Source organism: Scyliorhinus canicula, chromosome 28, assembly GCF_902713615.1.
Source record: "Scyliorhinus canicula chromosome 28, sScyCan1.1, whole genome shotgun sequence".
In the NCBI taxonomy this organism is placed as follows: Eukaryota; Metazoa; Chordata; class Chondrichthyes; order Carcharhiniformes; family Scyliorhinidae; genus Scyliorhinus; species Scyliorhinus canicula.
Window position 1 is genome coordinate 10,583,998 of NC_052173.1, and position 144,179 is coordinate 10,728,176.

Genomic DNA, 144,179 nt, shown 5'->3' on the forward strand with positions numbered 1-144,179 from the left:
AAAATGTGCAGGTTAGGTGGATTGGCGATGCTAAATTGCCCCTTAATTGGAAAAAATGAATTGAGTACTCTTAAATTTATATTTTAAAAAACTCTTCTGTTGGAAATGCAGAGTTCTCCTAATGACTCGGTTGAGAAATGGACTTGCCAAAGTATTGAGAATGGAGACAGATAAGATCCCAGATCCCTGACCGTTGCTGACTCAACTGATCTCAACTGGGGCAGCAGTACAGATAACTATTCTCCACACGCCAGAGAATGCCACCTCCTAAGTAGTTCTACATTTAGCCCTTCTTTGAACATCAGCCAGTACTTCAACGTCACTACTGTCCTTACTTTCTATGAGGTATTCTGGGCTGGCTGATATGGAAAGGAGGAACTCCCCCAAAATATAGGGAGAGGACAGTCTGCCTTTGAGCCTGTTCCAGCTTTGGTTTGAATCATGGCTGATCCTCGACTCCATTTACCTACCTTTGCTCCAAATCCCTTGATATCCTTGACAAACTATCTATCAAACTCAATTTCTCTGTATCTACTCTATGGAAACCTTTAATGATTTTAAATAGTTTGATTAGATCACCATTCATCTTTCTTTCCAAACCAAAAGTAATGCAAAGCAAGTTTGTGCTGGTATAAATTTTGGTGACTGTGATGTACTCCTTCCAAGGCCAATATCTCCTCTAGTTTCAGTGCTCAAAACTGAAAGCAGCACTCCAGGTGGGGCTGGCCAAACGCAAAGCATCTGTTCCTCATTTCTGAAGTCGAATCCTCTTGATAAAGGCCAACATTCTATTTGCTTCTTTTGATTGCCCCTCTCTTTTTTTTTCTCTCTCCTCTCCTCTCTCTCTTTATCTATCTCTCTCTCGCTCTCTCTCTCCTTCCTCTCTCTCTCTCTCTCTCTCTCTCTCTCTCTCTCTCTCTCTCTCTCTCTCTCTCTCTCTCTCTCTCTCTCTCTCTCTCTCTCTCTCTCTCTCTCTCTCCTCTCTCTCTCTCTCTCTCTCTCTCTCTCCCTCTATCTCTCTCGCTCTCCTCACTCGCTTTCGCTCTCTCTCTTCTCTTTTTCCCCCCCCCCCCCCATTATTTTTAAACTTGTATTAAATTAACTACATTCCTCTCATTTACAACATTTTAATGTTCTTTTCCACCACTAAAAGTGACATGAAGTACTCCTTCAACATAAAACATTAGTCAAGAAGCAATAACATTAGTCAAGAAGCAATGCAGAGATTATCAGGCTTGGTTCTGACATTCACTACAATCAGAATCTGCTACACCTCAGCTGTCGTAACTTTGGCAGAAGAACCATGGAAAACTGGCACCATTTTTCTGCAGGTTTCTTCAGTTCTTCCGTAGAAGTATGACACAAACTTTAGATCCCCATGGGAAGTCATCCTTCAATGTTTTTGCATGAAGAATAACCACTTGGACGAGGACTGGATAACTAATGGCATGTGGACCCATACCCCAGTAAGAATCAGCATCTTCAAGAGTTGGAGGTGGGAAATTGGAAAGGAAAGAAACATTTAACAGTGAAGTGCGGAGATGTTTTTTGACTGAAAATGTGTACTTTGGAAATCGCAGGGCCCTCTTGCTTGTAGTCCATCGAACGCATAACTGCGGTAATAGACAGCTAGTATTAGGCAGCCTCCATTTCTATCCAACCATGACTTGTTTTGATTCTGCAAAAGCATAGTTTTTGATTACTTATTATGCATTGGGCATTTTTGGTTGCAGTTTAGTTTGGAGGCTCATTAAGCTAAAGGATGGCTTTAAGTACAAGGTAAAAGAAATTAAACAACAGCAAAGTACTGCACAAGCTGAGGGGAAAACGGGTCAGGCCGCATCTGTGGAAAGAAACAGAACCAATGTTTCAGGTTGCTGGTGCTGTCTGACTGTTTTTTCCAGCATTGTTCTTGAAATTATTCTAAATATAATTTCTAGCTAGGTATCTTTTCAGGATTTATATTCAATTGTAGGACAAGGTTTGTTTGTGTGGGACCGTTTTTGAAAAATTGTTGATTTATTCAGAAGGAATTGTTTTTTTTACATTAATCAGTCAGCTGATTGACACAACCAATACACAGGTTAACAATGACAATTCAAATCTATGGAATGATTCCATATTTATCACCGTTTGAAACCCAGTTTCTGTGGCAGTGTTTGAAACAGAATGGTGAGCAGCTTTACTCTGAGAAACCTATAAAATAATTCTGAGATTAATTGGCTGTGGTGCAGCAGTAGTCTTCCCACATGTGCAATAAATCTTGAGTGCAAGTGATTTCTGCTTCCAAATACAGTCAAGTGGCCTTCACTGATGTACCACAGACTTTGTTCAGGCATCTGCTCTCTGAATGAGAAATCACATGAAATATTGCTACTTTAACTTGCTTGCTGTGAGACTCCTTGTAAAAAGCTTTAGAAAATTAGTGAGAAAACGTTGATAGTTCAGAATAGAATTTTGATTTGATTTCTGCAATACCCAAATGGAGTTGCCGTATAGAATAGATTTCCCACTTGCTCCGTGGTTATTCAAACTCTATTGTGAAAGACAACCATTGAATTGAAAGGGTAGGTGAGCAAAGGAAATGGCTCACATCTTGCTGGGTTTTTTTCAAAGGATGTGATTGTAGAAAGAGAGATAAGGGATTCCACCATATTATTAGGTTAATGGGGAAGAATGAGCCAGAGTGGATGTGACAGTGAAACTTGGGTTCAAGCACAGTGAGGTTGCAGGGAGGACATAAGACATATTTGAAGCTTAAAGGAGCAAAATTCTGTATAGGTACAGAAAGGTTGCAATGAAGAGAAAGGGATCACATGTCCGACAAACATGTTCTTCTTTCCTGTCCAGTCCACCATCTTTAAATATAAGAGCAGCATTTAAATTGGTAATAAACTTTGTCTTTAAAAACGATTTGAGTTGTTATGGGGAAATGAAAGTGTGTAGCTGGAAAAAGGTGTTTAATGTGAAAAGGGGAAATCTAGTTTCTTCTTGGTGAATAAAATCAGGTGCGTCAGAGCCATACTTTAAATATGTGCCCTTATTCAATGTCAGGGCACATACACAGCGTGGCACCACGGCACAGTGGTTAGCACTGCTGCCTCACAGCACCAGGGACCTGGGTTCAATTCCAGCCTTCCATGACTGTGGAGTTTGCATGTTCTCCCCATGTCTGCGTGGGGTTCCTCCAGGTGCTCCGGTTTTATCCCACAGCCCAAAGATGTAGTTAGGTGGATTGGCCATGAAAAATTGCCCCATAGTGTCCAAAGATGTGCAGGTTGGGTGGGGTTATGGGAATGGGGCGGGGGAGTGGGCCGAGGTAGGTTGCTCTTTCAGAGGGTCGGTTCACACTCGATGGGCTTGGCGTGTCTAGGTTGGAGCAATGCCAGAAGAAAAAGCAAATACACATGCTCCGATTTGTGCCGATTCTTTCTCGCCCACTCCCCACCATCTTGCCGTTAACTTGCGAATCCCAAATATTAAAGCATTCAATCATCTTGTCTACTGCCTTTTAAATAATGCAGTTAGGAAATTCTGTCTTGGGATCCAAACATTCCTGACTACAATAGCCCTTTAATACACTTGATTCCGACTGATGACAATGCAGATTTCCACACATTGTGTTTGCCCATCCATAATGCTGACATGGGAATTTAAACAAATCTGTCGCTGCTTGTTCTTGCTGCAATTTGATGAAGAATGACACATCCACGGGTACAATAGTGGCTGTGTAGGCCTGCTCCAGATACAGCTGTAATTTAGCCATATAAACATTTGTAAGTACAATTCAGTAATTACTACCTCATTATATACTACTTGTGCAATCAATGAAGCGGTCGACTACCATTGCCCACTTTCGCTGGGTTCAAAACCAGTCCAAGCTAATGTGACGAAGATGTCATAATTATGATTTCTCCTGATTTAAAAAATGTTATTTCTACTAAGAGCTGCTGTTTTTAAAAAAGAACAATGATCTGACAGTTCTAAAAGTCCTTCTTAAGAAGGGAAGTTCAGCATTTAAATCAAATGGACTCTGATGTGGCTGAAGAGCTTCATGCTAAACATTCTAACTCGTTTGTCTGATATTCTGAGGTCTGTGCAATGTGGTACTGAGTCATGGAGAGGAGGAATATTGAAGCTTTGATTTTCAATATTTCCCGACTGCCTGATAGCAGACAGTTTGGATATCTTTTCCCCTTACAAGATTCATTCTTCTCCATTTAGTTGATGCAGTGATCTGAGCTCGGAGTTTTCCTATGCCTGTGCTGAAGGAGTTCTGTGATTATCCAGCTGAAGCTCAAATTCTGATGTGATGTGGGAGCCCCCAGACTCCAGTGGGTTTATATCGTGTACCAGCTGGAGACAGCTGGCAAGAAAAATACATGATGTGGAGATGCCGGCATTGGATGGGGTGAGCACAGTAAGAAGTCTTACAACACCAGGTTAAAGTCCCAACAGGTTTGTTTCAAACACGAGCTTTCGGAGCACTGTTCCTTCCTCACCTGAAGAAAAATACATTCACATGATGTACATTCAAGTAATTAAACCGCCCAATGGGGAAGGGGATCCTTCTCCCACTCAACGATCTAAACAGTACAATAACAATAAAGTTGATTCCTGTTATTTTCACAGATCCCCATTCATAGTCTGGTATTGTGGGAAAATTGGCATGAAGTTGCATTGGCTATGATTGACAACCCTGTTGGTTCATGTTAGATGACTGACCACTTGGAGCAGGGGGGCAACTCAAGGTGGTCAGACTTGAGGAAGTGCATCCCAGTGTGTGTGTAGGAGAGAAAAAGACCTTTACACCTGTTCATCCTTCATTGTGTATTGGCAGCTCATACTGATGATTCAAAAAAATGGACTAGGAAGTATAGTAAACTGGTGATTGTTAGGTGTGACCAATGAAAATAAGCTGTGTTAATATCATGCGTTCATCTGCAATAAAGCCATGGGCACTGATCACAAGCAAAGGGAGGGAAATGTGAAGGGAAATAATTGTTGATTCACAGGCAGAGAAACTATTTAAATCATGGACCTTGAGTTTACAACCATTTCTCATAATTGATGATTTACTGTATTTCTAACTGTCCAGAATGAAGGCGTGACCATTTCCCAATATTCCACCAAGCTGCTCTGCAACTTGCAGCTAATATGTGCTGAAAAGCAAATGATACGATTCTGAAGAAATTACAGAACATTTTAGCATCGACCTGAGTCACTGACCTATCATTCTTTATTTCTTACAAACATGGTTCTTCAGAAGTAAGTACATTAATTGTAGTTTGACTTGGGTCACTGATTAATTCTATCACTATTATTGGAAGCCTAAAACCAAATCAACATTCTATGGCAAATTCTGTAGTCCGATACCTGAACCAGTGAGGTCTACAGTATCACCGAGCTAAGTCTGACTGGCTAGTTGGCCTGAAGAGACAGCTATGCTTGTGACTGGCTAGTTGGCCTGAAGAGACAGCTATGCTTGTGACTGGCTAGTTGGCCTGAAGAGACAGCTATGCTTGTGACTGGCTAGTTGGCCTGAGGAGACAGCTATGCTTGTGACTGGCTAGTTGGCCTGAAGAGACAGCTATGCTTGTGACTGGCTAGTTGGCCTGAGGAGACAGCTATGCTTGTGACTGGCTAGTTGGCCTGAAGAGACAGCTATGCTTGTGACTGGCTAGTTGGCCTGAGGAGACAGCTATGCTTGTGACTGGCTAGTTGGCCTGAAGAGACAGCTATGCTTGTGACTGGCTAGTTGGCCTGAGGAGACAGCTATGCTTGTGTCGGGCTAGTTGGCCTGAAGAGACAGCTATGCTTGTGACTGGCTAGTTGGCTTGAAGAGACAGCTATGCTTGTGACTGGCTAGTTGGCTTGAAGAGACAGACCTATCAATCGGATTGAATGCTCCAAATAGCTGCACCAGTGGCCCAACAACCCAGCAGGGTAATCTTGGCTGAACAAGCAGTGAGAAGGACACCAGTGCTGTGAGGTGATAAACCGCAGTTTTGACCAAGTTAAAGCTCTAACAGCATTAGGGGCGAGGCTCCCCAAGCCTCGGCTCTGCCGGCCAATAACTCAGCTGGACTTGCTGAAGTTTAGCGTGACCCTGTGGAGGGTTGTGCATTTTATAACAAATCGAAGACAAAAGTTCCCCGCACCAATTCTTGGATACGCCGATGGGTGTCTTAACATCAGATACTTGGTTGTCCAGAAAGGGGCAGCTTTATTTTACATGCGACGAGCACTGGTGGATATCGATAGTGCAGATTGTTAACCACTTTCAATATCTGTGTAGCAACCCGGAAATCACAATTCCGGAAGAGGAGCAACAACCAGCCACCCGGAAGTGAGCGTGACCCGTCAAACAAACGGCAGGGGCGGGAGTTCTAGGTGGGTGAGTGACCCGGAAATACAAGCCGGATTTTTTTTCTTCCAGCTGTGTGAAAGACGTCCAGTCTCTTTCTCCGGCCATCTTGGATTTGACGAGCTGAAGCAGTAAGTGTCTCTGGAAAATCCGCTTCCATCCGTCTATTAAACTGTTAGCAGCGGGAGCAAATTTGGCATTGTGAGGGAAAGGGGAACTTTATGCTTCAGAAACCCTGAAAATGTACTGGGAAAAGTTGTATAAAGCTAGTGGTTCAATCAAAGTGTGCCTGATGAGGGAGGGGGCGGCAGCAATCTCGTGGTGTCCCATTGGGGTTAGTTTTAATGGTGGAGGGTGTCGGCAGGGGAGAAAGACCAGGTCTTAGGCCGGCTGTGCTGTTGGAGGCCGCGGCTATATTTAGCTGCTTATCTGTTTTCAGATAGTTTCATTTTTTTTCAATGTGTTCAGGTAGGCCACGAAAAGTTGTTTCGACCATACCTTTCGCTTGTCTTGCAGCCATAGTTTGTAGGAAGACGTTTATCTCCGTACATATCGACTTCAAACTTTTTTTTGTGGGTGGATTGTTAGAGTTTGTCTTACTCCTGATCTTTTGGGCTATTTGAGTTTAGAAATAAACTTTATTCTTGGTGTTGAATGCCACTCTGACTCCTGGGGCATTCTTATGTTGCTACTGATTGCCCCTGAAGGTACATTGGTGCTGTGGATTTTTCACTCTTGCCTTTATTTCTACAAACTCATCGCAATGAAATGCATGTCCTACAGATGCTTGCCCCTACGACCTGCTTTTCATAAGCCTTAACATCTGTTCTTAATATGCTTTTGGTAAAGGCCAAAAACTCTGGTTGAAGAAAGTATTAGTATTTTTAATCCCAAATGATTGAACTCTAGAAATATGGTATGTAGTAGCTGAACTCTGTTAATGAACCCATAGTTCTATGGCTAGAATATTCTATGCAGCTGATGTCATTGACTTGGCATTAGCTGAACTACATGCATATTTCATTTTTTGATTGAAACCTGTATGTGTGACGAGATGAAAGTTGTATCGTGTGTGTGTATAGTCCAATAAAAGTTTCTGCAAGTCCAAGTAAAATAGAAAATTGTCACTGCTTTCGATCCATGTGTACTGCACACTTGTAGTGCCATTTCACACATCAATCTTCCTTATCTTGCCTTTCAAGCATAAGGTGCTAAATGGTGTGAGCTGCTAGAAGCAGCAGACACAATAATATTCCATCATAAAAGCACTCAACAGGTCAGATCTGGAATGTTGGTTGTTTCTTTCTCTCCTGCTGCCTGATCAGCTGAGTGTTTTCCAATATTTTCTGTTTTTTTTGCATTTCCAACAGTTTAATTTTTGGCATGCTCCTTTCTGCTTCAACCAAGCCAAATAGTATGACTTTTCTTGTTGCTTGATTCACGTGCTTGATCGGCTGAAATGCCAGGTTTACACTTGGCCGTTTATGATTCTGGCTAACTTTTAACTTGGGCTTGGCCTTGTGATTCATTCACTCGTTTTTAAAATTTGCTGTAATATTCCCCAATTGGCATAACTCTGGGGCACTAACTATCTTCTGCAGTGCTATGTTTCTGGTGAATGCAGTTTTGTAGCGAACTGCTGTAATGTAAGTGGCTCAAAGCTTCTGTATGAAGGTTGTACTTTCAAAAGGTTTTCCTAAGGTAAGTTTGTTGCAAAGGGTAAAACCTTTTGTCTATCCAGAAATTCCTGGCAACAGTGCTGCTACTTAATCCTTTGTGAGTGCACACAGTTGTGAGTTTCTGCTAACTGGATATTTTTCTGTCTAGAAATGCCTGGCGAAGCCACAGAAACTGTTCCTGCCACAGAGCAAGAAATGCAACAGCCTCAAGCTGAAACAGGTTTGTATACATATCAATCATGCGGAAGGGGATCCTTGTTAGCTGTTTACGGGTTTTACTTTGCACTGTGGCAAACCAACTTACTTTTGGCTCATTCATTAGGATCCTGATGAGCAGTGATCAAGGCTTGGTATATTCATGGTGGGTCAACTTTAGGTTATGCCTAAAGATTTGTGTAACTTTCTATTGATTGTGACTTTCAGGAACCCAGAGAAATGCACCCCTAACTTCAAACCAGCTTACGTGCTTTTTTTTTAAGTTCAGCCATTCACACTTCCCATATCTGGTCCATTCCCAGATCCGTTTGTATTCTCCTCTTTCCCCGCATACACTCAAGTCTGTTTCAAGTCCAGCAACATTGGTATTATACCTCAAAATGCTGAGCCTTGTTTACGTAGCAACATATCTCTGGAAAATGTTAGCATTGATAATTGGAGGGCAGGTTTCTGTTCCCATCCAATGATCAGGAGCAAATGATGTGCTGACCAGTAGAAGACATCTGTGCCGATGTGTATTGTGACTTGTGGTCATATTCTGAGGACGGAGATGAGTGAAGTAGCCATTTGGACTGCAGCACTGTTGTTTGAATTAAATGTCATGAGGTTGTCTAGTGCTTTGGTGAGGCTTCTCTCTCATTGCGGGAAGTTGAATAGTCCAGATCAATCCAGAAGCTAGTAACTATTTCCTGGGTGGGAGAGTGGACTTTTTAAACTGATAGTAAGCTGACTTGCTCATCAAAACAATATTGATTTCTGAAATGGAGCTTTTTTTCAAACAAAGTTGGGTTTCTCCTTTTCAGAAAGTTCCCTGCACAATAGAAACAGCCATGCAATTGTGTTGCTGACTTTTCAGATTCTTTTGTGTAGGTTTCTGAGGTATAATACCATTGCAAGGCTCTTGTTGCAGGTTGCAAAATATTTGGAATTTAGTTGCATTTCTTTTATAGAAGAGTGCCGTTATATACATTGCCTGCTCCTTGCTTGAATGAGCATTTTATGAGCACCTATGCAGGTGTGTGTAACTGTTGCAAGATGACAGCCATTGCATTCTGTTCAAGCCTTGAACACTGTTGGTGCATGAAGAAAACTTCATTGGGATTAACTTGGGGAAGATTGTGGTGAATAATAAACATAGTCTTGATGCTGCTGATGCCATGTGTTAGTTTTATACAGGAGGAATTTTTGGGTGTTAATGATTTAAGTTCACAATTTATACTTGTACTTGATTTAAAACAACCCAATACAGTTCCAGGAGCCACGGTAATAAGTGGTTCAATAGTGGGGAAGATAATAGTTTACATTATTTAAATGAGTTGCTTGTTTCTAAGTGACAATTTGGTTTAGTGCAAGTTGCTGATGGATGTATGTCTGAAAACTTGATATCACCGTTGGGGGTGACTTTTACAGAATCTTAATGAATCAGCCTTCAGGGTTGTCGAGCTGTTATGCATTTTCAAATTGATTAATACTAATTCTGTTAAGTGACTTTAGACTGGCACAAGTTAGTGATTATGCAGCACACCAAAAGCTGTAAATTGAGCATATTTCACAACCAGAAAAGTACAAGTGTAAACATCTTTGACTATACATGCACTTGTGGTGTTGATTCAAGACTACTTTGTAAACTGGCTTTCTCTTGAGGTTTTCACACTTTGTACAATCACTTGTGAGGCAACTGGACTACTAAATGAGTATTTACTGAGCATCTAGTGGGAAGCTGGTAGTTTTCACTCCATGTAATCCGAGTACATTATTAATGCATGTGGTTATTTGGTGTCGGGATTGATTTTTTTCATTGGGCCATACAAGAGCACTCAATCCCTCAAGTAGGATAGTTTGCACACCTGGGCAGTTTTGGCTTTATATTGCCTGCTTGTAGCACTGTCCCAAATCCTTTACAGCAGAAGAACACAGTGATGTCAGCCCTTCTCCTGCCTCTGGGGGAGAAAGCACTGCTCCGAGCGAACTGACTCCAGCTACTGACTCAACAGAATCGGCTGTTACTGAGGTGGCAAGTGAAGTTTCCCAGACTGAGGCCACCACTGAGAATGCAGTGTCTCAGGCTGTTCAGGAGCTTTCAGGTGCGTTGATGACACTGTTAAAATGGTAGCTTTGTCGCCTCCATTAGTAGCCAGGTTTTATGTTTGGATTCTAATTACAAAAGTTATTTCGCAGCTGCTGTCTAATAATAATCACTTATTGTGACAAGTAGGCTTCAATGAAGTTACTGTGAAAAGTCCCGATGGGGCTGCGATCCATATTGAAAATAATGATGTGCAATCATCTTTTGAACTAGTCCCATTACATATTATGTAGACGGTACTATAGCAGTGAAAGGGTCTGCTCGTGTGCAGACAAGTGGAATTGCATCCGTTTTCAATGTGGGAGAATGACACGAGCTTCGTTTAAGCGCATACTTCATGATGCGTGCCATTGATGACTGTTCATATCTTTATTACAGCTAAATATCATTGGCTTAAATGAATTTGGGCGAGCGAAGAATTTGCATTTATAAAATGCATTCTCGTATAAAGACAACCCTAAAGTACTATACATAAAATGAAGTGCATTAACCCTGCTGATGAAAATGTGGCGACCAATCTGCGCAAAATAGTGGGCGTGCATTAATACAACACTTTATCTCGGGATGGCCCAGAGCCCCACACGCACTACGAGTTGCTTCAAAGCGCTATCGTTAATGTTTAGGCAAATGCGGCAGCTGATTTTGCGCAAAATAAGACACTATCTACGTGGGTTTTTAGTTGCATGAAGGTGGTACCATCTCTGTCTGGGTATTCGGGGCCTACTCATGAACTGCTTGCTTATGTAGGCAAATGCGGCAGCCAACTTGCGCAAAACAACTTGGCCTATTCAAGAGTGTTCGTAGTGCCATTGGCTGTTGCAGAGTGCTTGGGTGCAAAAGATTACTAAAAAGTTCAATCACCAAGCAGGCAAACATGTTAATCAATTTGTTATATGGCATGGGGAGAAAACTTGCATTAATAAGACTGCCATCATGTGATTCCCAAAGTGATGCACAATTATTTTGACAGCAAACCATTAAAATTTAGACAATTGCAGCAGCCAGTTTGCGCTAAGCAATCAGCAATGGTGAAGTCTATGTGATTGTCACTATAGCTGGTTATATTTTTGCTGGTCTTTGGCATGACCTGAACTCTCTGAACATATGAAGTTTCCCCCTCCCCCGGCCCAATATGTCTCTTATTTGACGGGCAGGTACAATTGAGCATTCCCTCATAGGACCAGGGTGTCAACCTAGTTTCATGATTGAGCTGAAATTCAAGCTGTCTAGAGCTGCTGTGTCTGCCACTTCAGAACAGAAAGCAGAGTGTTCAATTGCTTGACACAACTGCAGCCACATGATCATATTACACAATGCTTTTCGGCTCGACAAAACTGCAGACACATGAACATTTCACACGCTGATTTTCTCGAGCCCCAATTGGTTAAAGGCTGAATGTTATTTGGATCTTTCTTCACTGGGGGTGCGCAGCCCAGAATGCATCTGTGCTTTTTCCTGGATCAGTTGAGGTGGCATTGGTGACGCATAGAAATTAGGGATCAAACCGTGCCCAGGTGTAATTCAGGTTTGTAGGTCTTCATTGTTTGTAACACATGAGAAACTGAACTGTGGGGGTTAAATAAGTAGTCTGAGGAAAGGTTATTAATTATTCGCTGATCGTTGGACTTGACTGAATCTTTGCTGTGTCGTGTTGTTAAGAAAAGCAATGCCCTAGGGTGACTTTGCTTTCAGTATTAGGGGCCAGATTTTGTATCCATGTAGGCGAGTTCATTTGAGCAGTAACAGTAGTGTAAATTGCTAGTTGATGGTTGTATATTTATTTGCCCTGTGAGTTTGGGTGCTTTGCTCTTGTGATGGTTCAGGTGCTGGAATATTTTCTAGTTGGTTGTGAACAGAAAAATCTGGTTAAATATTTAAAGCAGATTTGTGAGGTGGCTTTGTTGACAAGGGTGGTGCTTTGTAAATTGTCTGTATGGAAATTGGACAATTTTTAAAAACTGGCTTGAGTGATGAGGGAAATGGTAGTTTGGGACCTCGGGTGAGGTTACTGCACTTGGCTAGTTGAATTATAAACTGAAATTAGTAAGCACTTCACGCAGGTAGAAGTTTAGTACTCTTCAACTACCAACTGATATTATTAATGCAAAACAGTTTTTAGTGATATGGGGCGAGTATGGATGACAAATCAGCCATTATCTCATTGGATGGCAGATGGGGTGAAATAGCCTTTTATTTTGTATTTGGGGGATGAAATATTGTCTTTGTGAAATATTACAAGCTCAATGCTAATCCAGGAAGTATTTTGTTTTGTAGGGTCTTGAGCCCCATGTCGTGCTTCTATGTTCTGCTGATTGTTTCTTGTGATTGAGCCTTGTAATAATAGATGTGTAGTAGCCTGTACTGAATAAGGAACCTTTTTCACTTTGACATTGAGAACCAAAAGTGTCTCTTAAAAATGTATTTGTAAATTGTCTTATTAACCATTAATTAATCGTTTTACAGAAAATCTTCTGTGACTCACTTCCAATGTTCTAACAATTTTTAAGTTTGCAGGTTTATCCTTTTGGATCTCTATTTTGGTACAGCGCCATGTTGAATTGCTGTAACCTATATGATTGACACTATAACCTGACACTATATGATTGCACTCAAGCTTTGAGATGGGTGATTAACTGGCCTATAAATAATCAACTGTTTTATTTTGCAGTACATTTATACAAGTGTGCATCATCGATGAATTTTTGTGCGTATCTGTTTTGAATACTAGGACCAAGGATTCAGCCAGTTTTGGTGATTGGGTTATATCTAAAGATATGTAAACCTCAGTTCAAGTAGAAATATCGATTTAATTCTGATCATCCCTTTTTGGGAAAGAGGTTGAGGAGCAAATTGTGTTAGAAACCACCAAGCAGAAATTATATTTCTTAGATCCCCCCCCCCCCCCCCCCCCCCCATCCTTTTCCATCCCACCACCGAAGTTGCAAATGACTTGATTCAGTGCCCTGTGAACTGGTATGTAAGAGGGAAATGCAGGCACTAGAGAAGGTGGAAAAAGATTTAAAGCAGAAAGGCCGAATGGGCTGGGACATCCAAGGGGAGGCCTTGTAAGGTTTTCTAAATTTATGACGGGTTTGGTGGGGGAAGACTTCTCTTTCTACTTGTAGGGAATCCTAAACTATAATATTATCACTAATAAAGAAGGAATTTGGGCGAAGCTTCTTTACCCGGGATGGCGAGAATGTAGGACTTGCTACCGCGGGAGTGATTTGAGACTAATGGTATAGATACATTTAAGGGCAATCTAAAGTATGATGCCCAATGGCATTTGAAAGATATGTTGGTGGGGTGGGTTAAGACTTTGTGGAGCAGAAATACTGACCGACTAGTTGGCTGAGTAGCCTGTGGTAGACCACTCCACTGAAGCCATTTCAGTTTGTTCATGATTTTAAATTATGGGTTTTCAGGCTGGATCCTGGATTCTTGGTCGCATGTTCTTTGATCTGTTGCTGTGTATTAATGATTTCTGATATGAAAGCGCTGTTCTACCTGACTGACACCTTTTGAAGTTCAATAATACTCCCAGAAATCTCCTTTGCACAGAGGCTTGACCCCTGGTCTAATGTAAAAATGTGAACTAACATCTTGAGAAGACCAAGACCGATCTGAGGCCTATTTTTTTCAATACTTGCTGTTTAAATTTGGTTTAGCAGGTATAGTACAGATGGGTAAGCCCAGTCAAATGCAACAAGTGAACAAAGATGTTACAAAGCCCACCAGAAATGGAGTGTGCAAACATGTTAACTCAGTTTTTCTTTTCAAAGGTACTGGCTTCCTGGTGTAATTCGCAATGATTAATGTGTACGCTTTTTAAAAAAAAAAAAATCTGGGTTTAATCTAGGCTAAATCTGCTTTTAAAGGTTTATCTGTAACTCATGTTATCACTCAACTTTCTAGCTGGGGCTGGTGCGCCTGCCTCAGAAGCTCCTGCTGTGCCTGATGCAGTCCAAGCACCTGCATCCCCCGTTTCTCCTGAGAAGTCTGTTCAAACTGCAGGTAGACAATAGATGATGACATCTTAAACTAACAAGCAATCTGAGACTTGCAGTTCTGCTAACAACTTCTTGTTTGCTCTTGTGTTTTCTCAACTGTTGTAGCCACTCCATTTGAAGTGGCTGGTTACTTAGGTTTACGTTCTTTTCACCTTTTAGATTCAGCCTAGATCGCGATTATGGTTTCTTGTGACAGCTATGTGGATCCTAAAGTGAACTGGGTTTGACCAGACATTACAGAACATGGCATAAAACTGCTTAATATCAACCGATACCAGTGCAGTAGAAGTGCACCTGAAGTTTGGGTTGAGAGATCTATTTTGGCAAAGTTGAAATTTTATTCTGCATTTGTCGAATCTGGTAATACTTGAAACCGACTCTGCCAAAATGGAAAGGCTCTATTTCCCTCGCGCTAACATCACTTCAAAAGCACAGTAATTTTAAAAACACAATTTAAGTTTAACTTTATTCTAGCTGTAACTCGCTGTACCAGGGACCCGGGATTAAATTCTGGCCTTTGTGACTGGAACTTGCATGTTCTCCCCATGTCTGTGTAGGTTTCCTCTCTCAGTCCAAAGATGTGCAGGTTGGGTGCGGTTATGAGGTGGGTGGTGGACCTAGATAGGCTGCTCTTTCCGAGGGTAGGTGTGGACTCTGGGCCGAATCGCCTGCTTCTGCGCTGTAGGAATTCTATGGTTGAATTACCATACCCAGTCAGCCTTTTTTTTAAAGGCCTTTGCCACGAGCACTGACTTCTGCAAAATTCTGGTTCTGCAGTTACTGATAGTCTTCTGGGACCTTGTTCAAGTGGCTGTCTTGCTATCTAATTTGCAGAACATTGTGACTAAGCCACATGCCCCCTGCCAACTCTATCCTGGGTTTTGGAGAGGCCAGGTGTGCCTCACTGCAGGCATGGCTGAAATCATAGTCCGGGGGCAAATCCAGAAATGTTCTTTGTATACATACTCCAGTAAATGCCATTGGAACAGTTTGGTTCTTTTTTTATATGTAAAAAAAATTGCATATTTAAAGCACTGTCCCATACTAAAGAGGACATAAAAATGTAACTGAGGCATTTAACTTTCTAGTGCTCCTAAAAGTCATGATTGCATATTGATGGCCACCCAATTTGTTTCTTGTACACAAATTCATAAAGGGGTCCGATTTAAATTAGTGTTTTTAAACCCTTATTCCATCAAATTCAAAATGCATAGGTGGCTACTGCCATGTTGATCATTCAGTATGTGACCAATATAAAGTTTACTTTATGCATTGTGTGGTTGTGGGTTTAGAATGCTTTCCTATTCTCCCTCTTTCCAATTTCTGTAACCTTCTGTTCCTTAATGTGTGTTGTCAATGGGCTTGTTGAGCAAATTGGAACCAATGTACTTTGGTGACTAGATCGCCTTAAATTGGTTACATCGAATTATTACCGCAGTGATGGATTAGACACGAGAGCAACGGTTTTTTTTGGCGAACATAGATTAATTGAGTGGACTATTGTACTAGAGTATGTCACTTTTCTTTATTTTCATGCTGGCCATTGCTGCTTCAATCATCAGCTTTTGGGGGAGGGAATAAAAGTGTAATTGCACAAGTACAAATGAGTTGTAGATGCCAAACTGGGGTGCAGTTCCTATAAAGGAAGAATGTGGCAAAATACATTAAGGCATAAACTTACAGAATGGATGCCTACATAATTGGTAGGTGAGTTAAGTACGATGTGGTGTATTTGGGTCGCAAGAATAGAGGCTGCATACTGCTTGGATAATCTAAATGAGGCTAGAGGAGCAAAGGGACCTCTGGGTACATGCATACCACTGAAAGTAGTGACACTGGTAAGTGAGGATATTTGAAAAAGCAAATCAAACTACTGGGTTCATTTCTAGTGCATAATTTGTGTTTCAATTTTGTTTGCTTCCACAAAATTTCACTTGTGTTAAACTTGTATACCAACACTAGGAGCACTGTGCAATTTGAAATCCATTGTTATGAAAAGGATACCGTATTTTGAAGATGAAAACTTAATACCAGAATTAGGGTTATACATAATGGGGAAACCCTGAGCAGGCTGGGGATCTTTCTTTCAGAAAGCTGTGGGATGACCTGATTGAGGTCTTTTTAAACACTCTTTCGACATTGAGAATATGGGGATTGGGGAACCGAAAGTCACTAAAGTTCAATAGGAATTTTAGGACAATGTGAAACTGCGTTGTTGAGGCAAATAACATTGGCCCATTAAGAGTTGATTCAGTGAGCACACAAGGGCGAAGGGAGGTTGCTTGAATGCAATATAAATGACACAGACCCATTGGGTTAAATGGCCTGTTAACTGTGGTGTAGATTTGATGTAACCTGTTTTTTGTAGTAGTTAAGTACATATTATGAAAGCTTCATCCTACTTAAATCCTAATGACAACACTGCTCTTTATGCTCCTATTGATGTTTTTTGGTTATCTTCAACAGCTACTATTGAAACCTGTTCTGAGCATGAATCAGTTTCTTCAGCCAGTGAGTACATACAGGCTGAATATGAATTCAACAGTACCAATAAGATGGAGCTTTCGGCTGCTACTGATTTGCATGGCCCTGGTCTTCAGCTTCCATCCCCCCAAACCACCATCGATGATCGTTCTTCATCCCTGTTATCTGCTTCTGTGCTATCTCTTGTCCAACCTCCTTTAGAGCTCTCTCTCTCTTCTATCTCTCTTGTTTCTACTGAGGTACCTTTACCTACTGCTGGTCCTGACTCTGACCAGCCACCATTATCTACTCGCTGTACTGATGCTGCTGACCGACTGCCACCTTCTGACCTGGTTGCTACTTCTGTTATGCATTTGTCTGCTGACCCAGTTGCTGCCACTGCCGACCAGTTGACTTTGCCCATTGGCTCAACTGCCTCATGTGGGTTGACACTGTCTGATAGTACTGCTGTCCCATTGAATACTGGAGTAGGCTCTGACTTGAGGCTGGCTGCACCTGACCAGATTGTCAATGATATTCCCCTACCTGCCTGCACTGCCACTAGTGGAACATTAGCTGATGTGGTTGATGGCCCCACCATTGATCTGCTGCTCTTGCCAACTGACCCTCCAACTCAGCATTTGACTGACCTGGAAGCAACTGATACTTTGTCTCAGAAGGATACTAATGTTGCTCCTGATGGTCTACTTTACTGTGATCATATTGCTACAGTTGCCATTGATCAAGTATGTTCCCTCACTAGTCTTCTCATTTCCTCCGCAAATGGTGAACAGTCTTTGGTTGATACAGTTGCCATTGAAGAAGGACTGTCTTCACCTGACAGCACTCCTAGAGCTACCTTGCCACTGCCTGTTGAGGGTCCACCTTCATGTGACCCTGTTGTGCCTTTGTCTACTAACTCAATTGCTGTGCCTATGAATCATCAGCTGCCTTTTACTGCTTACCCTGCTTTTGTTAATCCTACCGATGGAATACTTTTGTCTGCTGACTCTGTTACTACCAACTCTGGACTGTCTCCATGTGACAGTGTTATTGCCACCACTGCCCCTCAATTGCCCTCAAACATTGATCCTCCAGTTCCCTCTGGCATGGGCATCGAGGTTTTGGCGGATGAAGTTGCTAATACTGATAACAATGTACTGCAATCCGATAATGCTATTGTTACTCCAAATGGGCTACCTTTACCTGACAGCATTCCTGTTGCCATAATGCCTTTGCCTACTGTTGCAGCTAATATTACTGGTCAGGTGCCATTGCCCACTAATGCTGCCAATACTACTGATCGGGTGCCCTTACCCGCCGATGCTGCCGACACTGATCAGGCACCATTGCCTGCCGAAACTGTGCCCTTGCCCGCTGAAGAGGCTGACACTACTGATCACGTGCCATTGCCTGCTGAAACTGATCAGGAGCCCTTGTTCACTGAAGAGGCTGACACTACTGATCACGTGCCATTGCCTGCTGAAACTGATCGGGAGCCCTTGCCTGCCGACACTACTGATCAGGCGCCATTGCCCACTGCCGGCACTGATCAGGTGCCCTTGTCCGCTGAAGAGGCTGACATTACTGATCACGTGCCATTGTCTGCTGAAACTGATCGGGAGCCCTTGCCCACTGAAGAGGCTGACATTACTGATCACGTGCCATTGCCTGCTGAAACTGATCGGGAGCCCTTGTTCACTGAAGAGGCTGACACTATTGATCACGTTCCATTGCCTGCTGAAACTGATCGGGAGCCCTTGTTCACTGAAGAGGCTGACACTATTGATCACGTGCCATTGCCTGCTGAAACTGATCGGGAGCCCTTGCCTGCCGACACTACTGATCAGGCGCCATTGCCCACTGCCGGCACTGATCAGGTGCCCTTGTCCGCTGAAGAGGCTGACATTACTGATCACGTGCCATTGTCTGCTGAAACTGATCGGGAGCCCTTGCCCACTGAAGAGGCTGACACTATTGATCACGTGCCATTGCCTGCTGAAACTGATCGGGAGCCCTTGCCTGCCGACACTACTGATCAGGCGCCATTGTCTGCTGAAACTGATCAGGAGCCCTTGCCCACTGAAGAGGCTGACATTACTGATCACATGCCATTGCCTGCTGAAACTGATCGGGAGCCCTTGCCCACTGAAGAGACTGACACTACTGATCACGTGCCATTGCCTGCTGAAACTGATGGGGAGCCCTTACCTGCCAACACTACTGATCAGGTGCCCTTGCCCGTCGAAGTTCCCGACATTGCTGATCAGGCGCCATTGCCAACTGCTGGCACTGATCAGGTGCCCTTGTCCGCTGAAGTGGCCGACACTACTGATCAGGTGCCATTTCCTGCTGCAACGGCTGATCAGGCGCCATTGCCTGCCGAAACTGTGCCCTTGCCCACCGAAGCGGCCAAATCTACTGATCAGGTGCCATTGCCCACTGAAACTGCTGATCGGAAGCACTTGCCCACCGATGTGGCCGACACTACTGATCGGCAGCCCTTGTCCGTTGAAACTGTTGATTGGGAGCCATTGCCTGCCGAAGCAGCCGACACTACTGATCAGGGGCCCTTGCCTGTCGAAGTGCCCGACACTACTGATCAGGGGCCCTTGTCCGCTGAAACTGCTGATTGGGAGCCATTACCCGCCACAGCGGCCGACACAACTGATCAGGGGCCCTTGCCTGTCGAAGTTCCCGACACTACTGATCAGGCGCCATTGCCCACTGCCGGCTCTGATCAGGTGCCCTTGTCCGCTGAAGTGGCCGACACTACCAATCAGGTGCCATTGCCTGCTGCAACGGCTGATCAGGCGCCATTGCCTGCTGATCGGGAGCCCTTGCCCGCTGAAACTGCTGATCGGGAGCCCTTGCCCACCGAAGCGGCCGACACAACTGATCAGGTGCCATTGCCCACTGAAACTGCTGATCGGGAGCCATTGCCCACTGAAACTGCTGATCGGGAGCCAGTGCCCGCCGACGCGGCCGACACAACTGATCAGGCGCCATTGCCCACTGAAACTGATCGGGAACCATTGCCCACTGAAACTGCTGATCGGGAGCCATTGCCCGCCGACGCGGCCGACACAACTGATCAGGCGCCATTGCCCACTGAAACTGCTGATCGGGAGCCCTTGCCCGCTGAAACTGCTGATCGGGAGCCATTGCCCGCCGAAGCGGCCGACACAACTGATCAGGCGCCATTGCCCACTGAAACTGCTGATCGGGAACCATTGCCCACTGAAACTGCTGATCGGGAGCCATTGCCCGCCGAAGCGGCCGACACAACTGATCAGGCGCCATTGCCCACTGAAACTGCTGATCGGGAGCCATTGCCCGCCGAAGCGGCCGACACAACTGATCAGGCGCCATTGCCTGCTGATCAGGAGCCCTTGCCCACCGATGCTCCTGCCGCTGCTGATCGGGAGCCCTTGTTTACCGACACTACTGATCAGGCTCCACTGCCTGCTGAAATGGCCGACTCTGCTGGTCAGGCGCCCTTGCCCGTTCACGCTGATTCATCTGGTGGTCTATATTCAATTGACTCTATTGTGGAACCTGGTGATGTACGCTCACTTGATTCTGTTGCTACTGTACTTGATCAGCTGGCTTTCGCCGCTATCTCCATGGACAAGAAGTCTTCATCTGATCTTGTGACTAATGGTCTGCCCTTATCTACCCCTAACACTGTCATCCTGCCTTTGCCTATTGATATGGTTGCTCCTGCTGGACTATCTTTAGCTGAAACTGTGGCTGGTGTCAAAGGTACTGAACTGTTGTCCACCGTTGCTTCCAGTGCTATTGACCTGCTTTCAGCCGATGCTCCTCCAATTGCCCCCATTGAAACCACTGACCTGCCATTGTCAGGTAAACCCCTGGACATTACAATGGATAAATTGTCAGCTGACCCTCTGGTTGCTCCTCTGGCAACTGAGATACAAGTTGCAGTGCCCATGTGTACTACTGAGCCATCTTCTGCCATCAATGCAACTGAGGACCCACATTTGTCCACTCCCCCTGTCCATCTTGACAAACCCAGTGATAAGCCACCTATGCCTGCATTTGACAAGACACTGACTGTAGTCCCACCTGTTCAACTGCTTCAATCTCCTGATGTGTCTGTTTCAGAGCTACACCCTCTTGTCATTGAGTTAACCTCATCTGACCAAGTTGCTCAGTGTACTGACTTGCTTCTGTCTCTTGACCCTGCTGTTAATGCACAGCTTCAGCCTCCCCTGCATGCTGCTACTGGGCTGCCTCCCTCTCAGCCTGTTACTGATTATTCGCCTCATGAATCACCTTCATCCACTGAACTTTCTTTATCATCAGAATCTAGTGCACCTGTCACTGACTTTCCATCATCTTTCACTTTTCCGTCTGCTTCTGATCAACTCACTACCCCATCCCCTGAATCATCTTCAGCTGCCCAAATTGATGATGATGATGAGATGCCACCATTGATTTCTGCTATCGACGAGACTCCCGTCCGCGAAGCTTCTGCCCCAAGTGTTATTGAGAAGGCAATTCCCAAGACTGCTTCAACTGGAAAGGAGCCTGTGGCGAAGCAGAATGATCAGGGTATTTAGTTTGGTTGAGGTGTGCATGTAGTAGTGTCCTGCCTGGTTGAGCTGGGCTGGGAAGTAAAGGCTTCTCTAAAAGTTTTATGATTAGGAACGGCTAACCTTTAAGTGAAGCACTCTACTCTGGAGGAGTGTGTTCTTGGAATATATTTCTTCTGTCCTCCAGCGTGAATGGGGCAGCTTAAAGTTAGCCTGTCCTTCTACAAAGGAAAGTGATGTGGTATGAAATCTGTACTTTATGTGAAGTCCAGAATAATTTCTCAATCATTAGCATTAACTACTTAATCTCTAAAAGGGGAACAGAGAAAGATGAGTTGTAACTACCAAATATCACACGTCCTTTTTGAGTTTATCAAACACATCCATTGTCTTTGGTAATTTCTTTTGTTTGAGGAATTGCAAACTCTTTTGGAACAGGTCAACTGCATAATGTACAAATTTCAACTGTCCACGGGGTGTCTAGAGTTTGCGTACTAATGGCAACACGGAGTCCACTTTTTTTTGTGTTGTCTTTCACAAGTGGGACCTAACACATGAGTGAGCTGGTTTTGAATAGGTCAATAGACACTATTAGTACACTAATCTGTATTAACATCTTGTCACAAATGCTAAAACTGGCCTGCCTCCCTCAACCTGTGAATATTTGCAGTACACTTTGGTTCTTGTGTGTGTGTGTTTGTATGTGTATATATAGAAAATAAATTTGAATGAGTACCATTATGTACAGTGCATACCCAAAGCTTGAGGAAAACTAATTCAGGGTTTGCTTTTATTTTAAACCCCAGATTGTTTTGTCACCAGATTGTTTTGCAAGTTTGCCCTGTTTTCTGCACACAGGATGAGCAGGCATGAATACGGAGAGTTTACGGCACCTCGATAAGTTGGACTGTTGTCTGTTACCGAGAATGTTCACGCTAACCTTTTTATTGCTTTTTAGCTTTTATTGCATGGTGTGAAAGCATAACCAGTAGACAGCATTGTAATATCCAGATCTGTTTTTCTCCTTTGCCTACAACACATTGAAGGTAAAAAAATTCCTGTAATGCCACAAAAGGTTTTTTTAATAAGGGTTCTGAGGTTTGTTGCTTTATGGCTTTGTAGAAATAGATCAACAAGTCAGTGTTGCACCTTTTTAAAATAAAACAGTTGTACAAGGTTAAAGCTTTAGTGCACAAGTTTACACTTTTTTCTCCACCTTAGCATGGCTGTCTGTAACATGGTTATGGTAACAACAATAAAGTGGTGTTCCTCACTTTTTCCAGACAAGTATCACACTTTCTTTGAAAGTCACTAAGTGCCACAAACCTAGAAAATGTACAGAGTACTGTATTAAATATATGACGTTTTGTAGGGTCTGGGACAGAATCGGACAGCGATGAGTCGGTACCAGAACTGGAGGAACAGGATACAGCGCAGTCAGCGACACAGCAAGCTCAGGTGTGTCTGCAAATATGTGAATATAAGCACCCTGTAACACTGTTTCAAAAGGCAAAAGTCTTTATTGTATGCAGTCCTATCTACTGTCCTCACTTCCTCCAGTTTTAAACATTCTGATCGGGTTCATTTCCACAAGCATCTTTCATGGGATGAGTGTCACTGGCATTAGTTGCTCATCCTTAATTACCCTTGAGAAGGTTCTGGTGAATTGCTGCCTTGAGCCACTGCAGTCCACCTGGCATAGATACACCTACAGTGCAGTTAAGAAGGGAGTTCCAATTTTTTGACCCAGTGACGCTGGAACAGCGATTATTGTTTCAAGTCAGGATGGTGTGGCTTGGAGGGGAACTTGCAGGTTCCCACATGTCTGCTGCCCTTGTCTTTCTAGTTGGTAGAGATCACGAGCTTGTGAGTTGCTGCAGTGCACCTTGTAGATATACACTGCCACTGTCAGTGGTGGATGAGGTGTTGATAGTCGACTGGCTTTGGTGAGTCAGGAGAGGAGTTACTGTCTGCAGAATTCTCGGCCTCTGGCCTCTTGTAGCCACAATATATGGCTAGTCCAGTTCAGTTTCTGTTCCATGGTTTAAACCCACCTTGGATATTGATAATGGGGGATTCAAATGATGGCAGTGCCATTGAATGTGATGGGGACATGGTTAGATTCTCACTTGTTGGAGGTGGTCATTGCCTGGCACTTGTGGTGTGAATATTACTTGCCACCTGTCAGCCGAAGCCTAAATGTTGTCCAGGTCTTGCTGCCTGCATGCATGAATGGATTGCTTTATTGCCTGAGGAGATGCGAATAGTATTGAACACTGCAATCATCAGCAAACATCCCCACTTCTACCCTGATGTTAGAGGGAAAGCCATTGATGAAGCAGCTGAAGATGCCTCGACCACTACCACGAGGAAAACCTGCAACAATGGCCTCCAGCAGCTGCAACCGTCTTTTTTTTTTTGTATTCGTTTTATTAGGGTTCTTGATGCCACACTTGGTCAAATGCTGACTTGATATCAATGACCGGTACACTCCCCTCACCTCGAGTTCAACTCTTGTTCACGTTTGGACCATATGTAATTCCACTTACTCCACATAGTCATTCGTGTGCCACTTGTTGCCACTCGTCATTTGGGGGCTCCGGCTATTTGCTTTCTCGTGATATTGTCTGCTTTCCTAACTGAAAGGGGATCTGCATTCGTATTGAGCAAAAACTGCTATGTAGTGGCACCCAAATGTTGAATCACTGAACTCACTGCACCTTTGCACTATGTGTACTGCACTAATCTATCTTGTATATTGCTGAATAAATAAAGGTTACGTTTGAGACAATTGTGTAAGCTTTCTTTTGTGAGTGGAATAAAAGTTGAAGTCATTTTGCCCCTTCTCTGTTGCAAAGCGGTAGGATGTGCTGAGCGTGTTATCCATATTGATTGTGCCCAGCTGGTAAATCTTCATCGCTTGGATTTTCCTGTCTGTGTGCCCAGACACGCCTGAGATCTGGGTGTCAACAAATTGTAACGATGAATTTTGAGCACAAGTTGCGCGCACAACTACAATGCACCTTAAGTCTCCACGCTCTTTTGCATCTGTTCATTGAATTCTTTGTCCGAATCTCTGCCTGCAAAACTGACTACATCCCCATGACTTCCATACAATTGTGCATGTTTGAAGAGCAGTGGGATGGGCCATCTCAACATTGCGGCCAGATTTGTGGGTGCAGGAAGGAAGTTGGGAGAAGAAAAAGTATCCTTGCTGAGAGCAGCTCTGTATTTTCTGTTTGCTTCAATCTATTTTTATGGCATCGTTTACATTTATACACTAGCCCTGTTTCTAAAATTGAAAAACTTCCTCGATTGTCGGTTCTTGAAACACTTTTTGGTTAATGTTTGGAATGTATATTTAACCCCAGTTAGTTTAGCCAAGTTAACATTTTAAAACCCAATGAATAAATATATACTCTTGTTGGTTTTGCATTTCCTTGGGCCCCAGTTATTCACGCTGATATCTGATTCATGTTTTAATTTGGACATGTCTAATTTAGCTGGGAGGATACCTCAGCATAATTTGTCAGTGGCAAATTGTCAAATTATGCCCGGTATCCTCCCAGTTCGATTAGATTTTGTCCAAATTTAAAATGGGCATGAATCAGATATCATGTGAATAACTGCTTTTGCGTGCAAGTTCCTGCTCACACCACTGGAGGGAACTTCAAGGTGCATGTGTTTTGAATACGAGCTCTTTGGACTGGGCTCACACAATGCAAGCATTCTGTCGATAGTACACTTTCTGGCACTAGATTGCATCTAAGGGGAGGAATTTTGACTACTGATTGAGAGCTAGCTTCATGGGTCAAGTCAAACTTTGGGCCATTGTGGTTTGTATGACTCTGTACCAGTACATGTGCCACAGCCAAAGGGGTTCATTGGAACAGTTCTGTTCCTGAATAGAGTTTGTCCTATGTGGGGTTTTCTTTACTGTATGCGACAAAGATTTAATTTTCTCCCCCCCCCCCCTTGTTTCAAAGCTTGCAGCTGCAGCTGAAATAGATGAAGAACCAGTCAGCAAAGCAAAACAGAGCAGAAGTGAAAAGAAGGCACGGAAAGTGAGTATAAGATTTCTCACTTGTGTAAGCATAGAGAGATTCATGTTCTCAGTTTACTGGAGAGCTGAGGCACCTGCCTCAACTACATCATTACAAGATATATTTGGTTTCTTTTTTTAAAATAAATTTAGAGTACTCAATTTTTTTTTTTTTTCCAATTAAGGGCCAATTTACCTACCATGCATATCTTTTTGGGTTGTGGGGGTGAGACCCACGCAGACACGGGGAGAACGTACAAACTCCTCGTGGACAGGGGGCTGGGTATTTGGTGGTGTGATGCAGCAGTGCTAACCACTGTGCCGCCATGCTGCCCACGATATATTTGGTTTCTAGCAAGAAAGTAGCTTTGCTGTTATTTGCGGTAATATTTGGAGCATCGGTTTAACCCCATGAGATTATTTTATGTATATTAGGATGGTGTACAGATTTTCTATTACAATTTCCTAATAAGAGTTCAGGATCTTGGTCTGTTCACCAGCTGGGCTCTTGAGCGGAGGTTGAGCTTCCTAAATAAAGAGCCAGAGTCAGCTTCTGTCTGCCATCTAACTAGCTACTGTCCAGTGTTAGTAAGTTTTCACTTTTTCTGGTGAGGAGTTGCGGAGTAAGAGTTCACCTAAGCAGGTCGTCCAACCAGTATTTGCAATCAGTGCCTTATTCAGGCATGCAAGTATTTTTTTTAACAGCCAAATGTTAAATTCTCGTGTAAATAGAACTTCCCTGAAAGTCCTTGTTTTCTTTGCAGGCGATGTCAAAACTAGGGCTTCGCCAGGTTACTGGGGTAACCAGAGTCACGATAAGGAAATCTAAAAACATTTTGTTTGTCATCACAAAGCCAGACGTCTACAAGAGCCCTGCATCGGATACCTATATTGTTTTTGGTGAAGCAAAGGTAAACAGTGTGAATTTCTCTAATATTGGGTCCTTTACCAAACTTCAAGTCTCTTTCCTGCAAAATGAGTTGGAATGAAGGTCCTATTATGGAGCTGGGTGAGATTTTGTTGATGCTTATTGCAGACCTGGCCAATTTTGTCCCATTTCCTTCTGCTGACATTCGGGGATATCCAAAATCATTGAACCTATGCTTGCATAGTTAAGTACCTGCAACATCCTTTCAGTGTGTTTTCTTTTCCTCTCTTGCTACACTCTTCAATGTATTGATTTTTCTACTTATCCAGAGCTCTTGCTTTCAACGGGTGTTTTCTTGCAACGTCAAAGTGATGGTTTTTCTGTAATGATAGATGACTTGATGTTTCTGCTTCTCTACCTAGATTGAAGATTTATCTCAGCAAGCACAACTGGCTGCTGCAGAGAAATTCAAGGTACAGGGAGAATCTGTTGCCAATATCCAAGAAAATACACAGACTCCAACTGTACAGGAAGAGAGTGAAGATGAGGAGGTATGTTTATATCCTATTATTGTCACGAGTTTCCTGTGTAAACCACATGCTGCTGTCCATACCTGGTATCGTGCCAGTCCCATCCTTGACCTAACCAAACTGATGGACGTGCCTTGGCGACCTCACACAATGAGTAGGCTATTCAGCCTGTCCAGTCGGATCATGGCTGTTTTTTTTTTCATTCCTGGGATGAGGGTGTCACTGGCTAGGCCAGCATTTATTGCCCATCCCTAATTGCCGCCTGTCCCCTTTTTTCCCCTCTCCCTCTTCTGTTCTCTGTTCCTGCCGCCCCTCCCTACCCCTCTTTCTGCGCCTTCCCTTCTCCCACATGCCACAACCCTTGTGCTATTTGCATATTTTTATTTGGAATGACTTGTGAATGCTGTGGTGTGCTATTGTAAACATTGTGCCATTTACGGTGTATATTCACCTTGTGCTTTCACTTCTGTTGGGAATGGTTAAGTGGCCTTTGTTTGACTAAACGGGGGGGGGGGGGGGGGGGGAGAGAAAGAGTTTGGGGAAATTACTATTTTGCTTTTAATTTCTTTAGGTTGATGAGACTGGTGTGGAGGTCAAGGACATAGAATTAGTCATGTCCCAAGCCAATGTGTCGAGGGCTAAGGCTGTCCGCGCATTGAAAAATAACAACAACGATATTGTAAATGCTATTATGGTGAGTTCTGTTTTTGCTGCTTATTTTGAATTTTGTTCTTGGATAGAAAAAGTTGTAATGATTTCACTTTACTGCATATTCATCTTAGTATTGGAATTAATCATGAAAAATAACTTTCAAAATGTATTCCACTGTTGTAACTTTAAATGGTTAAATGCAATATGAATATTGTATAATTTTTATTTTTATTTTTGCAGGAATTGACAATGTAAGCGTCAGAAAATGCAGGAGTGGGTACCAGTCCCGTTTGTGCAGCTTCAGTACATTTGTACCATTTATATTGAAAAACTTCAAATAAAAATGTGGCTTGAAATAATTAAATGTATTTAGACTGGTGTGTCTATTCCTTGTGAAAATTTAAGTGCTGAATAGGTTCAACATAAAGATTGGAATAAAACATGGTTTGCATTTCCGCAAACTTTGGAGTCTGTATATGTTTTGATGCAGGTGAAACGTGGCATGACAGCAGCATCAAGATCATTTAAGTTGCTATTATTTCTTTGAAATTTTGAGCATGAAATGAGCACTGGTATACGTGAGTGTTAATTCTCATGGGACGCTGACCACAACCATTAATGCAGATTAGTACGGTGCTTTGTGTGCAATTTTAAGGATAGAGCTGTTGGATTAATCAGGGCTTCTGTTTTTGACTAGTCCATTCTGATGTCCTAAAGCTTAGTTCTTGTCATTGGCATTTCTTAATTTATCTTGTTTGAAAGGTAACATCAATATAAAGCCTGGACTGAACAAGAGATTGTTTGTATGCAATCTCCCAAAGCAAGAACCTGAAGATATATATTGGAATTTGTGCCAGAGCAACACATTAAACTTGACTGGTTTGTGAAATGTGTTTGGCCGTTTCAATCTGGTTATTCAAGAAGGCTTGCCTTCGCAACCTTGCCCCTTGTGGTGTGGTGATCCTCTGGTTAAATCGCCACCAGTCAGCTCTTCTCCCCTCAAAGAGGAAATCAGCATATGGTCATCTGGGACTATGGTGACTTTACCTTGCCATGACTCTTGTGTTGTCTTACAGATAACTAACCACATACATGCTTTCAAATGCTGTTTAAATAGAATATCAATGCAGTCTTGTATGTACTACATGATGATCTCCAGTTTTAGTGTATTGGAAAAACTTGGGAAAAATTGGAAAATCTTGCCAAAATGGGCTTTTTGTTTTTTGGGCTGGGCACTGATAACTGATTCTGTGTAACTTTGCAAACTATTATTGAGTAAAAGTACAACATATAGTGAAGGTGTGGTCTCTAAATCCAAACAATATTGTTTCTTGCATTAATGTTGTTTGAATATACTGAATGAACAAGTGCTATAGATTTAATTGGTTGCACATTCAATGACAAGATTCAAGTCATTGAACTGCGGGAAGAGAATAAACTGCACTTCATGACCTTTAATACAGCATTTTCAGCATTAAATTACTGCACTGGCACAAAATATCTTGCGCTTCTTAAGCTTTGCGTGTCAGTTGATTTGCAAGCATCAAGGAATAATCGTGATCCACAATTTTGACCGTGCTGTTTTCAGCAAGTATTGACATGGCTCCTTTGTCTCCAATTCAGAGGTTCATGGTTTAAAATACACTTCAGAAAAATACATTTATCGATGTTGCATTGTTGGAGAAATTGATCTTCAGGCGAGATGTTATCCTGGGGTTCCATCTGCTTGTTTTAGTGGTGCCATTTGAAGAGGAGCAGGAAACTCTTGCTATTTTGACCAACACTTCTCTATTAACTAGTGGCTCTAAACAATTTCACTTGCCAGTCACTTTATTTGCTGTGTGCAAAATGGTTGTTCTTGTATGGCATAAGAATGATCACTTCAAAAAGTAATTCTGTTATATGTGAAGCAATGTGATGTTTGCGACATGCAGCGGGTGGCACAGTGGGTTAGCCCTGCAGCCTCACGGCGCCCAGGTTCGATCCCTGCTCTGGGTCACTGTGTGGAGTTTGCAGATTCTCCCTGTGTCTGTGTGGGTTTCGCCCCCACAACCCAAAGATGTGCAGGGTAGTTGGATTGGCCATGCTAAATTGCCCCTTAATTGGAAAAAATAATTGGGTACTCTAAATTTATTTATTTTTTTAAATGTTTGCAACATGCTCCAGTTCATTAACGGGCAGAAACATGGATATAAGGACAGTCAGATTTGAGTTCAACAGTATTGCACTAGCAATGGATGGATCTAAACTGGAAGCTGAATATAGAACTACTCAATTCAAAAACTCATTTAATGGGGGTTTCATCAATTTCATTACCTATGTCAGTGGTAAATTCATGCATCTTACTCCCAATCTGCTCTCTTTTCACCTTGCTGCAAAAAAGTCTGAGACCAGCTTGAGGTGGGGGTACATGGCAACCAATTAAACCTCAAGCCTCCACCCAGCTTTAAATGCTCCATACTTTAGTGTGGACCCTCTTGCATTGTAATCTCCATGAGGCATGTCCAATAAAGATTCTACTTGTTTTGGGGCGGTTGTGTATCGATTTTTGTGTTGTGAATGAGAGGGGCGTTTGAATATATTCTGACACTGTTTCAGAAGTTATGCCATGTGGTTTGCATATGAAATGAGAATTTACATTTTGTTGCCTCAAATGTTTGGTTACTTTTGCATTTGACCACGTATCGTGGATCAATACTACATAGGGCCTTGACCAAGGTGGTTTAGAATTGGCTGAGTAGGTAAACAATGGATTTAAGATTACCTGGGCGGATATAACCTAAACACTAAAATTAGCTGATGTTGGTTTGGATTAAGAACTGAGCTATTGGATTATTGAACTGAGTTCAATTCTTAACTCCATGATGAACATGCCTCACCATTTGCATCTTATTGCTCGTAATGATAATCTTAAATTTTGTACTGTTTTGTAATGCTTTTTGTCAAACTTTTAAAGAAAACTCAACGTTTCAATAGCTCCATTTTATGTAAAGCTTTGTTAATGTGTAGTAGTTTCTGTCCTTGTTTTCTTTTTCCCTTCCCCACCCATTCCACTTGAGTTATACAACCTGATCACAGCTACATTTCCTTTCTTTGTCCAGAGGCCTCGCCAAGAATCCTTCAGCAGCACCTTCCAAACCCATCCAGAGGAAAATGTAATCCAGCAGTGTCAGTACAGCTTCAAAGAAAAGTACAGCACAGGAACAAGCCCTTCAGCCCTCCAAGCCTGCGCCGACCATGCTGCCCATCTAAACTCAAATCTGCACTTTTGGGGTCCGTATTCCTCTCCTCATCCTATTCATATTTCTCAAGATGCCCCTTAAATGTCACTATCGTCCCTGCTTCCACCACCTCCTCCGGCAGCGAGTTCCAGGCACCCACTACCCTCTGTGTAAAAATAAAACGTGCCTTGTACATCTCTAAACCTTGCCCCTTGCACCTTAAACTTATGCCCCCTAGTAATTGACCCCTCTACTCTGGGAAATATCCACTCTGTCTATGCCCCATATAATTTTGTAGACCTCTTATCAGGTCGCCGCTCGACCTCTGTCATTCCAGTGAGAACAAACGGAGTTTATTCAACTGCTCCTCATAGCTAATGCCCTCCATACCAGGCAACATCCTGGTAAATCTCTTCTGCACCCTCTCTAAAGCCTCCACATCCTTCTGGTAGTGTTGCTTCATGAAAGGGAAATCATGTCTGACTAATAGAGTTTTTTGAGGAAGTCTCACCAGAACGGATAGAGAGGAACCAGTAGATGGGTTGTATTTGGACTCCCAGAAGGCATTCAACAAGATACTTCAAAAGGTTAAGTCATAAGAGCGCATGGTGTTGGAGGTAATATATTGGCGTGGATAGAGAATTGACTAATGGGCAGGAAACAGCAAATGGGGATACGGGGTTCTTTTTTCAGGTTGGTGACCTGTAACCAGTAGGGATTCCACAGGGATCAGTGCTGGGACCACAACTGTTTACAATTTATATTAATGACGATAACAGCCTAATGTTTGAGGCACCCAGTCCCCGGAGCTTAGTAAACTTGAGGCGAGGCTTCTTATTCCAGATAAACAAACTAATCATTCCATTAATCTTAAAATCTGTTGGGGATATTGGCTGTGTAAGAAATAACCAGGCCCCTAGCATAGACCTTACAAGTCTTTGTAATGTGGAGGGAATGACGTCAGAAATGGAACTAACTGTAGACAAACCCAAACTCTACTAAGTAGGGAGGCATCAAACTGCCATGACCTAGACAACCGGAACTTCCAGTTGGTAGATCCAATTCAGGTGAGAGCTATAAAGTAAATGGCAGAACCATCAGGAACATAGAGACACAGATCCTTAAAAGTGGCAGCATAGGTGGAAATGGTGGTGCAGAAAGCCTATGGCATGCTTGCCTTCATAGGCCGGGGTATCAAGTATAAAAGCTCAAAAATTATGTTGCAGTTATATCGAATGTTGGTTCAGCCATATTTGAAATACTGTGTCCAATTCTGGTCACCACACTACCAGAAGGACATGGAGGCTTTGGAGAGAGTACAGAAAAGGTTTACCAGGATGTTGCCTGGTACGGAGGGTGTTAGCTATGAGGAGTGATTGAATAAACTGAGGTTGAGGGACGACCTGATAGAAGTTTATAAAATTATTAGGGGTATAGATAGGGTGAACAGTTGGAGGCTTTTTCTCAGGGTGGAAATGACAATTACAAGGGAGCACAAGTTCAAGGTGCGGGGGGAAAGGTTCCGTAGAGATGTGTGGGGGAAGTTTTTTACACAGAGGGTGGTGGTGGCCTGGAATGCACTGCCAAGGGAGGTGGTTGAGGCAGTTACGTTAGTGACCTTCAAGACTTATCTGGATAGGCACATGAACAGATGGGGTATAGAAGGGTACAGGCAGTTGGTCTAGATAGGACATGTGATCGGTGCAGGCTTGGAAGGCCAAAGGGCCTCTTCCTGTGCTGTATTCTTTGAAAGAAGCAAAACAACTGCCAAATTTGCAAACAACACAAAAATAGGTGGAAAGGCAAGTTGCGAGAGGGATACAAACAGTTTGCAAAGAGATATTGATAGGTTAAAAAAGTTGGCAACGGGAGTTTAATGTGAAGTTCATTTTGGAAGGGAGAACAAAAGAGCAAGAGTATTATTTAAGTTGCAACACAAAGGGCCGCGGGGGGGATTTGTGCACAAAACGCTGAAAGCTGGCACACGGGCAGCAAGTAATCAGGGAGGCTAATGGAATGTTGGTCCTTATTTCAAGGGGTTGGAGTACAAGAGTCGGGAAGTCTTGCTGCAACTGAACAAGGTACTGGTGAGACCACATCAGGAATTCTGAGCAGTTTTGGTTCCCATTTCATTTCATCCTTTCCAGTATTTTGCTCACCACAGACATAAGATTGACTGGTCTGTAATTTCCAGGGATTTCCCTATTCCCTTTCTTGAACAGGGGAACAACTTTCACCTCCCTCCAATCGGATGGTACTACTCCAGTTGAGAGTGAAGACGCAAAGATCATCGCCAATGGCACAGGAATCTCCTCCCTCGCTTCCCATAGTAACCTTGGGAATATCCCGTCAGGTTCAGGGGACTCTATCCTGATGTTTTTCAAAATTTCCAGCACATCCTCCTTAATATCAACCTGTTCGAGTCTATTAACCTGGTTCACACTGTTCTCATGAGTAACAAGGTCCCTCTCTCTAGTGAATACTGAAGCAAAATATTCATTTAGGGCCACCCCCCACCTCCTCAGACTCTAGGCACAAGTTCCCTCCACTATCCCTGATCGGCCCTACTCTCACTGATCATCCTCTTATTTCTCACAAAAGTGTAGAACGCATTGGGGTTTTCCCTAATCCTTGCCAGGGCTTTTTCATGCCCCCTACTAGCTCTCAGTCCATTTTTGAGTTCCTTCCTGGCTACCTTGTAACCCTCTAAAGCCGTGCTAGATCCTTGCTTCCTCAACCTTGCGTATGCTTCCCTCTTCCTCTTGACTATAAGCTCCACTTCTCTTGTCATCCAAGGTTCCTTCACCTTACCATTCTTTCTTTGTCTCAGTGGGACACAAATTTCCAGCACTCGCAGAAAGTGCTCCTGAAACAATGCCCACGTTACTGTTGTGCATTTCCCCGAGAACATCTGTTCCCAATTTATGCTCCTCAGCTCCTGTCTAATAGCAGTATAATTCCCCCTCCCCCAATTAAATACCTTCCCATACTGTCTGTTCCTATCCCTCTCCATGACTATGGTAAAGGTCAAGGAGTTGTGGTCGCTGACACCAAAATGCTCCCCACCATGACATCTTTTTTTAAAAAATACTTTTTATTCAAATTTTCACAAAAAAGAAAACAATAACAGGAAATTCTAAGAACAAAAAAAAAACAGAACCCCCCCCCCCCCCCGCCGTAAATACAAAAGAGAAACAATAAATTAACGCCCGCCATTGGCAAAAAACAGATATTCAAACAAAAACAAAGAGACAACCCCCTTCTCTTTCCCCCCCGGGTTGTTGCTGCTGCTGACCTTTTGTTTTTATCGTTCAGCCAGGAGATCTAGGAATGGTTGTCATCTCCTGAAAAACCCCTGCACTGACCCCCTTAGGGCAAATTTCACACTCTCCAATTTAATAAACCCCGCCATATCGTTGACCCAGGCCTCCACGCTTGGGGGCCTCGCATGTGGACATGGTTTGCTGGGCTCCCTGAGCTCCGAATACACCTGTCCTCGCTCCCAAAAAACCGGCTCATCCTTGTCCCGGTCATATGAGCCCTGTGCAGTACCTTAAACTGTATGAGGCTAAGCCTCGCACACTAAGAGGAGGAGTTCACCCTTTCTAGGGCATCCGCCCACGTCCCCTCCTCAATCTCCTCACCCAGCTCCTCCTCCCATTTACCTTTCAGCTCCTCCACTGAGGCCTCGTCTACCTCCTGCATCACCTGGTACGCTTCCGAGATCCTCCCCTCTCCGACCCATACCCCCGAGAGCACCCTGTCCTGGACCCCACGCGGCGGCAGCAGGGGGGACCCCACGCGGCGGCAGCAGGGGGAACCCCGCCGCCTGACAAACGCCCTTACCTGCATGTACCTAAAGGTGTTCCCCGGGAGGGAGCCTGAACTTCCCTTCCAGCTCACCCAGGCTCGCAAACTTCCCGTCTATGAACTGGTCCCCCAGCCTCCTGACACCTGCCCTGTGCCAACTCAGGAACACGCCATCAATTCTCCCCAGAACAAACCGGTGGTTCCCCCGTATCGGGGACCCCACCTCCCCCCTGTGCCGCCTCCATTGCCCCCATATCTTGAGGGTAGCTGCCACAACCGGGCTCGTGGTGTACCTCGTCGGAGGGAGAGGCAGCGGCGCCGTTGCAAGCGCTTTCAGGCTCGTACCCACACAGGATGCCATCTCCAGCCTCTTCCATGCCGCCCCCTCCCTGTCCATTACCCACTTACGCACCATCACTGCGTTGGCAGCCCAATAATACCCACAGAGGTTGGGCAACGCCAGCCCCCCCATCACTGCCCCGCTCCAAGAACACCCGTCTCACCCTTGGAGTCCCGTGTGCCCACACAATCCCCGTAATGCTCCTGTTAACCCACCTGAAAAAGGCCTTCGGGATAAGGATGGGGAGGCACTGGAACAGGAACAGAAACCTCGGGAGCACCATCATCTTGACTGACTGCACCCTACCCGCCAAAGACAGCAGCAGCATGTCCCACCTCTTAAACTCCTCCTCCATTTGCTCCACCAGCCTTGTGAGGTTTAGCTTATGTAAGGCCCCCCAGCTCCTGGCCACCTTAAACCCCAAGTACCTGAAGCTCCTCTCCGCCCTTTTCAGTGGGAGCCTCCCAATCCCCCCTTCCTGGTCCCCCGGGTGTACCACAAAACAGCTCGCTTTTCCCAAAGTTAAGCTTATACCCTGAGAAATCCCCAAATTCCCAGAAAATCCCCATCACCACCGGCATTCCCCCCACCGGGTCCGCCACATACAACAATAGGTAATCCGCATAGAGCGACACTCGGTGCTCCTCCCCACCCCGGACCAGCCCCCTCCAATCCTCCGACTCCCTCAGCGCCATAGCCAGGGGTTCAATTGCCACCGCAAAAAGTAGGGGGGACAGGGGACACCCCTGCCTCGTCCCTCGGTATAGTCGAAAATACTCCGACCTCCTCTTATTCGTGGCCACACTCGCCATCGGGGCCTCATACAACAGCCTCACCCAACTGACAAACCCCTCCCCAAACCTTTCCAGCACCTCCCACAAGTACCCCCACTCGACCCTATCAAAGGCCTTCTCCGCATCTAGCGCCACCACTATCTCCACCTCCCCATCCACCGCCGGCATCATTATAACGTTCAAGAGCCTCCGTATATTAGTGTTCAGCTGCCTCCCCTTCACAAACCCCGTTTGATCCTCGTGGATAACCAGCGGCACACAATCTTCTATCCTCGTGGCTAAGATCTTTGCCAACAACATGGCGTCCACATTCAGGAGTGAGATCGGCCTGTATGACCCACACTGCAGGGGATCCTTGTCTCGCTTAAGGATCAAGGAGATCAGCGCCCGAGACATCGTCAGGGGCGGGGCAAAGCCCCCCCCCCCCCCTCCCTCGCCTCGTTGAAGGTCCTAACCAACAGGGGGCCCAGCAGGTCTGCATACGCCTTGTAAAATTCAACCGGGACCCATCCGGCCCCGGCCACCATGACATCTGACAACTGACCTCCAGCAGAGGGCAGCAGAGCAGAGCTTCTGATTGGCTGTTCCGGGGACATTTGCATACGTGCAGTGCGGTCAGCGTAAGTTGAAGGTGGTTTGTGAAGGGGCTGTTCTCGAGTGACAGCTTTACCCGAAACACTACTTACGTAGTGTCTCCCACCCATCCTCCTCCTCTAACCAAAAAAAAAGTTCTGTCCGTTGGCCTAGTTTCAGCCGTTCAGAGGAGGAGGAGCAGTCTCTGGGTGAGTATAAAAACTCACTTTAACCCGAGGATCGAGGCCTAGTTTCGGGAGCCGTTCAGAGGAGGAGGAGCAGTCTCTGGGTGAGTATAAAAACTCACTTTAACCCGGGGATCGAGGCCTAGTTTCGGGAGCCGTTCAGAGGAGGAGGAGCAGTCTCTGGGTGAGTATAAAAACTCACTTTAACCCGGGGATCGAGGTCCAGTTTCGGGAGCCATTCAGAGGAGGAGGAGCAGTCTCTGGGTGAGTATAAAAACTCACTTTAACCCGGGGATCGAGGCCTAGTTTCGGGAGCCGTTCAGAGGAGGAGGAGCAGTCTCTGGGTGAGTATAAAAACTCACTTTAACCCGGGGATCGAGGCCTAGTTTCGGGAGCCGTTCAGAGGAGGAGGAGCAGTCTCTGGGTGAGTATAAAAACTCACTTTAACCCGGGGATCGAGGCCTAGTTTCGGGAGCTGTTCGGAGGAGCAGTCTCTGGGTGAGTATACAGACCTAACGGTAACTTCCTGTTTTCCACTTTTTTTTCAAAAGTGACATCAGAGGGAAGCTGTGATCTGATTGGTTGATAACCAATCTGCCCCAAATTTAAAACTCGTAAACTTAAATTAAACAAATTAATTAATTAGAGATGGCTGGTCAGGTGATGTGCTTAAGCTGCTTGATGTGGGAGCTGGCAGATCCCATTGCGAGCTGCAGCGACCACATCTGCAGTAAGTGTTGGCTGCTCGAAGAACTCCGGCTCAGAGTTGATGAGCTGGAGTCTGAGCTTCACACACTGAGGCACATCCGGGAGAGGGAGGCTTACCTGGACACTTTGTTTCAGGAGGCAGTCACACCTGTCAGAGTAAATAGTTTAAATCCTGCCAGTGGCCAGGGACAGCAGGGTGTGACTGCAAGTCAGGCAGGTAAAGGGAACCAGCAGTCAGGAACTCAGGAGCCTCAGCCCTTGACCCTGTCCAACAGGTACGAGGCACTTGCTCCCTGTGTGGATGGCGAACAGGGCTGCAGGAAGGATGAGTCAGCTGACCAAGGCACCATGGTTCAGCAGGCCATTCAAGGGGAGGAAGTAAATAGGCAAGTTGTAGTTGTAGGGGATTCTATTATCAGAGGGATAGATAGTATCCTTTGTGAGCAGGATAGAGGGTCCCGCATGGTATGTTGCCTGCCCGGTGCTAGGGTGCGGGACATCTCTGACCGGCTTGAAAGGATATTGGAGAGGGAGGGGGAGGATCCAGTTGTTGTGGTCCATGTCGGTACCAACAACTTAGGCAAGTCTAGGAAAGAGGACCTGTTTAGAGATTATAAAGAGTTAGGATTCAAATTAAAAAACAGGTCCTCAAGGGTCATAATCTCCGGATTACTGCCCGAGCCACGTGCAAATTGGCATAGGGAGGCAAGAATAAGGGAAGTTAACACGTGGCTGAAAGAGTGGTGTGGGAAAGAGGGGTTCCTTTTCATGGGACACTGGCATCAGTTTTGGGACAGGGGGGACCTATACCGTTGGGATGGTCTCCACCTGAACCGAGCTGGAACCAGTGTTCTGGCGAAAAGAGTAAATAGGGTGGTCAATAGGACTTTAAACTAGAGATTGGGGGGAAGGGACAGTCAGGGAACCAAGAGGTGAAGGAATCAGTGGGAAGCGTAGCTGCTTAGGATTACAAAAAATCACGAAAAAACAGAGCTCAGGAGAGGTTACGATAGTCCCCATCTCACAAAATATGACACAGTGTATGGAAAGGCTCAGTAAACCAAGGTCCACCACACTAAGAAAACAAAAAGGGACAGTCAATAGGGAATTAAAGGTGCTATATTTAAATGCCCGCAGTGTACGGAACAAGGTAGATGAGCTTGTGGCCCAGATTGTGACTGGCAGGTATGATGTGGTAGGCATCACAGAGACATGGTTGCAGGGGGTTCAGGACTGGCAGTTAAACATCCAGGGATTTACAACCTATCGAAAAGACAGAGAGGTGGGTAGAGGGGGTGGGGTTGCCTTGTTAATTAGAAATGAAATTAAATCAATAGCACTAAACGACATAGGGTCAGACGATGTGGAGTCTGTGTGGGTAGAGTTGAGGAACCACAAAGGCAAAAAAACCATAATGGGAGTTATGTACAGGCCTCCTGACAGTGGTCAGGACCAGGGGCACAAAATGCACCACGAAATAGAAAGGGCATGTCAGAAAGGCAAGGTCACAGTGATCATGGGGGACTTCAATATGCAGGTGGACTGGGTAAATAATGTTGCCAGTGGACCCAAAGAAAGGGAATTCATTGAATGTTTACAGGATGACTTTTTGGAACAGCTTGTGATGGAGCCCACGAGGGAACAGGCTATTCTGGACTTAGTGTTATGTAATGAGCCAGAATTGATAAAAGATCTTAAAGTAAGGGAACACTTAGGAAACAGTGATCATAATATGGTAGAATTCAGTCTGCAATTTGAAAGAAGGAAGGTAGAATCAGATGTAACGGTTTTACAGTTAAATAAAGGTAATTACAGGCGCATGAGGGAGGAACTGACGAAAATCGACTGGAAGCAAAGCCTAGTGGGAAAGACAGTAGAACAGCAATGGCAGGAGTTTCTGGGAGTAATTGAGGACACAGTGCAGAGGTTCATCCCAAAGAAAAGAAAGGTTATCAGAGGGAGGATTAGGCAGCCATGGCTGACAAAGGAAGTCAGGGAATGCATCAAGGCAAAAGAGAGAGCCTATAATGTGGCAAAGAGTAGTGGGAAGTCAGAAGATTGGGAAGGCTACAAAAACAAACAGAGGATAACAAAGAGAGAAATAAGGAAGGAGAGGATCAAATATGAAGGTAGGCTAGCCAGTAACATTAGGAATGATAGTAAAAGTTTCTTTAAATACATTAAAAACAAACGGGAGGCAAAAGTAGACATTGGGCCGCTCCAAAATGACGCTGGTAATCTAGTGATGGGAGACAAGGAAATAGCTGAGGAACTTAATAAGTACTTTGCGTCAGTCTTCACAGTAGAAGACATGAGTAATATCCCAACAATTCAGGAAAGTCAGGGGGCAGAGTTGAATATGGTTGCCATCACAAAGGAGAAGGTGCTAGAGAAACTAAAAGGTCTGAAAATTGATAAATCTCCGGGCCCAGATGGGCTACATCCTAGAGTTCTAAAGGAGATAGCTGAAGAAATAGTGGAGGCGTTAGTTATGATCTTTCAAAAGTCACTGGAATCAGGGAAAGTCCCAGAGGATTGGAAAATCGCTGTTGTAACCCCCCTGTTCAAGAAAGGAACAAGAAAAAAGATGGAAAATTATAGGCCAATTAGCCTAACCTCGGTTGTTGGCAAAATTCTAGAATCCATCGTTAAGGATGAGATTTCTAAATTCTTGGAAGTGCAGGGTCGGATTAGGACAAGTCAGCATGGATTTAGTAAGGGGAGGTCGTGCCTGACAAACCTGTTAGAGTTCTTTGAAGAGATAACAAATAGGTTAGACCAAGGAGAGCCAATGGATGTTATCTATCTTGACTTCCAAAAATCCTTTGACAAGGTGCCTCACGGGAGACTGCTGAGTAAAATAAGGGCCCATGGTATTCGAGGCAAGGTACTAACATGGATTGACGATTAGCTGTCAGACAGAAGGCAGAGAGTTGGGATAAAAGGTTCTTTTTCGGAATGGCAACCGGTGACAAGTGGTGTCCCGCAGGGTTCAGTGTTGGGGCCACAGCTGTTCTCTTTATATATTAACGATCTAGATGACGGGACTGGGGGCATTCTGGCCAAGTTTGCCGATGATACAAAGATAGGTGGAGGGGCAGGTAGTATTGAGGAGGTGGGGAGGCTGCAGAAAGATTTAGACAGTTTAGGAGAATGGTCCAAGAAGTGGCTGATGAAATTCAACGTGGGCAAGTGCGAGGTCTTGCACTTTGGAAAAAAGAATAGAGGCATGGACTATTTTCTAAACGGTGACAAAATTCATAATGCTAAAGTGCAAAGGGACTTGGGAGTCCTAGTCCAGGATTCTCTAAAGGTAAACTTGCAGGTTGAGTCCATAATTAAGAAAGCAAATGTAATGTTGTCATTTATCTCAAGAGGCTTGGAATATAAAAGCAGGGATGTACTTCTGAGGCTTTATAAAGCACTAGTTAGGCCCCATTTAGAATACTGTGAGCAATTTTGGGCCCCACACCTCAGGAAGGACATACTGGAGCGGGTCCAGCGGAGATTCACACGGATGATCCCAGGAATGGTAGGCCTAACATACGATGAACGTCTGAGGATCGTGGGATTATATTCATTGGAGTTTAGGAGGTTGAGGGGAGATCTAATAGAAACTTACAAGACAATGAATGGCTTGGATAGGATGGACGTAGGGAAGTTGTTTCCATTAGCAGGGGAGACTAGGACGTGGGGGCACAGCCTTAGAATAAAAGGGAGTCACTTTAGAACAGAGATGAGGAGAAATTTCTTCAGCCAGAGAGTGGTAGGTCTGTGGAATTCATTGCCACAGAGGGCGGTGGAGGCCGGGACATTGAGTGTCTTTAAGACAGAAATTGATAAATTCTTGATTTCTCGAGGAATTAAGGGCTATGGGGAGAGAGCGGGTAAATGGAGTTGAAATCAACCATGATTGAATGGTGGAGTGGACTCGATGGGCCGAATGGCCTTACTTCCGCTCCTATGTCTTATGGTCTTATGACCTCGCTCGTTGCCAAGCACCAATCCAATATGGCCTCCCCCCGAGTCGGCCTATCGACATATTGAGTCAGGAATCCTTCCTGTACACACCTGACAAAATGTGCTCCATTCAAACCATTTGCACTAAGGAGGTTCCATTCAATATTAGGGAAGTTGAAGTCACCTATGACAACTCTGTTACTTCTGCACCTTCCCAATATCTGTTCCTCCATCTCTCTGCTGCTATTGGGGGGCGGGGTTATAGAAAACTCCCAATAAAGTGACTGCTCCTTTTTGTTTCTGACTTCCACCCAAACTGACTCAGTAGACAAACCCTCCTCAACTACCTCCTTTTCTGTAGCTGTGGTGCCCTCCCTAATTAACAGTGCCACTCCCCCTCCTCTTTTACCTCCCTCCCTATTCTTCTTAAAACATCTAAACCCCGGAACATCTAACAACCATTCCTGCCCCTGTGAAATCCATGTCTCCGTAATGGCCACAACATTGTAGTTCCAAGTGCTGATCCATGCTCTTAAGTTCATCTCCCTTATTCCTGACACTCCTTGCATTGAAACAGACACACTTTAACCCATCCCACTGAGAAGGTTCACTGGGATGATCCCCAGTGTGGAGGGATTGTCTTATGAGCAAAGGTTAAACAGGTTGGGACTCCACTTAGAATGAGAGGTGATCTGATTGAAACAGAGGATTCCTCAGGGGCTTGATGGTAATTGCTGAGAGGCTGTTTCCCCTCATGGGAGAGTCTAGCACCAGAGGGCATAGTCTCAGAATAAAGGGGAGCCAATTTAAGACAGATGAGGAGGAATTTCTTCTCTCCGAGGGTTATGAAGTCTTTGGAATTCCACAGAGAGCTGTGGGTGCAGAGTCCGTGTGTATATTTGAGGCTGAGATAGATTAAATCTTGATCAGTAAGGGAATCCAGAGTTACAGGGAAAGGGCAGGAAAGTGGACGTGAAGAATGTTGGATCAGCCATGATCCTATTGAATGGCGGAGCTGGCTCGAGGGGCCGAATGGCCTACTCCTGTTCCTATTTCTTACGGTCTTATGGACAAGGACAGCAGATACGTGGGAGCATAGCTAGCACTGCTGCCTCAGCGCCAGGGACCCAGGTTCAATTCCAACCGTGAGTGACTGTGTCCAGTTTGCACATTCTCCCCGTGTCTTTGAGGGTTTCCTCCATGTGCTCCGGTTAACTACCACATGTCCAAAGATGTGCAGGTGAGGTGGATTGGCTATTCTATAATTGTCCCTTGGATTAGGTGGGGTTACAGGGATGGGGCAGGGGAGTGCTCTTTCAGAGGGACTTGATGGGCCAAATGGCCAACTTCTGCAGTGTAGAACACCACCACCTGCAAGTTCCCCTCCAAGTCATTTACCATCCTGACTTGGAAATATATCGCTGTTCGTTCACTGTCACTGGGTCAAAAAGATGGAATTCCCTCCCTAATAGCACAGTGGGTATACCTACATCATGCAGCAGTTTAAAAGGCAGCTCACCACTACCTTCTCCAGGGCATTTAGGGATGGGCAACAAATGCTGGCATAACCAGCAAAGCCCATAACCTGTAAAAATATTTTTTTTTTAAATTATGCAACAGTGATACAAAGCTCTGGTTAGACCATAACTGGTGTATTGTGAGCAGTTCGTCTGGTGTGATGCCCAGGATATGTTAGCCTTCGAGCGAGAATCATAGATTTACCAGAATGATACCTAGACTCCAAGAGTTTGGTTATGAGGCGAGATTGCACAAATTAGGGGCATATTTCCTGGAGCTGACAAACTTGGGAACAGAGAACAGAAACTATTTCTACTGGTTGGCGAATCTAGGATTAGGGGAGATTGATTTTATTTTAAAAATTGGAGCTGGATATTTTGAGAATAAAATTAACACTTGTACACAAATTGGAACACTTCAAGACAATTGATAATGGATCAGTTTGTTAAATTATTCAATTTCAGATTTAAAGATTATCAAAGGTATTAAGGGACATGGGGCAAGGTTGGGTACATGGAGTTAGATCACAGATCAGCCGTGATCTAACTAAATGGTGGTTCAGGCTTGAGGGATTGAATGGCCTACTTGTATTTCTATGCTTCCAGGCATGTCACTGTTCCCTCTGTAATTAGGTCACCAAGAGGTGTCAGTGACAGCCTGGTAATTTCACCTCCCTAATTTTCAGAAATTGACAGGAGATAACTGCAACCTCCACAGATACCTTGATCACTTGATCAAGCTTGTATTAGGAATTGAGTGGAGCAAGACTCAAGCTTGCTTAATGGAACATAGTGTAGTTGGATACTATCTTTAATTCATATGATTTGAAAGGTCTGATAAAACCACAAAAGGGAGCAAAACGTTGTTGCTTTGCACAAAGTTTTAAAAAGGTCATAATTTTTATTTCAAATAGTATGGAAAAGCAAAAATATCAGTTTTATCAGCATAAAGGTTTCCTATTTTGCGCTTGTTTTCCATGGATTTAGTAACAATATACTGAGAATTTGAAGAATTGTCACAGTTTAACTGTCAGTGCTGGATTAATTGATATCAGATAGGGCTGAGGTCAAGCTGCTACAATTACCATCAATGTATCTGAACCCAAGGTTTTGACTTATGTCATCTACACAGTGAACTGCTAGCATCCGGTGAGGACAGTATTTTATATTTTATTTATCAAGCTGAGCTGTGATGCCAAAAGACACCTGATGTTAAGCATACAGAAAGATTATAATATAATAATCTTTGTCACAAGTAGGCTTAACACTGCAATGAAATTACTGGGAAAGGCCCCCTAGTCACCACATTCCGGTGCCTGTTCGGGTACATTGAAGGAGAATTCACAATGTCCAAATTACCTAACAGCACGTCTTTCGGGATTTGTGGGAGAAAACCAGAGCACCCGGAGGAATCCCACACAGACACGGGGAGAACGTGCAGTCTCCACACCAACAGTGACCCAAGTCGGGAATCGAATCTGGGACCCTGGCGCTGTGAAGCCATAGTGCTAACCACTATGCTACCGTGCCAATAAGTGAGTGGAGGGGAGCTGTACCCCAAAAGCCCGTTCAAATGATGAAGGATTTTTTTAAAATTTAGAGTACCCAATTATTTTTTGTCTTCCAATTAAGGGGCCATTTAGCGTGGCCAATCCACCCAACCTGCACATCTGTGGGGGTGAAACCGAGGCAGACATGGGGAGAATGTGTAAACTCCACACGGACAGTGACCCAAGGCCAAGATTCGAAAAGTTTTAGGATTTTGATGCCACAGCAGCGAAGGAACAGTGATATAGTTTTCATTCTGAATGTAAATTGTAAGAAGCTGTGTTCCGAGTACATTGCTTCCCACCTTCCCACCTTCCATTTATGAGAGCCCTTTATTCTCGCGCTCTGCTTTGAAGACAGCTAGCAATTAATTCTGTCATGCCCCACTTCTAAATTCTCTGAACATATTTGTTTGAAAATCCAGATACATTACATCCACTGCATTACCATTGTCTACTCTCTGTCAAAAAAACCAATTAAGTTGATCAAGCCAGAGTTCCCCTATTGAAATCCATGCTGACTGTTCATTATTATAATTCTTATTTCTAGGTGTTATTTGCTGAATGTCAAGGGGAGACGAAAAAAAAAGGTTCCCTCTTGGACATGTGGTCATTGACCTGGCGCTTGAGATCCAAATGTTACTTGCCACTTACGAGCCCAAGCCTAAATGTTGTACAAGCCTTGCTGCACATGGGCTGTTTCAGCACCTGAAGAGTCGTGAATGGTACTGAATACTGCAATTATGGATAAATTCTGGCTAAAAATTTGTATGTCAAACCAAATCCATACAACTGAAACAACTATGGATGCTTGAACAGTAGACAGCATCCCTTGCATGATGTTCGATACATTTTACAGAACTAACCTGAATTCCATCATCCATAATAGCAACTTTTGCATAGAATTTAGTGTAGAAGTGGGCCATTCAGCCCATCAAGTCTGCACCGGGCCTTGGAAAGAGCACCCTATCTAAGCCCATACCTCCATCCCATCCCTACACCCGTAACCCCACCTACCCTTTTTTGGACACTAAGGGCAATTTAGCATAGCCAATCCACCTAACCTGCAGATCTTTGGACTGTGGGAGGAAACCGGAGCATCCGGAGGAAACCCACGCAGACACGGGGAGAACGTGCAGACTCCGCACAGACAGTGACCCAAGCCGGGAATCGAACCTGGGACCCTGGAGCTGTGAATTAACTGTGCTAACCACTATGCTACCGTGCTGCCTATATGATCAGATATCTTGGGACAGGAATCTAGGTTTTTTAAAAGTAGATAAGTCTCCGTGATATTGCGCATGGGATGGGGTGGGGACGAGACGGGATTTTTTTTTAAATGAATTAACCATAAGATCTGCTGAGGTCCCTGCTATTAAATTAGTGTGCGTAATTCTATTTTTAAAATATCACTTTCCATCAAAAATAGGTATAAGGATTTGGTATGAGATTAGCTAATGGAATAATACAATGTGGCATTGAGACCCGGAGATTGAAAATTCCGAACGTTTTTTTAACTGTCTTCAAAATATTTGCTGGGAGATTGTTGTCGAAAAGAGGGTTTGGAAAGATCGCTACATTTATTTTTTGGAAGCCAGTCTTCAATGGTTGTTACAATGGTTTGAAATCAGTATGCTCAGATGGTAGGTGGCCGTTTCACCTCTGACGTCTCTGCTTGAGAGCCCTCTCACTGAAGCACGCCAGGCCAATGAAAGGCTTGGTTAGGACATGAATAAACACAAGCAAAACACTGCGGATAGTGGAATTTTGAAATAAACACAGCGCATTCTGGAACACTCAGCAGGTGCGGGGGGGAGAGTTCACGCCCCAGAGCATTCTCTGTTTTCGTTGAGTGTAACGGGACTCAATCTTGTGTGACATTTCTCACGAGAGCGATAACAGTCGCCTCCCATGTAATTATCCGATATTAAAGAAAAGCTGACGAGAGCACGCTATTAAACAACCTCGAAATTGCATTGCAACCGGAAAAATGCACGCATTTGCAGCTGATTTGACCAAATTATGGTAACGCAATTTCATGCAGTCGTAAAGAAATTATGAATTCTAAATCTTTTAAAATAAAGATCTGCCATGTGGCGTCGTTCACATTAGGGGAGTACGCATGAAATCTCGATCGGCAGCCCCTCCTGCACTGTTATTCAACACAGGCTGTCTTTCCGGTCGAAGGTTTTAAAAATGAATGTAATTTCTATATTGAAGTATGCCTACAGCGTACATAGTTTTCTCCTCCATACATGATGGCTGCTGCTGAACAGGCTGAGGCCACAGTCGCTGGTAGATTTTACCTTGCGTTGGGGATTATGATCAGTGTTGGATCATCAGAGCAGTGTTGTCCAATAGAAAACGTTGACTAACCAGAGGTGGGGCTACACTGACGCCATTTTATTCACTTGCACTAATTTTAGTAGAAAATGTCTTGCACTCAATATACGTATATGCCCTTCATGTGTATATTTACTCAACAAAGTAAGGTTAAGGGGGGGTTGTTGGGTTACGGGTATAGGGTGGATACGTGGGTTAGAGCAGGGTGATCATTGCTTGGCACAACATCGAGGGCTGAAGGGCCTGTTCTGTGCTGTACTGTTCTAATGTTCTAAAAACATCTACCACCATTCTGTGTGAAACATTTAGCAGTCTTTTGCTGCCATGGATTTACACAATACAGATCAGTACGCTTCTAGATTGTTGTAGTTAGGTAGACAGCACCATGACTCATTGAAGAGGATCCCATGACAATGCAGCGGAGGAGCCAGGGAGTTATCCTTGGTGGCTTAGCCAATATTTTTCTTTCATTCAACATCAATAAAACATTATCTGGTCATCAGGCGGCATGGTGGCACAGTGGTTAGCCCTGCTGCCTCATGGCGCTGAGGACCCAGGTTCGATCCCGGCTCTGGGTCACTGCGTGGAGTTTGCACATTCTCCCTGTGTCTGCGTGGAGCTCACCCCAACAACCCAAAAATGTGCAGGGCAGGTGGATTGGCAACGCTAAATTGCCCCTTTATTGGAAAAAACGATTGGGTCCTCTAAATTTATATTTAAAAAAAACATTATTTGGTCATTATCACATTGATGGAGTTTTCTACGCAACAAGATTGACTGCCCCGTTTGCTAAAACAGTGACTACACTTCAAAAGTACTTAATTGTAAAGCACTTTGGGACATCATGAACTGGAAAGACGATATTTAAATGCAACACTTATTTGGATCTACATGACAAATTCAGAGACGGGATCAAAGTATCCTTACAATAGCTACAAAGCAAATGAAAGTAAAATACTGTGGATGGGGGAAATAAAAACCAAAAAGGCTGGAAAAATAATTGAAGAAGCAATAGGGGCTGTTTAGCACAGGGCTAAATCGCTGGCTTTGAAAGCAGACCAAGGCAGGCCAGCAGCACGGTTCGATTCCTGTAATAGCCCCCCCCCGAACAGATGTCGGAATGTGGCGACTAGGGGCTTCATTCGAAGTCTACTTGTGACAATAAGCGATTTTCATTTCATTTCAATATGGACTCAATACGTTAACTCTGTTTTTCTCAGGGCAGCACTGTAGTGCAGTGAGTAGCACTGCTGTCTCACGACGCCGAGGTCCCAAGTTCAATTCTGGGTCACTGTCCGTGTGGAGTTTGCATATTCTCCCCGTGTTTGTGTGGGTTTCGCTCCCATAACCGAGAGATATGCAGGCTAGGTGGATTGACAACGCTAAATTGCCCCTCAATTGGAAAAAAATGAATTGGGTACTCTAAATTTATTTTAATGTTTTTCTCACCACAAATGCTGCCAGACCTGCTGAGTTTTTCCAGCATTTTCTGTTTTTATTTCAGTTAATGTTTAGAACTGGACAGTCAGGTTTAATGTTGTAATAGGGCGAGGGGGAAGAAGAACAAAATGGAAGGTTTGCTTTCGGGTCGAGGGTGAGAGAGGTTACATGACAGAGATGGCATGGAACAAAAAGCAAGGGGAGTGGTATCGTTGTTGTAATGCAACAAAGCATTTGTCCAGAGAGTGAATGGCAGAATAATGAAAAGCTATGTCCAAAAGCAATAACATGAAAAACAAGATTCAGACCAGTACATGGCAAAAAAATCAAAATGGACGACAGTTTGTGGTCTGACATTATTGAACTCAATGTTGAGTCCAGAAGGCTGTAAAGTGCCTAACCAGAAGATGAGGTACTGTTCCTCAAGCTTATGTTGAGCTTCACTGGGACACTGCAGCAGGCCAAGGAAAGAAATCTAAGTGTCAGAGCAAGGTGAAATGAAAATCGCTTATTGTCACGAGTAGGCTTCAATGAAGTTACTGTGAAAAGCCCCTAGTCGCCACACTCCGGCGCCTGTCCGGGGAGGCTGATACGGGAATCGAACCGTGCTGCTGGCCTGCTTGGTCTGCTTGAAAAGCCAGCAATTTAGCACAGTGAGCTAAACCAGCCCCTGATGATTTAATGATGATTTGATGATTTAAAATGGCAAGCAACCAAAAGCTATGGGCTGTACATACAGACTGGGTGGAGGTGTTCCACAAAGAGGTCACCCAAGTGTCTTTTAGATCCTCATATTCCACATACTGATCAGTTACAGTTTGCCTATCAACCTCATAAATTTGTACACAATGCTTTTCTGACCTTGGTCCATTTGATCCACCATCACACAGATAGATTAGGAAACAATGTACATGCTGTCTTTGGTCATTTATCTTCCGGTTTTATTACTTTGCACCTATTCAAGCTACTTGAAAAGCCTTGATGTTAAATTTACTTTCCTACTTTGGATCAGTGATTTCCTTCACAACAGGATCCAATGGGTGTTAGTTTCCGGAATTTACTCGGAGCCCGTGTTAACAAATACTGGATCGCCTCAGGGCTGTGTACTGTCATCTTTACTTTTCATCTCCTATGGAAATGATTGTCAATCAGAGTATGCTAACAATCCTGAAGTATGCTGATGACACAGTACTCGTGGATCTCATAAAGAATAACAAAAGAAACTATAGGAACTGAGTGGAGAAAATCATAAAATACTGTGATAACAATTCTCTTAACTGAAATGAAAATGAAAAATGAAAATCGCTTATTGTCACGAGTAGACTTCAATGAAGTTACTGTGAAAAGCCCCTAGTCGCCACATTCCGGCGCCTGTCCGGGGAGGCTGGTACGGGAATCGAACCGTGCTGCTGGCCTGCTTGGTCTGCTTTAAAAGCCAGCGGTTTAGCCAGGCAGGAAGAGTATTTGATCAGCAAATCTTCACAAAATCTGTTCTCATAGAATTTTGACAAAAAATAAAGTGTCATGAACAATGAGAATTATTCCTTGTTGCAGTATTACTGCTGGTTGCTTTAGGAAAAAGGCTACAATCCCTCAGATACAGGACAAATCAGTTCCTCATGATGCCCTACTGTATAAGAAATTCTAGCAGGAGTTTGATGAGGATATGCACTCAGGGTGATTCTTTTATTGCTCTTCTCGTTTTTTAACAAACGAACAATGTACCCAAAATGAATTTCCATTGGACAATAAAGGTGAATTTAAACTGCATTTGGTTTCCCAAATGTAGAAGAGACAGCACTGTGAGTAGGGAATACAGGATAATGAATTGAAAGCAGTACATGTAAATCACTGCTTCACAAAGAAGGTAGGTTTGGAGCCTGGGATGGTGAGACAGAAACAGATGAAAAGGTAGGTGTTACACCTCCTGCGGTTGCATGGGAAAGTGCTGTGGGAGGGGGATGAGGCATTGGGGGTGATTTAGTGGACCAGCATAGAATTCATAGAATCCCGACAGTGCAGGAGGCCATTTGGCCCATCAAGCCTGCACCAACCCTCTGAAAGCACACCCTACCTAGGCCCACTCCCCTGCCCTATCCCTGTAACCCCACCTAACCTGTCCATCTTTGGACACTGAGGGGCAATTTAGCATGGCCCATCTTTGGACTGTGGGAGGAAACTGGAGCACCCAGAGGAAACTCACGGGTTTCATTTCATTTAATTCATTTCATTTCATTTCATTTTCATTTCAGCACCAAACCCATCTACTGTGAAAAACTCACAAATAAGATTTGTTTTGTGGTGGCACCATGTTGGAGGTAGTAAAAATAGCAGAGGATGTGGCAGCACAGTGGTTCTGTGATTAGCACTGCTGCCTCACGGCGCCGAGGACCCGGGTTTTACCCCAGCCCCGGGTCACTGTCCGTGTGGAGTTTGCACATTCTCCCCGTGTTTGCACAGGTCTCACCCCCACAACCCAAAGATGTGCAGGGTAGATGGATTTGCCACACTAAATTGCCCCGGAATTGGAACAGAATAATTGGGTACTCTAAATTCATTTTAAAAAAAAGACATGGCAGAGGATGATCTTGTGAATGATCATTCTTGTGAATGAGGTGACTGCTGGGGTGAAAAGTGAGGAAAAGAGGAATCCTAGCGCGTTCTGGGAGGGCGGGGAAGGGGTGAGAGCAAAATGTGGGAGATGGGTTGGACACAGTTGCTGAATGGTACTCTCATTTAATCAGGTCCTGTTAACCAACTGACTGGTCTGTTTAACACAAAAGCAAAATATTGTGGAAGCTGAAATTCAAAATAAAAAAAGGCAAAAACCATTGAAAATACTCAGCAGGTAAAGCAATGTCTGTGGAGAGAAACAGATTGAACATTTCAGGTTAATGACCTTTCATCAGAATTGAAGGAGGATAGAAATGCCTTCACCTCCCTCCAAAAACCACATTAGGTTCCCCATGGCCTCACTTTCCACCCCACCAGTCTCCTCATTCAAAGTATCACCCTCCACCATTCATGTCACCTCCAGCATGATGTCACCTCCAGCATGATGTCACCATCAAACACATCATTCCTTCCCCTTTCAGCATTCCGAAGGGACCATTCCTGGTCAACTCCTCAATCATCCCCAACACCGTGCCACCTTTTTTAAGCCAGAAGGGGGAGGGGGCAGGAAGAACAAACGGGAAGACTTGTGATAGGGTGGAGGGCAGGACAGTTTAACCAATAAAAAAATTCATGATATAAAAGCCAAAGAAAGTGGTAATGGACCCACAGCCTAAAAGATGTGCAGGGTAGGTGGATTGGCGATGCTAAATTGTCCCTTAATTGGAAAAAATGAATTGGGTACTCTAAAAAATTTTTAAAGTGGTAATGGATGTGGTAAAGAAAAAAAAGTTGTGTCCAGATGTGGTGTGAATAGCTATAGTGCAGGTATCTTAATGCAATTTGAATGGATAAAGAAAGAAACAAAACAGCAAAAAAAAGAACAAGATGAAGGCAGAGGTTATGATCTAAGTTGTTGAACTCAATATTGAGTCGAGAAGGCTGCCGAGACAAAAGATGAGCTTGGGTTGGGCTTCACTGGAACACTAGCAGATCAAGAACAGAGGTCAGAGTGGGAGAAAGGTGAAGAATTAAAAAGACAAGCAACAGGATGCTTAGGGTCATGCTTGTGGACCGAACAGCGGTGTTCCGCAATGCAATACCCAGTCTAGGCTTGGTCTCCCCAAAGTATAATAATATTCTTTGTAAGTGTCACAAGTAGGCTTACATTAACACTGCAATGAAGTTACTGTGAAAATGTAGGTGTGATGACATAGTGAACAGGGAGTGCAGGATACTAAACCGAAAGAAGTACAAGTAAATTGTTTCACTTGGAAGGAGTGTTTGGTGGCATGGATCGTGAGAAGGGAAGAGGAGAAAGGGCAGGAGTTACAATTCCTAAGCCTGCATGGATAAAGTGCCGTAGGGAAGGATGGGGATGTTCAGGGTGACTGAGGTGGATTAGGGTGTTGCAGAGGAAATGTTCTTTTTGGAATGCTGAAAGGGGAGGGCAGGGGTAGATGGGTTTGGTGCTGAAATGAAAATGAAATGAAATGAAATGAATGAAATGAAAATGAAAATCGCTTATTGTCACGAGTAGGCTTCAATGAAGTTACTGTGAAAAGCTCCTAGTCGCCACATTCCGGCGCCTGTCCAGGGAGGCTGGTACGGGAATCGAACCGTGCTGCTGCCCTGCTTGGTCTGCTTTAGCACAGGGCTAATTCGCTGGCTTTGAAAGCAGACCAAGCAGGCCAGCAGCACGGTTCGATTCCCGTAACAGCCTCCCCGAACAGGCGCCGGAATGTGGCGACTAGGGGCTTTTCACAGTAACTGCATTTGAAGCCTACTCGTGACAATAAGCGATTTTCATTTCATTTCATTTAAAAGCCAGCGATTTAGCCTGGTGAGCTAAACCAAATTATGCTGAAGCAAGTGAAAATGGTGACTGTGGTTGAATTTTGCAAGCCCAGGCCAGATGGAAAATCCAACCAACTGTCCTGGCTTGAGACAATTCACACCTCTTTAACCTGGGGTTACCCCTATTTCTGGATCTGTAAAGATTCAATTACCTGCAAATGCTCGCATTCTAAGCATTGTCTGGCATCTTTGAATTTGTCTATATATATGTTTCTGGAACATGAAAATGAAATTAAAAAATGAAATGAAAATTGCTTATCGTCACAAGTAGGCTTCAAATGAAGTTACTGTGAAAAGCCCCTAGTCGCCACATTCCGGCACCTGTTCGGGGAGGCTGTTACGGGAATCAAACCGTGCTGCTGGCCTGCTTGGCCTTCATTCACCTGAGGAAGGAGCAGTGCTCCGAAAGCTAGTGTTTGAAACAAACGTGTTGGGACTTTAACCTGGTGTTGTAAGACTTCTTACGATGGTTTGGAGAGGGATGAGAAGGGGTGAAAGAATAAGTGCATGAAATGGATTTGACACAGTAGAGATCTCGGACAACTGCACTGGGGGGAATCCTCCGCTGAGGACAAAGGGAGATGTATCAGAAGTGCTGGGGTGGCAGTTTGCATCATCAGAATGGCTGATGTGCCAACTGTGTGGTATTATCATAAACTCGTTTCGCTCAGTTGGCTGGACAGCTGGTTCGTGATGAACCGAGTGAACGTCGGTTCAATTCCTGTCCCACTGAGGATATTCAAAGCCTTCTCAATCTTGCCCCTTACCTGAGGTGTGGTGATCCTCAGATTAAATCACCACCAGTCAGCTCTCCCTCTTAAAGGGGAAAGCAGCCTATGGTCATCTGGGACTATGGTGACTTTACCTTATTATCAAAGACATTAAAAAGTCAATATTTTGTACGTGGCAAGCAATTTGAACATAAACCTTAAAAGATCATATTTGCATAACACCTCATCACACCTCACATACAATAAATTAATTTGAAGTACAATGTCCTCCACTATGGATAATATGGAGCTGGTCACAGCAGCCATTTTGAGCACAACAAGATCCCACACCAGTAAAGAGGTGCTAAGCAGCTCAGGAATCAAAGTTGACGACGCTGGGTGAGAGAAAAGTCGCAGATGTTCGAATAATACAACGGACCTTTTAAAAAGACGACCCATTTAGGAATCCCTCCCCCCTAGCACAGCATTGAAGTGTGGAGTCAGCTCAGATTGCGGCTGAGGTTCGGGAGTGGGGGCTAAAATGGACGCCGCAAGAGAGAGAGCCCGAGATGTGGGAGACAGGATTTGAAATGATTTGGGGGAGAGGGAGGGGGTGAACATGTGCCAGAAGTGAACCGAGCCCCTGTAAACATTTTCCCCCTGACTCATTACCTTGGAGCGTAAGAAAACGTGATTGAGCATCTGAAGAGGCTGATTGACAGCCGCGGGGGAGGGAGAGGCGGGACTTCCGGCCTGGCCCCGGCGTCGGCAGTGACCAATCAGCGCGACGCGCGGACGTATGATTAACGCCGTAACCATAGCGAGCGGCGTGCGCTGCGTCACTTTGTCTGGGCGAGGTGGAGAGGAGGGGGGACAGCAAGCAGAAAAAAAGAAGAGGCTAGAACGCGCTTCTCCAGACGCCACTTGGTCTTCTGAGCTCCCGACAACAGAGTAGAGCTTTAACGACACAGCAACCATGTAAGTGCTGCTTTCACAGGCGGCTCGAATAGCCAGTGGCGTCTTCTCCGCAGTACCCGTGCGGGGTGGTGTGGGAGGGCCGGCCAGCCAGGCGGTGGGAGTTAGGCGCCTTTTCGCCAGCCTAGGCCGCTGCAGTTTTTAAAAAAAACTCGCTTAACAAATAGGATGGGGAGTGAAGGAAGGTAAAAGATTGAGGGCTTGCAACATTTTGAAATGTTCAATCTTCTGTCTGGTAGCCGAATATGTGTTTAAGCGAATGCCTTATTCGAAACCCAATCCATGGAGGGGGTTCTTGTCGGCTGCAAAGTACGGGGCTACAGTAGGTGGGAAGGGCATTTAATGTGCAAATGGCTTTGGAAGACCGTAGATTCTCACTGTCCAGATGTGATTTTGCAGTTGCTGATTTTTAATTTTGGGGTGTGAAAATATTTGAGGTGAAAAGGAGGGGGGGAAGAACCCCTCCCCCCAGCTTGCTCACACGTGTGGAAAGGCACGGCAACCTTCCGGGACTGTCAGGTTCCAGCGCAATTAATTCCATTTTCATCCTTTTTGAAATCTTGCAGCTTTTATCGACGAGGAAACCTACGTGTATATTTGTATTCTCTTTTTCTCCCTCACCTGGGTGAACGGACAGCACCGAATGAGGCGACGGCTTCGCAAACGATCTGAAGGAACTGCGGTTTCTAGAAATTTCTCTCCCGGTGCGCGCACGCGCGGACCCCGCGGGGCTGCTCGATGTTAAATGTTTAATCGGATTTTCTTTTCTCTCCATCATCATTTTTTTTTTAATAGCCATTTTATTTTTTATTTTAAAGGTGGATTTTTTTTCCACCCCGCCGGCGGTCTTCCATTTGGCGGCAGGATTCCCCCGGGGTGGGAGGGGGGCGCTTTGACTGTTGCGCAATGCTGGACGAGCCGCCATTTAACGCAGCCATCGCAGGCTTTTCCTGATCTAGCGCATTCTCCGCTGCAAACACTTTTTTTTTTTCTGTCCTCTTTCTCCCATCGCGTTTCTGGCTATGCCATTATTCGCAGAGCGTCCCTTGCTTCGATTGCAGAAATCTGCATGCTTGAATGTCTTTCCCCCCCCCCCCCCCCCCCCTTTGCCAGGCCTTGTTCTGCGCACATTGCTAGAAAATCCCGAAACGTCCAAAGGGCCACGAGTTTCAGCTTCTCCCAAGATCTGGGATGCCGCTCCATATTCTCGCCAGTCGCAAATGCTTTGCAGCAGTAAATGTTACTGGGCAACGTGGTTGTAACCCAGGATATCAAGGAGTCTATGGGAAATACGTTTTTTTGCAGCAGCATTTGTGCCTGTACTGACTGGGTGAGTCATGTGAAGTACCACATTGGGAGCCCGCCATGCTTTGCTGAGGGGATACAATATAGAAGGTAAACTAGAATGTATTAAAAAAAATTTTTACTGAGTATGCTGGAATCTGAAATCAAAGGAGAAAATGCTGGAAAATCTCAGCAGGTCTGACAGCATCTGTAAGGAGAGAAAAAGAGCTCACATTTGAAGTCCATATGCCCCTTTCTCAAAGCTGGTAAACTAGAATGTTGCTGATTGCTGAGAATTGGGTATTTGAAATACTGACAAGGGGAGCTCAAGAATCCTGCCAGTCTAGCTCAAGAGTGAAGCACAATTTCAAGTTCTGAGAGTGACGACGATGCTGTAAACAATTCAACAGCTTTTATGGGTGGCAGTCATGAAATATGATGGGTGGTGTAATATTGTGGACTAATCAGATTGACATATACATTCACGACTCCTTAAAAGTGCAAGGTAACAAGGTAAAAGATTGTTCTGATCTTTTAGAATCAGCTGCACTGTCGAATATGCTCTGGCAGACTATAGTACCTTTTTTCTAATTTGATTCTTATGCCCCCAAGCTCTTTTAATGTTCTTCTATTTTTTTCCTCTGATACATTGAATCTTCCATAACTGTAGGATCATTGTTCAGATTTCTCTTGAGGGATAAAGCTCCGGTATTTTCTCAACTGTTGCATAATGCTTGGACAAGCTGCCTGAATTTTGTCTCTACTGGCTCTAGCGCTGAAATGTTGCTCTCGTTGCTTGACGATCCGTTTCTTGATGGATGTAATACTGAGGGTCCCTTCTGACCAGAGCACTGGTTTGATCACTTTCATCTGACCTTATTCAATTCTTCTGGCTATGTAGATATTGGCTTTGATTTTCTGCTCTATTGGTTTGATGTACTTATCATGAAGCCTAAGACTCCTCGGTCTCTTTCAGCTTCATATATGCGATTTTACCACCAGTCGTGGATTACATTATCACCTATTCTTTTGTGTAGTATTTTAAGTTTGTCTGCATTTTATATATTTTTTAAATTAGAGTACCCAATTCATTTTTTTTCCAATTAAGGGGCAATTTAGCATGGCCAACCCACATACCCTGCACATCTTTGGGTTGTGGGGGTGAACCCCTCGCAAACACTGGGGGGGGGGGGGAGAGAGAGTGCAAACGCCACGCGGACAATAACCCAGAGCCGGAATTGAACCTGGGACCTCGGCACCGTGAGGCATCTGTGTTAACCACTAGGCCGTGGTGCCCTGTTAGTCTGCATTAAATATCACCTACCACGGTCTCGCCCCCCAAAAATGTGCAGGGTAGGTGCATTGGCCATGCTAAATTGCCCCTTCATTGGGGGGAAAAGAGGTTCTCAAAATTGGGGCAGCAGGGTAGCATAGTGGTTAGCATAAATGCTTCACAGCTCCAGGGTCCCAGGTTCGATTCTCGGCTGGGTCACTGTCTGTGTGGAGTCTGCACGTCCTCCCCCTGTGTGCGTGGGTTTCCTCCGGGTGCTCCGGTTTCCTCCCACAGTCCAAAGATGTGCGGGTTAGGTGGATTGGCCATGCTAAATTGCCCGTAGTGTCCTAATAAAAGTAAGGTTAAGGGGGGGTTGTTGGGTTACGGGTATAGGGTGGATACGTGGGTTTGAGTAGGGTGATCATGGCTCGGCACAACATTGAGGGCCGAAGGGCCTGTTCTGTACTGTTCTATGTTCTAAAATTCTAAATTGGGTACTCTTTTTATAAATAAAATAAAAAAAATACTAATCTGCCATTCTGACTTGCAGATTTTTTTCTCCTGATTCTTCTGTTCCTCCTAGTTTGGTATCATCTGCACATTTAACCACCTTGCATTGAGCTTCTGTAAACCAGTCATTCATCTAAATTGGAAACTAATGGTCTCTACGCCAAGCGCTAAGAAGCTCTATCTCTGCCAACCTACCTGATGGAAATGTCCTAGCATGCTCATCTATGCTTACCATTGGGTGGCACAGTGGTTAGCACTGCTGCCTCATGGCGCCGAGGACCCGGGTTCGATCCATGCCCTGGGTCACTGGAGTTTGCACATTCTCCCTGTGTCTGTATGGGTCTCACCCCCACAACACACGGATGTGCAGGGTAGGTGGATTGCCCCTTAATTGGGAAACAATGAATTGGGTACTCTTAAATTTAAAAAAAATAATAATAATAATAATCTATGGTTGCCATTAAGCCAGCTTCTTCCATTTCAATGGTTTACCATGAACCCTGTACCTTTGAGTTTAATGGTCTTTCACGTGGAATTTCATTGAGGGTCAGAAGAGATCATGTCATTAGACATGCAAAGTTCACTTCTGCTTGTTACTTGCTCCAAGTTCAGGAGCTTGGTCAAGATCTTTCCTTTCTGAATTCATGCTGAATGCTGTTAGAGGTTGTTACAATAACTTCTGGTGGTCTCACTGCTAATCCAAGCTACTGTGTGCAGGTTAACTGCAGAAAACATTCCTCTTGTAAGATGGCTGCTGTTGAAGACTTGATGGCTCATTAACATTTTTATTTACTTTTTGTTCTCTGGGTATGTGAGCCCAGCTAGGCTGATTTCTGCTGTTGTGGTGCAGAGCTGGATTCTTGAATATTTTTAGAATACAGCGGCTAGTCTGATTTACATGGGGTTTTTTCACATGCTAGCAGTGGGCAATCTGGTAATGAACTATATCCCTCCCATGAGTTGAAGAAGGGGGAAAGGACAACTGAAGTGTTTTGGTGAGGATCAATGCGTGACTGCTTCATTCTGTGTGGTTGAATCAAGTCCTGTTACCATCAGGTAAGTAAACTAGGAATATATAGTGGAAGTATGATACTGCAATGGACATATGAAAGAACATCTATGCATAGGAAAGTTGAGGATTTGTGATATGGAATAAACTCATTTGTGTTTTGAAGAACTAGGGATGAGACTGTATATTGTATGTGTGGTAGTGAACCGATTTAGACCACCCAGGTTGTTTGTAAATTTCCTACACGCACACCTGTAGAGAGTTCCTGCTTGAAGCTGCTGTGTTGGCTAGAGAGAAAGTTATGCTGCAGCAGGTAAGGCATTCTATACGTTTTTGGGCCGACAGTGGTTAGCACTGTTGCCTCACAGCTCCTGGGTTCAATCCGTCGGGTGACTGTGTGGAGTTTGCACGTTCTCCCCGTGTCTGTTGGTTTCCTCTGGGTGCTCTGCTATTCTCCCACAGTCCAACGATGTGCAGGTTAGGTGGATTGACCATGATAAATTACCCCTTGGCGTCCAAAAGGTTAGGTTGGGTTATGGGGTTAGGGTGGAGGCGCAAGTAGGGTGCTCTATCCAGGGGCTGGTGCAGCCTCAATAGGCCAAATGGCCTCCTTCGCTATAAATTCTATGATTTTTGTACACTATAATGTACAAATTTGTAAAGCTTTTCTGAGAACCAGCTTTGGAGCATGTAATCAACTTGTGTGCGCGTGTGATAATTTGTCGCGTGTACAGCATTTAGATTTCCTTAATGTTGATACAAGTAGGGGCAGTGACTAATGTGTCAAATGCAGATGTATTTGACACCTAACATGCACATTTTTGGACTGTGGGAGGAAACCAGAGCACCCGGAGGAAACCCACGCAGACATGGGGAGAACGTGCAGACTCCGCACAGACAGTGACCCAGTGGGGAATCGAACCTGGGACCCTGGTGCTGTGGAGCCACGTGTGCTGCCGAGAGACCTGTAGGTGGTGGTCTTCCCGTACATCTGTTGCATTCCTCTTTCTAGGTGATGGAAGTCGAGATTTTGGATGGTGCTGTCAAAGGATCCTTGGTGAGTTGCTGTAATTCACCTTGGAGATGGTGCACACTGCTGCCACTGCATTGGTGGTGGATGGGGTGCCAATTCAGTAGGCTGCTTTGTCCTGGGTGACATTTGCCCATTCTTGGTGCCTGCGTTGGTTTCCTCCGGGTGCTCCAGTTTCCTCCCACAGTCCAAAGATGTGCAGGTTATGTGGATTGGCCATGTTAAATTGCCCCAAGTGTCCAAAGGTTAGTTGGGATAACACGGATAGGGTGGGGATTGGGCTTGGGTAGGGTGGTCTTTGCAGGGTCAGTGTGGACTCAATACACCGAATAGCCTCCTTCTGCACTGTCGGGATTCATGATTTTTATTTTTAGTGTTGTTGGAGCTGTGCTGATTCGGGTAAGTGGTGAGTATTCCATCCACACTCTTGTATATGGACAGACTTTGGGGAGTCTGGAGAGGAGTTACTGTTTGCAGAATCCCCAGTCTCTGATCTGTTCTTGTATTTGCATTATTTACATGGCTGGTCCAGTTCAGTTTCTGGTCAATGGTGACCCACAGGATGTTGGTAGTGGGGGATGCAGCTACCGTAATGTCATTGAATGTGATGGGGAGATGGTTAGATTCTTGATCTTTGGAGATGGTCATTGCATGGCACTTGGGTGGTTTGAATATTACTTGCCATTTATCAGCCCAAGCCTAAATGTTGTCCAGGTCTTGCTGCATGTGGACATGGACTGCTTCAGTATCTGAGCATTGTGAATGATGCTCAACATTGTGCAAGACATCAGCAAACATCCCCACTTGACTTTATGATGGAAGGAGCATTGGTGAGCAGGTTATTGCTGAGTAAGTGCCACTTGATAGCGCTGTTGACTTGTGATCGAGAGTAGACTGATTGGATGGTAATTGGCCTTGGTAAAGAAAGGTTGGATTTGACCTGTCGTTTTTTTTTTGTGGACAGGACATATATGGGTGATTTGGATGGATGTCAGTGTTGTAGCTGCACTGGAACAGCTTGGCTAGGGGCATGGCTATCTCCAATACTGTTGCTGGAATGTTATCTGGGCCCATAGTCTTTGTAGTATTCAGTGCCTTCAGCTGTTTTGTAATCGAGTGGATTGAATCTAATTGGCTGAAGACTCAGTGATGCTGAGGGGTCTCTGGAGGAGGCCACGGTGCATCATCCACTCAGCTTTTCTGGCTGAAGATGGCTGCAAATGCTTCAGCCTTGTTTCTTGCCCTGGGCTCCCAGTAATTTGAAGATCATACCGTGCAGAAGGAGGCCATTCGGCCCATCGAGTCTCCACCGGCCCTTACAAAGAGCACCCTACTGAAGCGCATGTATCTCCTATCCCCGTAACCCCCACTTAACATGTTTTTTGAACACTACGGGCAATTTAGCGTGGTGAATCCACATACCCACACATCTTTGGCCTGTGGGGGGGAAACCGGAGGAGAAACACACAGACACGGGGAGAACGTGCAGGCTCTGCACAGTGCCGCAGCCGGGAATCGAACCTGGAGCTGTGAAGCAATTGTGCTAACCACTATGCTATCGTGCTGCCCTTGATGGCGCTTATTTGTGGAACCACCTGCTCCAGATCAGTTAATCACCATTCACAAATTGACATTGCAGGACTGCAGGTGTGAAATCTGCTGCTCTATTGGTTGTGGGATTGCTTGGCTCTATCCAGCGCATGCTGGCTTTTCCTGTTTAGGCCATCCGTGGCCTCCTGGATACCCAGTTCTGAGTTGCTAGATGTGCCCAAAATATTTCCCATTTAGCACAGTGATTGTGCCCCACAACGTGGAGGGTATCCTTGGTGTGCAGGTGGGACTTCATCTCCACACTGCGGTGGTCATTTTTGCCAATACTATGATGGATAGATGCACCTGCAAACAGGACGATTGGTGAGGTTGAAGTAGAGTAAATTTTTCTGTTGTTGGATCCCTCGCCACCTGGAGCAGACCCAGTTTAGCAGCTATATCATTTAGGACTTGTCAGTCCTGGTGCTATTGAGCACTCTTGTACATTGAATGCCCCAGCTGGAGTACGTACATGTTCCATAGCAGCCCTCTTGTGTTTCCAGGTGGCAATGAAGGTGTGGTAATCAGGAGATTTCCTTGCCCATCTGATGCTGTGAGAGTTCTTATGGTCCAGATTTGATTGTTTGAGAAGTCCAGCAACTCCCTCCTGACTATACCACTACTGCCACCTCTTGGTGAGTCTGAAGTGTTGATAGTGTACTGCAGTGTTTTTCCCTGGGATCCACTTTTGCCACCACAACTGACCTTCGAGGCTCACTCCGGCTGACACGTCACATTGGCTCACCTGTAATGCAAAAGGGGAACCTGCTTGGTCCTCGTGATGTTGGGCTCACAGGGGGAGGGCAATGGACACATCAGGTGCAGACTTCAGCAAGTTCTTCTGTGCTGGCTTTGTGAGAACAGAAAATCCAACCTCGCGTGTGTAGGTCGTCGTGAAGGGCAATAGTAAGTTAATAACTGACTCTGGAGTCTCAACTTCCAAAGGAATTCACCCGCCACTCTTTCAGAATCTGAAAGTCCCCTCATTTGCCCCAGTACCTCATTGCATATAACACGCATGGGGCTTTGCATCGTTATTTGCACAATTGACAAAACAATACGTCATTTTTTAAATTTTAGATTACCCAATTATTTTTTCCAATTATGGGGCAATTTAGCGTGGCCAATCCACCTACTCTGCACATCTTTTGGGTTGCGGGGGCGAAACCCACGCAGACATGGGGAGAATGTGCAAACTCCACACGGACAGTGACCCAGAGCCGGGATCGAACCTGGGACCTCAGCGCCATGAGGCGGTTGTGCTAACCACTAGGCCACCATGCTGCCCAAAACAATACCTCATGGGTGGCACGGTAGCACAGTTGTTAGCACTATTACTTCATAGCGCCAGGGACCCGGGTTCAATTCCCGGCTTGGGTCATTGTCTGCGGAGTCTGTACGTTCTTCCCATGTTTGTGTGGGTTTCCTCCAGGTGCTCCGGTTTCCTCCCGCGAATCCCGAAAGACGTGCTTGTTAGGTGAATTGGCTATTCTGAATTCTCCCTCTGTGTACCCAAACAGGCACTGGATTGTGGCGACTGGGGGATTTTCACAGTAACTTTATTGCAGTGTTAATGTAAGCCTACTTGTGACACTAATAAAGACATAAGAAATCACATTTCTACTGCTTTGTTCCCGAGTTTTTATGTGTAGGGTCTGAACCAGAGGCCCTGGAGCTTTGCACAGAGCTAACACTAGCACTGCTCTGTCCTGTCCTGGACACTCTCAGCAGCTCTCCAATGCCTATTTGTGTCTCTGGTTGTCTCTTTCTTGTAAGAAAATGACTCATCCTCACAGTCGTCTTGCCTTACTTGCCAGGAGCTAGAAAATGGAAGAAGCTCTCCTCCGTGGAGCCAAAAGCACGGACATTAGGGCGCTTAATGTCATGTGTATGTGCAGGGCGTGTGACCTCACTGCTGCTGCTTCTGGCCAGAAGACTGCACATGGTTGCATTTCCTTATTTAAAAGGTGTCAGTGGCTGTCAGTCTCAATAAAAATGCCAGTAGCGGCCATTGGGTGCTTCGACCGCGATCTGGACCGCAGCGGGAACGGCATGACTTTCCCAACACCTCGCAACCTGCAATTTGAAATGCCTTGGTGCATGGGATATTGTAGGGCAGCACGGTAGCACAAGTGGCTAGCACTATGGCTTCACCGCGCCAGTGTCCCAGGTTTTTTTGATGTATTGTCACGTACCGAAGTATAGTGAAAAGTATTTTTCTGCGGCCGAGGAACGTACACCATATGTACATAGCAGACACAAGAATAATCAACAGAGAACATTGACACATGGTGCATCGCCAAAACAGTGATTGGTTACAGTGCAGAACAAGGGGGCAAGGTAGTCGAACGAGTTGTAAAAGTTAAATTGTCTTTATTTCAGGAAACACCGATGTAGTAATTTGGCTTCAGACACCAGCAGCAGCGAAGCACAACTATTCACAAGCTCCTCACGGCTGTATTGAAAGCCTGCGCTCCAATGATGTCACGAGCACTTTTGGTAAAGACATCGATACACCATCAAATAGGAAGTTGCTTATTAAAACTTTCTATAACCCTTCTCTCAATTCCTCTGAAGAGAGACAATAACAAACATCATAGCACAACTAATTAATCATTCTCTCAGGAACTTTGAGACTACGTTGTGGTCTGTCTAGGACAGGGGTGGGCAAACTACGGCCCGCGGGCCGCATGCGGCCCGCCAAAGGTATTTCTGCGGCCCACCAAGTCATTTAAAAAAAAAAAAAATTTTTTTTTTAATTTTTTTTTTTTTTTTTTTTAAGGTTAATGGGGGGGGGGCTGTTGGGTTACTTACTGGTATAGGGTGGATACGTTGACTTTAGTAGGGTGATCATTGTTCGGCACAACGTTGAGGGCCGAAGGGCCTGTTCTGTGCTGTACTGTTCTATGTTCTATATGAGGCGCCCAGAATCATAACCGGGTGAAGTAATTATTTTACTTAATATACTATGCGGCCCTTTGTGAATTGTGAATTTCTGAATGTGGCCCTTGCACGGAAAAGTTTGCCCACCCCTGGTCTAGGACCACTGTTGACTCCGACATGGTGAGTATTGTCTCAGTTGAGCTGGACTTGAGGGGGCAGAATTAAGTTGGTTGTTAGAGAAGTCCTTCAACCTCTCCCTCGGTACAATCCACTGGATGCCTCTGCGCAATAGAACAGTAGCATTTTCTTCTGCCGTATGACTCGGAAACCTGTCTGAGTTGTGGCATAGACGAATGTGGGAGACCTTCCATTTGTGAGTTTTGCCACTAATGATACGGGACCACTTTGGTTCAGAATAGCTCTAGGCAGCCAGTGTTGGTTACTGCTGAAATTCTTGACAAAGACTCCATCATCCGGATTGAAATGCACCTCCTTACATTGTAGTCATGCCCCTCTTCTAGCATTTCCTGTCTCCTTCCCCCTCATGCTTTCATATCTGGATGCAGCAGGTCCAGGTGAGACTCTGCCTTCCTACCCATCACCATTTCAGCCAGTGAAAGTCCTGTTGTCGTTTGTGGTGTAATTCACTGAAACAAAAACTGAGCTTAGTTCCCAAAGTACCGTCTGCCATTCTCTTCAGTCCTCTCGGTGTCTGAACAGCTCGCTCTGCTAAACAGTTCTATGTTGGATGAAAAGGAGCAGTATTTGCGTTTTGTTTTGTAGATTCAGTTCTTGGATTAAATCACTCGAACACTATCCTGTTGTCAGAATCCAGAGAATCCGGTCAGCCATGAGGCACAAACTTGGGTACAGCTGCTCTATTGTAATGGAGGCTGTAATGTTGCTCATGATGTTCACTTTGAACAACTCAGAATGCTCATCCGTGATGCCTAGAAACATATGACCCATAAAAGGTCATGCAAAGTTCACTGAAGTCTAGATCGGGGATGGTCAGGCCACCCCGATGGACGGGGTGGTGCTGGTGGCATCGTCTTTTGGTTTATTTGCCACTCCCAACAGGATTTCACTTGATTCTTTCAAGTGCTAATTCATTTTTGGCCAGCAAACATAACGCCCATGCTAACATTTCATTTGGGAGGCACCCAAATGAGCCTCATGAACTTCCATCTACAACGTGCGAATGACTAGGGGGTGGAACGGCCACTCTGGACCAGCCCTTCTCCCACCCCGAATGCAACCATGCTGCACATTTAATCATTCTTGTGTTTTGCATGTGGTCTCAGTTTCTCATCTATTACAGGAGGCCAACACTGCATAAGGAATCTCCCCACCTGGGACAAAATAGGATCCCTGTCCACCTCCTCTTGTGTTTGGCATTCACAGGAGAATTTGAAAGCTGTTTAGGCAAGACTATTGTCTCTGGAGGAAATACTGTCTTGGTTGGCACATCTAGTAAGGAAGACAACTTGGCGTATCTGCATTGTCCTTCTCTGCCGTCTCTTCACTGTTGTACTGGTGTGAGAGCCCAGCACTGTACTTTTGCTGAGGCACTGGGAGGAATGCATCTGGGCTCTTTTTTATATTAAAAAAAAACTTGTCAATGACTTGTGGTCTGTACATATGGTGACTAAACACCCATGAAGGTCCTGATGCCAATGGTGAGTTGTAGCATGACTGTAAGTGCTCTGTCCTAACCAAAGTGAATCAGCAGGTTAGTGGATTGTAGCAGCGCTTCCATGTGCTTGAGCCTTCTCTTGTGCCTCCCCCCACTTCTATTTGGTCTTTTTGTGGGGCAACAGATGATAGTGCTGCCAATACTGGTTGAAAGGTCTGGTAGAAACTTGTCATAGTAGTTCACTAACCCCAGAAAAAATGATCCAAGCTTTGGCAAATGAGTTTCCTTGATAGCTCAAACTTTTTCCTCCACAAAAGACAGATCTGCCTGTGATTCTATGTCCCAGATATTCCGCACTGTGCCTGGACGATGCATTTGCAATGCTTCAAAATGCAGACTTATCTGAAAATCTCTTAACACTTCCAGGTTGTTGATGTACTCAAGTTTTCCCTGTGATCAGGATATCGTCCAGATAAACTGCCACATGGGGAATCCCTTGCAACCACTGTTGCAAAATCACCGGACTGGAAGATACCCCAGGTGGTTGTATTTGAATACACTTGTGTGTGTTGATTGTGACCTGTTTTGAATCCTCTTCGTGCTGTTTATATGCTTGACTCGTGTCAAGTTTGGCGAAGTTTTGCCTCCTGCCAGTGTTGAAAACGGATGTTCTACTATCACCAACGGGTAGGTGTCCAGTTCGGAAAATTGATTAGTGGTAAGTTTGTAACTACATATGCACACTTTTAAGAACTGGTAAAATTAGAGTTGCCCAACACAACTGAATGCACTCCGATGATTCCCAGCCTTTGCAGCTGCTCCAACTCTTCCACTTTGCCTTTCATGGTGTAGGGCACTGTTCTGGGCTTGACAAAGTGAGGGGTAGCCTGAGAATCCACAAACAACTTAACTGCAGTGTAATGCAACATACCCAGTTGGTCTTTGAAAACCTCTGAATATTTCTGACATCCTCTGTCACTGTGCTTAACCTCACCCCAGTTCAACTGAATTTTTCTGAGCCGGTCAAGCCTGAACAGACCACGTCCATGCCTTTTTACTACCAGGAGCCCCTTGCTCTTTACAATGTCCACCCCAAACGCTCCAAATAATGGTGGTAGAAGGTTGATCACTGCCTGAACAAGGACTGCCGCCTACTTCAAGCCCTAAATCCTGATATGTGCGACGGCTCCTGTGTCCATCACCATCTTGAGTTTCTGTCCATCGCCCTCCACTGTAGCATAAATAGGCCCTGCATGTACCTCGCTCACATTGAACATATTGTAAGAACACACCTCTGTGTTTTCCAGGTGATGCGGAGCAGACTGCAGCTTCTTTGATTTTGAAATTCCCTCCCTAGCCTTTGACTTGCTCTTAGCACTTCTGCAATTTTCAGTCAAATGTCCCTTTTTGCTGCTGTTGTGGCATATGGGAGTCCTTGAGCTTGCAATGAGTAGCATAGTGTGTGCCTCCACACCTGAAACATTGCACTGCATTTGCCTTTGTTTGCTGGCTCTTTTCTTTCCTGATGCATGGCACCTACCTGTGCCCCACTATGTGCCTTTTAAATGTCCTTTACATTGTTGGCAGCCACCTCTATGCTCTGAGAAACCTCTGGAGCCGCCTTCAAAATTAGTGTGGTTTCCTTCCATGAACAGACTGTTCATTAATGCCACAGAGCAATCTGTCCCGGAACATATCCTCTTAATGTTGTCCCACCCCTCTGCTCAGAGTTGACACAGTTCAGCAGCAAAAGCAGGTGGAGACTTTCTTAGCTTTTCTAAAATAACTATGGAACTTTGAACAATTACTGAGGGCTTAGGATGGTGATGATTCTGAATGTGTAATTTAACTCCGTAAATTAAATATCCCCCCTCCAGTTTGTGTGCCAAATTGCAAGTCTTTGCCCCACACTGTAAAAGTTAATTATTTTCTTCAGAAAACATTGAGTTAATATGATTTAGCTTCAGACTCCAGCAGCAGCCAAACACTAGAATGCCCAAGCTCCTCGGGGCTATCGCACATCCATGCACACAATCAAATAAGATTGAAACACACTCTATAATGGACAACTGTCAATTTTTGGCACAAGCCCCCAGGTGTTAGTAAGAAGCACTTTCCGGGTTGACAGGGCGGAGTTTACCATTGTCACTTTATAGAATAGAAAATACAGCACAGAACAGGCCCTTCGGCCCACGATGTTGTGCCGAACCTTTGTCGTAGATTACTCATAGAATTTACAGTGCAGAAGGAGGCCATTCGGCCCATCAAGTCTGCACCAGCTCTTGGAAAGAGCACCTTTCCCAAGGTCAACACCTCCACCTACCCCCATAACCCAGTAACCCCACCAACACTAAGGGCAATTTTGGACACTAAGGGCAATTTAGCATAGCCAATCCACCTAACCTGCACATCTTTGGACTGTGGGAGGAAACCGGAGCACCCGGAGGAATCCCACGCGCACACGGGGAGGATGTGCAGACTCCGCACAGACAGTGACCCATGCCGGAATCGAACCTGGGACCCGTGTAGCAATTGTGCTATCCACAATGCTATCGTGCTGCCCTTGAGAACAAATTAATCTACACTCCCATCATTCTACCGTAATCCATTTACCTATCCAATAGCCGCTTGAAGGTCCCTAATTTTTCTGACTCAACTACCTCCACAGGCAGTGCATGCCATGCCCCCACTACTGTCTGGGTAAAGAACCTACCTCTGACATTCCCCCCCCTATTTCTTCCACCATTCGCCTTAAATTTATGTCCCTTGTAATGGTTTATTCCACCCGGGGGAAAAGCTTCTGGCTGTCTACTCTTATCTATTCCCCATATCATCTTATAAACCTCTATCAAGTCACCCCTCATCCTTCTCTGTTCTAATGAGAAAAGGCCTATCACCCTCAACCTTGTAAGACCTACTCTCCATTCCAGGCAACATCCTGGTAAATCTCCTTTGCACCTTTTCCAAAGCTTCCACATCCTTCCTAAAATGAGGCGACCAGAACTGCACACAGTACTCCAAATGTGGCCTTACCAAGGTTTTGTACAGCTGCATCATCACCTCACTGCTCTTAAATTCAATCCCTCTGCTAATGAACGCTAGCACATCATAGGCCTTCTTCACAGCTCTATCCACTTGAGTGGCAACTTTCAAAGATCTATGAATATAGACCCCAAGATCTCTCCGCTCTTTGCCAAGAACCCTACCATTAACCTTGTATTCCGCATTCATATTTGTCCTTCCAAAATGGACAACCTCACACTTTTCAGGGTTAAACTCCATCTGCCACTTCTCAGCCCAGCTCTGCATCCTATGTCTCTTTGCAGCTGACAACAGCCCTCCTCCCTATCCACAACTCCACCAATCTTCGTATCGTCTGCAAATTTACTGACCCACCCTTCAACTCCCACATCCAAGGCATTAATGAAAATCACAAACAGCAGAGGACCCAGAACTGATCCCTGCGGTACGCAGGGGCTGTTTAGCGCTCAGGGCTAAATCACTGGCTTTGAAAGCAAACCAAGGCAAGCCAGCAGCACGGTTCAATTCCCGTAACAGCCTCCCTGAACAGGCGCCGGAATGTGGCGACTAGGGGCTTTTCCCAGTAACTTCATTTGAAGCCTACTCTTGACAATAAGCGATTTTCAATTTTTCAATTTCACTGGTAACTGGGCTCCAGGTGGAATATTTGCCATCCACCACCACTCTGACTTCTATCGGTTAACCAGTTCGTTATCCAACTGGCCAAGTTTCCCACTATCCCATGCCTCCCTACTTTCTGCATAAACTTATCATGGGGAACATGATCAAATGCCTTACTAAAATCCATATACACTACATCCACTGCTTTACCTTCATCCACATGCTTGGTCACCTCAAAGAATTCAATAAGGGCAGCACGGTGGCGCAGTGGTAGCACTGCAGTCTCACGGCTCTGGGTCACTGTCCGTGTGGAGTTTGCACATTCTCCCCGTGTTTGCGTGGGTTTCGCCCCCACAACCCAAAGATGTGCAAGGTAGGTGGGTTGAACACGCTAAATTGCCCCCTCAATTGGAAAAAATTAATTGGGTACTCTTTATATAAAAAAAAAATAAAAAAAAATTTTTAAGTATTCAATAAGACTTGTAAGGCAAGACCTATCTCTCTCAAATCCGTGCTGACTATCCCTATTCGAGCAGTGTATTTCCAGATGCTCAGAAATCCTATCCCTCCGTACCCTTTAGGTGTATTTAAGCTGATGTCAGGTGGTCTGTCCTGTTTCATTCTTTTTGTAGCGATTTGATTTGATACAGCTCATTGGTTTGCTAGGTCATTTTTGGAGGGCATTAAGAGTTAACCGCATTGCTGTGGGCCTGGAGTCGCATGTTGGCCAGACCAAGTAAGGACAGCAAAATTCCTTCCTCAAAGTGAGCCAGGTGGATTTTTACAACAATATGCAATGGTTTCATGGTGAAGAGGTTTTCAATTCCAGATTCATTAATTGTCTTTCAATGTCTTGTTGGGTTTTGAACCATTGCAAATTGTTGGACTGAACTGTGCTATATTATCTCGATAAACGGAGATGATGTATATCTTGAACAAAACTCCACTTCGGTTTCTTCAGGCAGATTTGTAGGCTGTAGTTGTTTGGTGGTGGTCTGGGGTCTTCTAACATAGACCAGACAGTGCCCATGATCATTGGATTCTTTAACTTGTGGTCCTGGCTTTGCATCAATCCTGACCTCACTGGATGTCTGAATGACTGACTGGTTCAGCATGGCACAGACCAAATGGAATAGCTGCCAAATACGGAGTTTATTCCTGATGGGTCAGAAAGTACATCAACTCATCAGTACATAATTGATTTTTCTGAGCAACTAAACTTGACCAAGTTTTGTCAAATTGGAAACTATGAACAAGTCTTTTTATTTGCATTTGTCTTCAATCTGTCTGGAAATTAGAATCCTACTCTTGATGCTTGGATTGGAATTCAATAATGATCTTTATTGTCACAAATAGGCTTACATTAACACTGCAATAAAGTTACTGTGAAAAGCCCCTAGTCGCCACTTTCCCGTGCCTGTTCGGGTACACTGAGAATTCAGAATGTCCAATTCACCTAACAGCACATCTTTTGGGACTTGTGGGAGGAAACTGGAGCACCCGGAGGAAACCCACGCAGACACTGGGAGAATGTGCAGACTCCCAAGCCGGGAATCAAATCTGGGACCCTGGTGCTGTGAAGCTGTAGTGCTAACTACTGTGCTACCATGGCATGTTCTTGGAAAGAGCATTGAGATATGCTGATCCAAGAAGTACATGGTGAGAATCTTTGCTAAGGCAGGGATCTAACATGGTGGGTGATGTATGCTGCCCTGATCAAGTTGATCCGATTCAGTGGCATTTTGAAGAAGAGCCAAGCTTTTGACCTCTACAATTTGGTGAATCATTTGGACATCTGGTGCATGCAGAAATAGCTCCTGTTTTGCCTGCAATTACATTTTAAAGTGACTTATTGTGTATAGCATTTTGGAACAGCTAGATGTGATGGCACTGTGCTTTTTTTTTGTCTCTTTGCAATGTGACAGTATGCACCTTTCAAACGTGGAGGAATTGCCTTTTTCATACACTTGTGATTTAAATGACTAATTTCTGTGGGCAAATAGCCCCCACCCTGGAAGATGTAGAAAATGGTGTGACATTAATATTGATTAATCATCCATTTAACTAACTGATTAATGGAACATGATGCTCACCCTCTGACTGCATGTGTTCGTCTCTGACTGATATCGCATTAGCAAGGAAAACGTCAAATAAAATTGATGCTATGCTTTTGAACAAAAAGAGCTTGCATCCATCCACATGTTGTTTTGCTCTGACCATCAACTAGTGGAGAAATCTATTTGTGTACTCAGTAGTTCAGAAGTCTTGCTTAGTGCTGGGCATTTGTCACGTAATGTACAAGACTGGATAGAAAACTCCTGGTGGGGTGGTGGAGGGAGGAGAAGAGAGAAACAAAGGAAGATCCCATTGTATTATGAAGAGCCAGGAGGGCTATCCCTGGTGTCTTGGCCAATATTTATCTTCAACATCGGAAAGGTCATTGGCTCTCAAGTGCTTTGAGACTTCTGGTGGGTAGCATTATTGTTAGCATTGTTGCTTCACGGTGTCAGGGACCAGGGTTCGATTCTTGGCTTGGGTCACGAGTCTGCACGCTCTCCCTGTGTCTGCGTGGGTTTCGTCCCGAAAGATATGCTTGTTAGGTGACTAAGGGAATTTCACAGTAACCTCATTGCAGTGTCAATGTAAGCCTACTTGTGACATTCTTCTTGTGCAAGTTTTTTTTGTCTTGGTGCCAAACTGGCAACTTGGAGCTTGAAGTCTTCTGGCCTGTATGTAACCATGGGGCATGCCCACGGGTGTTGGGCCTACAGACCTGGTGTTTAAGCTTGTGTCTGCATATTTACTGAAGTAGAAGTGATTACTTTGATTGTGAACGGCCGCCATTCGGAAAGTGGAAGCTAGTTTTGTGGAAATAATTCCTCCGTGTAAATAGTGAACAAGCTTCTGAATTTGTGATTTTTGTGTGCAGCCTCTTGCTGTCTCCGGCAGATGGTGTTCGTGCTAATTATAATTGCTTTCTATCAATGTGATGCGACACTAGGGTTTTGTTTGCAAATATCCTGCTCCTACAGGGATTTTCAATACCCTGTATCGGATATGTGATTTATGAACCCAGTTGTCCAGCTCTGCAAAATGTAGCAAGTGATAATCGATGGTACCTGGTACATGAAAGGCTTTAAAGTGTTCTGAAATATAATTCCACTTTTTAAAAATAAATTTAGAGTACCCAATTCATTTTTTTTCCAATTAAGGGGAAATTTAGCATGGCCAATCCACCTACCCTGCGTATCTTTGGGTTGTGGGGGTGAGACCCTCGCAAGCACGAGGTGAATGTGCAAACTCCATACGGATAGTGACCCAGAGCCGGGATCGAACCTGGGACCTCGGCACCATGAGGCAGCAGTGCTATCCACTGCGCCACCGTGCTGCCCCACAATTCCACTCTTAGCCAAGGGAGGCAGATGTTCTATGCACTCCAATCTGTCTTTCCTCCGCAGAGAAGCATCTGCCCTTCTGTTGTAACTGGTGGTGGCAGTAGTGGGAAAGAGTCATTATAAATTGCATTTGCATCACTAAAACAGGACCATTCAGCCTATCTGGTCTTCAATCGGTGTTTGTGCTCCAGACTCATTTTTCCATAAATGCATCTGTGCTATTTGTTTCGACTATTAGAGGTCTGCAAGGATCCCACCAGGCGGACCACAGGCTGGCTCAAGTCACGAGTGCGCAATATGACCACAGCCATACGAGCAAAAGTGGTGCCACGCAACCAGACTAGCTCTCGCTACTCTTGATTTTGTTTAATTTTGATGCAATGTAGATAATTTTAAAATTTCAAGTTAATCTCTTCACGTGTCACATTTTGTAGTATGAAAAGGTTTCTGGCACAAATTGAAAGTTATTGCAATTGGTGCAAAAGCCACAAAATATTTATAGTTTCCATTAATTCTGACCAAACTTTGCGGCAAGTGAAAGTTGGACTGACAGGTGGTCCATGGTACCTTTTGCACAGTTATGTGGTCTTCAGTTCTAGCCCCAGTCGACTGTCTTTCCTGGTGGTTGTAACCTCTCCACTCTAGTATTTTCTTCTGGAATCCATTTTTGTGTCTTACACAGATCTGGTCTCCATCTTATTATGTTAGTCCAAGTGGAGTCCAACCAAGTTTCTATGCCTAACTTCTCTGCTTTTCAATTAAATCCACGAGAAATGGAACCTCAGTTCTTGTTATGTTTAGTGGCTTTATTAAACTTGTGTTTATGTACATGTGCTACAGATGGCTTTTGCAGCACCTCCACCCATTTAGTCTTATTATACAAGCAGAATGTGGTATTCTTCTTCCTACCAAAATACACTACCTAGTATTTGCCGAACTAAAATTGATTTGTCAATTAAACAACAATCTGCACAATTTCTTTTATAAATTTAAAGTGCCCACCTACCCTGCGTGAAACCCACGCAGACACGGGGAGAATTGTGCAAACTCCACAGTGGGCCGGGATTGAACCCGGGTCCTCGGTGTCATGAGGCAGCAGTGCTAATCACTGCGCCACTGTACTGCCCTCAATTCTGCACACTTAATGTTGCTTGAATGCACTAAAGTTGGTTAAGCACAACCGTCCCTTTTTGAAGTCTCTGCTGACTATTCAATTTTGTATTACATCTTGGAACAAAGATTTCTGTTACTGTCAAGCTAACTGGTCTGTAGTTCCCGAACTTGCTCAATCTCCATTTTTAAAAAAATGTAGGAATGACATTTGGTTGTCCACTGGTCGGTCCTCTGGCACTTCTTTCTGATGAATTTTTATGTTTATACAGTAATACCTCAACAAATATGCACAAACTTAAGTTATCTTAAGTAATAATTCAGTGTGGTCATTCTGCTGTCATCTGTGACAGTTAATAAGTGGATGAAGATTTCTGTATAATTGAGAAATCGGTTGCTTCAAATTTAAATGACCAGGATCTGATATCTTGTCTGATATCAGATATGTCTTTCATGTACCCTGTAAGCCTTTAGTGATCTGACTCTCAAGTTAAAGACAAATCCATTTCTATTGCACGTATTTATTTGTTAGTTTGTCTTGTTTGACTTTGTTTAAGATCTGGTTTTTGTGCTATTGCCTCAGTAGACATTCTAAATCAGAGCACCCAAGTTCTGTTCATACTAGTCAATCCCTTGTTTATGGAGGTACAATGATGTGCATCTGTGTAGCCCTTGAAGGTGTTCATACTGTGACTGTGAATGCAATTTCTAATGAAATTTGTGGTTGAAGTGAAGAACAGCAGACAAGTGTGCGCTCAGAACTCAGCTATTTAATTACTGTGATGGTAGCACATGCAAATGAAACCAGTTCAGTGCAGTATTTAAATCTTTTTCTCTTCCTCGTCGCCCCTATTTTTTCTTTTTTCAGCCTGAAGCGTTATTCATACAAATCCTGGAAAGATTCTGGTGCTTTATTTCTATGCTTCTCCTGAGCCTAATGCTGACAATTGTATAGCATAGTAACATTTAGTGATGTTAGATGAATGTGCTTTGCTGCATTCTGCTGTTGGTTTGTTTTCACTGTGCAAGAAAATGCGTGCATGGGCAAATCCACAGTGCAAGATTTGTAATTTATGAATTTCACATGTTTAACATGCTATCTCGATATATTGCTTCTATTAATGCTCTGCGCTGCATTTTCTGATTTGAGTTATGAATTAATGTAGATTCTGTTAATCTAGCTGTTACAAAACGTGAGCACTCCTCTCTTGGGAGCAGCCAGAGAGATGCTATGCAGAAATTGGTGCGCAATATCCTCTGCAATCTGGTTGTTCCCTTCTTTTCTCCACAAATAAAAACTTGACTCCATTTTGTGTTGCTGCCTCCATTTGTTCCTTTTTTTTATGAACCATTCATTTCCCCATCCTTTTTGATATTGACATCTTGTCCAGGTACATAGAACAGCACAGAACAGGCCCATCGGCCCTCGATGTTGTGCTGAGCAATGATCACCCTACTCAAACCCACGTATCCACCCTATACCCGTAACCCAACAACCCCCCCCCCCCCCTAACCTTACTTTTTAGGACACTACGGGCAATTTAGCATGGCCAATCCACCTAACCCGCACATCTTTGGACTGTGGGAAGAAACCGGAGCACCCGGAGGAAACCCACGCACAGACGGGGAGGATGTGCAGACTCCGCACAGACAGTGACCCAGCCGGGAATCGAACCTGGGACCCTGGAGCTGTGAAGCATTTATGCTAACCACCATGCTACCGTGCTGCCCCATTTGAATGTCTAGGGGGCCATTGTACAAGTGAGCTTTAACAGTTCAGTGTCAGATCATTGGATGGCTATAATGTGTTTAGTTTAATGCTGATTTTTGTGGTCGTAAGTGTTTTTGTATATTGTCACTGGTTAGTGATCAAGTGCAGAGATTCTGCAAGGTGTTCATGGCCTTCTGACTATATGCAGGCCAAAAATAAGATTTTAAAATGGAAATTGACTCCCATGACATAGTAGCTGTAAGTATTATTTGAATTGTTTTTGAGGGCAATTGTTTATTTCTAAGGAAAGCCAAGGATTAGTGTTTGAACACTGAACCAGCATTGGGGAGTGGGAGAATTCTATTTAATCTCCCTGGGTTCAATATACTTACCAGCTAAATAACACCACTGTACTCTACCAGAGCCTGAGAAATTGTCAGATTAGCAAATACAGAAAATATTAACTGCCAAACCACCTCAATTGTGGGATCAAGATGTGCCAAGCATTGATGCAAGAAAAACAGAAGATAGTTGACTAGCAGAGAGCCCTGACCACGCCAGAGCTTCCCTCCTTCAGGAGGGAATAGTGTAGAGTTCTATGGAAATGAAATAGAAAATTTTCATAATTTACATTTTATTTCGTCATTGGTGTTCCACATCATGCATCCCCTATTAACTTTATTTACCAGTAATGTAATTCCAAAATTGCAGTGATGTGGGCTGCTTCAGTTTGTGTTGCCGTTATCTTTTACCTTTCTGACCTACATTGCCCTGTATATAACAGCTATTTTCTTTTGCTTTTATGCAATCCTGCATTTGATTCTGCAGGATTTTAGTACATCATCTCAGGCATAGGGCCTAGGTGCTGTATACAAGCAAAAGAGAATTCACACAATGTGCTGAAATGATGCGGTTAATATCTGTAGGATATTTGCACTGGGTTGTGAAGCTGCATTTGAATCTCTAGTTCTGATTACTTAGCTCAGAGGGTCCCAAACGTTTTAATGCATGTACCCATCCCCCGGCGAGATTCAGATCCTATTCAATGTGCTCCCTTCAGATGCATAAATAGAGTCATTAAATCCTATTTATTTTAAAAGTTGTGGGGAAATTGAGCAGTTCCAAATGCTCGCCCTGCCCTTAACATGTAAAGATTGTGTGCCTCATAGCCGCTTCAAGATCTTTGCTTTTCATGTAGCACTTGGAATATGCCACAAAAATGTCTTGGTTATGCGATGTTGCATCAATTAAATTAGAGTGCATTATGGAGTGATCGCAGCATAGCAGAGATGTTTTAATCCTTGCTGATGTCTGGAATCTGACCGATCTCCTGAGCTGCAACAACTCTAGCAGTTGGTCCAAAGTCTGTTTCTAGAAATTAGCAACAAATTGCAAATCCCTGCTATGCTGAGATTGCTTCATAAATAAACTCCTTGGCTATGAGGCCATGTTGGCGGCTCTTGTTCATTTGTGCTCTCCATCTACTGGCCCAAAGTTTGGGAACCTCCAACCTAATACTATTGCTTTTCAACAGCAACAGAATCTAGAGACTGAATTGCACTAAGTCACTATTGGAATGTTTTGCATGCGGCTTTGAGAACTTGTGGCCTTTTTTCACACAAACTTTGTGATTGTTTTCACTCCCATAATGCTTTTAGGCAGCCAGCTTCTGCAAAGTGGTATGACCGAAGAGACTACGTCTTTGTTGAATTTTGTGTAGAAGACAGTAAGGATGTTGAAATAAATTTTGAAAAAGCGAAGTTTACATTCAGGTACGTAGTAGATATTCAATCCCATTTATATCAATGTCTGTCATAAGCTTAGGGACAGATTTATTTCGCATCTTAAATGCATTTGAAAAGAATCTGGGCTCTAGTCTAGTAATAGCATTTCTCATTAGCACTGTTCACAAGTTTGAATTTTACAGTTGTAGTATTTTAATCCGGTAATTAAAAGTGCCAACCTCGGCAAATCTGTTGTATTTGAGTCTTGGTCACAAAAACTTGTCACTGTAACCTTGCACTGGGCTTTGTGTTTACCTGCAGAACTTCACAGAATTTTGAAGATTTTCTATTTTAGAACATTAACTGTGAAGACTTGTGGCCAGCAAAAAGACTTAATTCACCTTTCCGTCGTGAAAAAATGCCTTGGCATTTGCGCAAGAGACTTATTCAGTCAGCACTAATGTATTTTGCGTGTTTCCTTTTCTCTCCTGTCTCCCTCCTATTTTCCTTTGTCTTCCCATTGCTACATACTGTTGCGGCTAAGTGCTATTCTTGTACTGGCTGCCAAGGGGTATGCGGTTAATCCAGGAAACTTGACCCTTAAATCTTGTCTCCTTTTGTGGATGCGCCTGACCGTCACTTGGTATAGCCTGAGACTAGCAAATCACAATGTAGGTTTGGGTTCTGCATCCTGCTGCTCTAAGCGCAAAATTGGACCATCAAAATGCTGCAACATCAGGATATGTCCTGAAAGCAAAATTCCTTAAATTCTTCAGAAAAGGCTGAAATGTTGCAAACTGGGATCATTGTAATTTAGAAACTTGGCATGGTATATGAGGCTGCCACAAGAACCATGCAGGCAAGGGAAAAGTATGCCCACCGTGTGGTTTTCATCAAATGTTGCCGGTGATGAGTTTGAGGATGACTTGAGCTGAACACCACAGCTTGGTAACCTTTTATTAATTGCTCTGGATGGAAATTCTTGCGTTTTAAATTTATTCTTGAAATGTGTGTAGATGCATGCAATTTTAGAATGCCACAACATGAAAGTGTGTGAAGCAGTCAATTTGGTTTGTGCTTCCAATATACAGTCCTCTGCTACCTTGAGTGGCGTTGATCAGGCTTCCAGACCTTTCTGCTAATGCTGCTGAGTTGGTTTCCTCAGACGTGTGCAGCCTATTCACTCATTTTTGATCCTTCGTTAGCAACCAAATAATCAGAGATCAGGCAATATCCTCCTTAAGGAGGGAGCTGATAGCATCCAAATAAAAGTGAATTACAAAATTATCAGACATACTGGTGTTACCACAGTCAGAATAATTTGGGCCTTTGAACATGCAATTCTGTTAACCATAAGACTTGGGGAAGTTTACCATTGAACCATATGCTAATTAAACTGTTTCTTGGCAAAATAGTTTATCCATGGTTACTCTACCCCTTATTTTTCTGTTCTCTTCTGCCTATTTTCTCCCACCTTCTCTCTCTGTTTCCTCTTCCTTCCCCCCCCCCCCCCCCCCCCCCCCAATGCTGTTGCAAATAATTACTGTATTGGGTGAACAGGGTGAGCCTGCACTGCTGTTCTGAAAATATGGTCATCGGTGGCGCAGGGGTCATCACTGATGCCTCATGGTGCCGAGGACCCGGGTTCGATCCTGGCCCCGGGTCGTTTTCCATGTGGAGTTTGCACATTCTCCCCGTGTCTGCATGGGTCTCACCCCCCACAACCCAAAGATGTGCAGGGTAGGTGGGTTGGCCGTGCTAAATTGCCCCTTTATTTGGGGGGGAAATAGAAAATATGGTCAGAAATCTGTGTTTGTCCTACCTTCAGCCTGCAATTCACTGCAGTGCAAGTTAGGCAAGTGGCAGCGCATGTTTTATGCAGTCAGTGAGCTCCCGAAGATGGGATGTCAGATCAGTAAGTATAAGAGGGCATATTTTAAAATGGCAACGTATACTTGGAGCTGCATATGACTGAAGCAAGATCTTTGCGCAAAAGCTCGCAAATTTTTCCCAATCCTGCATGTTGAAGCCAATTGCAACTGCTATCCTGGCTGTCAGCAGCTAACAGCACATAATGGAAATCAAAACCAGGATTTTGTATATTCGTACATTTTGTTATAAATTGAGCTGAGGTGAGTTGCACAGATTTTGACACTGATATTGTTGACTGCATGCTCTAGTATAATTTTGAGACCAAAATGAGGAAGGGGATTTGCTCAAAATTTGACACTCTCGATCCTCCCCCTTTTAGAATTTAAGGTTAAAATATTCAATTTCTGTAGGTTTCCTTTAATAGTGTCTGCCATTTGGATAGTTTTTCCCTTCTGCGCTCTCATAATTTGCAAAAGCCGAGATTTTCTCCATGCATTATTTCTTGAGGGCTATAAGGTTCTCTCCAAGGCTCCTAACCTAGGGTTGGTGCTGCTGACTCATTTGTTTTATTTTTGCTGGGCATTTAATGCAACAAGTTTATTTTGGTATTGCTTTTGGCTACGCGAGACCTGTTTGAGAAACCAGCAGCATTTCTATGACGGAAGTTCCTTAAGAGCCAGTGAGATTTTTTTTGGCTTATCCAATAATAACCGTAACCTATGTGTGGTAATGGAATTACTTCTGCATGTTTATAGATTAAACCAAAAGGCAATGGGGAGTGGCAGAAATGAACGTCCTTGAAATTTATTTCCACCCTTGTCTTTAAAGTCAAAATTATTTTTCTGGTCTTGTTCAATTCTTTTGAAGATGAAGGTTGGCTCAGTTGGTAAGTGGACTGCTCAGTGTGGTATTGAAGCATGCTGCCTTTGAAGGCCTTTGAGGTTCAATCCCTGATCGGCGCTGAGCTGGCTCATTTCCACCTGGAGCACTGCGAATGCCACAGTTGACCATGTCCTTGGGCTAGAATGGGGAAAACCACCCAGGCTTCATTGTAGTGACTGCCCAATGACCACTCTTGACCAGTCCAATATTTGGGTAGGAGGATTGGGCTCAGCTGTTCTCACTTCTGTTCCCTGAATAAGATTCGAGCCAAAAAGTAAAAGCAGGTGCTTAAATAGACACGCTGAAGACTGTCGACAGATTCTGCCATCTGGTATGGTATTAGCTTTTTCGCAGCACAAAGATATTGCTGCTGGGTGTGGAGAATGGAAGTGGGAAATGTATATACATCAAACTCGTTTGGATAGGTTAAAGGGTGGGGCTGCTATAAGGAGGTGGCGACCAAATGCATAATGAGAGAATGCAGAAGGTAGGTTGAATAGAGGACTCGTGCAGAGTGGAGCAGGCTGAATTAACAATGAGTTGACTTGGGGGTGAAAGAGTAGAAAGAGAGATTTATTTATTTATTTTGCTGGAACCTACAGCACATCCATTCCATCATATCAGTACCTATTGCTCATAAGAAAATGTGTGCTATAGTGAAGGTCTGATCAGCATCAATATTAAGTATATATGCCTATTATAAAGATGGAGTGCTATCCTTCCATCTTGTGTGTAACTTCATTAACCGTGTAAAAGGACAGCGACATGTTATTGGCAGTGGGGCAGCGAATAGAATTGGCCAGCAAGTGTTTGGGGTTGCACTTGGCAGATAGAATAGAGTTCTTGTGCACCTAGTCCTTCAGTTCTGATTTAACGGTTTATACCTGGAAGATGTGTCTAACTGCAATGCAATGGTTTTTCTTTTAGCTATATGTCCACAGATGTTTATGGCCACACCTGTTTGCCTTTACATTTGCTTCATATTCTGATGTATAGACTTTCACAGAACTGTTTGGGATATGAGCCATAATGTGGAACTAAAATATTAATTTGAACAAACATTAACTCGATTCATAGCATTTTGGCTCTAATGTTTTGAGAACAGGATATTAATATTTTTTTTTGTACGGCTTATCTCTTTTCCATGTAGCTGTCTTGGAGGAGCTGAGAATGTAAAACACTTTAATGAAGTTGACCTTTATAATGCAATTGACCCAAGTGTAAGTATTGGTGATCTTGTGAATATTTCTTTGTTTTTCTATCCCAGTGCCAGTTCTTAGCCTATAGAGCATGCTAATGACCCATTCCCAAACTCTGCCAGGGCAGTTGTTCAGTTTGCCACTAAGGCAACAGTGGTTTACTTTTTCTTTGTAAATGTTGGATTTTTTTTTTAAGTTGTAGTATTTGGGGAGGTCAATGTTTTGATTTAAAATGTGCGTAGTTGGGGCTGAGTTTTTACAAGTAGCTTGATTCCCCCCGCCCTTGAAGGGATAAACCTCTTGTGGTTAGACGATCTGCTCCTGGGCCTCTGACCATGTTACTCCTGAGCTGTTAGGGTGTGCACGGAGGTTGTTGACTTGATAATTTACCTCCCATTGTGGTCATGGAGAAGTATCGCCCTATAGCAGTGCAACTAGAGTACAACCTGGTATTTATTTTTAACTGACCTTAAATTTGCTGGGATAGAAATTCTTGTTGTAAATTTGTATAATTTTACAGACCTGTTTAATTCTGATGTATGTTCTCCATATATTCTGTAGGATTCCAAACACAAGCGGACAGACAGATCTGTCTTGTGCTATTTACGAAAAGGAGAGTCTGGTCAAGCATGGCCACGGTTAACTAAAGAAAAAGCAACGGTAACTGAGATCATTGCAGTATTTTAAGTTTAAAACCAAAGTGCTAGAAAAGCTCAGGTCTGGCTGGATCTGTGGAAAGAGGAACAGTTAATGTTTTGAGTTGAATATTTTTTTTACACTCCGCAGATGATGCCTGACCCGAGTATTTCCAGCACTTTGTAGATGCTGGCAATCTACATTAAAAACAATATTTTGCATTTATCATTGCTATATTTGTTTCTTTAATATCCCATATCACTTGCATTCAATACTGATTGACCACTTTTGTACAGTTGAACTGGCTCAAAGTGGATTTCAATAACTGGAGCGATTGGGATGATGATCCAGAAGAAGAAGATCTTTCCAGCTTTGAAAAGTTCTCGCAGGTAGGAATATCTGTTTGGAATTAGAAGCAAATTATTACTCCACTTGAGTATAACATACATGACCTCTGAAAGGATAGTTGAGACATTTAGCAAGTGTTGAGCATCAGTATATCTTGGCATTTGAAAAATGGGTGGCCCTTACCTGAAGGAATAAACTTGAAAATCCTGGAACATGTTGAACAACTGGTGTCAATGGCGAACTGTTTTTCCCTTTGGAAAATGATTTGTATTGGAGTCCGGTTCTGTGGTGAAGTGCAACTGTTCATGTGCAGGCACAGATGGTGTCAGGAGGCTATTGGACTGTGGAGGGTACGGCAGGCGACTGACTTAGTTTGTTGCCACTCAACCCCATAGGTACATTTTTTTTCTCTCATGAGATCGCAGGAGAATCCTTGCTCGTTGTAATCTGCCACTTTTCCTCATTCCCCAAGAATTGAAAGCTCAGCCGTGATCAGTTTAGCACTGGTTAGGGATTGAACTGGAACCATTCTGGTTTGTAACTGCACCAACCCAATGTGTGTCTCATCCCTTTTTAACGTGCCATCACCAGTGTATTGCAATAGAATTAAATAACCTTTATTGAATTAGACTTGATGCTTTAAAAAAAAAACCTTCTTTTAGATGATGAACAATATGGGAGGAGATGATGATGGTGACATCCCAGACGTAGATGGAATGGATGATGTAAGTATGAAGATACTAGCTTGTTGAATTGTGTATTTTTCAGAGTATTCAATTCTGTTAAGTAGAAATGTAATTGTAGAACAGTAAAAGTTGATTGAAATAGGGCATGGACAGCTGGGATATGATTTTGGCAGTTCTATTGTGAGCACTTTTGTTTTTGTGCCAGCCTCAATCTTAGAATTGAGAGAATTGGATTTGTGTTGCCTAATTATTGGGTTTGGCAGAGGGCTTAGTCTCAAGAGTGGCTATTTCTGATTGTACAGACATGGTCATGTACCATGGTCATTCTCATGTGGTGTCTAGCTCTGGCCTCTTGTGCAACCCCTTCCCTTTAACCCACCATTGGTGGCAGTGGCCTTTGCATCCAGGCTTCAAGCTCTGGAATTCCCTTCCTAAACTCCCCTGCCTCCAAATCTTTCTACTCTTTAAAACCCAGCCTTTTTGGTTATTTCTTCTAATATCTGCTCTAGCTTGTGTCCATTTCTCCCCCCCACCTCCCTTGCATCTCTATGAAGTATTGTGGGTTTTCTCTGTCAAAGGTGCTGCATAAATGCAAGATTCTTTTTAGTGTTAGCAAACTTGTACAATTGTAGGTATTTGTTGACAGTTGAGCCCTATTGCAATAAACTCACAATACATTTTCTAGTGATCTGTTGCTTTTTATCCCTGTCTAAACAAGCTGTCGGCTTATAAAAGAAAAAACTTGCGTTCAAATTGAAAATATAACATTGGGATGCAGATCAACATTCCCCAAAAATCTATTATGATCTATTGTGCTGAAGATTTGTATGATCCATTAGGTCAGGAAAGTGCAAGAACAGCTGCAATACGCAACTACAATAATAGTCATAGTTAGAGGGTTCGAACAACACCAGATGCATAGCCAGGGAAAGGGGAAATGTGTGCAATATATATATATATTTTTTTTAAAACAGCACATAGAAATCCCACAGTGCAGAAGGAAGGCCCTTTGACCATTTTGAGACTGCACTGACCCTCTGAAAGAGCACCACTCTCTTAGCCTATCCCCACTTAGCCTGCACATCTTTGCACACTATCCTGGCCAATCCACCTAACCTGCACAGCATTGGCCTGTGGGAGGAAGCCGGAGCACCCGGAAGATACCCACGCAGACACGGAGAGAAAGTGCAAACTCCACACAGTCACACAAGGCTGGAATTGAACGTGGGTCCCTAAAATATATTGACCTAGGTCTGTTCCAATGACTTGAGGGCAAGGGATGGAAACCACTCCTACAACCAATGGATTCTTTTAATTTTGCATTTCTAACTTCGCATGTTGCATTGTGACAATATGGCGACTCATGGAAAGAAGTGTTTAGTGTAACCAACAAATGTGATGAATACTAGGACTTCTCCCTCTCGACTAAGTACATTTTCAATTTGGACTGTGTAGTTGTGGAATGTCCAGATATTCTATAATATGGTGGTGTAATTGGGAAAACTGTTTTGCCCCTGTGGTTCCTTTTGTCATAATGCCTGAAAATATGCTGGTGTTAAGAGTTGTGCTACTTGCTAATCTGAAACGGTGAATTAGTGTGGCTGTGCCAATATATTTATTAATTGGCTTTAATAATTTATTCTTTAGGATGGATCGCAGGACAGTGATGATGAGAGTAAGTAGAATTTTGGCTTTTTAAAAAGATGACCAAATTTAAGTTTTTGCGTGTGACTCAATGTTTTGTATCTCTTTTTCAGAAATGCCAGATCTAGAGTAAATGAATTGGGAGAAAAAGGCTTCAGGGAATTGGAAGAAAAGCATTCATTAAACTGTTAATTTTTAACAAAACAATTATAAGTTGATAGCTGTTGAGGGCAGTGGTGCATCTTTCAATCCACTTTCAACCTGTTCAAAGGCTTTTCTAGGGGTCGATGCATACCAGAGTATTGGATGAAATTGCTTACAGTACTATATAAAAACCTGCCATTATGTACAGATTCCAGATTCCAATTTGCCAGGACTTTGCAAAACAAATAATTTTAAATTATTTATAGTGATCTGAGTTTGTATTGACTAGAACTAAACCTCGTAGTCGGATGTTCCCGCACAATCTACTTTTTTCCAATTAAGGGGCAATTTAGCATGGCCAATCCACCTACCCTGCACATCTTTTGGGTTGTGCGGGTGAGACCCACACAGACACATGGGGGGAGAAGTTCCCATACAATCTACTACTGAATATCTTCAGTATCAATAAAGCCACCATAGCTAATTCTGCAGCAGTTAGGATGCTGAGGTTTTAATAAGTTTTCAAAGTGGCTTCATCCCTAATAATTGGTTAAATCTCTGTTAATGGTATCGGTTGACCCTTGAGCTTCTACATCTGTTAGTATGAAGAGTGATAAAGCTGTACATTGTCGCTTGTGGATCTTAAGTGGCTGTACATTTAGATGACCAAGTGTATTTGCACTGTCTTGAGTATGAATGCAAGTTTGAAGAAAATGTTAATACACTATCTTTAGGATGTATTTTGTGAAATCTGCTCAGTACAAGCTGAACCTCAATTTATGTCAAATGCAATGGAATTTTTTTTAAGCCTACAATATCTTTCTAATAAACTGTTAACACTTGCTGTGTTTTTGTTGTTATTTCACAAATGGGCAAGAGTATAGGACCTGTATCTGAAGAATCTTAGCCAAGATTGTTGAATAAAATAGGATTACATTGACTTTTAAAATATTTTCAGTGTTGTCACACAGCAACTCCAGTCAGTAATCTACTTTTAACCGGTCTCTCTCTCTCTCTCTCTCTTCCCCCCCCCCCCCCCCCCTCCCCCCAATGCAGAAGACTTTTATATGGTCTCTGAGACAGTGTAGCACATGGTTAGCAATTCTTGGCTGAAATAAACTACACACTGGAGTCAACATGCGCATAAGTTTTTTGCGATTACTTCTGTTGATACATTCTGAACCTAGATCTAGTTAACTATTCAAGAAAGCACAATTGCCCCAAGGTATTGCCCTGGCCACTGAGTGTTAGAATGCAGAACATGCGTAACATTTCTCAGTCCCATCCAAACTAACTGCTTCCGCAGATCCTCTTAAGATTAAATAGCCAAGTACAGGCACAGTGCCAAAAAATTAATTTCTGCATCTGTTTAATGTCTAGAGCTGTATCCCTCACGCCAAAAGATTCATTTGAAATGCAACAAATCTTGTATTTGCGCAGCAACTTATGCCGAATGCTCCAAGGTGCCTCAGGAAAAATAGATTAGGTGCAGAGCCTATGGAGGAGGGTTGGGAGAAGTGACTAGCAAGCTTGGAAATGTTTTTTGAGTGGGACCAAGGCAACTTTAAAGCTATGCAACAGAATATGGAGCACCGGCTGCAGAGTCCAATAACAAGGATGTGGGAGTGGGTGGAAGTTTGCAACTGTGCGGTAAGTATGAGCGATGGAGAAATTTGTAAACGGGTGATCATTTTAACTTTACGTTGGGGAACCACTAAGTCAGTAATGGGTTATGGAGATGTTGTCGGGTGGGATGGGGAAGAGTGGCTGAGAAAGTTAGGCTGATAGGCATGGTGTTTGAGGAGTTCCTCACTTGTCTGCTGACAGTTTGGTTCAGATAAAAGAATGACAATTAAAGTTGCATCAAGCAGATGGAACTTGTACCCAAAAGAATATTTTACATTTATCCCACATTAGCAGGTGACCAAAACCTGGTCAGTGCTGGATTAGAGAAGGAATGCTGGAGCATAAAGTCTCGACGGTTGAAGATGGTGCTGCAAAGGCTGGGATACGCATAGGTCTGAGTTGTAAGAAGAGTTATTTGGAGGTGGGAGAGGTCAGGCTGTGAAGGGACTTGCACAATAAAATTTTTGGTTGGAAATACCCAATTGAGATCAGGGAGTGATGGTGGGTATTATTTTGTTGTCCAATGAATGATGGAAAATACAAAATAAAAAATCCTGTTCTTAAATTGCTCCATTCTGGACAATATGTACCTTTTTTGTACAAACAAATATGGTGCCAAATCCTTCAAGAACCTTTATGCACTGTTCTGCTCGGGTATAATGTTAATTAAGAATTGTGATGACAAACTCAACTTGTGTTCTTGATCAGTTATTGAGTTAGAGCAACTTCAAAGCTGAGCACTCAATGTGTTTTTCGTGTTTTCTCTTTCCTATTTTCTTTCTCTTTTTCTCTTTCCTCCCCCCCCCCAAATCAACTGTCGACAATCGAATCTTGTTTTTTTTTATAAATTTAGATTACCCAATTATTTTTTCCAATTAAGGGACAATTTAGCGTGGCCAATCCACCTACTCTGCACGTTTTTTGGGTTGTGGGGGCGAAACCCACACAGACACGGGGAGAATGTGCAAACTCCACACGGACAGTAACCCAGAGCCAGGATCGAACCTGGGACCTCAGCGCCGTGAGGCGGTTGTGCTAACCACTAGGCCACCGTGCTGCCCTCAATCGAATCTTGTTGATGGGCCATGTCAATTCTGACTTGTTTACAATATATATTAATGACTTGGACGAGGGAATTGATTGCATTATTGCCAGGTTTTCAGATGGCACAAATGGGTGGAAAGTCAAGTGGTGAGGATGACTGTCTATGGAGGGATATAGGCAGGTTAGGTGAGTTGGTAAAAACTTAGCAGATGGAAGTTAGGCACTATAGTAGGAAGATAAAAACAGGAAGTCCTCCTAAAACTATACAGGGCACTAATTAGACCACAGCTGGAGTACTGTGAATAGTTTAGTCTTTTCCTTTTAAGTAAATTTGAGTACCCAATTTTTTTCCAATTGAGGGGCAATTTAGCATGGCCAATCCACCCATCTTTGGGGTGTAGGGCGAAACCCACACAAACACGGGGAGAATGTGCAAACTCCACATGGACAGTGACCCAGAGCCAGGATCGAACCTGGGACCTCGGCGCTGTGAGGCATCAGTGTTACTCACTGCACCGCTGTGCTGCCCCTTTTCCAAGCAAAGATGCAGCATTGAAGGTTCACTAGGTTGATCCTGGATATGGAGGGATTTTTATTTCATCATCTTGAGAGGTTGTTGAGTAGGTTGGTCCTCTACTCATTGGAGTTTAGAAGAATGGGGTGACCTTATTGAGACATGGGATTCTTAGGGTAAATGCTGATAGGATATGGGGTCGCCCGGTTAAGACTGAGATGAGGGATTTCTTCTGAGGGTAGTGATCTGTGAAATTATTTCCTGCAGAAGCTGGGTTATGTATGTTCAAGGAAGGTGGGAATGTGGAGATGAGGATTATATCAGATCAACCATGATCTCATTGAATGATGGGAGTATATGTGAGTGGCCGCCTACTCCTTCATGCTGGCTAGATTATAAAATAGGCAGACCCAATAATGCCCCCTTATTTTCTTGTTCCTGTGTGATTTTCTATTACTTGAATACATTATTGGGTAAGCTTTTAAATTCGAGTGGAGTTGCTCAAGAGTAGGATTCAAGTGGTGTAAGTCTCCAGTTCTGTGATTTTGAAATCTAGAGATATAATTATTTAAATTTTGTATTATATTCTGCAGTCTCATCTTCCTTCCCTATGTACGCATTGTCTGTATAGCATGTAAGAAACGATACTTGTGTGACAAATCACTCAATGTATGCAACAAAAAAGTTCAGCTTAATGATTTATCACCTAAGTAACAATCTTCGTGTCCATGCAATCACCATGCTCAGTTAAATGATCCATATTGCTGGGGTGGGTTAAAGTTGGTTCTCGTACTACATGGTGTGGGATTGATATGGGATGCACAGTAGCATAGTGATCAGCACTGTTGCTTCACTGTGCCCAAGATCTGGGTTCTTGGGTCACTCTCTATGTGGAATCTGCACGTTTTCCCCATGTACTGTGGGTGGTACGGTAGCTTTGGTTAGCACTGTTGCTTCACAGCTCCAGGGTCCAGGTACGATTCCTGGCTTGGGTCACTGTCTGTGTGGAGTCTGCATGTTCTCCCTGTGTCTGCGTAGGTTTCCTCCCCAGTGCTCCACTTTCCTCCAAGTCCCGAAAGAAGTGTTAAGCAAATTGGGCATTCTGAATTCTCCCTCTGTGTACCTGAACAGGCGCCGGATTATGGCGACTAGGGGATTTTCGCAGTAACTTCATTGCTGTGTTAATGTAAGGCTACTTGTGATAATAAAGATTATTATTATGTTTGTGTGTTTCCTCCAGCCCCTCTGGGTTTTCTCCCACAAGCCCTGAAAGATGTGCTTGTTAGGGGAATTAGACATTCTGAATTTTCCTTCCTTCCGAACCGTAATGTGGCCTGAACCGGCATGTGGCAACTATGGGATTTTCACAATACCTTGAATGAAATGAAATGAAAATCGCTTATTGTCACGAGTAGGCTTCAATGAAGTTACTGTGAAAAGCCCCAGTCGCCACATTCCGGCGCCTGTCTGGGGAGGCTGGTACGGGAATCGAACCGTGCTGCTGGTCTGCTTTAAAAGCCAGCGATTTAGCTGAGAGAGCTAAACCAGCCCATTGCAGTGTTACTGTAAGCCTACTTGTGACAAAGATTATTATGCGTTGCTCCCTTCTGAGAAGAGAAATGATAATTGCAACATTGAACCAGAGTGAGGGCATGTTTAAATATTCATATTGAAACCCTTTCTCAATGGTAAAACTAGTCCTTTAATATGAGCTCTCGCCAGTGTTCCATACTAGAAACGTCAAAAGAAGCAAAGTTGGTTAGTTCGCAATAGGGGCTGGCACAGAGCACTCGTCCCGTTACCTTTTACTTTTATTTCATTCTGTCTCCCGATTGTCCCAATTCTCTTTGGCTGAGTGTGTTTAGTGTTAAACTTTTACTGTGACTAATTTGGACACTTACTTACCAGACGATTTAATTTAGTATTTTTCGCTGTTGCAACATGTAAAGAAATGTGCTGTTTGACTGGACTGCGCTGCAGGCTTTCGACGCTGGAGCTCCCTGTCTGTGCCAAGGTATTGGCGCGAACAAACTCCAGCCAATCAGGTTACCCAATGCTGGAAGGTGGGGTCCCGGAGGGGGGGGGGGGGGTAAGAGAGAGAAAGAGAAGAGTAGGCAGCAAACCAACCAATCAAAGGCGGTCTCTGTTGTCCTGCATCACCTGCAGCCAATCGGGGATTTGGAGGGTTAACGGTTGTTTGCCTTTGAGTCGAGGCGCCGGGTTTGAGACTGCTTTTGCGCATGAAGGGTGAAGAATACTAATTTTTATTGCCGTAGGTACTTAACACTAATTAATTCCAAGGATGGCTGATAAGTTGACTGCCTGACCACGATTTTTTTTTTTAAAACAGCACGGAAAGAGGGCCTTCGGCCCATCGTGCCTGTGCCAGCCGTCAGCTCCTATCTACTCTAACCCCATTTTCCAGCACTTGGCTGTAGCCTTGTCTGCTATGGTGTTTCAAATGCCTATCTAAATACTTCTTCAATGTTGTCAGGCAGTGAGTTCCAGATTCCCACCATCCTCTGGGTGAAAACTTTTTCCCTCAAATCCCCTCTGAACCTCCTGCTCCTTACCTTACATCTATGCCCCCTAGTTGTTTGACTCCCTCTGCTAAGGGGAAAAGTTCCTTCCTATCCATCCATGTCCTTCATAATTTTATACACCTTAATGAGATCCCCCCCCCCCTCAGCCTTCTCTGCTCTAAGGAGAGCAACCCCAGCCTAACCAGTCTCTCTTCATAGCTGAAATGCTCCAGCCCAGGCAACCTCCTGGTGAATCTCCTCTGCACCCTCTCCAGTGCAATCACATCCTTCCTGTATTGTGGTGACCAGAACTGCATACAGTACCCCAGCTGTGTTTTTTTAAAAAAAACATAACCTCCCTGCACTTGTATTCAATGCCTCATTTAATAAAGGCCATTAGCATTGTTTTTTTTAATTAAAGTACCCAATTTTTTCCCATTAAGGGGCAATTTAGCATCCCATAAGCATTCTTACCCATCTTATCTACCTGTTCTGCTATCTCCAGGGATCTATGAGCATGCACACTAAGGTCCCTCTGATCCTCTACATCCTAGGATCTGACCATTGTATATTCCCTTGCCTTGTTAGTCCTCCCAGATTTATCTCAAGGATTAAATTCTATTTGCCACTGTTCTTCCCATCTAACCAACCCGTCAAAATCATCCTGTATTTTAAGGCTTTCCGCATCACTATTTGTAACACTGCCATGTTTGTATCTAGGGCAGCACGGTGGTGCAGTGGTTAGCACAGCTGCCTCACAGCGCCAAGGTCCCAGGTTCGATCCCGGCTCTGGGTCACTGCCTGTGTGGACTTTGCAGATTCTTCCCGTGTTTGTGTAGGTTTTGCCCCCACAACCCAAAGATGTGCAGGGTAGGTGGATTGACCGTGCTGAATTGTCCCATAATTGGAAAAAAGTTAATTGGGTGCTAAAAAGATTTTTTTTTTAATTTTGTCATCTGTGAACTGATCATATCTCCTACATTCAGATCCAGATAATTAATATACAAACAGAAAGAAACCCAGCGCCAATCATTGCAGTACACCACTGGACACAGGCTTCCAGTCACAAAAACGACTATCACACTCCGCCACTAAGCTAATTTTGGATCCAAATTGTCCTCGAGCCGATGGGCTGTTGCCATCTTTTTTTTAATTTAGAGTACCCAATTTATTTTTTTTCCAGGGACAATTTAGTGTGGCCAATCCACCTACCCTGCATATCTTTGGGTTTTGGTGGTGAAACCCACGCAAACACAGGAGAATGTGCAAACTCCACACAATGACCCAGGGCTGGGATTGAACCTGGGACCTCAGCGCTGTGAGGCATCAGTGCTAACCACTGTGCTACCGTGCTCCCCAGCTCTTGCCATCTTGACCAATCTCGATGCGAGACCTTGTTGAATGCCTTACTGAAGTCCATGTCGAATACATCAATTGCACTACCCTCATAATTCAATCAAATTTGTAATACATAGGGTGTGATTCTCTGGGTGTGTTGCGCTTGAGCGAGAGCACAATGTGGCGGGAGACTTCCTGGTGGCCTCCGTGTTTTGCGGAACTCACTCAAGTCCTGCGAGACATAGCATTCGGAACTCTGCCCAAAAGGGATATGACCAAACGATGCATGTATAGGTAGGTCATAAACCTACTTAAGGGTTCCCTACCCGGGATACATTGGCCTCTCTTGATTCTCTGGATGCGCCAGGGATTTTGCAGCCAGGTGACGAATAGTGCTGGTCCATAAGAACGTGGGCCAGGCGGAACGCCCCATGAAAGGAGGTGGGGGTGTGCAGGGCAGGTAAGTAGGGGCCTCCGGGAGGTTGGGGTGGTGACGGGTGGGAGACCTGGAAGGGAGGGGGTGCTATAAGGGGGATTGGGGGAGCCTGACAAGGCGGGCCCCCTGGGAGTCCATAGCTGGGTGTCCTCACTTGGGTGGGTGGGGCTCACTTAGAGCGATCGGGACTCCCGTTCAAAATGGCAGCCTGAACTCTGAGTTCAGCTCCCCAGTGCTTAAAAAAATAAAAATACTTCGGCCTGGATTCCTCTACCCCGTTGACCGCAAGATCGCCATGGAAAAGTCCATTGACCTTGGGCGGGATTCTCCGTTCGCTGGGCAGGCTTGACCGGAGAATCCCGCCCCAAGTGTGGGCTAAACCGCTGTGAAACTCCCCAGAGTGCAAAAACTGACTCATGAATAGCGGTGGGGAACTCCCTGAAAAACTTGCCACAGATGAACTTTTTGGGAGAATCGCAGCCGTGATCTCCCTTTGACTTGATTAATCTTTGCCTCCCCAAGTGGAGATTAATTCTGTTCTTCAAAATGTTTTCCAACAGTTTCCCTGCCACAGACTCACTGGCCTGTAATTTCCTGGTTTATCCCCACTATCCTTCTTGAATAATGGTCCCACATAGCTGCCCTTCAGTCCTGTGGCTAGAGAAGATTTGAAAATTATTGTCACAGAGCCTCTGCAATTCTTTGTCTCCTACAATGGCCTGGGATACATCTCATCTGGGCCTGGGGATTTAGCCACTTTTAAGTCCGCTAAAACCGTTAATACCTCCTCCCTGTCAATGTTAATTCATTCAACTCAAAAGTTAACTATTCTTCCCTCGCCTGAAGCTTTGCTTGAATATAATTCCAAATAAACCAGACACCCAGTGATGCATCAGCCAATTGTACCCCCAATATGAGCAGAGGTGGTGAGCATTGGCAAACAGTTTGGTTGCAGAGAGCACACCACTTATGTGCCTCCATCAAGCATCACTGCCCCATGCTCTGGAGTGGAAAAAAACAGATCCTCTGATGCAGAAATAAAAACAAAAAATGTTGGCAACGTTCAGCAGGTCTTGGAGATCTGTGGAGAGAGAAGCAGTTAACATTTTATGGCGATGACTGGAGGTCATTTTCAACACTTAACAGTTCCCTGGTTGTTTTTCAACAACAATTTGCATTTATATAGTACCTTTAATATACTATGTTCCAAGGCAATGTTCTCACAGAAGAGTTGTAAGCAAAAATGTGGGTTTCAACTATCACTAAAGAAAAAGTACTAGGAAAACTAATGGGGCTAAAGGCTGACAAATCCCTCGCATCCTTAGGATCTTAAAATAAGTGGCTTTTGATGTAGTAGTTGTAATCTTCCAAAATTCCCTAGATTCTAGAAATGTCCCAGCGCATTGTAAACCCCAATGTAATGCCCATATTCAAAAAAGGAGGAAACTATGTCAGTGAGCCTAAAATCTATCATTGGCAAAATCCTGGAATCCATTATGAAGTAGTAGCAGGGCATTTAGAAAATGATGATACCATCAGGCAGAATCAACATGGCTTTGTGAAAGGGAAATCGTGTTTGAAAGACATTAGAGTTCGTTGAGGGTGTAACAAGCAGGGGGGGATAAAGGGGGACCAGTAGACGTAGTGTATTTAGATTTCCAAAAGGCATTTGATAAGGTGCCACATAAGACGTCACTACACAAGATGAGAACACATGGTGATGGGCGTGCAATATATCAGAATGGATAGAGGATTGGCTAACTAATGAGAAACAGTTGGGATAAATGTGTCATTTTCAGGTTGACAAATTGACTAGTGCGGTGCCACAGAGAACAGTACTGAGGCCTCAACTTGTAGTCACAGCATTGTATTCCCACATGGCAATCTGTGATTGTAACTCACCAATCTTATAAAACACACTTGATGCATTTACAAAGGTGCACATTAGCACTGATTTAGACTTTACTACTTTCTCCCTTACTCTGACCCCACATGTTAACTTACTGTTCCTATTTTAATGCTATCAATCTCTCCCAGTATTCTTTGCACCTTGGTATTGTTCGTTGCTATTACCCCTGGTTCCTACACCCCTATCAAGTTAGTTTAAATCGTCCCCAAAATAACTCCAATCGTCCCCAATGAACCCAGTCCTGGCTCTATTTAGGTGCAACCTGTCCAGCCTTTACAGGTCCCATCTCCCCCAGACCAGGTCCCAATGACCCAAGAACCTAAAGCCCACTCTCTCTCCTTTCCCCCCCCCCCTCCCCCAATCATATTTCAAGTCACGCATTCATCTCCGTTATCCTTCTATTTCTATACGCAGCATGTAACACTGACAGTAATCCGGAGATTACTATTCTTGAGGTTCTGCTTGCAAAATTTCCTATCCAGCTCCTGAAATTCTTTTTTTTAAATAAATTTAGAGTACCCAATTATGTTTTCCAATTAAGGGCATGGCCAATCCACCTACCCTGCACATCTTTGGGTTGTGGGGGCAAAACCCACGCAGACACGGGGAGAATGTGCAAACTCCACACGGACAGTGACCCAGGGCCGGGATTCGGGTCCTCAGCGCCGTAGGCAGCAATGCTAACCACTGCGCCACCGTGCTGCCCAGCTCCCGAAATTCTGACTGCAGGACCACATCCCTTTTCCTGTTTGTGCCTTTTAAACCAATGTGGACTATGACTGCTGGATGTTTATCCTTCCCCACCAGGGTGCTCTGCAGCCGTTCAGTGACATACTTACCCTGGCGCCAAGGAGGCAATACACCATCTGTCATCGGAAACTGGTCTTGGGTCAAATATGGCACCAAGTGTCCAATAAGTGTGATTTAGCCTCAGACAATTTCCTGCAGGATGGATAGAATTAGTAGCTAGCAACGGGGTTTGTAGAGGGTACAATGCTTTCAATCACACCGATGTTTAATATCAAAACTAAAGATGTTTTTTTTTTGGTGAACAAATAATTTTGTAAAGAGTCTTTATAAGTCACAAATTCTTGAATTTCTCCTTTAAAATAATGGGAAATTTCCTTACTTTCAATTCCCATAATCTCAATTCTGTATTCATTTTCCTTTTGACTTCAGTTTTAATTTTGTTTATAAATGTACACGGTGTGCAGCTCACAATAATTGTTGCCCCAAAGTGTTCAGTGTTGTGTGATGCTGAACAAGTCATTTTAGATGCTATCATGATCAGACTATACCAATATTTTTCTCTTCTAAAAAAAAACAATGTATTTTCTGGGATATGAACACTTTGGAAAAAGACAACAATACTTTCCTTGCTCTGTTTTGACTCCAGTTTCTTCTCCAGGGCAATAAATGCTGCCCTTGTCAGTAATGGCACAGCCCATGAACGAATCATTTTAACAAAAGACAGCACTGAACTTTAGACTCTTGATAATTCTGTGGATACTCCTCTCTCCCTGGGCCGACTGATTTTATAGTTTTCACTTCATGCACTGTGAAACTCAAAATATTCAGTTGCATTGACCCTTTGAGAAAGGCATAAATGCTAAGAACACAATTTAAATAAAAATAAACACCACTTTCTTCCCTGTCTCTCTTTCTCTCTCATTCTCCCTTTGTTCAAATGTTAATTTTAGTTTCCCCTCTATGGAATTTATGTTTTATAACTTTGTTTTAAATATTTTACATTTTGATTGTTATTACCATTCAGAGTTTGGAAAAACTGGCCTTTCATTGCCTCAAAACAGCTTTAAAGAAGATTTTGCACATCATTGCAGCAGCCTTTTGCTCCAATTTTCGCACTGCTCCTCATGTTGGGCAACATCTCAGAGCACTGAATGATAAGAAAGAGGACACCAAGCAAAGCAAGTGGGAGATTATAAAGAGTTCAAAACCCATTTGTTGATCTCCACCTTGAATATCATCAACGACTGCTCTGAGCTAGAGCACTATTCTTCAAACTTTTTTTTCCCAGGCCCCATTTTTGCCAACCGGCTGACCTTCGCGGCCCATGCCGGCTGAGCTTCGTGACCCATGCCTGTGACCCTGAGCTTCATGACCCAGAACCTGATTGGAGTGAGATTGTGAGGGCCAAGCAGGCTCCCGTTTCAGGAGGAGAGTGAAATGCACATATCAGGTTCAAACTTCAGCCAGTTCCTTTGTGCCATCTTCACCTTTGTGAGAATGGAAAATCCAACCTCGCACATTTAAGTCACCGTGAAGGGTAATAGCAACAAAATGCTTGTTTTACTCAGCATTGAATACTCCTGGGAGATGCTAATCCAGAATGCTGACAGCCTCATAGCCTTTTGGCATGTTTTTAATGTGCTATCATAGGTCAGGTATAACAGCTTAATCTTTTCATTTGGAGTCAGCTGTAAGTTAATAACTGACTCTGGGGTCTCAACCTCAAACGGAATTTTTCACCCACCACTTCTCTTACAAAATCTGAAACTTCTCCTTTCATTTGCCAGTGCTTCCCTGCGTATAACACGTTTGGGTCGGGATTCTCCGTTGGCTGACGCCGAAATTGTGAAGCGCGAGAATAGGTTCCGATGATAAAATCGCAGGGGATGCCGATTTGACGCTAAATTGCAATTCTCCATCGCCTTCACAGCAGCGTCAATGTGGTCTGGATCCACATACAGTACACACCATTTGCTTGTCATTAGTGGGCCCGACCCGGTATTCTCCGGGGCATCTGTGATGCTCCACCTCTGATGGGGCGAGTCCTCAACGGAACGGTTCACTTGTGCTTTTAAAAATGGTGAAGCCGGCGTTGTGGCTGCTGAGGGAGAGAGAGAGGGGGTATGGAAAGTGTCCAACATCGCCATAGTTTGCTGACAGTTGTGCCGTTCTCCGGCGGGGAGCAACGGGGGGTGGCCAGGAGGTGGGCTGTGGGGTCGGAGTGGATGGGCACGAAACACCATTGCCGCAGCTGGCAAGGCAGCCATACAGCTGCACATGCTACTAACAGCCCACTGTGAACTTCAGGCCAAGGGCTCGTACAGGTGCTCCTCCAGGCCACCCCCCCCCCCCCCCCCCCCCCAGGTCTTTATTTGCATTGGCACAATTGACTAAACCATACCTCAAGAAATAATATTTATATTGCTTTGTTCCCAAGTTTTCTTCTTTGTAGGCTGTTAACCAGAGGCCATGGGGCTCTTTTTTTTTTTCGTTTTAAATTTAGAGTATCCAATTCTTTTATTTCCCAATTCAGGGGAAATTTAGCCTGGCCAAACCACTACCCTGCACATCTTTTTGGGTTGTGGGGGTGAGAGCCACACAGACACGGGGAGAATGGGCAAATTCCACAGAGACAGTGACCCGGGGCTGGGATCAAACCTGAGTGCTGAGCGCCGTGAGGCAGTGCTAGCCACTGTAGTGCCCTGGAGCTCTGTACAGAGCTAACACTAGCACTGCTCTGTCCTACCCTGGACTCTCTTGAGCAGCTCTCTCCAGCAGATTCAATGTGAGGTCCTGTCAGTAGGTACACTGTGTATTTGAGTCTTTGGCTGTATCTTGAGCTTGCCAGCAGCTAGAAAATGGAAGAAGCTCTCCTCCGTGATTTGCCTTCAAAAGCACGTATGTACAGGGCACTTGATGTCATGTATAGGTGCGTGGCGCGTGACCTGCTCACTACTGTTGCTTCTGGCTGTAAGACTCATTTTCTTCTTATTTATAAGCGGCAGCAGCTGCACATATCAATAAGAATGCCACTCACGGCCGTTGGGCGCTTCTCCATGATCGGGATCACTGCGGTAATGTCACAACCCATAGCTCCGCGACCCACCTGCGTGTCGGGACCTGCACTTTGAAAATCCCTGACTTACAGAATCCTAAAGATTCATAAACCTCTGAAGAAATTTGATTATTCCGTCACCCGAATGTGAAATTTGTTTTTGTGTGCTGATCAAGATGATGGATATCAAAGTTGCAATTGGTTAGTGCAAGAAGCAGATCGCATGTGCCTCGCCAATTCCTTGTCTCTAGCCCTTTTGGAAATCCAAGGACAGCTTTAAAATGGTAAACATTAGGGCACGTCACAGTCAGTTTGTAAATTCTTTTGGAAAGAGGGTCAGATCATTTTATTTATTCATTTTCAAGGCCAATAGCCCAACATTGCTCACTCCCAGTGCAGGTACAGCACAGGGTTAGATACAGAGTAAAGCTCCCTCTACACTGTCCCCATCAAACACTCCCAGGACAGGTACAGCACGGGGTTAGATACAGAGTAAAGCTCCCTCTACGGTGCCCCCATCAAACACTCCCAGGACAGGTACAGCACGGGGTTAGATACAGAGTAAAGCTCCCTCTACACTGTCCCCATCAAACACTCCCAGGACAGGTACAGCACGGGGTTAGATACAGAGTAAAGCTCCCTCTACACTGTCCCCATCAAACACTCCCAGGACAGGCACAGCACAGGGTTAGATACAGAGTAAAGCTCCCTCTACACTGTCCCATCAAACACTCCCAGGACAGGTACAGCACAGGGTTAGATACAGAGTAAATCTCCCTCTGCATTGTCCCCATCAAACACTCCCAGGACAGGTAAATCACGGGGTTAGATACAGAGTAAAGCTCCCTCTGCACTGTCCCCATCAAACACTCCCAGGACAGGTACAGCACGGGGTTAGATACAGAGTAAAGCTCCCTCTGCACTGTCCCCATCAAACACTCCCAGGAAAGGTACAGCACATGGTTAGATACAGAGTAAAGCTCCCTCTGCATTGTCCCCATCAAACACTCCCAGGACAGGTACAGCACGGGGTTAGAAACAGAGTAAAGCTCCCTCTACACTGTCCCCATCAAACACAGCCAGGACAAGTACAGCACGGGGTTAGATACAGAGTAAAGCTCCCTCTACACTGTCCCCATCAAACACTCCCAGGACAGGTACAGCACGGGGTTAGATACAGAGTAAATCTCCCTCTACACTGTCCCCATCAAACACTCCCAGGACAGGTACAGCACGGGGTTAGATACAGAGTAAAGCTCCCTCTACACTGTCCCCATCAAACACTCCCAGGACAGATACAGCACGGGGTTAGATACAGAGTAAAGCTCCCTCTACACTGTCCCCATCAAACACTCCCAGGACAGGTACAGCACGGGGTTAGATACAGAGTAAAGCTCCCTCTACACTGTCCCCATCAAACACTCCCAGGACAGGTACAGCATGGGGTTAGATACAGAGTAAAGCTCCCTCTACACTGTCCCCATCAAACACTCCCAGGACAGGTACAGCACGGGGTTAGAAACAGAGTAAAGCTCCCTCTACACTGTCCCCATCAAACACTTCCAATAAAGTTCAACACTGCCCAAAAACCCTTTCCATGTGAGCAACATTTTTTTCAATTATACTCATCAGCATTCTGTGACATCTCTCAGTGAAATGAAATCCTGTGTCAAATTAGTGACAGTTTTGCTGATGTCCACTGCTCATTCAGAACTGACTAAGGCTGTCCAAACTCTTCACACATGACCTCAACAGCAGACAGACAGATTCTGCTGCACTGATGTCTAGAAATGAACAAGTGGCCATAGTCACCCCCCCCCCCCCCCCCCCCCCTTCCCCCAACATCAATTTCTGAGTAGTCCCCATAGTTCTCCGGTGATGAATATTCAGCCAAGGTTGAAGAATATCAGCAGAATTCTCCAGAAAATAAACCTTCCATCCAGCTTGACATCCCATTTGAACTGTTTTGAATGCTGGGTGATTGCACGGAAGGTTGGACAGTCGTAGAGCATGCTCAGGTTGATCTTAAACGTTAAAATACACTTTTCTATTTTTGTTAGGGAAGAACTTAATCTGATGGAGGACCTGTTTGCAAACCCTACATTCTAAAATAACAATGTCAGAACCGAATGTCAGTTAGGAATTTGGGAAATTAACGAGGTCGACAGTAAACTTGAGATGAAAACAAAATAACAGAGAAGTAAGAAACCGAGCAGGTGTCAGAGGAATCATTTTTAAAAATATTTTTATTAGGGTATTTGCAAGTTTTTATAATAAAAACAATAACAGCGGCATAATCATGGCACAAAAACATTTCCACCCCATCACAATCTTCACACACCCCAACCATACAACAACAATCCAGTCCCCCCCCCCGGAGTTCTGCTTCTGCTGACATTTTAATTTTCCCCGAGAAAGTCGAAGAACGGCTGCCACCTCCGGGAGAACCCGACCATTGACCCCCTTAAGGCGGACTTTATTTTCTCGAGGCTGAGAAACCCAGCCATGTCACTAATCCAGGTCTCTACACTCAGGGGCTTCGAGTCCCTCCACATTAACAAGATCCGTCTCCGGGCTACCAGGGAGGCAAAGGCCAAGACATCAGCCTCTTTCGCCCCCTGAACTCCCGGCTCTTCCGACACTCCAAAGCTCGTCACCTCCAGACTCGGCACCACCCGTGTTTTTAGCACCGTGGACATTGCCTCAGCCAAACCCTGCCAAAACCCTCCAAGCTTTGGGCATGCCCAAAACATGTAGCCATGATTTGCTGGGCTTCCCGCACACCTCGCACACCTATCCTCTACCCCGAAAAACTTGCTCATCCGGGCCACCGTCATATGTTCCCGATGAACTACCTTGAATTGTATCAGGCTGAGCCTGGCACATGATGAGGATATATTAACCTGCTTAAGGCTAACCGAGGTTGGGGGGAGGAGTTTTACAAGAGGCAGTGGAGGGGAGGAGTTGGAGAGGGGGGGGGGTGTTTACAACTCTTGGGTATCATGTACGGTACTCTTTCAGAGGTTGGATGGCATTGAGTGTAAGGGGGGGAGGAGTGGACTCTATAGGTTAATGGTGACCATGGGCGGTCCTGGACCCCTTTTTATTTTTCTCCTTTGATTTTTGTTTCCACCGTGGGAGGGTTTGTTTTATTGGATGCATATATTGACAGATGGGCCGTTGTTTGGGGTGGTGGGAGGATGGGATTGTTGTTATTGTTAAGGGGATTGCTTTTGTATTTGTTACCGTTTACTGTCTGTGGGTGGGGTGTAAATTTTCCAGGACAATGTCAAAATGGAGAATAAAAGCATTTTTTAAAAACCCTGCTTAAGGCATTCCCACAGACTCGCCTCTATCTCTCCTCCTAGCTCGTCCTCCCACTTGCCCTTAAGCTCCTCCACCGGAGTTTCCTCCGAATCCAAAAGTTCCTGGTAAATATTCGATACCTTCCCCCCTCCCACCCAGGTACTGGAAACTACTCTATCCTGTATCCCCCATGGCGGCAGCAGCGGAAAGGCCGAAACCTGCTTTCTCAGGAAGTCTCGCACCTGCAAATACCTAAACCCGTTCCCTGCTACCCATTCCCTGCTGGCAATTCAAATTTATCCTCCAAGGCTTTCAAGCTGGGAAAGCTCCCATCTATAAATAGATCCCCCATCCTTCTAATTCCTGCCCTTTGCCATCTCCGGAACCCACCATCCAGCCTACCCAGTACAAAATGATGATTATTATAAATCGGGGTCCAAATCGATGCTCCCTCCACTCTCTTATATCTCCTCCATTGCCCCCAGATTCTCAGAGCCGCAGGACTACCACCAGACTTGTGGAGTATCGGGCTGGCGAGAAAGGAAGAGGTGCCGATATCAGTGCTCCCAAACTTGTATCTTTACATGACGCCGCCTCCATCCGCTCCCACACCGACCCCTCTCCCACTACCCACTTCCTAATCATGGCTATATTAGCCGCCCAGTAGTAATTGCTGAAGTTCGGCAGCGCCAACCCACCCTCCCCCTGACTGCTCTTCACTCGCGGGATTTTACCCGCCCACACAAAGCCCGCAATAACCTTATTCACCCGCTTGAAAAAGGCCCTTGGGATGAAGATGGGGAGGCACTGAAAAACAAACAGAAATCTGGGGAGGACCGTCATTTTCACGGTCTGTACCCTCCCTGCCAGTGATAGCGGGAGCATGTCCCATCTCTTAAAGTCCCCTTCCATCTGTTCTAGCAAGCGGGATAGGTTTAACTTGTGCAGTGCCTCCCATTTCCGGGCACCTGGATTCCCAGATAGCGAAAGCTCTTCCCTACCATCCTAAGCGGCAGCTCTCCCAGTCTCTTCTCCTGTCCTCTTGCCTGGATTGCAAACATCTCGCTTTTCCCCATGTTCAATTTATACCCTGAAAAATTACCAAATTCCCCAAGGATCCGCATAACTTCCCCAACGGGTCTGAAATATACAGGAGCAGGTCATTGCGTAAAGCGAGACCCGGTGCTCCCCCCCCCCCCCCCCCACCCCCCGCGACCCAGCCCTTTCCAGTTCCTAGAGGCTCTTAACGCCATAGCCAATGGCTCTATGGCCAAAGCAAACAGTAGCGGCGGGAACGAGCACCCTTGCCTCGTCCCTCGGTGTAGTTCAAAATACCCCAACCTCAGCCGGTTCGTATGCACACTCACTACTGGTGCCTGATAGAGCAACCGCACCCAGTCAATGAAGCCCTCACCAAACCCAAACCTTCCCAGCGCCTCCCACAGGTAATTCCACTCCACCCGCTCAAAAATCTTCTCCGCATCCATCACTACCACCACTTCCACCTCCTCTCCTTCTGAGGGCATCATAATATCATTTAAAAGCCTTCGAACGTTGGCCTCGAGTTGCCTGCCCTTTGCAAATCCCGTCTGGTCTTCCCCTATCACCCCCGGGACACAGTCCTCTATCCTTGTGGCCAGTATCTTAGCCAGCAGTTTGGCATCCACATTCAATAGAGAAATCGGCCTTTATGACCTGCATTGAACCAGATCCTTCTTTTGTTTCAGGATGAATGAAATCGAGGCCTGCGCCATTGTTGGGGGGAGGATTCCCTTCTCTCTTGCAGGGCCGGCTCAAGGCACCGGCAACTCGGGCAGTCGCCCGGGGCGCCATGTGCTAGGGGGCGCCAGAGACTCGGGTCCCGCGCATGCGCAGTTGGGCCGGTGCCAACCAGCGCATGCGCGGTGGCCGCCCTCCCCCAGGGCGGCCCCCCCCCCTCGGTCCGCTCCCCCCGCCCCCCCCTCGGTCCGCTCCCCCCGCCCCCCCCCCTCGGTCCGCTCCCCCCGCCCCCCCCTCGGTCCGCTTCCCCCGCCCCCCCCCTCGGTCCGCCCCCCCTCGGTCCGCCCCCCCCTCGGTCCGCCCCTCCTCGGTCCGCCCCCTTGGTCCGCCCCCCCCGCCCCCCCCCCTCGGTCCGCCCCCCCCGCCCACCCCCTCGGTCCGCCCCCCCCGGTCCGCCCCCCCCTCGGTCCGCCCCCCTCGGTCCGCCCCCCGCCTCGGCCCCGCCCCCGCCTCGGGCCCGCCCCCCCTCAGCCCCGCCTGGGCCCCCCCCCCTCGGCCCCCCCCCGACCCTGCCCCCCCGGCCCCGCCCCCCCCCAAGGGTGCCGAAGTTCAGCTTGCCCGGGGCACCAGCAACCCTAGGGCCGGCGCTGCTCTCTTGCTTCAGTAAATGTCCTCACCAGCAGTGGGGTCAATATCTCTGAAAATATCCGGCCCTGGGGCCTTGCCCTCCAGCCCCTCAATTATTTCCTCAATTTCAATTGGGGCTCACAGCCCTTCCACCAGATCCTCATCCACCCTCGGAAACCTCAACTGACCCCAAAACTGTGAAGCAACAGTGCGAGCCACTGTGCTGCCGTGCCGACCAAAGGCGGGAATCGAACCTGGGACCCAAATTTGGAATCATGGCAGATTGCAGATTTTCTCCTCGAAAAGATGCAGTTTTGTGCCTTCGCTCGTGGTATTGTGTGGTAACTATTAAATGGATTTGACCTAGAGAGTAACAAAAAGTGGGCGTTGCTTGGGAAAAGGGCATCTTCGTGAGTTCAGGGAACGTGGGTATATTTTGGGAACGAGAGATAGCTTCAGATGAAACGGTGTGTTTTGTTATCAATATACTGAAGTGTCATAGTGTATATTAGTCTTTGTTGTGTGTGTTTTTCTTTTCTTTTACTTTAATGAATATTCTTTATTAATTGCTTACACAATGACTGGACTGGTTCCTCACTGGGTTGTACATTGTCCCTCACATTATTCCAAACAAATATACACCACCAAGAACCAGTGTTTCAAGTAATCCTTCGGGGTTTTGAGACACCCTCGTAGCTAACATCAGCGGGACCTTCAGTTTTAGTTTGAATGCTAAGCACGAGATGATAATAATTCTGATGAACAGTCACGGCCAGAAATGTTAACTCGGTTTCTCTCTCTCCAGATGCTGCGAGACCTTTTGTAAATTTCCTGCATTTTCTGTTTTTATTTCACATTTCCAGCATCCACAGAGTTTTGCTTCTGGTCTAGATAACGTGAGTTTAGCTTTTGCCTCCGAGACCCAACTCCTCTTCGCCTGGAGTCAGAGCCGCAACTCTATTTTCACACAACCTAGGCTTCCAGGATTGTTACAGGAGTAAATAGTTTTGTAAACTACCACAACATCTTCGAATGTCGTGCAGAGCTCAGACTTTGGAACGGGGTATTTTGGCTGCACACAAAGAAGACAAGCTTACTCAAATGGCTATTCTTTGTCTGAGTCCAGATACAGTGAATATTCTACCATGTGGGGCATCAGCCTGTTGTCATCCTCACCTGCTGTCGATCCAGGGGAATGGTAAACCATAGCTGTCGATCCAGGGGAATGGTAAACCATAGCTGTCGATCCAGGGGAATGGTAAACCATAGCTGTCGATCCAGGGGAATGGTAAACCATAGCTGTCGATCCAGGGGAATGGTAAACCATAGCTGTCGATCCAGGGGAATGGTAAACCATAGCTGTCGATCCAGGGGAATGGTAAACCATAGCTGTCGATCCAGGGGAATGGTAAACCATAGCTGTCGATCCAGGGGAATGGTAAACCATAGCTGTCGATCCAGGGGAATGGTAAACCATAGCTGTCGATCCAGGGGAATGGTAAACCATAGCTGTCGATCCAGGGGAATGGTAAACCATAGCTGTCAATCCAGGGGAATGGTAAACCATAGCTGTCGATCCAGGGGAATGGTAAACCATAGCTGTCGATCCAGGGGAATGGTAAACCATAGCTGTCGATCCAGGGGAATGGTAAACCATAGCTGTGGACCCAGGATTACAGTGTATGTGTTAACAATTTACCACCACACTTTGTTTTTATAAGTTATGTCAACAATGAGATATGATGTACTATTCCTAATCTTAAATTATAAGATATTTCAGTGTTTCCTAGAACAGCCTGGTCGGTTCATGTGCAAAGTTCTATTTTTAAACGTTGTAATATGATTATTTCTGGTATTGCATGATTGCATAGGAAATGTATTTTCTGTCAATTCTCTGCATTTTATTCCCAGCTCCGTCCCCTGATTGGAAAGATTCTGCTGGCATCTGGTTCCACACGGTTTTCTCCGTGTGTCGCCCAATTTTCAGTCTTAATTCGTGAACCTCGAGAGTGAGCTTCAGGGTGGTATTCAGCTTGGGGGAGTGGCATCAGAATTATTCTCAATCTTGTCCTTAACTGGAAGCTGCTTCTTCCCTCCCTTTCTCTGCGACCTGCTTCACCCCTCCCTTTCTCTGGGACCTGCTTCACCCCTCCCTTTCCCTGGGACCTGCTTCACCCCTCCCTTTCTCTGGGACCTGCTTCACCCCTCCCTTTCTCTGGGACCTGGCTGACCCCTCCCTTTCTCTGGGACCTGCTTCACCCCTCCCTTTCCCTGGGACCTGCTTCACCCCTCCCTTTCTCTGGGACCTGCTTCACCCCTCCCTTTCTCTGGGACCTGCTTCACTCCTCCCTTTCCCTGGGACCTGGCTGACCCCTCCCTTTCCCTGGGACCTGCTTCACCCCTCCCTTTCTCTGGGACCTGGCTGACCCCTCCCTTTCTCTGGGACCTGGCTGACCCCTCCCTTTCTCTGGGACCTGGCTGACCCCTCCCTTTCTCTGGGACCTGGCTGACCCCTCCCTTTCTCTGGGACCTGGCTGACCCCTCCCTTTCTCTGGGACCTGCTTCACCCCTCCCTTTCTCTGGGACCTGGCTGACCCCTCCCTTTCTCTGGGACCTGGCTGACCCCTCCCTTTCCCTGGGACCTGGCTGACCCCTCCCTTTCTCTGGGACCTGCTTCACCCCTCCCTTTCTCTGGGACCTGCTTCACCCCTCCCTTTCTCTGGGACCTGCTTCACCCCTCCCTTTCTCTGGGACCTGGCTGACCCCTCCCTTTCTCTGGGACCTGGCTGACCCCTCCCTTTCTCTGGGACCTGCTTCACCCCTCCCTTTCTCTGGGACCTGGCTGACCCCTCCCTTTCTCTGGGACCTGCTTCACCCCTCCCTTTCTCTGGGACCTGGCTGACCCCTCCCTTTCTCTGGGACCTGGCTGACCCCTCCCTTTCTCTGGGACCTGGCTGACCCCTCCCTTTCTCTGGGACCTGGCTGACCCCTCCCTTTCTCTGGGACCTGGCTGACCCCTCCCTTTCTCTGGGACCTGGCTGACCCCTCCCTTTCTCTGGGACCTGGCTGACCCCTCCCTTTCCCTGGGACCTGGCTGACCCCTCCCTTTCTCTGGGACCTGGCTGACCCCTCCCTTTCTCTGGGACCTGCTTCACCCCTCCCTTTCTCTGGGACCTGCTTCACCCCTCCCTTTCTCTGGGACCTGGCTGACCCCTCCCTTTCCCTGGGACCTGCATCACCCCTCCCTTTCTCTGGGACCTGCTTCACCCCTCCCTTTCTCTGGGACCTGCTTCACCCCTCCCTTTCTCTGGGACCTGGCTGACCCCTCCCTTTCTCTGGGACCTGGCTGACCCCTCCCTTTCTCTGGGACCTGCTTCACCCCTCCCTTTCTCTGGGACCTGGCTGACCCCTCCCTTTCTCTGGGACCTGGCTGACCCCTCCCTTTCTCTGGGACCTGGCTGACCCCTCCCTTTCTCTGGGACCTGGCTGACCCCTCCCTTTCTCTGGGACCTGGCTGACCCCTCCCTTTCTCTGGGACCTGCTTCACCCCTCCCTTTCTCTGGGACCTGCTTCACCCCTCCCTTTCCCTGGGACCTGCATCACCCCTCCCTTTCTCTGGGACCTGCTTCACCCCTCCCTTTCTCTGGGACCTGGCTGACCCCTCCCTTTCCCTGGGACCTGCTTCACCCCTCCCTTTCTCTGGGACCTGGCTGACCCCTCCCTTTCTCTGGGACCTGCTTCACCCCTCCCTTTCTCTGGGACCTGGCTGACCCCTCCCTTTCTCTGGGACCTGGCTGACCCCTCCCTTTCTCTGGGACCTGCTTCACCCCTCCCTTTCTCTGGGACCTGCTTCACCCCTCCCTTTCTCTGGGACCTGGCTGACCCCTCCCTTTCTCTGGGACCTGGCTGACCCCTCCCTTTCTCTGGGACCTGGCTGACCCCTCCCTTTCTCTGGGACCTGGCTGACCCCTCCCTTTCTCTGGGACCTGCTTCACCCCTCCCTTTCTCTGGGACCTGGCTGACCCCTCCCTTTCTCTGGGACCTGGCTGACCCCTCCCTTTCTCTGGGACCTGCTTCACCCCTCCCTTTCCCTGGGACCTGCATCACCCCTCCCTTTCTCTGGGACCTGCTTCACCCCTCCCTTTCTCTGGGACCTGCTTCACCCCTCCCTTTCTCTGGGACCTGCTTCACCCCTCCCTTTCCCTGGGACCTGGCTGACCCCTCCCTTTCTCTGGGACCTGCTTCACCCCTCCCTTTCTCTGGGACCTGCTTCACCCCTCCCTTTCTCTGGGACCTGCTTCACCCCTCCCTTTCCCTGGGACCTGGCTGACCCCTCCCTTTCTCTGGGACCTGCTTCACCCCTCCCTTTCTCTGGGACCTGCTTCACCCCTCCCTTTCCCTGGGACCTGCTTCACCCCTCCCTTTCCCTGGGACCTGCTTCACCCCTCCCTTTCTCTGGGACCTGGCTGACCCCTCCCTTTCTCTGGGACCTGGCTGACCCCTCCCTTTCTCTGGGACCTGCTTCACCCCTCCCTTTCTCTGGGACCTGGCTGACCCCTCCCTTTCTCTGGGACCTGGCTGACCCCTCCCTTTCTCTGGGACCTGCTTCACCCCTCCCTTTCTCTGGGACCTGCTTCACCCCTCCCTTTCCCTGGGACCTGGCTGACCCCTCTCTTTCTCTGGGACCTGCTTCACCCCTCCCTTTCCCTGGGACCTGCTTCACCCCTCTCTTTCCCTGGGACCTGGCTGACCCCTCCCTTTCTCTGGGACCTGGCTGACCCCTCCCTTTCTCTGGGACCTGGCTGACCCCTCCCTTTCTCTGGGACCTGGCTGACCCCTCCCTTTCCCTGGGACCTGCTTCACCCCTCCCTTTCCCTGGGACCTGCTTCACCCCTCCCTTTCTCTGGGACCTGGCTGACCCCTCCCTTTCTCTGGGACCTGCTTCACCCCTCCCTTTCTCTGGGACCTGCTTCACCCTCCCTTTCTCTGGGACCTGCTTCACCCCTCCCTTTCTCTGGGACCTGCTTCACCCCTCCCTTTCCCTGGGACCTGCTTCACCCCTCCCTTTCTCTGGGACCTGGCTGACCCCTCTCTTTCTCTGGGACCTGCTTCACCCCTCCCTTTCCCTGGGACCTGCTTCACCCCTCTCTTTCCCTGGGACCTGGCTGACCCCTCCCTTTCTCTGGGACCTGGCTGACCCCTCCCTTTCTCTGGGACCTGGCTGACCCCTCCCTTTCTCTGGGACCTGGCTGACCCCTCCCTTTCTCTGGGACCTGCTTCACCCCTCCCTTTCTCTGGGACCTGCTTCACCCCTCCCTTTCTCTGGGACCTGCTTCACCCCTCCCTTTCTCTGGGACCTGGCTGACCCCTCCCTTTCTCTGGGACCTGCTTCACCCCTCCCTTTCTCTGGGACCTGGCTGACCCCTCCCTTTCTCTGGGACCTGGCTGACCCCTCCCTTTCTCTGGGACCTGGCTGACCCCTCCCTTTCCCTGGGACCTGCTTCACCCCTCCCTTTCTCTGGGACCTGGCTGACCCCTCCCTTTCTCTGGGACCTGGCTGACCCCTCCCTTTCTCTGGGACCTGGCTGACCCCTCCCTTTCTCTGGGACCTGGCTGACCCCTCCCTTTCTCTGGGACCTGGCTGACCCCTCCCTTTCTCTGGGACCTGGCTGACCCCTCCCTTTCCCTGGGACCTGGCTGACCCCTCCCTTTCTCTGGGACCTGGCTGACCCCTCCCTTTCTCTGGGACCTGCTTCACCCCTCCCTTTCTCTGGGACCTGCTTCACCCCTCCCTTTCTCTGGGACCTGCTTCACCCCTCCCTTTCTCTGGGACCTGCTTCACCCCTCCCTTTCTCTGGGACCTGCTTCACCCCTCCCTTTCCCTGGGACCTGCTTCACCCCTCCCTTTCCCTGGGACCTGCTTCACCCCTCCCTTTCTCTGGGACCTGCTTCACCTCTCCCTTTCTCTGGGACCTGGCTGACCCCTCCCTTTCTCTGGGACCTGCTTCACCCCTCCCTTTCTCTGGGACCTGCTTCACCCTCCCTTTCTCTGGGACCTGCTTCACCCCTCCCTTTCTCTGGGACCTGCTTCACCCCTCCCTTTCTCTGGGACCTGGCTGACCCCTCCCTTTCTCTGGGACCTGGCTGTCCCCTCCCTTTCTCTGGGACCTGCTTCACCCCTCCCTTTCTCTGGGACCTGGCTGACCCCTCCCTTTCTCTGGGACCTGGCTGACCCCTCCCTTTCCCTGGGACCTGGCTGACCCCTCCCTTTCTCTGGGACCTGGCTGACCCCTCCCTTTCTCTGGGACCTGGCTGACCCCTCCCTTTCTCTGGGACCTGGCTGACCCCTCCCTTTCTCTGGGACCTGGCTGACCCCTCCCTTTCTCTGGGACCTGGCTGACCCCTCCCTTTCTCTGGGACCTGGCTGACCCCTCCCTTTCTCTGGGACCTGGCTGACCCCTCCCTTTCTCTGGGACCTGCTTCACCCCTCCCTTTCTCTGGGACCTGCTTCACCCCTCCCTTTCTCTGGGACCTGCTTCACCCCTCCCTTTCTCTGGGACCTGGCTGACCCCTCCCTTTCTCTGGGACCTGCTTCACCCCTCCCTTTCCCTGGGACCTGCTTCACCCCTCCCTTTCCCTGGGACCTGGCTGACCCCTCCCTTTCTCTGGGACCTGCTTCACCCCTCCCTTTCCCTGGGACCTGCTTCACCCCTCCCTTTCTCTGGGACCTGCTTCACCCCTCCCTTTCTCTGGGACCTGGCTGACCCCTCCCTTTCTCTGGGACCTGCTTCACCCCTCCCTTTCTCTGGGACCTGCTTCACCCCTCCCTTTCTCTGGGACCTGGCTGACCCCTCCCTTTCTCTGGGACCTGCTTCACCCCTCCCTTTCTCTGGGACCTGCTTCACCCTCCCTTTCTCTGGGACCTGCTTCACCCCTCCCTTTCTCTGGGACCTGCTTCACCCCTCCCTTTCTCTGGGACCTGGCTGACCCCTCCCTTTCTCTGGGACCTGGCTGACCCCTCCCTTTCTCTGGGACCTGGCTGACCCCTCCCTTTCTCTGAGACCTGCTTCACCCCTCCCTTTCTCTGGGACCTGGCTGACCCCTCCCTTTCTCTGAGACCTGCTTCACCCCTCCCTTTCTCTGGGACCTGCTTCACCCCTCCCTTTCTCTGGGACCTGGCTGACCCCTCCCTTTCTCTGGGACCTGCTTCACCCCTCCCTTTCTCTGGGACCTGCTTCACCCCTCCCTTTCTCTGGGACCTGGCTGACCCCTCCCTTTCTCTGGGACCTGGCTGACCCCTCCCTTTCTCTGGGACCTGCTTCACCCCTCCCTTTCCCTGGGACCTGCTTCACCCCTCCCTTTCCCTGGGAACTGCTTCACCCCTCCCTTTCTCTGGGACCTGCTTCACCTCTCCCTTTCTCTGGGACCTGGCTGACCCCTCTCTTTCTCTGGGACCTGGCTGACCCCTCCCTTTCTCTGGGACCTGCTTCACCCCTCCCTTTCTCTGGGACCTGCTTCACCCCTCCCTTTCTCTGGGACCTGGCTGACCCCTCCCTTTCTCTGGGACCTGCTTCGCCCCTCCCTTTCTCTGGGACCTGGCTGACCCCTCCCTTTCTCTGGGACCTGGCTGACCCCTCCCTTTCTCTGGGACCTGGCTGACCCCTCCCTTTCTCTGGGACCTGGCTGACCCCTCCCTTTCTCTGGGACCTGCTTCACTCCTCCCTTTCTCTGGGACCTGGCTGACCCCTCCCTTTCTCTGGGACCTGGCTGACCCCTCCCTTTCCCTGGGACCTGCTTCACCCCTCCCTTTCCCTGGGACCTGGCTGACCCCTCCCTTTCTCTGGGACCTGGCTGACTCCTCCCTTTCCCTGCGACCTGCTTCACTGCTGCCTCCAGCCTTACAAGTCTTCAAGAATTTTATGTTCCTCCAACTGTGCCATCTTGTGTATCCGCCATTCCCTTCTCCCCACCATTGGCGGCAATGCGTTCACTCGTTCTGGGCCTTGAGCTCTGGAATTCCCTCCTTAAACCTCTTCACCTACCTCTCCTCCATTCGGACTCTTTTTACAACCTGTCTCTTTCTCAAGCTTTTGGTCACCCCCTCGTCCCCTTTGCATCCTCCTTTGGCTTGTTGTCAATGTTTTGCCTGATTAATGCTCCTTTGTGTCGCATGCAATATAACTTCAAGTTGTTGTTGCATGAGTCCACATTCCAGCAGGGATAATGAACTGGAGCAGTCACAGATTCCCTTTTGTGCAGAATTAGACCCTTCGGCCCATCGAGGCTGCATCAACCCTCTGAAAGAACATCCTAGCTGAGCCCAGTCCTCCAAGCCATGCCCATTCCCCAGTAACTCCACCTAACACAAAGGGGCAATTGATCATGGCCAATCCACCTAACCTGCACATCTTTGGATGGCGGGAGGAAACAGGAAATCCACGGAGACACAGGGAAAATGTGCAAACTCAACACAGTCACCCAAGGTTGGAAGTGAACCCGGGTCCCTGGTGCTGTGAGGCAGCAGTGCTAACCATTGTGTCAGCCTTATCAGCAATCCTGGCTGATTTGCAAGGGGTACTCCTTTATCGTATACTATCACCACTTTGGCTTAGATCAGCCTATTCAGCCAGCACAAATCCGAGATTGAACCTGGCATTTTCCTCATCCAAACAGCTCAGTGCAGTGCATCGGGATCCTCCAGCACTAAAATGCGTCGATTTGACCAGCTCAGTGATATGGCGGGTTGGTGTGGAGATAGACCTTTGTCCATTCGGGTTCCCTATGGAGAGGATTGGGTAAGGGCCTAAGGTCAATTCTTGGATACCTTCTGGTGATAATTAGAATCTGATATAAGGTGGGGGTCAATGAACAAATCGTCTTGCTACCCTCAGCTAGCCAACAATGTGTCAATCAGAGAGCACAAAAGGAGAGACGTTTTAAAATTAAATGGATCAAAAGAAGCCTTGTCTGGGTCATCTGAAATATGAAAAAGGTGCAATAAGTTAATCATAGAAGGGCAGCACGGTGGCGCAGTGGTTAGCACTGCTGCCTCAATGACCCAGGTTCGATCCCGGCTCTGGGTCACTGCCCGTGTGGAGTTTGCACATTCTCCCCCGTGTCTGCGTGGGCCTCACCCCCACAACCCAAAAAGATGTGCAGGGTAGGTGGATTGGCCACGCTAAATTGTCCCTTAATTGGAAAAAAAGAATCGGGTACTGTAAATTTGTTTTTAAAAAGTTAATCAGAGAATTGATCAGAGGGCAGCACGGTAGCATGGTGGTTAGCATAAATGCTTCACAGCTCCAGGGTCCCAGGTTCGATTCCCGGCTGGGTCACTGTCTGTGTGGAGTCTGCACATCCTCCCCGTGTGTGCGTGGGTTTCCTCCGGGTGCTCCGGTTTCCTCCCACAGTCCAAAGATGTGCGGGTTAGGTGGATTGGCCATGCTAAATTGCCCATAGTGTCCTAAAAAGTAAGGTTAAGGGGGGGTTGTTGGGTTACGGGTATAGGGTGGATACGTGGGTTTGAGTAGGGTGATCATTGCTTGGCACAACATCGAGGGCCGAAGGGCCTGTTCTGTGCTGTACTGTTCTAAGTCTAAGTCTAAATTCCTACAGTGCAGAAGGAGGCCCATCAAGTCCGCACGACCCTCTGAAAGAGCACCAAACCTCGGCCCACTTCTTCACCCTATCCTGTAACCCCCACCTAACCGGCGCATCTTGGGACACTAAGGGGCAAGTTATCATGGCCAATCCATCTAACCTACACATCTTTGGATTGTAGAAGGAAACCGGAGCACCCGGAGGAAACCCACGCAGGCACGGGGAGATGTGCAAACTGTTCTACATAATCTTTAAATCTCTGAATCACGAGAGGTTTAATTTTGGCTGTGTGCTATTCTTAGTGTGCTGGTGAACACACACGTTCAATTCCTGTCTGTACTATTTTAATACAGTCATTAACCTGGTTAAAATAGAAGCTAAGTTGTTACTTATTATTGATGCTGTGGCTTCACATTACCAATATACGCAAGTCACCACTCCTACTGTTGACACTGCAGAATCCCAGGTTAATGACTTATATATTTAGCTTCCTCATTCCGTAACCTCTCTCAGAGAATGGACCTCCCCTGCTCAATGATGTATTTATGTAGAACAGTGTGTGATGTAGGCTACATACATAAAGTAAAGTCACCCTAGTCCCAGATGACACTTTCAGGGGGAGAGCTGACTTAACCCACGGATCACCACACCTCATACGAGGGTTGAATGGTGAATAACCTCAGCCAGTCCAGGAATTCAACCCACAAACCAGCTGTCCAGCCAACTGAGCTAAACTGGCTCCCATGCATGCGTATGAACATATCAACTAGGAGCAGGAGTAGGCCATTCAGCCCCTCCAGACTGCTCTGCCATTTGATAAGATCATGGCTAATCTGATTGTGGTCTCAACTCTACCCTCCTATCTGCCCTCTAAAACCTTTTACTCCCTTGTTAATCAAGAATCTATCTAATTCAGCCTTAAAAATATTCAATGACTCAGGGCAGCACGGTGGCGCAGTGGTTAGCACTGTGACTGCGGCGCTGAGGACCCGGGTTCGATCCTGGCTCTGGGTCACTGTCCCTGTGGAGTTTGCACATTCTCCCCGTGTCTGTGTGGGTTTCACCCCCACAACCCAAAGATGTGCAGGGTAGGTGGATTGGCCACGCTAAATTGCCCCTTAATTGGAAAACAAAAGTAATTGGGTACACTAAATTTAGGGCGGTATTCTCCGCTCCCGGGACTAAGTGCCCGAGCCATTGTGAATGCCGCCGCGTTTCACGGCGGTGCGAACAGGTCCCGGGCACGACCTATTCTGGCCCCCACAGGGGGGCAGCACGGCACCGGAGCGGTTCACGCTGCTCCAGCCTCCATCCCACCGCGCCAACCCACGCATGCGCAGTTGGGGCAGCTCAATCCCCCGCATGCGCAGTTGGGGCAGCTCAATCCCCCGCATGCGCAGTTGGGGCAGCTCAATCCCCCGCATGTGCAGTTGGGCCGCGCCATCCTGTGCATTCGCGGGGAACTTCTTGCGCGCGCCGGCCCCTCACCAACATGGCGCCGGAGGTAGGCCCAGGGGGGAGAGGCCGGCCCGCCGATCGGTGGGCCCCGATCGCGGGCCAGACCCCATCGGAGCCCCCCCCCCCGGTGAAGGAGCCCCCCCCCAACAGGCTGCCCCTCTCCCCCCCCCACAGGCTGCCCCTCTCCCCCCCCCACAGGCTGCCCCCCCCCCCCCCCCCACAGGCTGCCCCTCTCCCCCCCCCCCCACAGGCTGCCCCTCTCTCCCCCCCCACAGGCTGCCCCTCTCCCCCCCACAGGCTGCCCCTCTCCCCCCCCACAGGCTGCCCCTCTCTCCCCCCCCCCCCAAACAGGCTGCCCCTCCCCCCCCCCACAGGCTGTCCCTCTCCCCCCCCCCCACAGGCTGCCCCTCTCCCCCCCCCCCCACAGGCTGCCCCTCTCTCCCCCCCCCACAGGCTGCCCCTCTCCCCCCCACAGGCTGCCCCTCTCCCCCCCCACAGGCTGCCCCTCTCCCCCCCCCCCCCACAGGCTGCCCCTCTCCCCCCCCCACAGGCTGCCCCTCTCCCCCCCCCCCCCCACAGGCTGCCCCTCCCCCCCCCCCAGCGTTCCCACACAGCTCCCACCAGCAGCGACCAAGGGTGGACGGCGCCGGGGGGAACCTGTCGTGTCGGAGCGGCCGCTCGGCGCATCCGGGCAGGAGAATCGGCGCTCGCCGTTTGCGGCGATTCTCGGAGCGGCCGGGCGCGATTCTCGCGGTGCTGGTTTCGGGGGGGGGGGGGGAATCGCATGCGGGTGTCGGGGCGGCGTGGCGCGACTCGTGCGGCGCCCTGCCGATTTTCCCACCCAGCGTGGGGGGGTGGGGGGAGAATACCGCCCATATTCAATGACCCAGCCTCCGCTGATTTCTGGGAAGGGAATTCCACAGACTAACAACCCTCTGAGAGAAATTTCTCCTCATCTCTGTCTTAAGCGGGAGACCTCTTACTTTTAAATTGCATTTCCTAGTTCTAGTATCTCCCACAAGGGGAAACATACTCTTGATGTGTACCCTCTCAAGCCCCCTCAGGATCTTATATGTTTAAATAAGATCATCACTCATTCTTTAAAACTCCACCTGTTTAGCCTGTTTAGCAGCACCCACCTGTTCACCTCACTGGGCTAAATCGCTGGCTTTTAAAGCAGACCAAACAGGCCAGCAGCACGGTTCAATTCCCGTACCAGCCTCCCCGGACAGGTGCCGGAATGTGGCGACTAGGGGCTTTTCACAGTAACTTCATCGAAGCCTACTTGTGACAATAAGCGATTTTCATTTTCATTTCATTTTAATGGATACAGGACCAATCTGTCCAACCTTTCTTCGCAAGATAACCCCTTCATTCCAGGAATCAGTCGAATGAACCTTCTTTGAACTGCTTCTAATGCAATTAGATCCTTAGAGTACACACTACTCACCAATGGTAACAAAACTTCCCTACTTTTATATTTGATTCCACTTGCAATAGACGTCAATGTTCCATTTGCCTTCCTATACACCAACTGCACACCAACCTTTTGAGATTCCTGTACCAGGACACCTAGACCCCTCTGTACCACAGAGTTTTGCAATCTCTCCATCTAAATAATATATTGTTTTTCTCTTATTTCTACCAATGTGTTCAAATTTACCCACATTATACTCTATGTGCCAAGTTTTTACCCGCTCACATATCCTTTTGGAGACTGCTTGGGTGGAATTCTCCCTTCTACTAAAGTAGTGTGAGTCACCCTGGTTAGCTGAGGTCTGTATAAAAGACAGACAGAAAGCGCACTCAGTAAGCTTTGCGCAAGTGAAGGAGACACATCCAGAGTGGGAATTTGGAACTTGGTAATTTGGTGCAGTGAGGTATTTCAGTGCAGAGTTGGAGAAGATGCTTTTTCCCTACTGTTTTGTTCTCTCTCTTTCTTTTGGCCTGTAACTTTTAATCTGCAGGGAGAGAACCAGAGAGCATCTGAGAACCTGGGAAGGTAAGTGATTTTTATTCATTTTTATTTTTATTACCTTTTCAAATTGTGTGTTTGGGGGGGGGGGGGGGAGACTGAAGTGACATCGCAGTAAAGCTGTGACCTGATTGGCTGGTTGGGAATCTACACTAAATTGAAAAAATTAAGCATTGTTAAACTAATTAAACATAATTACTTATTACTTAATTATAATTTAGAGGGGTATCTAAGCCAGAGATCGCAGAGCACTGCATTTAGCTTTCACATTTATAGTAGAAATCTAGTTCTAGAAAACATAGTTAACAGTAACTTTTTTTTTAAAAAAATTTTTGAATTTTATTTACTAATTAATTAACGCAATGTCAATTAGAGGGGCGCAGTGCTCTGACTGTGAGATGTGGCAGGTCCGGGAGGCTTCCAGCGTCCCGGGTGGGTTCATCTGCAGAAAGTGCACCCAACTAGAGCTCCTCACAGACCGCATGGTTCGGTTGGAGCAGCAGTTGGATGCACTTAGTGCAGTTATATAAATGTGGTCACACCCAAGGTGCAGGCAGGCAGAGAAATGGGTGACCACCAGAAGGGGCAGACAGTCAGTGCAGAAATCCCCTGTGGTTGTCCCCCCATCGAACAGGTATACCACTTTGGATACTGTCGGGGGGGGGGGGGGGGGGGGGGGGGGAGGGGGGGGGGGGAAAGGGGGAGGGGGGATAGCCTATCAGGGAAAACAGCAGCAGCCAGAGCAGTGGCACCACGGCTGGCTCTGATGTTCAGCTGGGAGGGTCAAAGCGCAGAAGAGCAATAGTCATAGGGGACTCTATAGTCAGGGGCACAGATAGGCGCTTGTGTGGATGTGAAAGAGACTCCAGGATGGTATGTTGCCTCCCTGGTGCCAGGGTCCAGGATGTCTCAGAACGGGTAGCGGACATCCTGAAGGGGGAGGGCAAACAGGCAGAGGTCATTGTACATATTGGTACTAACGACAGAGGCAGGAAGGGGCATGAGGTCCTGCAGCAGGAGTTCAGGGAGCTAGGCAGAAAGTTAAAAGACAGGACCTCTAGGGTTGTAATCTCAGAATTACTCCCTGTGCCACGTGCCAGTGAGGCTAGAAATAGGAAGATAGAGCAGCTAAACACGTGGCTAAACAGCCGGTGTAGGAGGGCGGGTTTCCGCTATTTGGACCACTGGGAGCTCTTCCGGGGCAGGTGTGACCTGTATAAGAAGGACGGGTTGCATCTAAACTGGAGAGGCATAAATATCCTGGCCGTGAGATTTGCTAGTGTCAGACGGGAGGGTTTAAACTAGTATGGAAGGGGGGTAGGCACCGGAGCAATAGGTCAGAAGGTGAAAGCATTGAGGGAGAACTAGGGAATAGGGCCAGTATGGCTCTGAGGAAGAGCAGACAGGGAGATGTTGCTGAAAACAGCGGGTCTGGTGGCCTGAAGTGCAGATGTTTTAATGTAAGAAGTATTACGGGTAAGGCAGATGAACTTAGAGCTTGGATTAGTACTTGGAACTATGATGTTGTTGCCATTACAGAGACCTGGTTGAGGGAAGGACAGGATTGGCAGCTAAATGTTCCAGGATTTAGATGTTTCAGGTGGGATAGAGGGGGATGTAAAAGGGGTGGAGGAGTTGCAGTACTGGTTAGGGAGAATATCACAGCTGTACTGCGGGAGGACACCTCAGAGGGCAGTGAGGCTATATGGGTAGAGATCAGGAATAAGAAGGGTGCAGTCACAATGTTGGGGGTTTACTACAGGCCTCCCAACAGCCAGCGGGAGATAGAGGAACAGATAGGTAGACAGATTTTGGAAACGAGTAAAAACAACAGGGTTGTTGTGATGGGAGGCTTCAACTTCCCCAATATTGACTGGGACTCACTTAGTGCTAGGGGCCTGGATGGGGCAGAGTTTGTAAGCAGCTGGACCTGGTTTTGGGGAATGAGCCCGGCCAGGTGGCAGTAAGTTTTAAAGTGCTGGTGGACAAGGATAAGAGTGGTCCTAGGGTGAATGTGCTAAATTGGGAGAAGACTAATTCTAACAATATTAGGCGGGAACGGAAGAACCTAGATTGGGGGTGGATGTTTGAGGGTAAATCAACATCTGACATGTGGGAGGCTTTCAAATGGCAGTTGGAAGGAATTCAGGATCAGCATGTTCCTGTGCGGAAGAAGGATAAATACGGCAAATTTCGGGAACCTTGGATAACGAAAGATATTGTAGGCCTCGTCAAAAAGAAAAAGGAGGCATTTGTCAGGGCTAGAAGGCTGGGAACAGACATAGCCTGTGTGGAATATAAGGAAAGTAGGAAGGAACTTAAGCAAGGAGTCAGGAGGGCTAGAAGAGGTCACAAAAACTCATTGGCAAATAGGGTTAATGAAAATCCCAAGGCTTTTTACACGTACATTAAAAGCAAGAGGGTACCCAGGAAAGGGTTGGCCCACTGAAGGATAGGCAAGGGAATCTATGTGTGGAGCCAGAGGAAATGGGAGAGGTACTAAATGAATACTTTGCATCAGTATTCACCAAAGAGAAGGAATTGGTGGATGTTGAGTCTGGAGAAGGGTGTGTAGATAGCCTGGGTCACATTGAGATCCAAAAAGACGAGGTGTTGGGCGTCTTGAAAAATATTAAGGTAGATAAGTCCCCAGGGCCTGATGGGATCTACCCCAGAACACTGAAGGAGGCTAGAGAGGAAATTGCTGAGACCTTGACAGAAATCTTTGTATCCTCACTGTCTTCAGGTAATGTCCCGGAGGACTGGAAAATAGCCGATGTTGTTCCTTTGTTTAAGAAGGGTAGCAAGGGGCAGCACGGTGGCCTAGTGGTTAGCACAACCGCCTCACGGCGCTGAGGTCCCAGGTTCGATCCCGGCTCTGGGTCACTGTCTGTGTGGAGTTTGCACATTCTCCCCGTGTCTGCGTGGGTTTCGCCTCCACAACCCAAAAATGTGCAGAGTAGGTGGATTGGCCACGCTAAATTGCCCCTTAATTGGAAAAAATCATTGGGTAATCTAAATTTAAAAAAAAAAAAGAAGGGTAGCAAGGATAATCCAGGGAACTACAGGCCGGTAAGCCTTACGTCAGTGGTAGGGAAATTACTGGAGAGAATTCTTCGAGAAAGGATCTACTCCCATTTGGAAGCAAAAGGACCTATTAGTGAGAGGCAGCATGGTTTTGTGAAGGGGAAGTCGTGTCTCACTAACTTGATAGAGTTTTTCGAAGAGGTCCCAAAAATGATTGATGCAGGTAGGGCAGTGGATGTTGTCTATATGGACTTCAGTAAGGCCTTTGTCAAGGTCCCTCCTGGTAGATTGGTACAAAAGGTGAAGTCACACGGGATCAGGAGTGAGCTGGCAAGGTGGATACAGAACTGGCTGGGTCATAGAAGGCAGAGAGTAGCAATGGAAGGGTGCTTTTCTAATTGGAGGGCTGTGACTAGTGGTGTTCCACAGGGATCAGGGCTGGGATCTTTGCTGTTCGTAGTATATATAAATGATTTGGAGGAAAATGCAACTGGTCTGATTAGTAAGTTTGCAGACGACTCAAAGGTAGGTGGAATTGCGGATAGCGATGAGGACTGTCAGAGGATACAGCAGGATTTAGATTGTTTGGAGACTTGGGCAGAGAAATGGCAGATGGAGTTTAATCCGGACAAATGTGAGGTAATGCATTTTGGAAGGTCTAATGCAGGTAGGGAATATACAGTGAATGGTAGAACCCTCAAGAGTATTGAAAGTCAGAGAGATCTAGGTGTACAGGTCCACAGGTCACTGAAAGGGGCAACACAGGTGGAGAAGGTAGTCAAGAAGGCATACGGCATGCTTGCCTTCATTGGCCGGGGCATTGAGTATAAGAATTGGCAAGTCATGTTGCAGCTGTATAGAACCTTAGTTAGGCCACACTTGGAGTATAGTGTTCAATTCTGGTCACTACACTACCAGAAGGATGTGGAGGCTTTAGAGAGGGTGCAGAAGAGATTTACCAGGATGTCGCCTGGTATGGAGGGCATTAGCTATGAGGAGAGGTTGAATAAACTCGGTTTGTTCTCACTGGAACGACGGAGGTTGAGGGGCGACCTGATAGAGGTCTACAAATTGATGAGGGGCATAGACAGAGTGGATAGTCAGAGACTTTTTTTTAGGGTAGAGGGGTCAATTACTAGGGGGCATAGGTTTAAGGTGCTTGGGGCAAGGTTTAGAGGAGATGTACGAGGTAAGAGTTTTACACAGAGGGTAGTGGGTGCCTGGAACTCGCTGCCGGAGGAGGTGGTGGAAGCCGGGACGATAGTGACGTTTAAGGGGCATGTTGACAAATACATGAATAGGATGGGAATAGAGGGATACGGACCCCAGGAAGTGCAGAAGATTTTAGTTGAGACGGGCAGCATGGTCGGCACGGGCTTGGAGGGCCGAAGGGCCTGTTCCTGTGCTGTACTTTTCTTTGTTCTTTGTTTTCTAAGTCCCCACGCCTGCCGAAAAACGGCGAGAATCACTCTGGACTTTTTCCTCGAAGGTCCGGGGTCATTGTCCATTTTCCAGGGGGCTAGCAGAGACCCGCCATGCGTCCTGTAGCTCTGGCTGCTGGCGGGGCCCTGCTAGCCAGACTGCGGCATGTGCATGGCGGCCGCAAGCGGGTCCGTGCATGTGCGCGGCGGCCCACCTCGGCGTCGGCGCCGGCGCCACCAACATGGCGGAACCACACAGCGGGCCCATGCGGAGGAAGGTAGGTTCCTCTCAGATTGCGATGACCTGCCGATCTATGGCCCCCAATCGCAGGCCTGTGCACCACTGAGGCCCCCCCCCCTCCCAGAGTCAGATACCCCCGGCCCCCACCAGGACCGCGGCCACAGGTCCCAGCTCCTGCTGGGTGGTACCACATGTAAACCACGGCGGCGGGAGTTCGGCCGGTCGACCGCGGAGAATTGGCGCCGGGGCCTATTCCAACGGCCCCCGACCGGCGTCGCATCGACCGCGTGGGCAGGACTGGCGGGTCCGTAGATTTCCGGTGTGAATGGTTATTCTCCGCCCCCGCTCCGGGTGCAAGTCCAGCATGGAGGGTCGGAGAATCCAGCCCCTAATGTCCTCTTCACAACCTACTCTCTTACCTATTTTTGTGTCATCAGCAAATTTAGCTACCATACTTTCAATCAAATCATTGATATAGTTTGTAAATAATTGAGGCCCCAGCACTGATCCCTGTGGTACTCCACTAGTTATAGCTTGCCAATCCAAAAAAGACCCATTTATCCTTACTCTCTGCTCCCTGTTAGCTAACCAAGCTTCAATTCATGCTAACGTGTTACCCCAGGCACCATGAGCTTCTTGAGTGTTGTTGGAGCTGCACTCATCCAGGCAAGTGGAGAGTATTCCATCACACTCCTGACTTGTGCCTTGTAGATGGTGGACAGGCTTTGGGGGGTCAGGAGGTGGGTTACTCACCGCAGGATTCCCAGCCTCTGACCTGCCCTGGTAGCCACAGTATTAATGTGGCTGGGTCCAGTTCAGTTTCTGATCAATGGTAAACCCCAGGGTGTTGATTGTGGGGATTTAGCAATGGTAATGCCATTGAATGTCAAGGGGAGATGATTAGATCCTCTCTTGTAGGAAATGGTCATTGCCTGGCACTTGTGTGGTGAGAATGTAACTTGCCACTTGTCAGCCCAGCCTGGATATTGTCCAGGTCTTGCTGAATTTGGACTTCTTATAAGAACGTAGTAAGCAGGCCATCAGGTCCTGGGGACTTGTCAGTCTTTCATTCTCTTGGTTTTCGCAGTACCCTTTCTCTGGTGATTGTAATTGTTTGGAGTTCCTCCCTTTCTTTCACCCCCCCCCCCCCCCCATTGACAAGTATTTCTGGGTTGTGACTTCTGTTTTCTACAGGGGAGATGGACACAGTGGGTGGGACTTTCTGGCTGTTCGCGCTGGTGGGATATTACCCGCTGACGGTGCACCCCCGCCATAGGTTTTACAGAGGCGAGGGGTTTGTGTTCAGTGGGAAACCACATTGGCAACCATGGGACCAGAAGACCCCACTGCCGGCCAATCTGAGCTGCCCTCCGCCACTGCAGAACACAGAGGGAGGAAAATCTCACCCAAAGTATCTGTTCAAATGTTTCTGCCATTTCCTTATTCCCCATTATTAATTCCCAAAGCTCACTCTCTCGGGAACCACTGCTGTCTTTAATTAACTTTTTCCTTTTTAAATACATGTAGAAACTTTTCGTATTTGTAGCTAGCTCTCCCTCGTAATTTCTCGCTTATTTTCTTTAGTCATTGTTTGCTGGTTTCTAAATTCTGTTCAAGCTTCTGACCTACCACTAGTCTTCGCAAACTTGTACACTTTTTCTTTCAATTTTTTTTTTTTAATAAATTTAGATTACCCAATTATTTTTTCCAATTAAGGGGCAATTTAGCGTGGCCAATCCACCTACTCTGCACATTTTTTGGGTTGTGGGGGCAAAACCCATGCAGACACGGGGAGAATGTGCAAACTCCACACGTACAGTGACCCAGAGCCGGGATCGAACCTGGGACCTCAGCGCCGTGAGGCGGTTGTGCTAACCACTAGGCCACCGTGCTGCCCTACTTTTTCTTTCAATTGACTACTGTCTTTAACTTCCTTAAGTTAAGGTCCATCCTTCTCATGAAGTTCAAAGAGGAAACTTGCTCCTATATTCACCTGCTCTTGCCTCCTTCCCCCACCTGATGTTACTTCCACAATCATCCTCTGGCAACATCCGTAGCCAGCACCCGTTTCGACAGTCGTTACCCAATGATTATTCAGCCCAGTCACACAGTTAACTGTGTCTGGCATCTCCTTATGCACATCATGGCAAAGGTGTACCAGCCCTCTTGATTTGTGGAATGTGTGTGATATGGGTAGATATGAAGGAAGAGGAGAAAACTGAAATAAACAAAACTAGTGATATATGTTGTTTATTATCCAATACTAACTGTACATACAAGCAAAGTACTGCATGTGCTGGAAATCTGAAACACAAACAGAAAATGCTGGATAAACTGTGCAGGTCGGGGTGTTACTTTCTTATTTTTCCTCTTGAAATTGTTGTTAAAAAATTTATAAATGTTTTTTTTAAAAACTGCAGGTAGGGCAGCATCCGTGCCGTTGGGATTTTCTGTTCCCACCGACAACGCACCCCCGCCACAGGTTTCCCAGCTGCATGGGGTGGTTTCAACGGGAAATCCCATTGCCAAACGGCGGGAGTAGAGAATCCAGTCGCCACAGCGAATGGCGCTGCCAAGAAATGGCGCTGGGGGACCGGAGAATCCAGCCCAACATTTGTACATTTAATTATAGAAGATCATATGGACTTGAAACGTTAACTCGGGGCAGGATTTTCCAGCCGCGATCGCCCCGGAGACCGGAGAATCCCGGCCGAGGTCAATGGAGTTCTCCATTGTCCGCCTCTCACCCGTGGCATTCTTGCGGCGGGTGGGCTAGAAGAATCCAGCCCTCTGTTTCTAGCTGAGTTCCTTGTTAGTATGGTTGTTTAGGGTGGCGCGACGGTTAGCACTGCTGCCTTGCGGCGGTGAGGACCCGGGTCCGATCCCGGCCCTGGGTCACTGTCTGTGTGGAGTTTGCACATTCTCCCCGTGTCTGTATGGGTTTCACCCCCACAACCCAAAGATGTGCCGGGTAGGTAGATTGGCCACTCTAAATTGCCCCTTAATTGGAAAAATTAAAATAAATAAAGTTTGTTTCTCTGTCTGCAGATGCTGCCAGACCTGCTGAGTTTATCCAGCATTTTCCGTTTTTATTACTGTGACTATACAGTTTTGCACTACGTTGGGCTGCAATCGCTGTCAGTGCTCTTGGGCTAATGGGAAATCAGCCAGCATTCCCTTTCCTATCTGCTGTCTCATGCCTTCGTCTGGATTGGGCTCAGCTCTGATGCTGCTCTCTACCCCCACCCCACTCCCTCCTTCACTGAGTCTCTCCCAATCTCCAACTGTAACTTCAGCAGAGGACCCAGTCCAATGGCACAAATGGCTTTTACCCCCCCCCCCCCCCTGTTTTTTGGGGGTTCCCACTGAAGCTATGATGGGAGATTAGGAGAAACCCCATGGAAGTTCTACCCCTCACTTTAGGCCTTAAAGAACGACCACTTGGGTTGGGATTCAAGCAAAAATCAGCACTTTCAGGAGAGGTGGAAGAGAGAATAATTGATAGTAAATTCAGAAATGCCTTTTGCTGGAATTTTATTTGACGCTTCAATCACTCAGGAATTGCAGGATAATCTGGCTCAAAGGAAAAGTGATTGTGAAAATTTGTTTCCTCGGACTGGGGTGTAGCCTTTCTACAAAGTGAATACTGAATGCTTTTTTTTTCTATTTGCTTTCTTAGTGTGTGGTCAGATAAGTGAGCCTCTGTGTGGTCCAGACTGGTTTGGATATTCCTGCAGTATGGAGGGGCATGACAGTATCAGAGTCCATCCAACAGGTAAATGTAATTTGGGCTGTTAATGGTAAAACATGCAATTTGTACAGATAATTCTTCATTGTTTTCTCCCCGCAATCTTTTCCCCATCTCTCTTGAAAGACTCAGTTAGGTTGCAAGCTCCAGGTGTACCATATTTCTTTGGTCTTTAATCCAAGTGCCCATTCTTCATTTCTGAGCTGGCAGGAGATGTGAAAGTTGACAGCTGAGCCCAAACCTATCCTCACCCAATGTGTACACACAGGAACTTTCTAGCAGGATGCACTTCGCTAATGTTTAGGAGGAGTAAAGCAGGCCGATCCTCCTCCCTTTCTTTAACCTACTTCCAAGGGCAATTTACAAAAGCAAAGCTACGCGGCTGCTGAAAATCTGGAATTCGGCCCATCGAATCTGCACCGCCCCTCCAAAAGAGCACCGTACCCAGGTCCACTCCCCCGCTCTATCCCTGAAACACCATGACCCCTGCACGTCTTTGGACTGTGAGATGAAACCGTAACACCAGAGGAAAACAGCACAGACAGAGGGAGAATGTGCAAACTCCACACAGTCACCCAAGGCTGGAATCAAACCCACATCCCTGGTGCTGTGAGGCAGCAGTGCCAACCTCATACTGTAATAAGAACAGAAAATGCTAGAAATACTCAGCAGGTCAGGCAGCATCTGTGGAGAGAGAGAAACTAAGTAAATGTTTCAGGTCGATGGCCTTTAACTGAAAGTTATTGCATCTCAACTGCTGAAATCTGCTAATTCAACCTAGACCAGGACCCTTTCATGCATAGTCCCATACTGAATCACTGTTTACCAATTAAATAGTCTGCACGTCCTCCCCGTGTGTGCGTGGGTTTCCTCCGGGTGCTCCGGTTTCCTCCCACAGTCCAAAGATGTGCAGGTTAGGTGGATTGGCCATGCTAAATTGCCTGTAGTGTAAGGTTAATGGGGGGATTGTTGGGTTACGGGTATACGGGTTACGTGGGTTTAAGTAGGGTGATCATTGCTCGGCACAACATCGAGGGCCGAAGGGCCTGTTCTGTGCTGTACTGTTCTATGTTCTATGTTCTAAATAATCAAGGAATCTAAAAAAGAAAAAATACTCAATTAAAATGCTTAGTTAAGTGAGTGTGGATTGAAAACGTGATAGCGGCACGGTAGCACCGTGGTTAGCACTGTTGCTTCACAGCACCAGGATCCCAGGTTCGATTCCCGCTTGGGTCACTGTCTGTGAGGAGTCTGCACGTTCTCTCCGTGTCTGCGTGGGTTTCCTCCGGGTGCTCCGGTTTCCTCCCACAAGTCCCGAAAGACGTGCTGTTAGGTGAATTGGACATTCTGAATTCTCCCTCTGTGACCCGAACAGGCGCCGGAATGTGGCGACGAGGGGATTTTCACAGTAACGTCATTGCAGTGTTAATGTAAGCCTACTTGTGACTCTAAAGATTAGCTGGAAATAGATGCAATTTGGGATCCACCGAAGTTCTCTTTTTTTTTATTTTATGGTCCTGTGAACTCTGTTGGATCAAGAGTGTGACTCCAATGAAAGACGCTCCCCTATGATGAGCAAAGTGTAGCTGTGCCTTTGGGCCACTAACTCAGAGTAAAAGTGATATATTTAAAAGGAAATGAGCCCCATTGTTCTCCAGCACACTGTTGGCTGCAGTGTTGCTGGCACAGCATTGCCCCTTGTTAACTTGCCATTTTGCTGAACCGTCTGCCCCTTCAACTCAGCCGTAACGCCACTCTGTCCTGCAGCAACAATAAATCAGGACAAATGTTTCCAAGGCAGCTTTCAGATTTCTCTCTTCATATTCAAACTATATTAAAAGTTAATGTGTGTGGTGAATGTAATATATGTTAATATATATGTTAATTCACACTGTCGTTGTAAGCGCAGTAGCGCAGTCCTACCACTAGGGGGAGTAGCGCTGGGAGCACTTAGGAACTTGTACTGGGCTCCACCCTTGGTTCCGCCCACGACTCCTCCCCCTAGTGCAGCTGTATAAGTACCCGTGTCCAGAGTCAGCCTGGGTCACTACGAGTTCATCGATAGGTAACAGGCTGGCTCTGACGTAAGTCGATTAAAGCCTAGATTCACATCGGAAACACGTGTCTGATGAATTGATGGTTCCATCAATGTGCGGCACCAGAGGCAATTGAAGATGCAATCATTGCTGATCGCACCACTTTGAAAGGGGATTACTGGGCAGGAAGCAGCAGTAAATGTTAGATCCAAGAAAAAGGGATGCTCCTCATTAGCGTAGAAGATAATACCAAGCCATAAAGATCAGGAAGATTCTCAGCTTTGAGCGCTCAGTCTGTGCTGACTTAGTTGATTTAAGGTCGGAAATAGATGGGCCAGTGCAGGGAGGGAGAAATCAGCCAGGATTTTCACTTTTGATCACTATCCAGTGACTGCCAACATAAAGTGTTGTCTCAACTCACAAGAAAAGGATGGCCATGCAATGTACCCTCGTATGAGTCACTGCTTTAAGGGGGAGACGAGAGGATTAAAAAACAACAACAACTTGTATTTAGATAGCACCTGTAATGTAATAACACGCTCCGCAGGAGCATTCTAAAGCAAGATTTAACACTGAGCAAGGGGCAGCACGTGGCACAGTGGTTAGCACTGGGACTACGGCGCTGAGGACCCGGGTTCGAATCCCGTCCCTGGGTCACTGTCCGTGTGGAGTTTGCACATTCTCCCCGTGAGGTGAAGAGGTTTAGAGAGGGAATTCCTGAGCTTCGGGCCTTGGCAGCTGAAGGCACAGCCACCAATGGTGGAACTATTAAAATTGGGGATGCACAGGAGGCGAGGATTAGACGGGCGCAGATATCTTGGAAGGTTGCGGGGCTGCAGGAGATTACAGAGATAGCAAGGGGCGAGGTCATGGAGGAATTTGAAAGTGAGAATCAACATTTTTTAATCATAAAATACATCTGTGTTCATATGAAGTTGCAGCTAGGCTCTTGTACTATGATTTTCAAATGAGTTGCTGCTGAAATAATTACTTGTAGCCTTCTCTCGGATACAATTTGAAACAATACACAATGCTATCTCAATAATAGCTGCTAGTTCAAGGGGCGGGCCTCACCTTTGCTTATATTATGCTTACTAACATAATTTAATCAAGCCAAGGTTGGCTGGTGGGAGAATATGGACAGGTCTGCCATGGCAAAAAGAAATGGAGCTCATTAGGCCCAAATCTCTCAAAAGATTTCTGAGTTAATTTGTGGTGGGTTTTTCAGGGAGCTTCCCGCCGGCCCTGCCACTATTCAATGACATTTAAGTCACTTTTTTGGGCCCTGGGGAGTTTCTCACTGGTTTAGCCCACACTTCGATTTTTTTTTAGCACGAGGAAGCTGAACTCAGAGATCGGGCCGCCATTTTGAAAGGGTGCCCCAATCTTTAAGTGAGCTTGTGGGACCCCCACCCATGGGCAATGTCACTCCTCATACACATGGAGATTACCCCACACCTCCAAGTGAGGACACCCCGCTATGGGGTCCCTGGGGTCTCTTCAGGCCCCCCAAGCACCTTTACAGCACCCCTCCCTTCTAGGACCCCCACCATCCCAGAGGCCCCTACTTACCTGCCCTGCACTCCCCCACCCTTTAAACCCCTCCCCCCATCCTCATTTCATGGGCATGGCCCCCCTCACTCCCTGGTCCTTGGCAGTGCCATCCTGCCCTCCTGGTCCTTGACAGTGCCACCCTGGAACTCAGGCACCCTTGCACTGCCACCCTGGAATCCAGGCAGTGCTCCTGCCAGCTTGGCAGTGCCATCCAGGCACCTTGGCAATGTCAGAGTGGCAGCGTCAAGGTGCCATCTGGACAGGGCCAAGGTGTCCACGTTCCTGGGGGAGGGTCAGGGAGCCACCCTGCACCTAACCTGACCACCCAGGGGTCTCCAATGGCCCGGGAGACCCCCGGGTGCCATTCCGCCTGGTCCACGTTTGTTTGGGCCAGCGCTGATCGGCGCCCGGCTGCAGCCTCCCTGGGGAGGCCGGAGAATCGAGGGAGGCCGGTGGATCCCGGGCAGGTAGGTCATAAGTAGGTTTATGACCTACTTTCGTGAGCAGCATTTGGTCCCACCCATTTGGGGCAGAGTTCTGACTCCGCGTCTTGCGGGACTTCGGAGAATCCCACGAGACACGGAGCCTGTCGGGAGGCCCACTGTAGGCCTCTCCCGGGATTCTCCGTCCGGTTGTGCTCTCGCTTGTGCGCAGCGCGGCTGGAGAATCACGCCCATTGTCTATGATGGACACGACTATTGATACCATTAAAAGGAATAAGATTAACACTATATTTATTTTACTTCTGAATAAATGTTTTTAAAATTCTACATATCGTTTCAGTCTGAACAATATTGACTGACAATGTAGTGCTTTTGCACCCATTGAACAAAGGTCAAGGCGGCCATTCTAAGCATCTTTCAGTGGCTAATACCTCAGTATAAATGTATCTATTTATCTGACAGCACACCATGCATAGGATTTCAGGCTTTGGTTGATAGGAAGTATGAGTCTGCCAATGGAAACTTTTGTTCCTATTAGTATGAATGATGGCTGTTGAGAGAAAGTGAACATTAGCAAGTAACAGGGAGTTTGAATGTGAAATGAAAATCGCTTATTGTCACGAGTAGGTTTCAATGAAGTTACTGTGAAAAGCCCCTAGTCGCCACATTCCGGCGCCTGTTCGGGGAGGCTGGTACGGGAATCGAACCGTGCTGCTGGCCTGCTTGGTCTGCTTTAAAAGCCAGCGATTTAGCTCAGTGAGCTAAACCAGCCCCTTATGTGAATGTAGCATTACCAAAGGACAACCAATTGATCCGAATCCAGAAGAAGTCTGTCTCTGGAGGAAACTGCAACTCGAACTAAATCCAACTGACGCATCAAGGGCTATAGGATGGAATGTGATGGCAGCGCTTTTATTTCTTTTATGGGGGTGGTAAGAACAGTGTGTAGTCCTGATGTAACTCTGGAGTCTAGCAGCCTTCCTCCAGATATCACTGTTGCTGCTAGGTCATGTCATAGCCAATCGTGCCAGCAAAGAGCAGTTGGTAAAACTTTGCTATTGCACAGGTTTCTAAGAATCGGCTTGCTGTTTATAAGCTTGCTGTATCCAGCTGTGAATTTTAGTTAAAGGGAGATGGTGTATGTGTGTGTGTGTGTGTGTGTTTCGCCATGTTCTCACGTAACTTGCAAGTTTCTACTCAATTTATTATTGACAGTATTAGTATGAGACGTTTGGTAGACATTCTTACAAATCATTTAACACGGCTGTTTCTAATAATTCTTAGAGTGGCAAGTCTTCAGAGGTAAAGCCTTTGGCCCTAGAATCCGAACGGTATCGCTCTGGCAGTGGATCTACCTCAGGGCTTGATGGGCCATCAATTGCACGAGAGACGAGTTGCTTTACAAAAGTTAGGCTTTAATAAACTAGAACTTAGCCCTGCGGTTGTCTGCAATAAAATGGACGACCGCCGGGCGTTTGACTATTTATACCTTGGCAAGGAGGCGTGGTTAACTCAGCCTCTCGACCAATCGGTCGAGAGGCACATGACCGACTAGGGCCAATGGTAAGCCGGTGTTCTGCCCCAATGGCAGACAGGTATGCAAATCATATCACCACAGGGCTCCAACGCAATTTCAGATTGCGAGGTTAGAGTCATTTACACGCTGCATATTATTGTTTTGTTCAGCAATAGGAACTGTTGCAGATTGCTGACTGTGTGGAAAACCGTAGGGGGCAGTAGTGGGTGATCCTGCTGCAGCCATTTTCTAGATTCTTGGCGGCAATGGCTGTGTGTGTCATTGAAATGGCAGAGCCAGAGGCGGTGAAAGGACAGATACTTAGAAAATCATTGATGGTGTTGCATGCTTCATTAGCAGAATAAAAGTAGGAAAGATAGTGTAGTTCTTTTTCAGAGACAAGAACAGGATACTAGCCTGGGGCACGTTTTTAAAGGGGAAATGCACCAACAAATAGTGAAGACAGCAGGTTGTCAGCCTTATCAAAGGTTTACACATAAACCTTGAAGTACAGTAAAATATTGAACTAATCCGCTTTGAGCACTGAAGCCGATGGCTCTGAAGGTTTCAACTGCTCCTGCAACTGCAGGTTCTGTTCCTCACCCGAGGGAGGAGGGAGGAGCAGGGAGGGAGCGGCAGGGAGGGGGCGGCAGGGAGGGAGCGGCAGGGAGGGGGCGGCAGGGAGGGGGCGGCAGGGAGGGGGCGGCAGGGAGGGAGCGGCAGGGAGGGGGCGGCAGGGAGGGGGCGGCAGAAAGGGAGCGGCAGGGAGGGGGCGGCAGGGAGGGGGCGGCAGGGAGGGGGCGGCAGGGAGGGGGCGGCAGGGAGGGAGCGGCAGGGAGGGAGCGGCAGGGAGGGGGCGGCAGGGAGGGGGCGGCAGAAAGGGAGCGGCAGGGAGGGGGCGGCAGGGAGGGAGCGGCAGGGAGGGGGCGGCAGGGAGGGAGCGGCAGGGAGGGAGGAGCAGGGAGGGGGCGGCAGGGAGGGGGCGGCAGGGAGGGAGCGGCAGGGAGGGAGCGGCAGGGAGGGGGCGGCAGGGAGGGGGCGGCAGGGAGGGAGCGGCAGGGAGGGAGCGGCAGGGAGGGGGCGGCAGGGAGGGGGCGGCAGGGAGGGAGGAGCAGGGAGGGGGCGGCAGGGAGGGAGCGGCAGGGAGGGAGGAGCAGGGAGGGGGCGGCAGGGAGGGAGGAGCAGGGAGGGGGCGGCAGGGAGGGGGCGGCAGGGAGGGAGCGGCAGGGAGGGAGGAGCAGGGAGGGGGCGGCAGGGAGGGGGCGACAGGGAGGGAGCGGCAGGGAGGGAGCGGCAGGGAGGGGGCGGCAGGGAGGGGGCGGCAGGGAGGGAGCAGCAGGGAGGGAGCGGCAGGGAGGGGGCGGCAGGGAGGGAGCGGCAGGGAGGGAGCAGCAGGGAGGGAGCGGCAGGGAGGGGGCGGCAGGGAGGGGGCGGCAGGGAGGGAGGAGCAGGGAGGGGGCGGCAGGGAGGGAGCGGCAGGGAGGGAGGAGCAGGGAGGGGGCGGCAGGGAGGGAGGAGCAGGGAGGGGGCGGCAGGGAGGGGGCGGCAGGGAGGGGGCGGCAGGGAGGGAGTCTGCTCTGGGTCACTGTCCGTGTGGAGTTTGCACATTCTCCGTGTCTGCGTGGGTTTCGCCCCCACAACCCAAAGATGTGCAGGGTAGGTGGATTGGCCACGATAAACTGCCCCTTAATTGGAAAAAATAATTGGGTAATCTAAATTTATTAAAAAAAACTTTCAGAAGTATTAATCCAACCGATTTTTGTGCGGTGGTGATCCGGTTGGGGTGCCCAGCAGAGGTGTTTGGGGGGGAACCCTCCCATAGTGTGTTGGGTCTTGGGGGGAGTCGGGTCACTTCGGGGGCTCCAGTCATCGGGACGAATCTAATTGGGCAGCACGGTGGTGCAGTGGTTAGCACTGCTGCCTCACAGCATTGAGGCGTTCCACTCGCTGGGAGTCCTCAGTGTAGCGAAAGAAAATGGCGTCCTGATCTTTCGCTACACTGAGGATTCCCGGTGAGTGGAACGCCTCGATGCTGTGAGGCAGCAGTGCTAACCACTGCACCACCGTGCTGCCCAATTAGATTCAATTTGAATTGTTTTTAGGAGCAAGCAAGGAGATGGGTTAAGGACTTGCCCTGTGCACTCTGTGAATTGGCGTTGTAACTCTGCCACAGCTGTTCTGATGAGCAATCTAGTTTGTTCTACACCCCCGCTCTTTCCCCATGTGCTTGCAACTTTCCCTCCTTCAAGCTTTTAACCAAATCACTTTTGTAGGCTACTATTGAATTTGTATCCATCTGCATTCCAAATTCTAGATATTCGCTGTCACCCGTGCTTCATTTGCCAGTCACCTTATATCGGTGCCCTCTGGTTACTTACCCTTCGGCCAATGGAAACACATTTTAAACACCTATATCGAATCATTATTTAGTAATAATTTGCAATAATCAGCAATTAAGCAGAGCTGGTTTAGCTCAGTGGGCTAGACAGCTGGGGCAGGATTCTCCAATAATGGGACTATGTCCCCCACACCCGCAAAATAACGCGCGCAAATCACTCTGGACTTACCTGGAGAAAGTCCAGGGTGATTCTCCGATTTGCAGGGGGCTAGCAGGGCCCCAGAGTAGTTCTGGCAGCTCTGGTTGCTGATACGGGGCCCTGTACGTCTGGTTGGGGATCCGCACATGCACACGGAGGCTGCCCGCATCGGCCGCCCCGCGAGACATGGCCGATCCACACCACGGACTGGCACCAAGAAGGTCGCGCGCACCCATGGATCGGTGGCCTCCGATCGGTAACTTGGCCATCCTCCCCGTGAATGATCCCCCCGCCCCCCCACCAGGGCGGCTGTGGGCTGAGTCCGCGGCCACCACGCCGAGTTCCCGTCGGGTGGAACCATGAGAGATCCACGCTGGCGGGAACTCGGCCAGCTGCCCTCGGTGAATCGCCGCGGGGGGCCTCTTTAAATGGCACCCGACCGGCGGCATATTGACCGCGCGCACCTGATTGGCGGCGATTCTCCGGGGACCGGAGCATTGCGGGAGGGCATTGGACCCGATCTCGGGTTTGACCGCCATTCTCTGGCCCCGCGCCGATCGCGATTTCAGCGCTGAGACTCGGAGAATCCCGCCCCTGGTTACTTGTGATTATTTACATTTTTCATTTGATAATAATCTTTATTGTCATAAGTTGGCTTACATTAACACTGCAATGAAGTTACTGTGAAAATCCCCTAGTCGCCACATTCCGGCGCCTGTTCGGGTCACAGAGGGAGAATTCAGAATGTCCAATTCACCTAACAGCACGTCTTTTGGGACTTGTGGGAGGAAACCGGAGCACCCGGTTTCCTGATTTAAGAATCTCCTCTCAGCCTACTTTGTCCTCAGGAGAACAACCATAGCTTCTCCAGTCTATCCACGTAAATATAATCCCTCATTCCTAGAACCATTTGAGTAAACCTCTTTTCTGTCCATCCACTTTTTGTAGAGACTGGAGGTACAAACATACATGTATTCTCCGCTGCTGTAGAGTATTTTATAATAGACGTTTTTTCTCACTGTAAAACAAACAGCTGTTCATTTCCTGTGTTATATGATTCTTGTGGTGGATCTCCTTTTATAGCCTGTTTGATGGGTGAGCCTGGGTATGTTACTGACTGAACCTGTGTGTGATTTTGTTGATGGTAGATTTCTTTATTGTAAAAGGTACAGGCGGTGAATCCAGAGACACTGAACGTTGTGAAACTGGAATGGAAAAGTGGATGGATGTGGGTGACTGTTGGCACCCAGTCAAGACTGGTCAATTTAGAGTGTGCTGACTCTAAATCCATAGAATCTATTCCCAGATTGGAAGAAGAGTATAAGCCTACCGTAAGCCAACAACTCGAACATCTTGGTAGCAGAAACTGGTATTAAGAGGGCAAAGAAGCATCTAATTCCGTTTTCTTTTGCATTCAATTTTTGGAATTCTTTGAGATATTTGTAAACTTAGAAAATCTTGTTTATTTTTCAATCTTTTGGCGACACAGATGAACACCTAAATGAGGGCTTGCGTGGGTTTGAACATAAGAACATAAGAGCTAGGAGCAGGAGTAGGCCATCTGGCCCCTCGAGCCTGCTCCGCCATTCAATTAGATCATGGCTGATCTTTTGTGAACTCAGCTCCACTTTCCGGCCCGAACACCATAACCCTTAATCCCTTTATTCTTCAAAAAACTATCTATCTTTACCTTAAAAACATGTAATGAAGGAGCCTCAACTGCTTCACTGGGCAAGGAATTCCATAGATTCATAACCCTTTGGGTGAAGAAGTTCCTCCTAAACTCAGTCCTAAATCTACTTCCCCTTATTTTGAGGCTATGCCCCCTAGTTCTGCTGTCACCCGCCAGTGGAAACAACCTGCCCGCATCTATCGTATCTATTCCCTTCATAATTTTAAATGTTTCTATAAGATCCCCCCTCATCCTTCTAAATTCCAACGAGTACAGTCCCAGTCTACTCAACCTGTCATCATAATCCAACCCCTTCAGCTCTGGGATTAACCTAGTGAATCTCCTCTGCACACCCTCCAGCGCCAGTACGTCCTTTCTCAAGTAAGGAGACCAAAACTGAACACAATACTCCAGGTGTGGCCTGTTTGAGTTTGAGTTTCTGTTTGCACCAAAATTGCCATCTAGTTGTTAGAACGACTGCAGTTGTCAGTGAACGCATTTGCTTTCATGTGTTTTTGAAGGTACGACTATGTGAATCAAGGAGATGTCACTTCAGCAAACTATTGTAATAGCATTGTCATTTCAGTTCAAAGCTCTCCATTGTTTGTTTCTTCTGTTTGAAGTATCTGCTTGTACAATACTTAGTGGAAGCTAAGTGTAGAAGTAAATGTTTGGCTTCACAACACAGCATGGTTTAATTTGTGAGTTGCTGAACCTTTGGCTGTTGCCACCTTGCAGTAAAAAGGAACGTTGTTGACCTCATGATGGGGCAATTTTATCTGTGAGGCAGCAGCGCTAACCAATGTGCTGCAATGCCGCCACTAACCAGCGGCCTGGGGGGGAGAAATGTTAAGAGTCACATTTCTGTCCGTGTGGAGTTTGCACATTCTCCCCGTGTTTGCGTGGGTTTCGCCCCCACAACCCAAAAAAGGTGCAAGCTAGGTGGATTGGCCACTCTAAATTTCCCCTTAATTGGAAAAATGATTGGGTACACTAAATTTATTAAAAAAAAAAAACTTAAAAAAACAAAAAAAAAAAAAAAAAAAGAGTCACATTTCTTTTTTTTAAAATAATTTTTATTAAGATTTTCACGAAATATAAACAACAAAACAATATTAACAAAACAACCATGGAAAAAACCCAAGAACAACACCCACCCAACTACAAAAGCAACTGCAAACAAAAGAGAGAAAAAAAAACAACAACAGGGAAAGAGATAACACCCGCCACATCCCACAAACCCATGTACACAGTTCTCCCTCCCACCGAACCCCCTCCCCCCCCCGGTTGCTGCTGCTGCCGGCCTATTTTCCTACCGATCCGCCAGGAAGTCCAGGAAAGGCTGCCACCGCCTAAAGAACCCTTGTACTGATCCCCTCAGGGCAAATTTCACCTTCTCCAATTTGATGAACCCCGCCATATCATTGATCCAGGCCTCCACGCTTGGGGGCCTCGCATCCTTCCATTGAAGCAAGATCCTCCGCTGGGCTACTAGGGACGCAAAGGCCAGAACACCGGCCTCTTTCGCCTCCTGCACTCCCGGCTCCACTGCAACCCCAAAAATTGTGAGTCCCCAGCCTGGATTGACCCTGGATCCCACCACCCTCGACACCGTCCTTGCTACCCCCTTCCAAAACTCCCCCAGCGTGGGCACGCCCAAAACATATGGGCGTGGTTCGCTGGGCTCCCCGAGCACCTAGCACATGTCTTCGCCCCCGAAAAACCTACTCTTCCTCGTCCCAGTCATGTGGGCCCTATGCAGCACCTTGAACTGTATGAGGCTAAGCCTTGCACAGGAAGAGGAGGAATTCACTCTCTCCAGGGCATCCGCCCACGTCCCCTCCTCAATCTCCTCACCCAGCTCCTCTTCCCATTTAAGAGTCACATGTCAAAATCATAGAATCCCTACAGTGCAAAAGGAAGCCATTTGCTCCATTGAGTCTGCAGCAACCTTGAAAGAGCACCCCATCCCGCAATCCCACCTGACCTTTGGACACTAAGAGGCAATTTATCATGGCCTGCCCATCCAACCTGTACATCTTTGGACTGTGGGAGGAAACCGGAGCACCCGGAGGAAACCCACGCAGACGCAGGGAGAAGGTGCAGACTCCACACAGACGGTCACCCAAGGTCGGAATTGAACCCGGGTCCCTGGCGTTGTGAGGCAGCAGTGCTAACCACTGTGCCACCGTGATGCCCGTAAATGACACTGAAAGAAAGTCCTGTAGAGTTCACTTGAGGAATCAGGACAATCATTTTATATTTACAAATACAAGATTGAACCCAATCGATCCCGGCTCTGGGTCACTGTCCGTGTGGAGTTTGCACATTCTCCCCGTGTCTGCGTGGGTTTCGCCCCCACAACCCAAAAATTTGCAGAGTAGGTGGATTGGCCACGCTAAATTGCCCCTTAATTGGAAAAAATAATTGGCTAATCTAAATTTAAAAAAAAGATTGAACCCAAAACTTTAGAATCACAATGGGCATTTGGAATTGCAAACCCTGAGCCCTGTTGCTCCTCTGGCACAGTATTCTAATCCATGCCTTTAATTTTATATCTCTCGCTCAGATTTCGCTGATTGTCCATTACCTTGATTCGCTCTCCGATTTCTGCTCTTTTGTTTCAGTCCAAAGGAAAGAGAAGCATTTCTCAGAATCTGTTTATAAATGCAGAATGAAACATTCTTGCTGAATTTCCATCAGTAGAGGTGCAACATGTGTGCAAACAAAACACATTAGCTCCACCTTCTGGCTGAATTAATACTCTGCATGGATCGTATCAGTTAATACGTTGGTCCCACTGGTTAGGGCAGCAAATTAAAATGCACAGAAAATGGCATTGGTGATTTTGGTCAGGCCGTTTCAGTGCAGTTGAAGGGCAGAAATCTGAGACCAGTAACTCAGCAGAGAATGAGCCTGTAAATGAATTATCGGTGTGAAATTGAGCCAGGCAGATAGGAGGAGGATCTATGGTTTAATCCAGGGGTGGGCAAACTTTTCCGTGCAAGGGCCACATTTAGAAATTCACAATTTTAAAGGGCCGCATAGTATATTAATTAATAGCCCCGGTTGTAACCAATTTGCGTGCGGCATATACCTCAGCGCTTCCCCCGGCGGCATCCTGCCTTTAGCCCTCTTTTTCTCTACTTTTCAAAAATGGCGCTTCACCCGGTTATGATTCTGGGCGCCTCATATAGAACATAGAACAGTACAGCACAGAACAGGCCCTTCGGCCCTCGATGTTGTGCTGAGCAATGATCACCCTACTCAAATCCACGTATCCACCCTATACCCGTAACCCAACAGCCCCCCCATTAACCTTATTAAAAAAAAATAATTATTTAAAAAAAAATTTTTTTTTAAACATTTTTTTTTTGATGACTTGATCTTGGTGGGCCGCATAAAGACCTTTGGCGAGCCGCATGCGGCCCGCGGGCCGTAGTTTGCCCACCCCTGGTTTAATCCCTGTCTATTAGGTTAGCTCCCCTTAACACGCATACATTTACTATCCAGACTCATGAAGAATTGCCACTTGGGTGAGGTATTGAAGAATGTTCTGTGCCAGTTGTTGAGTTACGGGTATACGGGTTACGTGGGTTTAAGTAGGGTGATCATTGCTCGGCACAACATCGAGGGCCGAAGGGCCTGTTCTGTGCTGTACTGTTCTATCTATCTTTCTATCTATCAGTGAAACGGAAGAAGATTGTGGGCGATGGGTCAGCAATTGAAAAATGGGAGTTTTAAAAAATCCAGAGAGGAAACATTTGAAAAATGTGATCGAAATTACAATAGATTTATCACGCCATAATGTCCTGATGTAACTACGTTCAATGTGATTTATCGTCTAAGCCAGCTGATTGAGGAGGTGACCAAGCAGAAGGTGCGATGTGATTGGCTGAGAGAAGCAGATCGGAAGCCAGATACTGAGCCAAACCACGCTACAGTTCAGTGTTTCAAAAAATGAATTATACCAGCAGTCAATGGATTGCACCAAGGGAAATTGTAAAGTGAGAAAGAAACTCACAAACATGCAAGTTGAGACATTTATCCAGGGCAATCCCAATTCTCTTCCCGCACCTTTCCTCTGTTTCCATCGCTAGTTATTCTTGGAACAGGTTGTGAGCCTGTGGCCAGGGTTGTCTAGCTTGAGGGGCACCACTCCACATCAAGCAGACACGTATACTTACGGACTTCAGTGATTCAGCAGCTTTCACATTGATCACAATGATCTGGGAAATTTGATGGGAGTGGCAATTTAGTGGTAAGTGAATATCAAACGACAATTTGAACTTAGTTTTTAATTTTAAAAATACCAATCAATTAAGGGGCAATTTAGCGTGGCCAATCTACCTACCCTGCACATCTTTGGGTTGTGGGGGTGAGACCCACGCAGACACGGGGAGAATGTGCAAACTCCACACAGACAGTGACCCAGAGCCGGGATCGAACCTGGGACCTCAGCGCCGTAGGCAGCAATGCTAACCACTGCGCCACCGTGCTGCCCTCCCAATTCATTTTTTCCAATTAAGGGGCAATTTAGCATGGCCAATCCACCTACTCTGCACATATTTGGGTTGTGGGGATGAAACCCACGCAAACACGGGGAGAATGTGCAAACTCCACACAGACAGTGACCCAGAGCCAGGATCGAACCTGGGACCTCGGTGCCGTGAGGCTGCAGGGCTAACCCACTGCGCCACCGTGCTGCCTAGCTCCTCCTTCCTTGTGCGTCCACGACCCAAGTCTGCTTTCCTTTGGTCTCTGAAAATCATTCCACACGGGTAGGAACCAATCGCTACCTGTTACCGGGCAGAATACAGCCGTTTGGCCAATTTGTTGGCCACCAGCCAACCAATCGAACCGAGTCCCACTGATCTCTCCGGTGCCACAAAGTTTGAGTTCTGCTGTTCGAAAACTAGCACCGTATACTATGTTGCAACTCTTTGAGTTCCTCATTCTTTCTGCTTGACTTAAAGATATATGTTCATTAAGCATCCATGGATCAAAATGATAACGACAAAAAATAAAGAGAGGGGAAATAAGGGAATCAACAGGAGGGGCCCTTACACCTCATATTCCTCCACATTGAACATCACCTGCCACTCATCTGCCCCCTCCACCAACTGTCTATGTCCTTTTAAAGTTCTACACTGTCCTCTTCACAGTCTACAATGATCCCAGGTTTCGTATTGTCTATTGTTCCCTGTACACCAATGTCTAGATCATTAACATAGATCAGGAAAAGCATTATTTAATTAACTGGATTTAAATCCCCCAACTACCTTGGTGGGATTTGAACTCATATTTCCAGAGCATTTATCTTGGCCTCTGGTTTACTAGTCCAGCGACCCGACCCCTATCATGCTGTATCCTGCCAGTGCTGTACTAGGAGACATCTAACATGGAATTGATGTCTTTGGGAGAGGAGCCATTGCAAGAAGTGAAGCAGAAAAGAAGTTCATGTCAAGTGGAGTGATTTCAGACACTTTAACCTGAAAAAGATTACATTAAATAGACTCGATTGTGGCATCAAATGGATAAAAATTGATAAGAGTTGGATTGATATTGTGGGATGCTATTATGATGTAATATAAAACAGTGTGATAAGTAGTTGCACTGCAATCAGGCACACTGCTCGCCTTCCCCTCTTTGCAAAATTCACCTCTCGACGTGGCATTTTATCATAGTTATATCATAGAATTTACAGTGCAGAAGAAGGCCATTCGGCCCATCGAGTCTGCACCGGCTCTTGGAAAGAGCGCCCTACCCAAGGTCAACACCTCCACCTTATCCCCATAACCCAGTAACCCCCACCCAACACTAAGGGCAATTTTGGACACTAAGGGCAATTTATCATGGCCCATCCACCTAACCTGCACATGTTTGCACATTTTGTGAATGATCTCCACACAGCTCAAAAACAACATCATAATAATGGTGACAAAATAAGTTCATCGCTTCAAAGTCAAGATAAGGGTGCAAAAATAGCAGCAAAATAACGTCATGTACTTCAAATCCTGGAGCTAGTGCATGGAAGAGACACAAAGCTGACCCCTCCAATCGGAAGCCTGGATAATGGAGAAAAATGGGCTTATTGGTCTTGAAAAGAGATGACTGGGATTGTACTGTATTTCATACAGCAATGAAGAAGGTGATTGACACCTTCAGTTAACATGATAACTCCGAAACCACCTTACAGCAGAATAAAGGGCCAGAGATTCAAGCTGGCAAATTTAGAGCTGATATCAGGAGGTTCTTCATACAAACAGTGACTGAGAGATGCCCGACTGTGTTTCTGTGCCAGCAGCCTTGGCAGTTCAGTGCCATGTATGCCATGGTGGACAGTTTTATTCTGCAAAGGCTATACTTGTGGCACTGTCAAACCGGTTTTCAACACTAATGTGGTGAGTTGAGATCAGAAAAAAGGTAATTGAATGCAAAAGAGAAAATGCTGGAAAATCTCAGCAGGTCTGGCAGCATCTGTAGGGAGAGAAAAGAGCGAACGTTTCGAGTCCAGATGCCCCTTCGTCAAAACTAGTTGAAACACAGGAACCATTTCCTGGTGAACGCCCACTGCAGCATTACCTTCTGCTATGTCATCTGTAACGGTTCCTGACTCTGAGTCGCAACGTAAATGAATATGGTCTTGTTGTCTGCAAACAACTCTTTCGTGTTGCATGGCCCAAGATACTGGACCATTTTGGTTTAAAATTGTTCCCAGTAACCGAATCTGGTTACTATCAAAATTTCAAATGTAAACCTGATCATCTAGATGGAACTGCCTGTCTTTGGCATGTGTAATACCCCCCCACGAGGCCCACGGGGTTACCTTGATTGATCTCCCCATGGAACTTGTGCAATACAAGCTTCCCCGCTAGTGGGCGGAGATTCACCCAGCTGGAGTTCATAAGAATCAAGTATAAAGGCCAGTCCGGACAGGGACTGGCGTGTTGGTTGTCCCAACAGGACTGTGCTATGGGCAGACTTCATGTGACCTTGATTAAAACCTACGTTCTCCTTAACGTTAGCTTCCTGGGTATTAATACTGACAACGAGGTAAAAGAAAATTGGAACTCCAAGTCTAGACATCCTAGCCACTCCAGATGATTGCCGTACAGCAATGTGTGGAAGTAATTTGTTTAAATGCCACTTTTCGGGAAAATGGAGGCCTTTGACGCAGGCCTGGAAGATTGGCCTCAATTCGCAGAGTGGATCATAAGATATAGGAGCAGAATTAGGCCATTTGGCTTATCGAGCCTGCTCCGCCATTCGATAATGGCTCATCTCATCCTGGCCTTAACTCTGCCGTTCTCCACAACTCTTCAACCCATTACCAATTAAAAATCTGTCGAACTCCGTTTTAAATTTACTCACTGTCCCAGCATGCACCAGGGTAGCAAATTCCACAGATTCATAACCCTTTGGGAGAAATAGTTTCTCCTCAACTCCATTTTAAATTTGCTACCTCTTATTCTCAATTTGATCTCCTCTCATTCTTCTGAGCTTTAGAGAATATAGGCCTAAACTCTTCAATCGCTCTTCATACAACAAACCCCTCATCTCTGGAATCAACCTAGTGAACTCCCTCTGAACTGCCTCCACTACATCATTCCTCAAATAACAGGACCAAAACTGTGCACAATACTCCAGTTGGGATCTCACCAATGTCTTGTGCAGTTGCAACAACATTTCCTTACCTTTATATTCTATTCCTTTCGCTATAAAGGCCACCATTCCATTTGTTTTCTTTATTACCTGCTTGTGTGCGGAATTAATTTTTTTAAAATTTAGAGTACCCAATTATTTTTTCCAATTAAGGGGCAATTTAGCATGGCCAATCCACCTACCCTGCATATCTTTGGGTTGTGGGGGTGAAACCCACGCAGACACGGGGAGAATGTGCAAATTCCACACGGACAGTGACCCAGGGCCGGGATTCGAACTCAGGTCCTCAGCGCCGCAGGCAGCAATGCTAACCACTGCGCCACCGTGTTGCCCGTGTGCGGAATTAATAACATGGCCACACAGAGGAAGCTATTGGCGGAGCCTACGCTAGATTTAAAAAGGGTCATTGAGCTAGCGCTGTCCCACAAACTGTGGAAAAAGGGATCCTGGAACTCTAGATTTCCATGGACTATAGTGTCCATATTGTTGCTCGAGCGCCTTACCGGACTTCAGCGCCATCTCATGGCAGTGCCCGAATGGCCAGGTCATCTCCAAAACAACTCCGCACCAAGGCGCAATATTTCAGAGCCACCATGGTCCAATGGGATCCCTCCCTTGAGGATGAGGGGGGGGTTCTGGTAACATTGCCAGGCCTGTGGCCTAGAACACACGGCAATCAGGGCCGCCGGAATCGGTAGAGAGCACGCCGCCCTGGACAGACAATGAAGACGCCCCAAGCCAGGACCTTGCACGTGGCCCCACCTGAGGAGGACAACCTGATGCAGCTAAACAGCATTACGGCGCCAAAGGTGGCACCTGTTCAACGATGGCAGCAATCTCCATTGTTGGTCAGCAGACCGTCCGCTGACTTCGCAGCAGGAGTTAAGTAGAAAGTTAAAAAACAGGACGTCTGGGTTGTAATCTCGGGATGTATTCCTTGTGTCACGTGCCAGTGAGGCTAGAAATAGGAGAATAGTACAGCTCAACACGTGGCTAAACGGGCTGGTGTAGGAGGGAGGGTTTCAGATATCTGGACCATTGGGATCTCTTCTGGGGCACGTGGGACCTGTGCAAGAAGTTTCATCGAAACTGGAGGGGGATAAATATCCTGGCCACTGGTGTCACACAGGAGGTTTCAAACTAGTGTGGCAGGAGGAGTGGGAACCAGAACAATAGGTCAGGAGGTGAAATAACTGAGGGGGAACTAGAGAATAGGGCCAGTAAGACTCAGAGGAAGGGCAGACAGGGAGATGTTGCAAAACACAGCGGGACTGGTGGTCTGAAGTGCAGATGTTTTAATGTGAGAAGTTTAACAGGTCAGGCAGATGAACCTAGAGCTTGGATTAGTACTTGGAACTATGATGTTGTTGCCATTACAGAGACTTGGTTGAGGGAGGGACAGGATTGGCAGCTAAACGTTCCAGGATTTAGATGTTTCAGGCGGGAAAGAGGGGGATGTAAAAGGGGTGGCGGAAATGCAGTACTGGTTAGGGAGAATATCACAGCTGTACTGCGGGAGGGCACATGCAGTGAGGCAATATGGGTAGAGCTCAGGAATAGGAAGGGTGCAGTCACAATATTGGGGGTTTACTACAGGCTTCCCAACAGCCAGTGAGAGATGGAGGAGCAGATATGTAGGCACTTTAGAAAGGTGAAAAAGCAACAGGATTGTTGTGATGGGTGATTTTAACTTCCCCCATATTGACTGGACTCACTTAGTGCTCGGAGCTTGGATGGGGCAGAGTTTGTAAAGAGCATCCAGGAGGGCTTCTTTTTTTAAATTCAGTTATAGGATGTGGGCGTCGCTGGCTGGGCCCAGCATTTATTGCCCATTCCTAATTGCCCCTTGAGAAGGTGGTGGTGAGCTGCCTTCTTGAACCGCTGCAGTCCATGTGGTGTAGGTACACCCACTGCGCTGTTAGGGAGGGAGTTCCAGGATGTTGCCCCAGCGACAGTGAAGGAACGGCCGATATATTTCCCAGTCAGGGTGGTGAGTGACTTGGAGGGGAACCTCCAGGTGGTGGGGTTCCCAGGTATCTGCTGCCCTTGTCCTTCTAGATGGTAGTGGTTGTGCGTCTCAAGGGTGGTGTCTAAGGAGCCTTGGTGAGTTTCTGCAGTGCATCTTGTAGATGGTACACACGGCTGTCACTGTGCGTCGGTGGTGGAGG

The 144,179-nt window shown here is 46.5% G+C and overlaps 2 protein-coding genes and 1 long non-coding RNA gene across 19 annotated transcripts; 2 read left to right on the plus strand and 1 right to left on the minus strand.

Annotated features, from left to right (window-relative positions):
- The first annotated feature begins 6,349 nt into the window (after positions 1-6,349).
- naca (nascent polypeptide associated complex subunit alpha) lies at positions 6,350-27,839 on the plus strand. Of its 16 annotated transcripts, none has more exons than XM_038786389.1 (12): positions 6,350-6,498; positions 8,195-8,266; positions 10,167-10,346; positions 14,264-14,362; positions 16,825-16,869; positions 21,151-21,399; positions 22,753-22,838; positions 25,367-25,444; positions 26,187-26,333; positions 26,713-26,841; positions 27,392-27,514; positions 27,712-27,839. In XM_038786389.1, exons 2-12 carry the CDS (start codon positions 8,197-8,199, stop codon positions 27,724-27,726), a joined length of 1,221 nt encoding a protein of 406 aa, XP_038642317.1. In that variant the 5' UTR covers positions 6,350-6,498; positions 8,195-8,196; the 3' UTR covers positions 27,727-27,839. The 16 variants fall into 16 exon arrangements, with proteins under 16 accessions (XP_038642317.1, XP_038642318.1, XP_038642319.1 ...); XM_038786390.1 differs by having other exon boundaries at positions 10,170-10,346; XM_038786392.1 differs by having other exon boundaries at positions 6,351-6,498; positions 21,244-21,399.
- On the minus strand, positions 22,531-54,773 carry LOC119958128. 2 transcript variants are annotated; one of them, XR_005458965.1, is made up of 2 exons: positions 54,686-54,773; positions 22,531-24,339 (listed from the first exon to the last, which is right to left on the minus strand). It is a non-coding gene; the product is annotated as an uncharacterized LOC119958128 (long non-coding RNA). The 2 variants fall into 2 exon arrangements; XR_005458964.1 differs by lacking the exon at positions 54,686-54,773 and adding an exon at positions 53,762-53,836.
- LOC119958127 (prostaglandin E synthase 3-like) lies at positions 53,877-85,114 on the plus strand. Its single transcript, XM_038786403.1, has 8 exons — positions 53,877-54,067; positions 76,796-76,909; positions 80,766-80,835; positions 81,376-81,474; positions 81,747-81,839; positions 82,461-82,523; positions 84,132-84,159; positions 84,242-85,114. Coding segments are annotated over exons 1-8 (489 nt in total). The 5' UTR covers positions 53,877-54,065; the 3' UTR covers positions 84,262-85,114.
- Positions 85,115-144,179: the final 59,065 nt, after the last annotated feature.

Bases quoted from the DNA above. Each gene is read 5' to 3' on its own strand.
- naca (XM_038786386.1), top strand. From the start codon at position 16,914: ATGGAGCTTTCGGCTGCTACTGATTTGCATGGCCCTGGTCTTCAGCTT. The intron at 22,839-25,366 runs GTGTGTCTGCAA...CTTGTTTCAAAG, and splicing joins CAGCGACACAGCAAGCTCAG to CTTGCAGCTGCAGCTGAAAT. The intron at 25,445-26,186 runs GTGAGTATAAGA...TTTTCTTTGCAG, and splicing joins GTGAAAAGAAGGCACGGAAA to GCGATGTCAAAACTAGGGCT.
- LOC119958127 (XM_038786403.1), top strand. The intron at 81,475-81,746 runs GTAACTGAGATC...ACTTTTGTACAG, and splicing joins TAACTAAAGAAAAAGCAACG to TTGAACTGGCTCAAAGTGGA. The intron at 84,160-84,241 runs GTAAGTAGAATT...TCTCTTTTTCAG, and splicing joins GCAGGACAGTGATGATGAGA to AAATGCCAGATCTAGAGTAA.